This window comes from Astatotilapia calliptera, chromosome 18, assembly GCF_900246225.1.
Source record: "Astatotilapia calliptera chromosome 18, fAstCal1.2, whole genome shotgun sequence".
NCBI lineage: Eukaryota > Metazoa > Chordata > Actinopteri > Cichliformes > Cichlidae > Astatotilapia > Astatotilapia calliptera.
The window spans coordinates 7,396,585-7,540,763 of record NC_039319.1 but is presented as its reverse complement, the minus strand read 5'-3'; the positions used below and the strand labels follow the sequence as shown (position 1 = coordinate 7,540,763).

The window sequence follows — 144,179 nt, the reverse complement described above, 5'->3', positions numbered from 1 at the left end:
CACAGCCGAAACATGACAGACCAAAGGTTGAAGATGGAGCTGTTTCTTCTTTTGTTGGTTATTTCCTTTGTAACATTTATATCTTTCAGAGGTCTCTGTATATCTGAGTATGTTATCCATCTCAGTAGTGTGTGTGTGCGTGTGCGCCCGCCCCCAAAAGACTATATTTTAAGTTCCTGCTCTGCAAATATTTTGATCTTTTCACATTCTTGTGACTGGTTTTTAGTTTACTTTTTGCAATCTGCCTGCCTCACAGTCAATTTGTGATAATTTGGCCTTTATTGCTGTTTATTGCTAAGCTTTTCAAAAAGACTGTAGACAAACCACATAAAGAATGTTCCTTTTTTGTGTCTGCTTGAAAAAGGTCAGGTCTTCTTGCACTTCTCTTGCCTACAGTGTGCAACAATGTTCTGTTTTGGCGTCTTTATTTTTTCTGTTATACCTGCTCTCTTTACAGCACATTTGTAAAAGAATTTACACTTTAAAGCTCTCAGATCCTTCTAAGTTAAGGATCTTGCGGAGATGTTTTGACCATTAAAAGGTAGATATCTGTCAGCTTTTTTCAACAGTGCGATAAACAGGTCCCTCTTGTGCCCTCTGATGAGATATGTCCCTAATATAATTGAAATCTTGCTAAATTATTTATCTGGGGCCTTAAGGTGATTTGGCTTTGACTTTGGATGCTCATGTGAAATCTCTGATACATTGTTCCAAGATTATTTGTCATGCCTTCATTCCTCCATTATTCACTTGTCTAAACAAAACCTCCTCGGATCATCTGCAGTTTGATCTGCTGCGATGCTTCTCACACGTCACACCGTTGCTGATTCTGTTGCAGTGCCACCCCATTAACTTCAGACTCCACTTTCAGAAGATTGTGGTTTTGACTTGTACAGCTTTGCATGGTCAAGCACCAACATATATCACAGAACTTTTACATCCAAGCATCGCCAGTGGGTTCCCTGAGGTCATGTGATCAAGGGCTACTGGCTGTGCATGATACAAGGCTGAAAATGAAAGGCGACAGAGCTTTTGCAGCAGTGGCTCCCAGACTCTCCCCTACTGAGATTGAGAACTGTGGACTCAGTGGTGTCTTTTAAAAAGCAGCTAAAAACTCACTAAACCTGCTTTTGGTTAAGTCAGCTTACAGTTTTGTAAACTGGTAATGAAGAAAGTGGCTATGCCTTAAACAAAAACAAAAATGTGTTTTACATTTCAGCAGCCACCCTTTGTTATGGACCATTTACTGTATGACTAAAGTGGCATGTGCTTAAGAGGTTTCTTCTCAAGCTACAGTCCACTATTATTATTGTGATGTTTCTGAGCAGCATGCTGGGTGAATGTATAAAGCATGTTTTGTTGATAAATGTCATCACTCCCACTGTTACAGTACCTCCCCACCTGCAGCGAAGACAATTAGAATTCAGACTTAACATCTTATCTAATGACTACAATCCTCTCTGTAGGTGGCTGTGAGGAAAACATAACATAACACATAAGTGTGGGGTTCCTGATATGACAAGCAGTTGAAGCTTTTGAACCAGGCACCCGTAGGAGGCTGCACAGTGTGTCACTTGTTTGCTGTTGATGTGTGGAAATCTGTCTGATCTCTACATGTTGTTTCACACACATCTTCTTCCCTGGCAGTTGCAATGGGGTGTGTGACCGCTGTCAAACACTCCGAGGAGGTGTCGGCGTCTATGCATCCGCAGAGATATCGTCTCCTCTGAGCAATCAGTAATCGATTTTAGATCCTAAAACCAATCGGGGATTTGTGTTGAGTGAAACCTAAAACCTCGTGTAGAGGAAAGGCTTCAAAAATGAGCCTGCAGGCAGCATGATAGATATCTAATACATTCATTATGCATTTCTGAGAACAGATATCTTCCCTGTTGATCTGAAGGAACAGAGGAGTCAGAATGTGTTATCTGAGGGCATGAAAACAGCGGCAGAAAAAAAATCAAAAATGTTACCATCCTTTGAAACGTATATAAGATATTTCTTAGAGCTGAATAAAAGATTCCTTCTTATACCAGGATATTGCTAATAAAAGAATCCATTATCAAGGTTTAACCTTGGCCAGACAGAGAAGATCTCATCAGATTGATTTCTAAAGCTGCCATTTTACTGTCCACACATAAAAACAGGACTTTGTGCTTTGATACGATGTGTTTTGATTTTGGTTTTTTGTTGTAATTCTCCTTTTGAAAATTGTGTTTGTTTTCTGCCTTTTGATGTTTGTCTGAACTGGGTCTTTAGATTTTAGATTTGATCAGATCCAAAAACCATACCAAAGCATGGGCTCTTTAAGCACACACACGCAAGTCAAATATTTTACACGTCCCTTTGAGTATCTGAGTGTGCTGAGACTAATGGATCGTGTTGCCGCTGCAGAGCACTGCAGAGATCTGTCTGCAAACTATTAGAGAGATCATTCCCTCTCTTCTTCACAGAGACTCAAAGAAGAAAAAACAGTGATAATGGGAAGACCAAAATTTGTTTAATTATGGGGGGGGGTTTCAAGTAGAACTAGACCCAGAAACATTAAAATAAAAAATACAATGTTGAGGCACGACTGCGGGGTTTTCAGGTCACATTTGAATAATTAATCCAGTTCTCAAACGTTTTCTGGCACGCCCCATTTCAGAAGCCAAGAAAAACTTCACTCCTTGCACAAAATTTTCCCATGATTAACACTGAAAAAGGATTCAAGTCAAACTTTAGTAAATTAACAGTAAATTATGTTTTAATCTCTTTTCCCCAATCCGCATACAGTCCGCCCCACAGTTTGATTAATGGATGAATAAATTACTCATCTTAGAGTAACTTTTCTGTTGATTTTGTGCAGATCTGCAAATACACTGAACTGCATTGGTGGTTCAGATTTGAATTCAGATTTTGTAAATGTGTAATCTGGTATGTGTGGTGTGATCCTGATCAAGGTTCTTGTTCAGGTGTTCCATAAATGTAAATATATATACATAAAAAAGAAACTGACCTCTGTGTATTAACGCATCGTGTAGATACTGTATACTTTTAGTTTTCCAAAATAAACTCTAGGCCAGTCAAAGTTAAGATAAACATAAACTGATACGACTGTGATGATGTGAAAGCAATTTTAGTTTTTCCACTTTCTTTTATTCGGTGTGGTCGTTCTTTGTAGATTGGTAGATGTACATTTTATTGTTTTGTATTTGCTCATTTTTTATTTTTTTATTTGCATTCTTTTATTTTGAAAGCTGTTCAGTCACCTGTTAGGACCCAACAGGAGTTGGATTCGTGACAAAAGCGGACCAGCAAATCAAATTATATCACGGGAACTAGAAACAAATGAATTTAATTACATTTTGGGGGCCATGGCAGGGAGGTCAGGATGGGCTTGGTTTTTCATACACTTAAATGCTGTGAGAGTTGTGGGAGGAGACGGCCAAAAAGAGCATCCCAGTAATGGTGAGGCTAGTTTGACATTTTATCCTTTCTCCTCCAGTGTCTGGGAAATCATCCTGGTTTACCATCCTTCTTTCTTGCTGCAATCAAAAGTTCTTCTCTGTTTTCTTTCAATATTTAAAAGTTCTGAGGATTATTAAAAAGTTAAAATCATAGAAGCTTGTAGTATGTCATAGAGGAATATTATGAAGATCACAGTCACATCAGTGACAAAACAAAACTTGTGTGATTGCACAACACCGCCCAAATAAACTGTTCAGCCACAACATTAAAACCACTGAAAGGTGTAAGAAACAAGAAAGATTTGATACCATCTAATGTTCTGCATGAGTTTCTGCAATGATGTGGAGCACTACATGTCAGGGTAGCATCTACACTGATGCCACTGCTGCAGGTCAAGTGTATCTAACGTCAAAGTCATCCCTGATAGCAATCATTCAAAGAACTTAACAAAATGGCCAAAGGCCCTGATCCAGATTTTAAACCTACCACATGTGAATCCTGCTGAGCATTCAGGACGCGCCTGAACAACCTCAGTTAAGGAAGCACCCCCACAGGACCCAAAGCCAACATCCACTTCCTGGTGCCAGACATCACAGATCACCCTCAGCGGTACCTCGTGCACGCCCTGATGGATCAGAGATGTTTTGGCAGCACAGGAGGCAGCCACAGAGTGTCAGACACCTGCAGGTACCGCCGACACTTATCAACATTCCAGATGTTACAAGCATAAACGTATTTTTCTGTCCACGTGAACCAGCATGTTAAATATGGCACAGCCACTGCATCCCAAAGAGATTGCATCTGTAATGTAAAACTTTGGACTGAATTTCTTATCTAGAGTGACACGTCCAATATTGTTTGTTTGTTTTGCAAACAAAGTGTAAAATAAAACCAATAATAAACCCCTTGATCCACGCAAATACAGCCAGTCACGGTGTTGATGTAATCGGGGAGTGAACAGTAACAAATGCAATATAAAAAGTATCATAAACACTTCAGCAAAAGGAGCAATAACACTGTATCAAACATTACCCCGATTCTGAAAGCAGCTGTGATGAGCATTGGCTTTTAGAGGTGCAACCAAAGGAGATCCAGATTTTCTTTCACGTGCAGGGCTGGATTACAGAGGTTTACTTTTGACCCATTAGTTCATAGCAGAGAGGCAGTTGAGCCAACCAGAGGGGGGCACTGGGACACTCAAGTGACATTCTGGTGTGACAAGAGGAGGGCTGCGGTTTGATATCAATTCACTGATTTTGCTTACAGTGAATCAGATCGGCTGACTGAATCTGAATCCTTTCATTAAAACAACAAACCTTGTTTAACCCGACCTGGTTTAGTGACCTGATTTTGTAAAATTGACTGGTGTTATGGAAACATCTATTTAAAAAAAAAAAATACATCTTTCTTTGAAATACAGTGGATTGATTTATGATTTGACATCCAAGTGTGTATACCTTCATAGATTAGGATTTTTATGTAAAAGCACATTATATATAGACTAGTCATGTTCCACATGCTTGTGGACACAATTTTGCCTCTATACACCACTGCAGTGGAACTACATAATTCCAGCTATGATTTTTATTTAAAATCTTCAGACAATGAAATTTGTTTGTACAAAAATATAAGAATGAAAATACGGTAATAACTGACTGAAATCTAGAAGCTCATGGAAATTAACGAATGCTGTATTGTATCCTCAGGCCTTTACTCAAGCCATTTTCAGCTGCTGCATGTTTGCGCCTTAAGTTTTGTCTTCACTAACTAAAAAGCCTGGTCTGTTGCGTTAACATCAGTTGCCTTTGAACTTCTGCCTTTGGAATTCTGAGAATTCCAGTGAAAATGTCAACCTGGAATAAACAGAAGGTCTCTTATCTGTTTAATATTATCATGGACTAACAAGGGAACGGACCTCGCATAAAACTTTTTATGACTCAATTTTCAAATTACTATTATTAATCTCTGAAACTGGAGGACTATGTATAAAACTGGCTAAAAATCCTAAATAGCTACTGCAATACTTTTGTTCAACTTAAATTAAAGCTAAAAATCTGGACTTCAACTGCTTATTGATTCTTTGATTTAAAATCTGTGGTGCTGCACATGGGCAAAACTGCAAAAAAGGTCTTTGTCCAAATGTAAGTGTAGATTCCATCATCTTTAAGGGGATTTTAATTTCAGTTTTTCATATATTGTTTACGTTTTTGCACTCGTACCATTGCAAAGAAGTCCACAAAAAAAGCCAAAAAGGTAAACGTGCTTGTGTGCAGCACAATGAGAAGAAAGACAAAGAGGATCACAATGTTTCTTCATTTAAACCAAATCTGATCCACCTGAGGATTTCAGTGTTGCTCTCTGTCTTCAAGGTGAGACAATTATTCTTGTACTTTGTCATCATTATGGGAATATTTTTCCCTCCTCTGCTGCACGTCGCTGCCCTTCTGTTTGACATTTCTATTAGAAGTTACCGTGCAGGCTGACTCAGAGCTACTTCAATCTAAATATTACATCAGATAGACTCTGAGAACACACCTCAGATAATCATATATACAGCGTGTCACTCAGATTTGACAGCTACATCTCATTAACAAGGCTTTTTGGACCAATAGGTTTGCATGTGCTAGAGTTGAAATCGAAATGGTCCGATAATAATATGGATTCGCTTGTTTAAAACCATTCTTACTTTTCTACTTGTTTAGCACATTTGTTCAGGGTTAGAAATGTTCCTCTGGTACATTATTTATTTATTTATTCAGCTTCTTAATTTTCTTGATTGATCCATAAGAGACAAAAAGTCTCATTTTTTCCCCATCAACATGGGAGAGTCAGTAAACTTCATTCTGATTAAAGGAAATAAATAACTTTGAACTTTTTGAACCTACTCTTTCAGATTTGATACAACAGAAATGAAGCACACCAATGCTGTGTCGATCCAGAGGCCACATATATATCTGGTCGATGCATTTGCGAGATTCATATTTTTTGATTTCTCCAGTGCCTTTACTACAATCCTTCAATGGTCTTGTGTTTTTGGAGTATCTCTCCTGCCGACCACAATATGTGCATCTGCAGAAAAGTGTCTCTAACACAGTCCTGAGTGTACCATATACCTTGTCTACGGCAGGCTTCAGACATCAGCACAACAGTGACACTTTGTTCCTGAAACTTTTTGACGACACAGCAGTTGAGCACGAAGAGAAAAGAGGAACAGTTTTGGACCTCTTCATCATAATGTCACAAAAACCATTGTAGAGTACACTAGGGGTGGGAGAGGGAGCCAATCAACACCAATAATTATAAGGAGCACTGAGATGGAAGTGGTCTTCAACCACAGATACCCTGGTGTGCAGCCCAACAGTAAGTTGGACTGGAATAGCCATATACAGGCGATGTACAGTAAGGAAGAAAGATTAGATTAGATTAGATTAGATAGAACTTTATTAATCCCTCGGGTGGGTTCCTCTGGGAAATTCGATTTCCAAAAAAGCACAGCACCGACAGAAGTTACATTATTTCCTTACTTTATTTCCTAACGAGCCTAAGGTCATTTAACATATGATGTTATCACATCATATAATCCTATGTTTTGAGCACCATACCTTTTTTCTTGTGACCTGAGAAACTTGCCTGAAAGCTGAAGACACACTGGGCAAACCATTTTTGTTCTGTCATTTTCAAAAGAGTTTATTATTGCCTGAGTTAGAAATATCAAGCGGACTCCCCATGAGGAAAGAATGGACTTCTCTACTGAACAATCTGAGGCTGCTGCTGTTGTAGTTATTGCTCTTTGATATGATGGAGGTGCAAGAAGGTTGCTTTATTTTCTACAAACTGTTCCTTTGCCTCCCACATAGACGGTGAGGTAAAACTGAAGCACATTGTTGGGCTATTATAATAAGAGATAGCATTAAAGTGGCCCCTGGAGACCCATCATCATTATTGTTTTCCACATACATAGGTGCATTATAGTGCCCATAATGAACTGATGCTCTCTCAGCTCCACTGCATTCACATTGTGGATTTTGCTGTTTCAGAGAGTTTGCACTAATTTTTAACTGTCCCGTGTTGGTTTTGGGGTACAAAAAACCGTATTAATAGTGATAATGTATGTGGAATATAGTAAAAAATAAATGAATGAAGCTCCTGGTTTTTTTTTTGTTTGTTTGTTTGTTTTTTGGTTGTTTTTTTTTTTACTTCTATCATTCATTTGATCCAGGGAGTGACTCACAGCCCCGTCTGGCCTGCAGAGGGCAGCCTAAAGCTTTTCACCTCACAGGAAGGACGGGCGGACACGTGACATGCAACAGGAAGTAAATAAACTGCTTTCCCGCGCAGTTAAATTGGAACAGCAAGTCGTCTGCTTTCAAGGAGAATAAAACAAAATGGATGAGCTTTATTTGGATAATATTGACGAATACGTCAATGACCATAATAAAATAGTAAGTGCCTTCTTAATTCGCGGTATTTCATTTTGTGCGATGAGGTTTTCTGGCTGAGCTCTGGCTTCGACATGATTGGCTGCTGAACTCCGCTCAAAAAAACTGCCGTTTTAACTTTGTCTGGTTTTCACGATAATTTATGTGTATCCAGGGGCATTTTTATCAATTTTGGAGATGTTCAGGGGTCTTCGTGTTAATTCGGCTCTGCTATGATGTAGTAAATGGCAGTTGAATTGAAGAAAAGCTTATTTTTAGTTGACCAATTTCAGTTACTGCTGGAAACCGCCAAGTGCGTGACAAACACTGCTGTAGTAAAGACATTTCAAACACTGACATGAAGTCGATATTTATTTATATCTGATAAGTATTAGATATTTCCCAGCTCATGTAGCTTAATGGAAAGCAACAATAATCGGTACCTTAAAGAACAAAGACAATATTTGGATAATATTTATTATCCGTCATATAGTCTCTGTGTAAATACAAGTGTCCTGTGTGCTTTCTCTACACCAGGTAACCTATAAATGGCTGAGTCTCACTCTTGGAGTTCATGTCAACACAGCAAAACAGTAAGTGGTTACTTTGACATGCCAGGAACTAATAAAATAATATATGATACATTTTTACTATCTTCAAAATGTCTTGTTTGTCCAAGCAACAATCGCAAATTTACATTAATTAGGGTTTACTGTATTTAGCGCCAAAGAAGCACTACATTTGACAGTAACAGTCCAATGGAACGTCGCTTGAGTTTTTCTGCACTTGAGTTGCACCGTTTTTGTTGTGGTAGTGAGATGAAGACATGCGCACGTTTGCATGTTTTGGCATGTGTGTGCATGCAAAAAAAAAAAAAAGGTGCTGTGTGTTTTCTTTTAAAAAAAAGATCATTAACACTTTGTCATTGGCTGATAAATACATAAATGCCATAAACACAGATTTACCTAGGAAATACATTTAAGTTGTGTCTTGTGTTCAGAATGCTCTACCATTACCTGGATCACAAGAGGAAGGAGAGTTCAGCTCAGCTGCATGCCACCTACCTTGTGTCAGGGAAATTTGTGGACAACGGTCAAACGGTGAGACCTGTTGTAGCATTTTTTGTGATTTCTTTTCTTTTCTTTTTTTTCTACATGCCCAAAGCTGCAGCTTTAATGATTTTTTTTACACTGTGTTTGCTTTTCAGAGTCACAAGGTGTCTGTTGTGAGAGAGGACCAGCTGGAAGGTGTGTAAATATTAATTCACATGACATCATTCGGTTGTGTTGCTCTGTAACAGCAAGGTTGGCTCGTTGTTTGATTCTAATTTCGAAAGTAATATCCTCAGTTCATAATCATCACCATCAATAAATAGTATGCTTTTATGTCAGTGAGTCTTGATTTTCTTTGTATTTTGTTTTATTTAATGACATATTTGTTGTAAATGAAGCAGCAGTGTGTCACGTTTGCCGTTTTCTTCTGCAGATTTCAAAGCCAAGATGAGCTTGGTAGTCAGCGTGCACGTCTACAGCGTCCAGAGAGCGTTGCTTAGAGACAGCGGCCCACTTTACGCTGTGGACTACGACGCTGTGAAAGACAATCTTAAAAACTGCAGCAGGTATGCTAATCATGGTGTTTTTTGATTTGCAGTGACCAGTCATCAGCATTTTTACACCATCTGTGTAAAGATTAGTTTAGCCACTATTAGAATGAAAACATAATTAATGCATAATGTTATTTATATTATTTAATAGTTATTTTTCTTTTGCTTTTCAGATACAGCGCAATCCACTGTGCCAGCGCAGTGCCCATGTCTTCTGTGGAGCTGCAGCAGGCGAGGGAAGTCCAGCAAGCTCCTACACCTGAGGCTGAAAACAAAAAGGCTGGCATGAATGGAGACACCAGCCCAGTTTTAAAATCATCCGCCAAGCCTCCAAAAGGCATCATGGGAATGTTTGCTAACAAATCTGCTCCTAAGAGTCAGGATAACACCAAAGAGATGAAGCCTGAAAAGAAAGAGGATGTACGACTTTGTCCTTGTGCTGCAGTCAGTTGCTCTTCAGGGTACTCGAGTTTTTGCTCTGTTTGTTTATAATTGTGTTTTTTGTATTTTAGATCGAAGCACCCAAAAGCAAACCAATCGCAAAAGCCAATCCAGTGGCAAACTTCTTTGGGACTCAAACATTAAGTGAGTAATAATTAAAGTATTGTGTGTCTGGTGTGCTTTATTAAAAGGGGGATTAAAATTCATATGTTCCGTTTAGACTGCTGTTATTTTGTTTTAGGTTTCTATTTTAACCTTGAAACTGTTGTGCTCATAGTTTGTTTTTATTATTAGTAGTAGTAGTAGTACTATTTTGCTCTTTATTTGACACACGATCTGCCTTTCAGAGCAGTTGTACAAATCACATCATTATATAAATGAATGTTGTCTTTGTCATGTTCTTATTTCACATAAACCTAGTAAAAGCATCATAATTGAATGTGTTCCTCACCATGGTGAAAAATAATCAGCGAGTGAGCCAACAAGTTTTAAAAAAAGTACCAAAGTGCTGCAGGTTGTAATCAGCAAAAACGGTTTTGTCTTGCATAGAGTGTAAGGTTTTGAATGTAGAGGCTGTAAAGCAGAAGCCACTTGTGAACACGATCCAGAAACCCTGCCATCTTCTCCGCCAAAGCTCATTTAAAATGGTCTGAGGCAAAGTGGAAACCTTTCTGGTTAAAAATAAAAATGTTACCGGTAAGTTTTACTTGGAAAACATGGATGCCACGTCACAACTTTTTTTGCTGCAGTGATCTGATGTTTTCAGTGTTTTGTTGTGAGTAATTGAGTTTGTATTTTAAATCAAGTTTCCACGTTTATCGATGTGCATGCTGTTTTGCGACATACAAAAGTAACCCAGAAAGATGAGCAGTAATTATTTGATTTGAATATGTTTACTGAATAATTGTTCTTTTTCACTACTTCAGAGAAGCCAGAGAAACCTGTGAAGGAGGAGGAAGCACCTCAGTCATCTTCCAGAGCAGCGCAGCAGCATGAAAGGTCAAAACCAGAGGAAAAGCAAGAAACCGTTGCTCCAGTGGAGCCACAAATAGACACAAAGAAAGACTCCAGAAGGTGTGTGCTGGTATTCATGTGGGAAATGTGACAAATTGAATTAAATATTCCTTTCAGTACATGAGGAAATAGTTTTCTAATCATGAAAAGAATCCGCTTTCCTCAATCAAGTCCCACTTCCCTGTCTCTAATTGTTACTTAGAAATGTAATTTCAAAAGTTATAAAGGGTGTTTATTTCTGGCTTTAATCTAATTTAAATTCTTTAATTCCCTTTTTTTTTTTTTTTTTTGGATAGCAAAACTAAGCGGCTAGAAGATTCTGACGGTGAAGAGGAGAAGATGGAGAAGAAAAAGAGGAGGAGGATTAAGAAACCGGAGCCAGACAGCAGTGATGAAGATGGTTATACTTTTATTTTATATTATTCTCTTATTCTGATGTTTTCTATTTTGAAAACCTATTTATTTTAAAAGTGAACAAACAGTGATATAATTGGATTAAAGATATAAATGTATATTTTGTATTAGTTTTGCTGCTGTAGGCACACTAAAAGCAATTCCAAACATTGTAATTAATTGGATTGGCAAACGGCTTGTGAGGACAAAACTTTTATTTCAGTTCATTTCAGTCTTTGGGAAAAGAAGAACTTATAAAAGTAGACATTTCAAAATTGATAAGATAATCTGTTTTCCCCCTTCCAGTTATTCCAGACTCTCCACAGCCAGTCGTGACAAGAGAACCATCATCACCAAGTCCTAAAAAGGAGGTTGAACCCGATAGACATTCCCATGTAAGTGTTTGATACTCTAGTTTTGATATAACTGGAAACTTTGGTAGTCTTTCATTCATTTTTTAATGTATTTTTTTTTATGTATTTAACTCGGAGCATGCGTCTTGTTATTCTACAGCCGAGCAGTTCTGAAATGAAAATAAGGAAGAGAAGACAAGTCATGAAGTCTCATACCTTTCTGGACGATGATGGATGCATGGGTATGAAAAACATACAACAGTGAAAATCCAACCAGTGCAGATAATAATCAAACACTTTTAATGTATTTATATATAGTGCTACAGTATATGTGACTGTTTTTAAATAAAGAGGTCAGGGTCTGTACAAGTAATCGATATGAGACAAAAGCTCAGGGCTGGGAGATTTCCGCTGCTGTTGTTAGTCCTGTCTGCATATAAAGGATATTCCTTATATGCTTATACTCAGGCGCACAGTCGCTTCACTTGTTTATACTTGTTTATGAGGAATCTATACATCCAGGGAAGAGCAGTAATATTCTGTGAGAAATGTGTACAATGCTCAACTTAATGTTTTTTCTCTGAGAGATTTAATAGCTGCTTTTATATTTTTACAGGTCTGACTTTTATTATTATAATAAAATCTAATCTAACTATTATATTTAATATGATTTAATTATATTTAATATTAATCTAAATCTACAAGCTAAGTTACTAAATCTTTTAGGTAAATCTATTTGAGTGCACCCCATCCATTACATTAACTCATCAATGCATGCAGCAGGCTTCAGTTCAACACTGAGATGACGGTTGTCAACCTGCAGCAAGCTGTGCAATTTAAAATCATAGATAACTAAGATCATAGTTTAGTATCATTTCTGCATACAGAGAGCTGTGTTTTATTTTGTTGAAGGTGGTAGATCAGAGCAAGCGCAAGGATCACTTTTTGTCCTTCACCCCACCTGAACTCTTTTTAACGGCAACGTGTCTTTGCTCTTTGACAGCATCATGTTCGCTGCTGCTGTTCCATCAGTCTTACCAAGAGAAACGCAGCAATCTAGGCTGAATCTGGCAGTGTCCTCTTGTCCACAGTAGATTGATTAGTTTGGTTGTTTTGTATGAATTTGTAACTCCGGGTTGTTTCTCATCCACAGTGACAGAAAAAGGCTACGTGAGTGAATCTTACTCTGAATCCGAAGATGATTTTAAACCCTCCAAACAAGCTTCAAGAGATCCCATTAAAGCAAAACCATCAAGTAGCAAAGAGGATGAGAAGAAAACTCAAAAGAAAGCATCAGCAAACTCAAATAAAGGAGCTAAACAAGCTTCCATAATGGGATTTTTCCAGAAGAAATAACAGATGGTGATGGATGCATTCACTAAGGACAAATGAGCACTGCTGTAGACTTCCTGTAATGAGACTGTGGCGTATCTGAAATCAGCTGAAACAAGTCAGAACACTTGACAAATGGACTTCAACACATGGACATTAAAAATTACATTTTAGTTTCTCTGTTTTATGAATACATGTCCAACTCAATAAACATTAAAAAATTAAATATGTGTTTTCACTTTCAGAAATGTAGAACCATCACAAGCCTGAAAATCTGAACACATTAACCAAACCACCACATTTTAATGGACCAATCCCGTCGTTTTTTTCTTCCTCTGTTCATGTCAAAGACTTCACCTATTGCTGCAGTAGCAAATTGAGTTGTTATTATTATGCCTCCCTTTTAATATATCATGTGACCAAACCAGGGAGCTACCAAAACCTCATCAGAAATGATCTCAAACAAAGGGTGGCTGTCAGGATGTCATTCTTACAGAAATCTGAAGAAAAGGCTTATGTATGGCAAATTACACAAGACCTGGACTGAAAATCAGTGGCTACAGGTCTTATGGAGTAATTCTTCCAAATTTGAGATTTTTGTTTCTAGTGAGTGGAGCTCAGGAGAGCGGTACGACAGTGAGTGTCTACAGCCATCTATAAAACAGGGTGGAGGCTCTGTCATGGTTCAGCCCATGGTGTGAGGAATCTTGATGAGCTGATGAAATTTAAACATTGAAAAGTAGAGTTCCAGAATAAAGGTGGTCATATGAACTACAGACTTGCCAGCTGGTAACAAGTGCACCTAATAACTGCACCTATTTTGCATCTTCCTAATAATATAAAAAGAAATGAGGGACAGCTCATTACTTTTCCACAGTGCTATAGGCACATTGAAATGGGGGGGGGGGGGTCTTTAGCAGCTAGAATATATTACTTTACTGATCTTTATTTCAAGTTTTCCCTGATTTGTCTGCATTTTCTATGTGTATCCAAAAGATTTTTGGAAAGTTGAGTAAATTATTTGTCATCGTTTTTAAGTTAAGAACCTTAGATCTAGTTTACTGACCTTTTTTATTTCCCTCATTGTACGTCCTCGATTCTACTCCTCAGTTCCTCTCCTAATGGATGCTTCAGTAATTTTGTCAAATCACTGATTTGTTTAAAATGAGCACCTTTCAGGCTCATTTTAAACCGATGTCAGTTAATATGACATTTGACACAACTGATCCTAACCTATTAAAACCACTACTTTTAATAAAACTTACTAATTAAGGTGCAACAAGTGTGACAAGAGTTAGTGCAAACAATGAAAAACAGAAAGGTTGATTATTCTAAATAGCTGTAACATGAGTCAAAACTGAAAAGGTAATTTTGGTTTCTTTAGTCCAGCTGTGCCACACCTCTGTTATCCCTTGAATGTAAAAGCACTTCTACACACCTGCACATCCTTGATCTCTTTAAGCAAGCTTCCCCTGTCCTCTTGACTCAGAGACTCAATGAAAATAACCTAGATGGGTTATATTCTTCTATTAAAAAATGATTATTAAAAAGTTTGAAAATACAACAACAACAATGGTCTGTCTTGTTTTTGCATTTGAATTTTATGTAATATTCAGCATGTGGAGTCACTTTTAGTTTCCATTAAGAAAATATATTAACATTTTCCTCAACGGGTTCCCAAAAAAATGAAAAGCCAAACATAAAAATGACAGTAAAAATACAAAAATTGTCTCAATGAAAAAGGAAATGTATGGATCCCTGGGATAAAATGATAAAAGATTTAAATAAATACCTCACCTCCAAAAATAAATGTCAGTAAAGATTAGACACATGAATCTGTCCAGTTACAAATTCAGTCACCTGCTTTGGTGCAAATGAAACTGGCAGCAGGCAACAAGACAGCCCTCAAAAAGAAGGAAATGTTTAATCCCTCCTGACTCATTTTTCTGCACTTTGCTTTGTGCTGCAGTGTTTTATGCTTCCTAATTAGAAAGACTGTTTTCCCTGAAGTTGGCCTGTCTGACTCTGTGTTACACTTTTGTGATCACAAGCAGTGCACATAAGTTATATAGAAAATATGGAAACAATGACGAAACTGAAACAGCAGTAAGAAAATAATCTGAGTAGATTCCACAAAAATCACAAGCATCTTAGACTTGACTAATATTAAATGAAAATAGTGGAGTCCTTAGAACTAGTTAGAAATTGTCAGCTATTGGACTGTTTCATGTTTGCTATTAAATCTGATGATCACAAAACTGAAGATCGAGATCAAAAGGTGGCAGCTTAGTGAGGACCAGTGACAGAACATTTAAAGGAATCAGATTCATACAAAATTCATACGAGACAAAGAAGCATTTGATATAAAATAAAATAAAGTAAAAACATATCTGTGATGGTTTAGGAGTGCTAGCTGATGCTAGTAGGTGCAAACTGAAGAGTTTAATGTTTTTGAGGCTCTTGAAGATATGCAACAAAGCATAAAAATAAATAAAATCTAGACTAAAATTGTAAACCCAGAAAAAAGAAAAAATATGCATACAAGATCTATTTTACTTGGCCATCTGCCCTTGTAGCATTTGGCTGAATAATCAGTTGATTAATTGGTAATGTGATTTTACAGGTTACATTAAGCTGTCACTGGTTAAGTCATCATTTCAGCAGCTGTTCCCTCCTGTCCCATTGGTCTCCTCTGCCAGGGCAGATGTTCAGTGGGGTGACGAAGAAAAGACAAACTCTGGAATGACTAGCTAGATATTTTGGCACCCAGGTGAAGTATAAGTAACTTAAAGTTATCATGATCTTGCAGATCACCGACTGGGGGGTGATCATGGAATAAAATAAGTGTGTTGATCTATTTGGAAGATACAGCAGAAAAGCATCGGTATAACACTAACCTGTCTGAAGGTACCAGCTGTCAAACGCATCTGTTCAAATACCAACATTGGCAGCAAGAAAACAGAGCACAAAGTCCTGATCCATCATAGTGCTTACACCCACTCAGGGTAAATGTACAAGTCATTAATCTTGAGGTGCTGCTAATCAACACAGAGAGGATGGAGGGAAGATGAAAAGGTGAGGAGGTTGTGTTACCCACAGTTATTCAGCACTGGAATGAATTATTGCTGAAAACCAGCCAAATACTGAAGCTCCATCAGGAAAATGTTTAATGAAGCTGCAGATGAAATAAGGACAAGGCTCATTATGTCTTCTATAACACGAGTGTCAAACATGAAGACTTGGGGCTGAAGAGCAGGTCATCTACTAATTAACAGGTTGGTGGTTTGATCCCTGGCTGCTCCAGTCTGCATGACAAATATCCTTGGACAAGAGTTGCATCCATCAGAGTGTGAATGTGTGTGAGTGTTAGATAGAAAGCACTTACATAGAAACAGAATAGAAAAAGATGCTTCTGTGTTGCAAGTTGCATAAAGTGCTTTGAGAGCTCGGGAAGAGTAGAAAAGTGCTAAATAAGAACATAAATAAGAACCCTTTTTAACTGCCCTCGGTCTTGTTCGTCCTGCTGGATAACATTGCAAAGTGACATAATTGTATTGTTAATATACTGCATAAATATTCCGGGTGTGGTGATGCAAAGCCAGCATTACACCAAAGGATTGAAAAAGCATTGAAAAGAAGTTAAAAAAGGTAAAAATATTGAGTTAGGCAAGTTGCCAGCTGTTACATATAGTTTTACTGGTAAAGGCTCCACCCCCCTGTGACCCTGAAATGGATAAATAGTTAAAAACAAATGGATGGATGTTTGGGCTCTACTCGTCCAACTCACTAGAGAATAAATTAGGCTGTCTGTGGTTTTTTTGAACTAAAATGAGTTTGACACAATCATACGTCTTTTTTCCACAGAGGAGATGACCCTCACTGGTCATTAGATAGAATTCAGGGCACTTTAGATTGGCTTCAATTTTTTAAGATCTAAAGGCTCCTTGTTTTGACTCACCAGTGCCAGAACAGGAAGGATGTACTTCTGAAAAAGTTTGAAGAAAATAATTGGTCATGTGCTCAATAAAATCCATAACAAGGTCATAAGTTAGACTCTGAGTTTAGACAATGTAAGCTAAAATGAGCCAGTGAGCTCGGTAAAGCGAGGGATTAGTGGCTGTAGAGGGGTTCGACAATTTTGTATGTCATATTTGTTGTGAGCAAATGGCTGTGATGGGGGTGGATTAATTTAGTGCAGCTGTATTCGAATACTCTACTTATATCCCATACTACAAACACTGCTGTGATATTTTGTCTCTCTGCGCAGGTGTGTCATATGGCCAGATCTAAGATGACTTGATTTAAATATATTTATGGTGAACAGTTTTCTGCTCTGTGAATTGTATCATGGAGATGGGGTGATATTTTCTCTCTCTGTCAGGGCCTACTATATAGCAAAGCCTAAAGGCAAGTTTGGGTTGCTGAAGCCGGAGTGATTACTGGCCTTCTACTTACAGGGTGGTGGGTCTTGGAGGACAACCACTGATCCCCGTTTAAGTGGTTGACATGTAAAATGAAGCTGACTTGGGACACTGGACTGTTTTGTCCCTTCATATTTTTGGTCATTGTACTAATAAATTATCTTTTAGAATTGTATTGGTTGTCATCTTTTGCCAACGGCTGCAATGGCTGGTCAGACCTAGAGTCTCTGTGTGTTACAGTAGTTTTTGCTAATTTGCTGAGGAATGATGGTAAATCTGAGCCCCAGACAGATGGTTTGGGGAATAAACAGTGTTATTTGTGAAGGCAATGGGTGAAGGTACCTAGAAAGAAGTTAATATGAAACAGTATTATTCCCCAAATTAAACTCCATTATCTAATTTTACCCATGTTTCACGTGTTCTCAGAGCTGGCCCAGAGCAGCTGAGAGCTGAATGAGAACAGCAGGTAGACGAGAGCCCAGACTTGGATTATACTATAGCTGAAGTCATGAAGTTTAATGATTTGCATGCCTGATTATCAAAATAAATGCTTACTTTGTCTGTGGAGGTTGGTTAAAGATTTTTGGGAACAGTAGCTGGGTGAGCCATATTTGGCTCTTACTGACAATTTGACAACATCTAGGACTGCCTCCAGCTTGTAGTTATCATAACACCTCACTTCAAAGTTTAGGTCCTTCAATCTTTTCTCCAAATTGTAATGATCAGCTTTGGTTCCATTTCAGTCACGTAAGACTAACCTTTAAAGTTGACACAGTTTCTTGTATTGTGTAACTAATCCTTCTTGGTGTACTGGCCAACTAAACTGAAACTGTGAAACGTGAAAACAACATTTTAGTTAACTAAAATAAAAATAACAAAACAATATAATATTGCCAAATATCCTTATTTTTCTGTTAGTTTGGTTAAAAATACAATTTGCCTGAGGGATCGGTGGTTTATTGAGACTCTGGATGTCTACAAGACTGTGAGTCAACTGCTTTAACAATCTGTGTTTTTATTGTAGCTGTACTGTTTGTTGTTTTGTTTTTCTAAATCTCGCCTCTGACATATGCCCTCCTTCACGTTTATAATTAAAAAGATGAAAACTATCGCTGAAACGACTAAAAATAAACTAAAAATAAACAGTTTTAATCAAGAAACTAAACAAGAAAACTCTGGAAACTAACTGAAATTAAACCGAATTAAAAATAAAGACAAAATAAGAATAAAAAATTATAATAATTAGAAAATACAAAACTATAGTAACTGTAACAGATCATACGGCACCTTTAGTGAAAAAGAGACACGTGGTACAAAAATAAGCTGTTTCCCATCAACAGAACAAACATTTTGTGCAAAAATTAAATATGTTTCTGCTGGTCCGCCATCCTCTGTCTTTTGTTTTGATTCCTTGTTCTTCTTCCACTGTTCATCTTGATGTCAAAGACTTCACCTGGTACAATAAGGGGCTGGCTATGCAAGCTCATTCATTTACCAATCAAATCACACTGGGGGATGTGTGACACGATCAGACTCACACCAGGCAGTAACGGGCATAGCTGCTGCATTGTTTGATAAGCACTTTGATCGCTGACCTGCTGACTAAATACTTTGTCTAACAGTATCACATACAACAGAACCTCAGTGAGAACTAAAAAAAAACTCTGCATAAAGATGTGAAAAACTATGATTCTCATATATATTTACAGTATACAGTGCAGAGTATATTGAAAACATCCATTTAATAATATAATCAACTGTGTGTGCACTCATTCAATGTTATTTTAATTAACTAAAACCATTTAGTTAGCTGACATCTGTAGATATCTAAATGCCTCCCATGTAAATCTTTGGCGAATGGGAGGCTCAAAGGCTACTTTAACTCTGCTGTCGAAAATCTAATTAGTTCACTTTAATTACACTTTTGGTATCATCAACATTTGCTGTTATTTCAGACAATACTGAAACCCTGTTTGCTTATCGTCAATATTTTTACTGTCTTTTAAATGTAATTTTCGAATTTACAAAGTTTATAAAATGCTAACAACATGAGTATGTAACTGGTTCTTTGTATAGACAGTGTGCTAAAACAAAAGACTTGAGACATGTCCAAAATGAACAACCATTAAAGTTTGTTTTCATTTAATTGTGAATTTATTAATAAATCATTGCTGATTACTACAAAGTCATGAGAGCTGAAAAGGTTTTTAACCTTAAGTTTTAAGTGAACTGGAAACACGGTCCCCGCAAAGGGCTTCAGCTTTACAGTTGTCGCGACTTAGTTTCATTCCCTCATTTTCTGTCTGCTTCACTGTCTCCTCAGCAGGACGACAAAGGATGGGCAAACGCTGGAACACAGAAAAGGACGACTGATTAGTTAATACATTGAAAACTTGGCTGTGATTATATATTAAGCCATTCAGCCATGACTGCGGTAGGTTTATGTGATTGATTATGTAAGGTGTGAGTCATGAGTTTCTGGCTCTCTTCCACAGCATGTCTTTCATCCTGTCTTCCTTCTCTCACCCAAACCAGTTGCAGCAGATGGCTCCGCCCCTCCCTGAGCCTGGTCTGCCAGAGGTTTCTTCCTGTTAAAAGGGAGTTTTTCCTTCCCACTGTCGCCACAGTGCTTGCTCATAGGGGGTCATATGATTGTTGGGTTTTTTCTCTGTATGAATTATTGTACGGTCTACCTTACAATATAAAGCACCTTGAGGCGACTGTTGTTGTGATTTGGCACTATATAAATATAACTGAATTCAATTCAATTCAACAGTAATAAAGTTAACTGTCTAAAAGTCTATAATAAACTGCTAGCATATAATCATAGTGTACAGCTGTACATACAACTAAAAGTTACCAGATTTTCAGAGCCATGCTTTTTTAAGATCAAGCCTGCATCTTTACCTCTACAAAATATTGCAGTTTTATAAACTCCCAGTGCATACCTGTGCTAATTTGTGATAGAGGAGGGTCGAACCATCATAACATGAAATAATGAAGATAAATATTTACATTTTTCTAATTCTCAAGCCATGAAAAATAGGACAAAAGACCATCACTGAAAGACGAGCCTATTTGTCAGCTTTGTAAAATTAAACAATATTAATGGGTTAACAAGTTTTGTTGAACTTGCCTTTGAACTAAGCCACGCAGTGTCACACCTGTGAATTACCATAGCTGGCTGGCTTTATTCTTTTAAATGTTATGTATTGATTCTACTAAACGAAGAAGAAAAAGGTCGGTGTTAACAGTGTGTGGCAAAATAGCAGGAGTATCTTCACTGAGCACTGACCTGTCTGAAGGTGCCTGGTGTTAAATACATCTGTACAGCTGCGAACAGTGGTACCATGAGAACAGACGACAGAGTCATGGCCCATCCTAGTGTGTACGCCCAGTCTGGGTAAACGTACGAGTTGTTAATCTTGAGGTGTTGATAATCAACGAGGTACAAGATGAAGGAAGACTGGAAAGGTTGGGTGAATCACAAAATAAAATTTAGATACATAGTTCTTACATGGTTATATCCCATAATTACAATAATTACTGAAAGAGATGATGGCAACGTTAAAATCAGTAATGAGGATTAGACTAGTGAATAATTGCCATCTCACTTTGATGCAGTTAAATTTCGAAACTGTAACAAACATAAATTGTGATCAACTTGTTAAAATGTATCACCACCTATCCATCCGTTATCAATGTTTTGGACTCACAAGTGTCAGCAGAGGAATGATGTATCTCCAGCACAGATTAAAGAAGGCAGATGGTTTCTGTCCTGCCATGTCCTGAATAATGTTGGAAAAACGATCAGCACCTGTTGGAAGTTCAGAGGTTCATGTAAAGATATGGTATAAACCCTTTTCTTATTTTGCGCCATTTATGGAAAGCAGTTAACACCATTTTAAAAGCTTTGGGTTTCCAGTCAACCACGGGGGCAGACAATTTTAGAAATGGAGAAAACTTGAAAGAGTGGTGGACCTTCCCAGGAGTGGACAGCCTACCAAAAGTACCCCAGGAGCACACTGGTGACTCATGGAAGGTCACAAAAAAGCCTAGAGCAACCTCTACAGGAGCCACACGTCTCAGTTAAGCTCAGTATTTATAATTCAACAGTAAGAAAGACACTGAGTAAAAATGTCATCCTACTTTGCTCAGTGTGGCTTTTACTCATTTTGTCTGAAAATCAAATAAATTATGTGCTGCATTTGGGTTTTACGTCTATTTTTCTACTTGGCTACTCACTCAGCATTTGACCATCTGTGACCATCTGCTCATTACGGTAATGTCTTCTATATGTAGTCAAATACTCACCAAAAATCCAGGCTATAGCCACACACTGACAAACAGCCATACAATCCTGACAAGCTCTGGTGCAACCGTAGTAATCAATAAGCTGGAATATGTAAATTCCTCCCTGGCGGAGAATGAGAAAGTGTTTTAATAATTAACAAAGCTTAGAAAAACAACCAGCATTTTAAGCATTTATTTGGTTATTTTTTACCTCGGTGACCATGGTCAGATGGATGAGAAAGAAGGCTGAACAGAAGATAAAGACAAAGATCTCATGCCTCACTGGAGCACGAAACAATGTCGGAAACAAGTCACTGATGGAGGTGATGACACTCTCTACTGTCACAAACTGGAGACAGGATTATGAGTGACTGTTTTCAGGTTTATATTCAACTGAACAGTTGTTAGTTAATAAACAGTCAGTACAACATTCCTACATGTGTGTCGACACTGAGCAGAATGAGCATCAGGAAAAAGCAGACGGTCCAGAACTGTGGCAAAGGCATCATCGCTGTAGCCTGAGGGTAAGCAATGAAGGCCAGACCTGGACCTGTGAATCACAGTTAAACAAGAACGAAGTCTATACTCACCATAAAACATTAATACAAAACCTTGTTCGAATTAATACTTGCTTTCAGAACTCTTTTGCTTCAAAATACATCAACAGAGCTGAAAGAGCCTAAAACCTTGACTTCACTCTGAATCTTTATATGCACAAGAAGTTATACCTGACTCAGCCACAGCATCCACAGTTACACCCTGTTTCTCTGCCATGAATCCCAGTACAGAGAAGACGACAAACCCAGCAACAAAACTGGTTCCGCTGTTCAGCAGACACAGCCAAAAGCAGTCTCTGGGGGGCAAAGTAAAGCAATCATAAAGTCTGTATTTTTTCATATAATTGGATATATAATAGTTAAACCTATTTTTAAATCCAATAAAGGTGACAATTCATGTAACTTGTACCTACTTATAACAGTTATTGTTGTAATCATTGTAGCTGCCCAGAACATTTAGAGTCCCCATCGTCAGGCTGTAGGAGAAGAATATTTGAGAGCCTGCCTCAATCCAGACCTGTAACAGAAAAATATATATATCAGATGCATGTACCAGAAAAGGCTGTATTCTATTTGAAATTGGTTTTTATGGGAATATTTATATGTTGGTTAGCTCAATTAAAGGTCCTACAGCAGAGTCCAAAAAAAGAAAACAGTAGAAATCAGTATTTTTAAATTAATGGTATTTATTCAAGTTTGTCATGCTGGCAACCACGATGGTGTACATGAAATTAAGTAAGCAATATACCTCAAGGTTAGCCAGCTGGTTCACATCTGGATACAGGTAGAAGTAAATTCCTTCCCATGCTCCTGGTAAAGTGAGCCCTCTAATGAGCAGTATTAGGAGTATCACATAGGGAAATGGGGCTGTGAAATAGGCTACCTGAAAAGAAAAAAAATAAGTTTATTTAAAATCTTGTGATACAAAAAAAGAGTTCAGCTTAAAGTTATCAAAATACTTCCAGTGACCTTTCCAGAAGATCTGACACCTTTCCAAATGCTGAAGTAACAGAACACCCAGCTGCCCAGTAAACAAAGAGCCAGCTCCCACCTCACACCGCCCATTTCCTCGATACCTGCAGACATACCCAGCATCCGACGCCTCAGAGAGGGAAAATTAGGAAAAACAAAAATCATGTTTTTAATTAATTTATAATTTGTTATGTTCAATTAAAGTAATTAGTGGATTTATAAAGAAACTTGCAGCGATTGCATCAGAATTCAAACTTTACTCATGAGAGCTCTTTAAATTATAAGTGAATTGAACTCACTCCCAGAACTCGACTGCAGCAGAGGTGGCGTTGGTTAGATTTGCAGTCCCGTTAGATGAGTAAAGACCAAGACAGTTAGCTGGATTGGGGTGAGATAAGTAACTTATAACAACAATAATAGTAATACATTTTATTTATAGGCACCTTTCAAAAGCCTCAAGGTCACCTTACATTAGTACAGAAATTTAAAAACACACACACACACCACTAAATGGGAATAAAATACACAACTAAAACCCCAAAACTAAAGCATAAAAAAATTCTAGAATTCTAACCACAGAGAAGAGATTTACAGTAATCAAGCCGAGATATGACAAGAGCATTGACAAGTATGGCAGTATTGTTTGAGTAAGTGAGAAATGAAAGCAGTTAATATTGCGAAGATGAAGGTAGGCCGACTGGGTGATATTGTTTATATGTGCTGTGCAGTGTTGGGGAGTAACGGAATACATGTACCGCTGTTACGTATTTAAAATACAAAATATGAGTAACTGTATTCCGTTACAGTTACCGTTTAAAAGGGTGGTATTTAGAATACCGTTACTTTGTTGAAATAAAGGGATTACACGGCAGTCTTTTCCTGTTTCATATGTTAGGCTATGCCCTCTCTATTTTTTGTAATTCCACACAGGTGGAAACCCAAACAAAACACACATTAAGAGGCTCAAATGCCTGTGTCTCAATCTCGAGTCTCATAATGACGTGAAGAAATATTTTTTTAAATGATTTAATATGAAGGCAATAGCAGAGTGTTACAGACATAGCCCTAAAGAATGTAGCCTCATGGGCAGTGTAGTCCGTGCTGCAGGGAGAATGGACTGCCGTACACGTTATGTATCTATGAGCGAGGGAGGGAAAAAAAGGTGAGTGGAAAAGTACGAGTTGTCATCGAGCAGAAACGGGAGCTGGAAGCATGTAAATATAATAATAACCACTGCAGCCAAAAAAGAGTGCCTGACGAGCCCAGTTGTAAGTAAGCTATTAAGACTCGAGTGTACACCGTGTTCCTGTTTTCCTCCGAAACAACAAGTTCCGCTGGAGCAGCCTTTCAACGCTTCTCTCTGTCTCTCGCCAGCAAAGTTGACCAAGACAACAAAGTAAAGCTAGTTTTCGGCTATGAGCCCGACACGGAAACCGACGTGTTAACCAGAGGTCCCTTTACTACAGTTCGGAGCCGCGGATCTGTTTTATATAAGCGCGGAATAGTTTTCTATACGAGATCGCTGCAAAAAGTGCAGCCTTACCTAATGTCCACCCTACTGTTACTCATTTTATATTAAGATTTAAAAATCTAGTTGCTATTGAGTAGCCTGCGAGTAGCCTTCAGTAATAGTAATGAATCACACAGGAACAGGACATTCATTAGTTGTAAAAAGCATGATAATATATTAAGTAATCCAAAGTATTCAGAATACGTTACTCTCATTGAGTAACATAACGGAATACGTTACAAAATACATTTTGGGGCATGTATTCTGTAATCTGTAGTGGAATACATTTCAAAAGTAACCTTCCCAACACTGGTGCTGTGGAGGAGATAGCACTATCAATGATGAAATCCAGACTCAGGAAGGTATGCAAAGGGAATTATCGGTAGATAATGAAAAACTGTTAGGTTTAGACAGAGTAGATGTTGTAACAATAAGAAAACATTCAGATTTATTACCATTAATTTCAAACAAACATTCAAAAACAGATGTGGGTGGGGGAGTGGCAGTGGGTTTGGAATACAAATAGAGGTGGGTGTCATCTGCATAACAGTGAAATTAAATGAAATTATTGCAGAAAGGCAGAGATAAACTGAATTAATCAACTGGATTGTGATCTGTGTATGCAGTTGCACAAACTGTGAACAACTGGAGAGGTATCAGTGAAACCAAGCAAGTGCCATATTGTTGATGCCAATAGAGGCTGATCTATAGAGTAGGATATGATGGGAGATTGTATCGAAAGCTGCATTAAAATCAAGGAGAATGAGAATAGTGATGAGTCTGGAATCACCTACAGGTAAAAGATCATTTGTAACTTTCACAAGAGCTGTTTCTACACTGGAAATTAACATAAACCAGATTGAAACTCTTCATTTAAATTATTTCCAGTAAGGCGTTTATGAACCAATAAACCAACTGTTCAATAATTTTGGAAAGGAAAGGCAGATTCTACATTTTTAAATTGTTTGTGTCTGAACCATTTTTTCAGCACTGGAGTAAGTATTTCAGTTTTTAAAAGTGCTGGAACAGAACCAGAGATAAGGACGGAGTGTACAACATTAGTAATAAGTGGGCCAAGAGAGGGGAAGGAAAGTTTAACAAGATTGGAAGGCAGTGGATCAAGTTGACATGTCATTGACTTTACCTTACTAATAATGGAAGATATTTGAAATACTGAAGTAAGCTCAAAACTGGATAAAGAAAATGACAGTCGGGTAGGTGAAAAGGTGCAAGCAGAACACGTCCCTGCATTGCAGGAAGAAGGCAATTGTTGATGAATATTCATAATTTGGTATAAAAAAAAGGCCATATATTTATTACAGAGTGCACCAGAATGTGTTAAAGCTGTCTGAATGTGGAAAACAAACTACATATATTTCCTTCAGCAGACTGAATAATATTAGTGTAGTAAGCAGATGTGGCCACAGTTGTTCCAAGAGAGTAACAACAGTAACTAACTAAACTAAACTGAATAAACTGAACATATATATATCTATTTCTATCTATATATGTATATCTATATATATATCTATATATATATAGATATATCTATATCTATATCTATATCTATATATATATATATATATATCTATATCTATATATATATATATATATATTCCCAATGACAGCAATATCAGGAAGAAGGAACACGAGAAGCTGGAGAAATACCAAGGGCTCAGAGAAGAGCTCGAGAGGATGTGGAGGGTGAAGGTAACGGTGGTCCCCGTGGTAATCGGAGCACTAGGTGCGGTGACTCCCAAGCTAGGCGAGTGGCTCCAGCAGATCCCGGGAAAAACATCGGAGATCTCTGTCCAGAAGAGCGCAGTCCTGGGAACAGCTAAGATACTGCGCAGGACCCTCAAGCTCCCAGGCCTCTGGTAGAGGACCCGAGCTTGAAGGATAAACCGCCCGCAGGGGCGTGCTGGGTGTTTTTTTTTTTACAAACATATATATTCAGTTTATTCAGTTGATGTATTTATAGTTAAAGAATATAATTTGTTTATGACTAAAATACATGTCTGTATGAATAATAAGTTTAGTTTCCCTGAAGAGATACTCCAGGTGGAACAGGAAAACAATCAATTTAACCATTAATGTGAGGTAAACTGTTATATACTGCTATATACTACTATATATACTATACTACAGTAATATACTATGCTATACTACAGTAATAGCCTGATAGATAAAAGAAGATGATAGATAAAAATATACAAAGCTGAAAATGGAAAGACTGATTTTGTGTTTATACTGTTTTCTTATGAGTGTTCACATCTATTTCGGGGGGGATTATGTTGTGATTACAGTCATTTCTTGCGACTTACTTTTATATATTTACAAATCTAAAACTGTTGCTAATATCATGCCTTTTTTGCTGATTGAATGTTGCCTTACCTGTATTCCAGGTGTTCTCACAGCTGACCCATGGCAGCTGGGAGCTGAATGAAAACACGAGGTAGAAGAGAGCCCAGACTTGTATTAAAATGTAGCTAAAGTCATAAAGTTTCATTATGAAAGCTCCATATCCAATTCCTATGATGGAAATAAAAATGATGGTTAAAATGTTGTAATCTGTGGAGCTAATACAACATGAGCATTTAAAACTTCAAATATAATTTCTTATTTTCCCTGCTGATTTAATATTTTAACTGAGCAAATATACCTTGTGCCAGTGGACACAGTTTCCTCCAGCAGGTGATAAATCCTTCTTGAGTGTACTGACCTAATGAAGTCTCCATTAGGAACAATGGTATCCCACACACCACAGCTAAGAGACAATATGGCACCAGAAAGGCACCTGAAAATATTCAAACCAAGATGATTATGTAGCATCGAATGTGATCTTTTTTATGCTACTCGGCAATGATCCTTTTAACTCACCTCCACCATTCTTGTAGCAGAGATAAGGAAATCTCCACACGTTGCCCAGACCCACCACATTTCCTGCAACGACCAGAAGATATTCTGTTTTGTTGGCCCACCGTCCTCTGTCTCCAGCAGTGTTCTGACTTCGCTTTACTCTTCCTTTGTTCATCTCAAGGCGAAGGATTTCGCCTGTTGTGCAGTAGAGAGCTTTAAGTGTTTTGGTGTAGTTTCATTAAGTTATGAACAATATAAATTATTATAAGGCTTTGGGAATGCACGTGGCAGTTGACCGGTAACAGTCTCCGCAGCGTGCACTCCAATTACGCGCGATGACCGAAATCTGTGTAGTTATCTCAAAAACAAGATTTTAGTAAGTCATTTGGGTCACAGTAATTTGGCCAAGTGTGATGAAAGGGTTAATATTGGAATATTAACAGTCCTGTGTTTTGCATAATCGGAGTTACCAGATATGTGTTCCTGCGTTGGCAAAACGTCCTACCATATGTACTTGATGCACATTCCTGCTGTCACACAATTCCAGCATAAATTTAAATAGTTAGGACGGTTTGCCACTTAACTTTACCCATCAGCGTATGCTTCTAGCTCATATTCATAAAGGTAGGACGGTTTGCGACTTAACTTTATTTTAAAATCGGGTTTTAAAATAAAGTTGCGCAGAAACAACGGGTAGGATGGTTTGTCAGGACGGATTACCAGAACACCCCGGTCGGGTTTTTTGTCCCAGGCTAGGACAAAAAACCCGACCCCGGTCAGGTGTTTGTGCTGACAATCATCATATTTGATGATTGTCAGCACAAAAGAGGGAGAGAGAGGAACAGAGAGGGAGATGGAGAATGAGGACAGAACAGAGATGGAACAAGAGCAGGTGAGACACACATGTTAGTCAAATGGTTGTTTACCAAAAGTATCACCGTATCATAGGTACTCATGCATCTCGTACCTAGTGTTTCTTTTTAGGTTTGCTATTTTTCAAATTCTACATTTATTAAGTTATGCAGGCTTGTTTGCACAACAAGGCTAAATAATTATATAAACTTTTCTCAATCTAAATAGTGGACTTTGGTAGAATTAAAAAAACAAGTGTAGTGCAGGTATATGATGATTTTTAGTGCTACTATCATCTAGTTCTGATTCTGGTTCTGTCTTGGTTAAGTCCTCAGTAGTCCTGATTTTGAACTGTTGTAGTCCTGTTTTAATTCCGGATCAGTTCTGGGTCTGGTTGAATTGGGGTTTAGTCCTCGTGTCTTGATACAGCCCCGACTTTGTTCTGCCTTGCTGCTTAATTAAAAAACTAGTTTAAGGTGTCCTGCATGTGATATATATTTTTCCCTATATGAAGCCATTCTTTTTTTAACAAAACTGAAAACAGAGACTATTAATCTTTCAGTCATTTCTAAACCCCCCCCCCCCCCCCCCCCCAAAAAAAAAAAAAAATCCCACATGCATACTACCCTTTAGGGCTAAGCCCCAGGTGTTTCAAATGTCTGGCTCCGCCTCTGGTCCCAGCCCGCCCCAGTTTGCAGATATCTTGTGTGGAAAATTCACACGTGAAATTTGTTGCTTTTTATGGAGTTTTCGCAGTGAAGAGAACTGAAACCGTTAAACAGCAGCCGAGACTGCAGTTAGATCCTTCAGCATCCTGCGCAAAGATCGCCTGCAAACCGATGATTGGAGATGTTCGGGAGGTTCGAAACTCGTCTCGCCTTTCTACACAACTTAATTAAATCTGATTGGATCTAGAACATGTTTATCTCCTTTTTATTCTTTGATGAAAGTGTGAAATTTCATCACAGCTTTTTGTCCTGCACTTTCAAAATAATTGCATTTTCAGTAACCAAACAACAATACACATAGATAACTGAAACAATAATGTCACATAAACAAAGACGAAAAAGACAGTTACGTCCTTTGAAATTAAAGGTTTGGCTTTAAGTCTGATTTGATTCTATTTTCAAGACTTGCGGACTTTTCGACCACTTACAGACACTTACAGGAGGAAGCTAACCATGTTTTTTTTAATGCTTGCAGACCTTGATGACGGTGAAAACTGAAACTGGTTGAATTGAAGAGCCAAACCATGTCATTTCTATTTTTTATTTAGTTGTCGTCTTGTTTTCGTCAGGAAAAAAAGGCCGCTGACAAAACTAATATTGGTCAACAAAAGTAACACTGCTTTAAAGAAGGAGCGGACCCGGAGAAAACGCGAGTGTTCACAGGTATTTGTGAAAGAGTGAATGAACCAAAAACATTTGCAGTGACACTTCCCTTTGTTAGTGTTGTCAAAACTCACTCTGAACAACTCTCAAAATATCTTCAGACTGTTTCAAGGTGTTTTCATTATTAATTCTATCATTATTTATCATTACCCAAAAAGATGAACATCAGTCAAGCGACCTTTGAACATTGTAAAGATTTTTCTGAAAGGATTAATTAGCGTTGTGGATGTATTCGCTGCTGGGAGGAAAGGCACCTATTATAAATACAGACACGTGGAATATTAAACATAAGTTGGTTTTCACAAACACACACACACAAAGAAAATTAAATTTCCTGAACTTTGTAACATCCAAGTTCTCACCTGTTCGTTAAGTGATGAAGTATTGACCCTGATTTCAACTCCAAGCGTCTACTGCTGATGAATTAGGCTCTCCTCTTTTTAAATGCCTTTTGGTGGCCCGTGTTTGGGCTGGAAGTCCAACATTTGATCTTTAGAATGTTTTAAATTATTAATTAACAGACAGTTCTGCCTGAATATGTATGTTTAAACTAGTCGCCCTCAGGTCTGCTTTCAGTGTGAACATTAAACTTAAGGTCACATATTTGTCAGAGTGACCTAACCAGGCAGAGACATAAACAATAACCTATTGTGGATGTGGATTGTAGATGTACTTCTGTACTTTTTCTGTCTTCTTCCTGTTTTTGATTTTCTAAATGTTTTTAAGGTGGTTTTAGAAACTAGTTATTAGGGGACTGGGTAGGTTGAGATTGTTCTGCCTCATGCAGCAGGTGAATCGGTGGGCGCAGTACCCTTTCCTGTGCTGCCTCTAAATACAAATAAGGCAACATTTTTCATGACTTACAGTATCCCGCATATCATTCCTTCCCTCTAACTCTCCCTCTTCACGCAGACCACTCCAGTTACTCTCCTGCAGCAGTTCCACTCCGCAAGCCTAATTTAGTCAGACGTGCTATGTTACTTTGTAAATAAACCTTTTAATACACTCATCACGTGTCCGAGTCTGCTTTCCGGGTAACCGTGAGCATTGCTTATGACAGAACGATCTGGTCAACCCATTGACCCCACGTGCCCAATACATTTACGTCAATGCGCAATTTCAAGCAACATGAAAAGTCCTAGGCACCGTGGTTCAGCAGCTCCGAGAAACCCACCAGTTATTTGAGCGCTTCGGTGAGTTCCTTCGATCCGCTCATGCAAAATTGTTCTCAACTCAGCGTTTCACGGAATCAAGCCAGAACCGAGGTCGTCGTTCTGCAGCAACCCGCCACTAAGCCCCGGGGCTCAGCCCTGTTCCCCGCCTCACTGGATCTGTTCGGGAGGAGTTGAGAGCTGGGCCGCTGTGTTCTCGTGTTGAAAGTTTTTATTAGTTCTGACAGAGCATTTAAAGACACATAACGAAGGCAAGGAAGAAAGCTTAAAAAAGAATCCGATCTGGCAGCATATAATAAAAGCGCAAAGCAAGGAAAAAAGAAAAATACGCACATAAGATGGATTCTTTTCAGCGTTTGGCTGAATAATCTAATGGTTTATTGATTGAAAGATATAGCTAATGTGACTTTACAGGTAACATTAAACACGGGAGGGGGAAGTCATCATATTTTCTGTCATCATACCACAGATGTTCAGCAGGGTAATAAAGGACAGACACGGCTGGAGTGAAGCGAGAGGAACGGACCACGTTGAGCTTAGACCGTGAGAGATCTGAAATAAATTATTATACAAACAAATCTGTCTAACTGCCTTCATTCGGTCCAAGAGAACATAGGATAAAGTCCTGCGCCATCATAGTGCTTACGCCTAGGCAGCGTAAATGTACAAGTTGTTTCTAATCAACCAGGTAGAAGATGGAGGCTCTCTGAAAAGGTGAGGATGTTATGCCAACCACAGTTATTCAGCAATTAAGTGTATCATTGCTGAATAACAGGGGGAATCTTGACTCCTAGTAAGAAAAAGTGTTTAATCAATCTGAAGTATTTAGTTTTAGAGACAAAAACTAAACCTTTACACCCCAAAAAGTTGATTCTGTTCATCTGGACGTTTTGGGAATTCCTTACCTGGATGATTGAACTTGCATCAACACATAAACTTTTACACCTTTCAGCTGTGATCTGTACATTTTAATGAGCATGCAATGACAGTAAACTCAGTAAGTGTTCTTCTTAAGACATGTTAAGGAGAAACTGTTACTGCCTGTTGCATATTTTGATAAGCACTTAGATTATACTTGCACAATCACACACTGGAAACGAAATAAAACTGTGCATGAAGTATAAAGCAAGTTTGCTATGACAAGAGAATATGCTGAGACTATTTTATGTTTGCATCTTATCTTACCACATTCAAAGAGGTACAGAAATATGAGTTCACAAAAAAATGATTCATTAAATCATAAAATGAATTCACAAAAACGTGGTGAAAAAAAAGGTCTTCAGCTTTACAAATGTCAACATTTTGTTTGACTGCTTATATTTCTATGCACGTCACTGGTTCTTCAGTTGGACAACAAAGTACGTGCAAACGCTAGAACACAGGAAAGGACTAGCGATTCGTGAATAAGTTTTTAAATTATAATAACACAGATAAATCAGTGCAGTGTGTTTTAAGCAAAATAGCACGAGTATCTTGACTCAGCACGGACCTGTTTGGAAGTGCCTGGTGTTAAATACATCTGTACAGCTGCGAATAGTGGTACCAAGAGAACAGAAGACAGACTCATGGTCCATCCTAGTGTGTACCCCCAGTCAGGGTAAACGTAGAAGTCATTCATCTAGAGGTGTTGGTAATCAGGAGGTACAAGATGAAGGAACACTACAAAACAAAATTCTTTATATGTGGTTGTTACCTGGTAATATGACATGATTATAGTACGTCATTCAGTGAAGTAATCAAGACGTCTCTAAAAGACAATAACAAGTCTTAGCCTAGTGAGTAATATCACGGTCACTTAAAGCCTTTAGACGCTGGACACTTAAAATTCACTCAAATATTTTGTGCGTTCAAAAATGAGTTAAAAAATTTTTGAACTCATTTTTAACACTGACTGTGCAATTTTGCAGGACGAATTTATGGCGTTTACTTTTTCAGAGTCAGATTTTTCTTATTTTTGCATGTCAATAAAGAGATCTCACCAATCAGACCTCTAGATCTGGCAAGAAGTAGGCATGTAGCGAAATAGTAAACCATTACTATTTTACACACAGCTAGAAGCTGCTCTGGGTCAATCACGCTGTTTGGAATTATTTCTTTGCCTTCACAGATGTGGTCCCAACTCTGCCAAAACGAGCTGACATCCTGAAATATGTACCGCAGCAGTCATGATGCAGCTTCAAATCCTGGATCAAACCATAATATTATTCCTGCTACTGCACTCTCTTGAGAATTGGATTAATAAGAATCTCAATTTAAGGAGCTTAGAACGAAAAACATCTGGACTAAAGAAGCACAGACGCTTTTATTTCCAAGCTGAGTACCTTCACAGACAAGAATCTCAATTTCTTCCTGCACTTGTTGAGAAACATGAGGAACAGCTGATTATGTCAGTAAATCTACATTTTTTGGGCTCACAAGTGTCAGGGGAGAAATGATGCATTTCCAGCATCATTTCTAGAAGTTGAAATTCTCCAAGCCTCTACTGTTGGTGACTGAAGTGCACTCTTTTTAAAAGTGTGCAATGCCCTGTTTATACTGGAAGACAAACATTTGAATTCCTAAGTAGTCTTAAATGATTGAAAAAAAAATACACTCTGTTCTGAACACATCACTCTCAGGCCTTCGATGATTTTAGTGTGAACATTAAACTTAAGGTCACATCTTTTTCAGAGTAACTTATTCAAACCACACAGGACACTAGGAATGACCAACCTCTTTGTGGATCAGGTTGCTGACACTTTCATGCACTTTCATTAGAAAGTTTGACCTATAGAAACAATCATATTTTGAAAACAAAGGTTTTAAACTGAGCTGAGGGCTCAGGTTTATTCATGACCTGGATGGGGGCTTGGGTGGCTTTTGGGTGGCGTTTTCCTGGTGGCTGCGGGCAGCAGAGCTTGGGAAGGGTCTGTGCTGGTGGACGTGGGTTACTGGCCAGGTAGCCTGTTGGCCACTGGTTGGGTCTGGGACAGGCTTGGGGGCTTGGGGATGCAGGGGTGCTTCTCCTCCAGGCAGGGGCTCCTGGTGGGCCTCGGGGGCTTGGGTCCTGGTTGGTGTGTGCATGGTAATATTTAATATATATAATTCTTCCTTCTTCATTTTCCAAAATGTAATCATTGGCTATGACCCTTGACATAGGGTGACAAAGCCTTCTCTGAAACAAACTCTGCTTTAAATGAATCACTCTCTAAGATGGTAAAATAACTAAGCTTATAGTTAGTTATTTTACCATCTTCACACACTCAGTCTTTGTACAAGAAAGTTATGTTTTCAAATTAATAGTACACAGTTTTATTGTGTAAAAAAAAATAACGCATAGCCAAAGTAAAGTAAAAGAAGCATAGCAATAAGGGCACACATTTTTGGATCTGGCTACAGTTGCCGGTAATGAACAGCTGCACAAAGCCAGAAGTTGTCATGGTTTATCCATTACCAGCAGTCTAATGAAACTCCATGGTAGGGCAAGCTATAATTTCTGGGACACTGACTGTGGAGCTAGCAACTCTTCCTTATTGTCTAAAATTGTAATTCCTCAAGTGTATAGTTTTATCAGTCTTTCTCAAATCTATTTAAATTCTTCTCCAAATCGGCCAGCTGTACAGCTTTTCTGATTTCTGTCAAACCACCATCACCAACACCACCTCTGCTGTTACTGAGTTCTGGGAGTACTTCCACATGTACTTTAACATTAATCAATAAACATGAAGTTTATTTAAAACAACAATAATAAATTAGCTTTATAGTAAAATCTAAAAAAATAGTTTAATTCATAGCATTTACATTATAATGCCACGTCTCTTTCGATTTTTACATAAAGTTAATGACAAATTTATCCTGATAAAACCTGTACTGGCTATGTCTGCTTCATTTTATGAAAAAGCATCAGGTCCTCTGGAAAGGTTCCAGATCCATAAAAAATAGAGCTGTGGTACACAGCAGTGATTAGACTAATGAACATGAAACTAAAATATTGTCTTAATGTTTTCCTTTGAAAGTTGCATATTTCACAGCCACCTTTCCCTACATGATACTGCTCATCAGGTGCTTAAATCTAGCTTGGGAAGGGATTTCCGTCCAGTTGTAACCAGATTTGAATTGCCTCATAACTGTGGCAAAAGCTTTTGTCTCCCTCCTCTGGCAGTGCGATTATTTACATGAACACTGTGACCTGTTCTTGAAAAGATAAAACAATATAAATTGATGTAATTGTTGTTGTTCTCCTTTTTTCGACCAGATGCCTTTGTCTAATTGCTGTTTCTTTTTTAACTTAAAGTTAGTAAGGTTTCTCTGGTAACTCCCAGTTGCCGAGCACAGAAAACAGTACAATGTACTGTATAAATGAGAAGGAACTTACCATATAAGTTACCTACAGGTGATCCTCCTGTATTTCTTAACTACTACAATGCATTGTGGGATCAAGAACCCCAAAAGGAGGGAAAAGTAAGAGCGAGGCCAGCCATTACACTAGATTTTGTACTCTGGAGCTGCAGAAATTGCCTTCACGTTTATGTGGTGAATATTAAAGCTTTTAAAATAATGTATTTAAAAAGAATATATGTTTTTATTTAGAAAGAGTGGTTAAATTTTTAACCAGGTCTTCCCATTAACACCTGACCTGCCCAGAGGGTCAGTCAATGAGCTCGTCAATAGCTTCAATGCTAACATGTTAAATGTAATGGACACTATTGCTCCCATTAAGGTGAAGGTTATCTCTGGAAGGAAAAAGTCTCTATGGAGAAACTCCACACTGGTGAAAAATGAAAAAAGAGAGTGTAGGAAAGCTGAGCGCAGATGGAGAAAAACAAACCTCCAGGTTCATTATGACATTTATAAAGAGAAACTTCACAATTATAATTTACAACTGAGGAATGCAAGGAGGTCCTACTTCTCTGACATCATCACTAAAAACAGCCATAATGCTCGGGTCTTATTTTCTACAGTTGACAGGCTAACAAACCCTCCTGTGTCAGTGGCAGCTGAACTTCATTCGACCATGGCCTGCAATGACTTTGCCAAATTCTTCACTGAAAAAATCCAAAAAATTAGACAAGCAATTGGTACATCAACAGCAGATCCAGGATATGTACTGTGTCCACCAAAAAACTGTTTAAACACCATGAAACAGTTTCAACCTATTAACAGCAAAGACCTGGAGGACATCTTAGGTCAACTGAACTCCTCCTGCTGTTTAGATGTCCTGCCAACAAGTTTTTTCAAAAAGGTCTCAAAGACTTTAGAGTCAGACCTGTTACAGATCGTCAACTTTTCTTTATTATCAGGTGTGTTTCCAGAATCACTAAAAACTGCTGTAATCAAACCTATACTGAAAAAGGACAATCTTGACAAGACACAAATGAACAACTACAGGCCGATCTCAAATCTCCCGTTTTTAAGTAAGATCATTGAAAAAGCAGTTTCTCAACAGCTCAGTTACTTCTTAAAACAGAATAATTGCTACGACACCTTCCAGTCAGGTTTTAGACAGAACCACAGCACTGAAACCGCTCTGACCAAAGTGTTTAATGACATATGTCTGAATACAGACAGTGGAAAAATGTCAGTCCTAGTTTTACTGGATCTCAGTGCAGCATTTGATACAGTTGACCACAACATATTACTCAAACGACTGGAGAACTGGACAGGTCTTTCAGGAACTGTACTAAACTGGTTCAAAACATACTTAGAAAACAGGAAATACTTTGTATCAATAGGTAACTTCACATCTGAGCAGACAAGTATCACATGTGGAGTTCCCCAAGGTTCCATCTTGGGACCCCTTCTGTTTAACATCTACATGCTCCCACTGGCACAGATTATAAACAACAACAAAATAAACTATCACAGCTATGCAGATGACACACAAATATATATCACAATGTCACCAGGAGACCGAGGCCCTGTACAGGCTCTTGGTAAATGCATTGAGGAAATCAATGACTGGTTGTGCCACAATTTTCTCCAGCTAAACAAAAACAAAACTGAGGTAATAGTCTTTGGCGCCAAAGAAAAACGATTACAGGTCACCAGAGAACTTCAATCTATACATCTAAAAACCACAAACCAGGCGAGAAATTTGGGTGTAGTGATGGATGCAGACCTAAACTTAGAAAAACACATTAAGACAATAACAAAGTCAGCTTACTATCACCTCAAGAATATATCAAGGATAAAAGATCTGATGTCTCAACAGGACCTGGAAAAACTAGTCCATGCATTCATCTTTAGTAGGCTTGATTACTGTAACAGCATCTTTACAGGTCTACCTAAAAAATCAGTCAGACAACTACAGCTCATTCAGAACTCTGCTGCTCGAGTCCTCACTAAGACCAAAAAAGTGGACCACATCAGTCCAGCTCTGAGGTCCTTACACTGGCTGCCTGTCCGTCAGAGGATAGACTTTAAAGTTCTGATGCTGGTCTATAAAGCTCTGAATGGTTTAGGACCAAAATACATCAATGACCTCCTGACCCAGTATGAACCTTCCAGATCCCTCAGGTCATCTGGATCCGGTCTTTTATCAGTTCCCAGAGTCAGAACCAGACACGGAGAAGCTGCATTCAGCTTTTATGCTCCTTATATCTGGAACAAACTCCCAGAAAGCCTCAGATCAGCTGAAACACTCAGTTTATTTAAATCCAGGTTGAAGACTCACCTGTTCTCAGCTGCATTTGAATAAAGCACCAAATCCACACTTTAAGCTTAAATTTCAAAACTTACATTTAACTACTGATTTTATCTACTGTTCTGATTTTATCTGTTTTGATTTTATATACTGTTTTGTTTGTTTGTTTGTTTGTTTGTTAATTAGTTAGTTAGTTTATTTGCTTGTTTTAATCAATTTTAAATCATGCTTTTTATTTGTTCTTGTTTCTAATATCTCTGTAAAGCACTTTGAATCACCTTGTTGTTGAATTGTGCTATACAAATAAACTTGCCTTGCCTTGCCTTGCCTAAATTTGTTTGTTAACTGCTGTCTGCTGTAACCAGAAAAGTCAGGAATATTCTCTTGACTTATTTTAAAAATAATCGGGATTTGGGTTTAATATTATTTAAGCTTTCAATTTTAGAGAATACAAAGGTTATTTTTTTGCTATGACACTATAAGTTTTGGCCTCCAGTGGCAGGATGAAGACCAGTATTCATAAATACTATAGTTAGCTGTCTGCTTCTCTCTGGGTTTTACACAGCTGTGACTGCTAGCTAATGAGCTAAAGTCAGTGATATAAATAACTGGGAAAAGTGAAAACTTCATGTTTCTACTAATGTATAAGCAGGAAGAAATAATTTTAAGACTCTAATGAGTTATATAATGATACTTTTGCTTTACAGTTGCCTCTACTGCAGACTTTGAAGGGTTTCAGACAGAGTTCCACTAATCCCAGTTTTAGCCTCAGCCCGCTAATGCTAGCCTCTGATTTGGGTTGCTAAAGTAAAGACTGTTAGCTAGCTGACCAGCATGAACTAAATTCCCAGTTAACGGACTACAGTTGTAAGATTATTGAAAGGTAATTTTCACCTCAGCCCATTTATCATTATGTCCATGTTGTAGGACATAAGAATGTTTGATTAACATTTGTAGACAGACAAATTTTCGCTCTTGTCTTCACTCTAACCTTTGTTGAAAACGTGATTTATGTTATGCTGAGCAAGTCATTTAAAGCACCTGGCTTATTTTTGTGACACTATTGAGCTAATGTGATGAAAATATAAATATAATGTGATTAATAAAGTATGATATAAGCACAGTGCTGGTGCGTAGGGGTGTTATATGCCTTGTGGGATGCTTATGGGATGCTGCTGACATATTAGAAATAGTTTTGTCCGTGAAGCTTCTCAGTCATACGGGTCAGAGTAGTCTAAGTTGCTTAGAAAGAAAAGCTTCTGGACTTCTTTAAGTTTCGGGAAGATGTTTCGGGCAGGCCCAAGACTAAAGGAAAAGAAAGACAACTCCGAAATTCCATACTTTGTACAGCAGATGTATACCTGTTTTCACACCTTGGCTCGTGTGATTAGGCAAAGGTTCAATAGGGGGTCCACAACTCTCTTAGGGACACTCCTAATAGGGCTTAGAAATCTAGGACTCTCCACCAATTTCTCTTGGAACTGAAGAAGCTTCTTGAATGAGAGGTGAAAAGTCTTCAAGAAACTTAAAGATGTCCACACGCTTTTCTTTCCAAGCTCTTTCCTAGCTTAGACTAGAAATTGTTATGTCTGTATGAAGCTTTTTAGCCTAACAGTAAACAGAAATAATCTTTCTTCAACAGTTGGATCCTTAGAGATTATTCTCTAAACCCTGCACTGGAAAAAATATCCTTCACTTCACCTGTGATCACACACTTTAGTTTTCCAGTGCAAAGGAAGCTGGCAGAGGAATGCCCAAGAAAAGAGAAAACTTTACAGAGTTGATTTGTGGCAAACAAAGTTAGCGTTCATATTTTATCACATTTGAATACTATTTAAATTTATAGTTTTGTATGCCTGAATTTTACTTGTAAGAATTGCCTTAAGGTGCAACTGTAAGTGCCTTTAATCAACAGTTGTTGTGATTTTGGTCTATATAAATGAAATTAATTTGATTTTAATTCAATTATACTTTGTACAACCAAATCACATATCTGTAATGCAAAAAAAACTGAACAATAGCAAATCTAAACCTTCAACCGGTGCTGACCATCATTTAGTAACATTACTGAATCTATGAGTGTTCTGTCACTAGTAAGTTTGTTATCAGCTTGACAGTTACAAAATATATAGTTTAATTAAGCTTACCATTATTTTTAAAGTGCTAGTTCACAGCAACAGTTGTCTCAAAAGTCTTTGTATTGTAATCCTAGTTTATGGTCACAGTGGTTAGACAGTGTTTCTAGCCTCTTTGGGGCTAAATGCAGTAACAGAAAGTTACGGATCATTTAGACCATTGTGCATTTAAGTCTTGCCTGTAGTTTAACTGATGTGTGTCATCTGGCTTTATAGATCAGTACAACCGGGTATAGGCTGCATAGTATTGGAAATGTGTGCAGTGTTTGCACAAGCGAACCAGTTACAGTATGAAAAATATTTATTGTACAAAATAATGAACTTTTTACAAAAGGATGTCACACATTCTATCACAAAGAAACCTTTAACATTTTGCCCTCTCAACTTATTTAACCAGTTCATTTTCATCTAATTGCTATGAACCGTTTTAATTTATTAGTTTTGGTTTATTTCTCAAGTTTTGCAAACTTTCAAAGATGTCCTACATCCTGTCAATTACAGACACCTCTAGATAAATGACTGGTACATTTATCACACCCCATGATGGATTATGAACCTCTGTCATCCACAGCGTTCATGGTACCACTGCTGGCAGCTGGACAGATGTGTTTGACAGCCGGTACTTTCAGTTAGGTTGGGCTTACGATGAAATGTTTAATCATTTACTGAGAAAACCTTGTGTTCTTCTTGTGTGGTACAGATTTTTTAACATGTTTAGACAATCTTAGTCAAGTTCGACCTTTTCGCATTTGTCTGTCCTTTTCTCATTTGTAGGGTGGAACAAGTGTTAACACAGCAGAAAATTCATTAGTTTATGATTTTTATGGTAACAGCTACTGGAAGATGGTCAGATTAGATAAGTATGACTTCTTCAGTCTGGTGAAGTCACTTGGATAAGTGATGAAAGGTTTCTCCCACTAAAAGCGCTACATCCAAATGAAAAGAATCAGCTTTTTGGGATTTGCACCTTATACTTTGTACTTCATGGTAGAAAGTATAACCAAAATTAGACTAACCAAAATTAGACTCAGATGCCACATTAACTGATGAAATAGTACCTATTATTTTGAAATTTGACATTGCCTATAATGAGTATTTTATTTTTGCTTCTCTGGATATATTTTGATACTAATTATGATATATTTAAGTAAAATGTTTAATGTGTTTAGATGTAAAAGTGTCTTTTTAAAGATCTGAAAAAACACTGTTGCTCTAGTTTTCAGTTTCACCACATGATGATGAGGCAGTTGTATGACAGACTTTATATCACCCATTTTTAATTTATGTCTTTCCCATAAAATGACTGGATGTAACTGCGTGAATGACAGTGTCATTGTTTTCCCCTGTGCAAACACTCATCAGCACATTCTTGCCTAAAGCCTAAGGCATTTACAGTGAAACTAAACCTACACACTACATGACTACAATAAATAAGAAACAGCTGTCAACTAATAGGCTTAGCTGGATGCTGAGCTCTTCAGTACACATATGATTTGAGAGGCAGGGGGCTCAAATAAATGTGTATTACAGTGCCACTGAGCAAAATCTCTGAAAAACCTTTGGCAACATGGTGGATCAGTGTTGCCCCACAGCAGGAGGATCTTGAGTTTAAACCCAGGCAGGGCTGTTCTGTGTGGAGTGTGCATGTTCTCTCCATGCTTGCGTGGGTTGTGTCCAGGAGATCGGGTTTCTCCCACTTTTGGGAAAAAAATTCCTATAGGCTTTTGTGAGCCCAGGATACACCCACAAAAGAGACTGATTTCATGAGCTTCACTTCCTGGTTAGATAATGTGACATGTGAAAGGTCATCAGGTCATTGAAAAATGATTCTAAATATATTTTGAAATGTGAAAGGACATCTCTTCCTCATGGACACTTCTGGAAACGTCTCACACTTAAACTCGAAACACTTAAAAACTCGGTGAAAACAAGATACAGTATTTCACTGGAAAGAGGCTAATACAGTAAACTCACACTGCAACTCACCATGATATTTATGTATATGTAGATGCACATGGCTGGAATAAACTTTTTTTATGTGTTTACCTATATATTATCAAATGACATCTAGTAATAGTAGTCTGTGTACCTGGAGTTAAAGTTGGGATCTGCCTGATAAGACAGATAAGAATAAATGGCAATCAAATTCCATTAATCAATTTTCTTCCAAGGCTGGAGCCTATCCAAACTGTCATAGGGCGAGAGGCGGGGTATACCTTGCACAGGTTGCCAGTCTGCTGCAGGGCTAACACCCAGAGAGACAAGCAACCAGTTGCACTCACATTCACACCTGTAGGCTATTTGGAATGACCACTTAACTATCTGGATGTGTTTGGACTGTGGGAGAAAGTCAGAGTTCCTAGAGAGAACCCACACAGACATGGAAAGAGAGGCCACACAGAGAGGCCAGATGGTATATCAAACTCAGAACCTTCTTCCTGTGAGGCAACAGTCCCACCACACCATTATGCTATGTGAAATCAAAATGATCAAATTCTATAAAAGAAAGATTTTTGAATCAGTGACTAGTTGTGATAGAAATAGCTACTAAACTTTCATGATTTTTTACCATTCATACCTCCAGTCAACACAAGGATATTCAGTGGGTAAACATTTTGAAATGAGGATGAATTTAAGAGTTTTTAACAGCATCAAAAGACAAGTGTTGACTTTTCATGTTTCAATCAAATTTAGGCGTAAAGGCATTCATTTTTAAATACCATGAAAGGCCAGACTCATCCCAGATTTAGCTGAATAAAGAGGGACATAATAAGAGCTCATATGACTGAATAGCCCTTCCTGTTGTTATTACCAGTATAGTAGACATAGTCGACAATGTGGTCTGTGGGGACTTGTTGCTCAGTTATAGCCAGACTACCCTGTTAGCTCACACAGCAGCGCCACACCCTTTCATCCCTCTGTGAACACACAAGTGGGCCAGTAGAACTGGTATTCGGATTAGCTAAGCACTCTAAAAGGATATCACTCAGTGTTTCAGGGAGTGGCCTGAAAATGTGTCCAGCCGCTAGCGGTTTGCCATGGCTTTTGCTCCATTATATGGCATCTGCTGAGTGAGGTCAGGCATGATGAATTTTTAGTTATGAGGAGGTCTCACAGCTGCAACCTTCACAGCATGCCGTAGTTCTGTCCTCTCTCGGAAGTAACAATAGCACTACTGTTCCTAATATTTCCCTGGCAGATTAGATAAACAAGACTCCCACACTGTGGAACATAAATACATTTTGTCTGTTTTATTGAAACTCATAAATATTCAGTGAAACATTCAAATCTAAGAATGAAGAATAAGTCTAATGTTATGATGCTAAATTTGACACATTTATAGTCTATGTACATGGTTTACAGAGGTTTAAAAGCACGATGGATGATATATAAATACATTTTCTGCATCCATTTTTTTCCCCTTCTGAGGCATAAAGTAAATTTTAGGCAATCTTATAAGTGTATGAAAATGCCATTTTTATGGCAACACAGGGGTAAGTATTTATTGAGCTTAGGACCAAAACTAATTTATGACGTATCTTTTATAGTAAAATCATAATATATACACAACATTATTGTGGATGTGTGCAACTGTGGCTCAAGGAGGTTAATGGTTGAATGTTTGGTTGAATGATTGTGCACATTCCCCAAATAACAAGTATATCTTTGGACTGTGTGAGAAAGCTAGTATAACCTGGAGAGAACGGATGCACACGCAAGTTGAGGGAGGACACGCAAACACCACACAAAAGGAACTCAGCCAACAGGTGGATTTAACAACATCCTCTTTCTGCGAGGAGACGGAGCTAACTACTGCATCCGCTGTGTCACCAGTTTTATTCATACATAATTTTAATGCTGATTGCTTTCTATATTGTTCTAATTTCTCATCTATTAAAAAATAATTACAGGTGTGCCATGTTTTTAACTTAAAATACAAAGTATTGAGTGATGACTACAAGAAATGATCTGAAATTAAGTACAAGTGAAAAGTGGCAGCAAGGTACAAATACTTTAAATACTTTGGGCAGCTGCTGTGAGCTTTTGTGTGTATTTGCTGATTAATGAAGATTTCACTACAGAAAAACAGTAAGGAGGGGAGCGCCTGCCGGGGTGACGTCATTGTGATCCACATCCACGGTAGCAGGAGGGGTGAGGTGGCCAGCCGCTGATCCACCGGTATCATGGCTTCCTAACAGGACGGGGGGAAGTGACTGAGTGGAAAAACAAGGATTTTTGTCTAATGTCCAACTGATCATCGCCCTTTCTAGAACCTGAGATTGGGACAGAGGGGCTCGGCCTCCCTTTTCGCCTCTCACGGCCGCCCCTGAGATCCAGTATATACTTTAATTCTTCTCGTGAATTTCCATTCTTGAACCGTGGAAGATGGCCGACCCGGCGGAGTGCACCATCAAAGTGATGTGCCGTTTTAGGCCCCTGAACAGCTCCGAGGTGACCAGGGGCGACAAGTACATTCCCAAGTTTCAAGGGGAAGATACCGTCATTATCGGGGTGAGTTGATTTGTGTTGCTACCTGTTTGACAGAGCCCTCCGGCACTGGCAGCCGTACGCCATTTTTGTCTTTCGTTGACGGCAGTTAGCACCTTAGCCTGGTAGCTAGCGGCGCTAACCTGCTCACGGTTGCGTTGTTTCGCTGGCCCTCGGCTGGCGCCTCGATTCAGTGGCTCACATATAACGTGCTAAGTCTTCAGCTTTAATTTTATATACAGACTCCGGCAGGATTTAATTCCACGTTTCGGAAACAAAGCCCAGTAGTTGTTGTCATAAAAATGTCACCACTCGCGGTTGCCCTGTCATTGCTAGCGAGCTGTCATTCAACAAAGCCACAAACACAGCGACAGGTTAAAATGTCGTCGGCGGCCGCGCGCTTGCCTGCCAGTCCCATCCCTTACAAACTACAATATTATAACGATATAAATTATTCATAGAGTGTGCATCTGTAACGATAACTCTATTATGAACAGTTTGCGTCAGCATAAAGCGTAAGCCAGCTTTGATTTGGTAGTGGCTAGCAGGCTAGGCCAGCTGGTAGTTGACAGATTAGCTGGCCTCGGCTAGCTGGCTAGTATTAATACTGTAGCTTAATCAGAGCTAACATCAGATAGCCGACTAGCTGGCTGTTGAACCAACCCTTCTGCAGACCATGCACGTTTATCAGAGTATTGGATATGAGGGTGGGAATGAGGAAGAGGAAACGTGGACACACAATAACTGGGAGTGGAAATGTCCATTATCATGCAGGCCAGTTGTAGTCTGTTGGACTAAAGTGACTGGACACATTGCAGTGCTATCTTATAAAATCCATGTGTTCTCTTTTCAGGATGTTTAAACTAGAGTTTTTTGTCTTTAGTTTAATTACCCCCCTTGCACTTGATAAGGATAAAAGGCTTTGGAACAGTTACCATCACAACAAAAGAAGGAAATGCCTTGCAGTACCACGTTACCTCCATTTTACTAAACCAACAAAGAACTTGACTTGAGAACCATTTGCAAATAATGTGCACTTGATGCTTTGTCATCGCAGGCCTGTAAAGCATGTCTAGAGCAGGAGCTGTTCACACAACTTGATGCCCTGCCATTGCATGCCTCTACACAAAAGGAAGTTACCCGATCTTTATGTATTTCACAGTTACTTGTAATTAAGAAGCAAACAGCCCTAAACCTGAACTGACATATAAATTTTACAGTGTATGCTCAACAGGTGAAAGGGAGTGGCATATTATTTGAAGAAAACGTGGTTAAATATTAGTTTTTCTTGACGGCAAACTGCCTCACTCTTTGTGGACTTTGCTATCTTTATATGATATGATCACCAATGGAAATACAGCTTTAAGAGAGATTACAAGGCAATAGAAACTTGTCGTGAATTTGAGTCACGTCTTCTCGAGTAAAACTACTAATTTAGGTGGTGATTGTAGAGTACAACACAGCCATTCATTTCCTGTCAAGCAAAAACAGAGATGACCGTTAGAGCTGTGTGCTGAGTTCTTGAATAGTTTTGCTGACAATGACTTCAGGCCTCCAGCTAATAGCAGGCACACTGTCTGTGCAGCTAAGGCATGATGCAGCCCTGCCCAGTTCAGAGTGCCAGTCATAGTGGCAAAATACCAGTGCAGATTTTGAGAGACGCAAGTGTTGCGAGCCAGAAGCGAATCGTCTCTGTTGGTAAATCTGCTTCGAGAAGTACAGGACCGGCAGCAGCTCAGGGATCCTGTGTAATCCCCTGGTGTTTTTCTCTCCTGGTTACCAGCTGTTGGACCAATCAGAGCAAGTGGGCGCTGGGCAACCACTGCGGGTGGGGAGGGTAATTATTATGGTGATGTATTTTGTTTTGCAGATGCTCTTAGCTCATACTTTGTCCTTTTTGAAACAATTCAGGGCATGGACTCTGAGCTGGGACTGATACCTCAGCATCAGTGCCCACACTTCCAGCTGTAAAGAGAAGCAGCTAGACCAGTGCAGACCATTTTGATAGTGCTTAATGCTCCTTTTTAGCTTTGATATTAGCTGATTACCAACACACTTTGTCTTTTCGGAGGAATTCACGCAATACATCAGAGTTCCCCTGTAGCTCACTTTTAGGTACTCCCAGTCTTTTGGCTTGAAAGCGAGAGGTAGATGAAGTTTCCAGATGAGGTGGTATGGGTGTCGTAACTAGCTTGATTTGCCAAGAAAGCTTTGCCATCCTAGTGTGAGTGTGCAGCAGGTGAATTATTCATGCTTTCTTTCGTTCTCTGTCAGTGGTACACAGAAAGATCAGGTCATCACCCCCTTCCTTTGCTTTTACGTTTGCTATTTTCATACATTAGCCTCAGATGTCCCTCAAGAACAGCTTTGAGGTACTTTTACAAAGTGTAGTACTGCAAAAGCGTGAATGATAAATGGGAGGAAAATTATTCAAAAGAGGATATAAAAGGAAATGTTGTATAAAAAATTATATGTACTGTATGTACTGTATGTATATGAGTGCATGTGTGGTGGATAAAGAGCTACACACTAGTTTCTCCTCTTGGAATTGTTTGTTTTTCCCAGTGGGAAATAACTAAACATTATAATAAGATGCTTCTCAAGTGAGCTGCTGGTGGCAGTTGGTGGATAGTTCTGCTCTGGAAATGTGGCCATGACATGACCACACCTGGTCCTTCACCTGCTGTTAGAGGAACCTTCCAGCTCACATAGAATTTCCAAGGACAGACGCAAGCTGTAGAGTAAGGTGGCAGCACTGAAGTAGGTCCTACGTCCTAGGACTCCTAGACGGCTAGGTGGTTAGCAGCAACTAAACTCTTAAAACGAGAACTTTTTGATTACACATGTAAACGCTAAAATGAGTCGCTAGTATTGTTGGATGGTCTGCCCAAGTAAGATTGATGTGTTTGGTAGGGTTGTCACAATACTAGAATTTGAAACTCAGTACTGATACCTTGGGAAATATTTGATACCATATTGTTTTCACAAAGGGGAAGATTTTGACCCCACCCTGCAACAACCGAAGTGATGGCAAAGTCATCTCTCGAAAACTTGTTAATTTAACCTGTTAATTTTAATTTTTTCTTTCCCAATTTGAAGTTAGAGTTAATAAAATAAGTATTTAGAAGTTTTTACAGAGTATTTGGATCATTTTATCACAGATCATGAAGGTAAAATATGTTTCAGAACCTAGGCACTGATACCTAGGTCACAAACACCAATACCGGTAATACTTACTCTCTAAATAATTGAATTATTTTAGAAGAAGAACAGTATGAAAAAGTTAAGAATAAACATATAGTTAACGTTCATCGTCTATCTGCAGCAGTGTTGTGTGAAGTTGTGAATCGGCTGGAGGAGGCCACTGTTGGTATCGATACTGTTGCAAAGGTGTATTTTAATTCGATATAAATTTTTAGTATCACTTAATACAGGAGTATTGATATTTATGTATTTAATTGTGAAAACCCTAGTATGGAGAAACACAGGATAAAAAAAGTGCTTATGCAACATATAAGATGAGATAAATCAGATATACTGTATTTATCCCAAACCATGGGAACTTACTGTGTTCCAGCAGCCAAAACATTAACCATAACAACAAAAAAATCTAAATAACATAAAAAAGCTAAGTAAAATAAAACTGGACAAAACGGCGAAATCAGGTTAAAAAAATATGCAAAAGGAGCAAATTGAAACAGAAATGATATGAAATGGTTTGAAGATTTTCTGTCCTTGTGACAGCAGCACTTAAACAGATGACAGAGAAGAGTGAAAGCAGTCAACACCTTTTATTTTTTTCTGCCATATGTAAGAAAAATCCAGATTTGGGGAAAAAACCCCATGGCTGTATCATGCTTTGAATATTAAGATGCATTGGGTGTTGGTAGAATAATCTAATTGTAGCTCTATTGTCTAAGATATAACTTAATACGCCTGATAGAAAACCATCAGGAAGCAAGGGGTGTGACAGAGCACTCATAAATACTCTAACAATACATTTCACTGCAGTTACAATTACACACAGTAATCCCATTAGACATAAGTGCAGGTAACAATGAGGACTTTAAAGTCAAGCTCTGTTGTTTGCTGACAGCGTCTGGCAGTCCTGATAGTGGCTCAGCACTCTTGTTTTGGGTCAGTTTCCGGGATGTGGCTAACTGGAATGAATTACAAATGTCTTAAGATGCTGCCGGTAGGTATTGCACAGAGCTGTGCTTTAGATGCGACCGTCTGTCAGGAGGGGATTATGAGCCGGTGTGCAAATTGAGGACATCTAAGCACAGCTGCAGTCGTCTGAATGATTCCAACACCGGTAAACAGGCTGTTGCGTTTGCTGCCAGGCTATGAAGTATCTGTGACTTCACCTTGAGTAGTGAATGTGTTTGCTTTTATTCCTGGCCTCAAACTAGTAAGCTAGTAAGTGGAGCCTTCAAGGTGACAGCAGTTGCTTGTCGTCATTTTCATCTTCCTAAACAGGTGTTAACGCTGAATCTGACAGTAACTTACCTGCTGCCATGTCTGTTTTTAACCTGGGCTATCACTAATGAGGCTCTCTTGTGCTCAGACTGTTAACACATCACAGCTACGTCCTTGCCTGTACGGCTGAAAACAAGATGAGAGATCCAAACCTTCAGAGATAGCATGCCATCCCAGCTGAACTTCAGATTTGCTTGTAGCATTAGTTTTATCGCCCTGCAGTTCATCATCTTCTTCCTCATCTTGCACTTCGTCATCTTGCCAGCTATTGATTGCTATCTGACTGAAAGTCTACTTTGAAGTTTTGACTAGCCTGTGGGTCAGAGTGAGATACACTTGGCTTTTTTGAAGCAGGATGGCTCTTAAATTAGCACTAAAAGCTCAGGGTATACTTTAGTTTATTTCAAATGCTGGGAGAGAGATGTGGGATGAGAAAAGCTATATTAGATGGGAAATGCAAGCATTTAGAGGTTAACTAGAGTGCAGCTGACAAAGGCTGAATTGGGTGGAGAGTAAAAAAATACAACAGTATAAAAGCCGCCAAGGTTTTAGTTTAGGTTTATTTATTTATTTATTTTGTCCAACATCAGATGACATCCCTCCTATTAAAATACATTTCCTGGTATCTTTCAGTTTTCTCTCTTAAAAAAAAAAAGAAAAAAAAAAGGAAAATGTGTTTGGGGAAAAAATGCTTTTAAACACTTAACAACTGATGAAACACACCTAAAGTACAATTAACAGTGTTTCCCCACACGTAGACTTTACAACCATTAATGATTTTGCTGGTGAACAATGCTGCCACTCTTTATTTTTAAGGTTCAGTTACTGCTTACCAGCTAGTCCTTCTGGTGTCATGTTCTGCCATTGGCAGGCTGATCAGAACCATGTTCTGGCGAGTCTCTTGTGTCACGATCAGGGATCCACCCTGACATCACCATCTACCATTATGATGGTAGGGCTGGGCGATATATCAAAAATTTATCGTTACCGAAATTTATGACTCTCATCGACGTCATTTTGCCCATGTCGGTAAATTCGGTATTTAAAAAAAAAAAGAAAAGGCATGTGCAGGTTGGCGATGTTCATGTCCCTTTAAGATGCTGTGCTACGTTACAGACTTGACGGGGTGGAGTCACATGACTCTACTACCTGTTGAGCAGACACTGTGCGATTTTTTTTTCAGTCGCGCGAGTCAGCTCCTGCTCAAACTGTACGATTGACTCGCAGGGGTTAGAAGTTCATAGGTCACGATGCAGGGTCTCACACTATACGGCCCGATGCTCTGATGCGACCTGAGTGCTCACACTGTGCGTACATAAAATGAAGGTTATAACAGAAATTCTGTCGCTCGCTCTCCCTCTCTGTCTTTCACTCACACAGACACGCACACCACCACCATCAACTTTGCTAAATTGCTAATGAAAAACATTGATCAGGCAGCTGTGATGGAGCAGCAGTGTAGATCCAACTATTTTCACGGTTGTTGTGGTCGTGATCATTTTGTGAGGCCACATCGAAAAGGCTCGGATAAGCTTTCCAAAGTTCTACAAGTTGTGCCTCCATCGCTTGTGTCCAGATCACACGCTGCACTGCCGTGCCGCGCAGTCTTTTTTGCTGACATTTGTGTTTGCGCGTGCGCAGTGTGACAAACTGCGGTGACACCCTCACGACGGTCGCGACGACCAAGCGATTGATGATCGGGAGCTCGTCGTGAGGTGTCAATCGCTTCTCGTTACCCCACGTATACTATACGATGCATGACGCACGATGAAGGCCAAAATCGGGCCGATCGCCAAAACGGTCGCACGACTCAAAAATCGGCTCAAAATGGGCCAAAAATCGCACAGTGTAAACCCAGCATAAACCCAGCATAACAAGACGAGACACGGGTGACAATGGAGGACAATTTAAATGTTGAAGCAGCGGGGTGGTGGAGGAGGAAGAGGAGACGCTTGTTAACAAAAAAAAAAATGCATCATCAATCGTTTGGCAACATTTTGGATTCAACAAGGATGATATTGATCAAAAAATTGTTAAATGTAAACTCTGCAAAAAGACTGTTGCGTCAAGTCAAGGTAACACAACCAACCTCTTCCACCACCTGCAGCACAAGTTTTTGTTTAAGAGTTTATAGTTTTCACTAGTCACATGGCAGTGCTTAGTATTTATTATAGTTTTTTCTGTGTTCAATTGACATTTGTGTTTGTGACATTATTTGTTTACAAGTTATAGTACCTCAAGGCCTTAGCAGAGATAGGCCTTTGTCCATGATGGCATTACATTTGCACAATCATTGTTTATTTTGTGAATAGCCAATGTGAAACATATTTATTATTAAACTATTTTGTTTACAAGGGATACACATTTTTTAGAGAGCATGGTTACATATTGTATCCTACACTTTTTATTTTGTTCAGTTAATAAATCTTAACCACTAAAAGTACTTACTTACGGTGGCCCTGAATGTCTTCATTTATTTTCAGTGACATTTTACAGTCCTTTAAAGTGGTAATAATATAATTGCAATGAATAGGTCTAGGGGGAATAATATTATCAAAATAACTGGAGGAACTATGCTGCCTGCCACAGCTCCATCAAAAAAAAAAAAAAAAAAAAAACGTTTGTTTTTTTTGGCACTTGGGGTGGTTATCGTCCATTTATCGTTATCGAGGTTAACTGCTCAATTTATCGTGATATTGATTTTAGGCCATATCGCCCAGCCCTAGTAGGCCTTATGTTGTAAGCTAGAAGGCCACAAAAAACAGAACTTTTGCAGCAGGTGGAGAGGCAGTTAGTGGGCTGCTCCACTGTGCTGTGAAAGACTGCAGAAGAAGAACTACTGTCACCAAGTGCAGAACATCTGTAGCAAGAAACTGTTTGCATAAGCAGCTGATTACTCATCTGTTATTTATTGTAACAAAGTATTATTTAGTAATCCAAGTAAATAATATTGTGTAGTGGGTCCCCATGTCTATCTTTGAGTTACTGTAGATGAATCTATGCTGCTGCTGCTGCTGGACATTTTTTTAAGTTTGTATAACTTACAGCCTGCTGGACAGCTTCCATCAGGAAACACCTATCCGATTCTGGGTGGGAACATGGTCCGTAGTGAATTCCTATTGTGTCTGTTAGTGAAAGAAACTATTGTACACACATCTGTTTACAAAACGCAAGTCGGTTTATTTTTCAGAGATTGCAGATTATTGGCTTTCTTTTTTTTCTTTTTTCTTTTTTTTACTGTCATTAATACTCCTCCTCCTTTTTTTTCTTATTTTTTCCCCCTGCAGGGTAAACCTTACATGTTTGACAGAGTGTTTCAGTCAAATACAACACAAGAACAAGTGTACAACGCCTGCGCCCAAAAGATTGTAAAAGGTGAGGGGTCGCTTTTATTTTTGTAATCATTTTATATTTCTTTGTTTACAGGCATTTACACAGCAGATCAGTTGAATCTTTGCTTTACTAAGTTCTGAGTTGTTTTGGGTTTTCTTGTAGATGTTCTCGAGGGTTATAATGGGACAATTTTTGCATATGGGCAGACATCATCTGGTAAAACACACACCATGGAGGTAAGGATGGCCTCCAAGTCTTGTCTTCAATAAAATTTTCATTTGACTTTGAGACATTACAGTAATTTGTTCTGTGTTCCCAGGGGAATCTCCATGACACAGATTCAATGGGAATTATCCCCAGGATAGTGCAAGACATCTTCAACTACATCTATTCCATGGACGAAAACCTAGAGTTTCATATCAAAGTAAGAAGACGGGATGCACAATACAGTGATCCAACAGATAAAAAGTTTTTTATAAAAAGTGCAGTTTTTACTCCTTAAAACTGAAGTTACATTTTCAGATATATAGCTAAGATCTGAGACTATGAGTGCAAGAGACAAGCTGCTTAGTTCCTTCTTTTTTTGTAGCCTGCGGTTATTCTGTGTTTCTTATGCCTGAGACAATATAAGAGACGGAGAAGGGTGATATGCTTTGAACTGCAATGTCATATTTCCTGTTTGACCCACCTCCTTTGAGCTCTGCTCTTATGTTAAAGCCCTTACTGTGAAACTGTACTAAGTACCAGATTTTAACTGTCTGCTGCTGCTGTATTTGAAGTATGTGTGAAGAAATGAATTAAATCATTTAATCAAAAAGATCCAAGAAACAATTACAAACTACACTCTTCAGACCTTCGCACATCTTTCTCTTAGAGTAAGGCAGATCGATGAGTGTGCATCTGGATTGTTTAGTTTGTTCCTTCAGTTTGGCCCTGCATAATGAGATTGTTTATCTGTTTACAGGTTTCATATTTTGAAATCTACTTAGACAAGATCCGGGACCTTTTGGACGGTAAGTGTCAAACATTTCTCATCTCCTCTAATTGTACCAAACTTTGGTAACACATGTCAAAGGAGAAGTCTGTGAAATGGAAATTAATGAGCAGCAGTTAGAAGCACGGTGTGGCAGTTGTTAGCTGTATATGTACAGAATTGCAAATGTAGGTAATTTTGTAAGTGCAACAATGTATAAAAACATCTAAAAACTAAGCATAGGAGCAGGCTGTTTCAAGAGAAATATTTCTTTTGTTTATTTGTATTTTATTTGATCTTAATCACGTATTTCCATGCTTACACATTTTGAGTCATATATGTTTACACTATCAAGTACAACTTTATAAAGTGCTCTATGAATAGTGGGATGATGTATACTTTCTTTACCAAGTCGCTGGCATCTTGACTCAAGATAGCAGAAATAGAAAGATGACCAAAGGGAGGGGCGGTTTTTAGTTGGTTGCATGAGGATGCAGAGTCAGGACAAGTGATTTTACTGATGCTTACTGAGGTCTAGCAAGCTTGTTAACATGTGAGTTTGTGGCCTTGTTTTACGTATCTTGAATTGCCATCTTCACTGTCTCAGTGAAAATTGCAGGTAAAGGTAAAGAAAGAAACTTGCCATCTTTAATTCAAGATGCACTGTATTATCAAAAATCACTACTACACAAGTGCGTAGCATGCGTGTTATGCTAACAGTACAAGTACACACTATATATTCATATCAAAATGAGCTGCAGAAGCTGATCCTCAGTGTTTTGTTGTGTCAGTTGTGCTGTGCCTTAAATCTCTCTCAGTACCAGTTCTTATATTGCCCTACATTGCATAATAAGGTTTTGTCGTCATTTTTTAATAAACTACGTGTTTTATTATTAATTGTAAAAAAGTTACAGGTCGTCATATTTCTTGCTGATTGGGTTTTTCTGGCTTTGTTTGTTGTAAACGATCTAAAAGGAAATGGTTTAGAAGTCCAAGACAGTGAAGATGTAGAAATGGCAGAAGACTGAACACACATGAAGATATGAATAATAAAACTTTCTGGTCGGATAAAGGGCCTTTATATGGCCAGTGCAGGAACAGCGAGTATAATGGGTCCATAAGTTTCAATACATCTACAAGTCTCGCCACTTGGCAGCATTGTGAAATGCCACAGGGCACTAATTTAGACAGTAATTTTGAAATGTTATCTAAATTTAATTTAATTTGACTGGTCACTGGAATGTACTTATACAGAGAAACCAGTCAAATATTGACAAAACAAAAAGCACTTGTTTGCTGTTTTATGGTTTTAAAGGCTTTTTCCCTGCCATTTCTGTTGCGTCTATAGATTTCATTTCAGGATTCTTTCTAATGTCATGGCTTTGTCTTTTATAATGCCTTTGAATTAAATGTTTATAGTTCAAAATTAGTTTGTAAGGCTGATTTATTCCAATTTACTTCCAGTGTCAAAGACCAATTTGTCAGTGCATGAAGACAAAAACAGAGTACCTTATGTCAAGGTGAGACCTACTCATATATATATCAGATTTCAACAAACTGGTAAAACCTGCTGGAAAGAGAAGACCAAGAGTCTAACCTCATGTTTTCCTTTTTTAAAGGGCTGCACTGAGAGATTTGTCTGCAGCCCAGAGGAGGTCATGGATACAATTGATGAAGGAAAAGCTAACAGACATGTAGCAGTTACAAGTAAGATACCACCCTCTGTCATGAATCTATTTACTGTAGATTTTGTATTTTATAGGCTGATGATGTCTGACCCAATGTCGCCTCTCCCTCAGACATGAACGAGCACAGCTCCAGGAGTCACAGTATCTTCCTGATCAACGTTAAACAGGAGAATACTCAAACAGAGCAGAAGCTCAGTGGAAAGCTGTACCTGGTAGATCTGGCTGGTAGTGAAAAGGTAAGCTGGAACATTTGTTACATATTGGCCTCAGTGGTATTCATTCTGGTATTCATTCTGCTCTAGCAGTAAATTAGTGATAAATTATTGTAATATAAATTGTTCCTTTTGTTTTTTTGTTTTTTTTTTTTCATGTAGTGGCAAATAATTCGGGCTACAATCCATTCTTTTTGTTGACTATTGAACTTTATTTATTCTGTGATTCTCAGGTCAGTAAAACAGGTGCTGAGGGAGCAGTGCTAGATGAAGCCAAGAACATCAACAAGTCCCTGTCATCCCTGGGAAATGTCATCTCTGCATTGGCTGAAGGAACGGTCAGTACTACTTTGTTATAGATTTTAGACTCTTACTGTGATTCAGCAGTGTAAAACAAAGGAGGTTTTTTTTTTTTTCTTCCATTTAAACTTGAATGTCCCACCATCCTAACACGTGCAAATGCAGCTGATGTCAAAGAATGTAGTAGTCACCTCACAAATTACTGAAGAACTACAAACCTGCAAAAACTACCCAAAAAACAAAGCATTTGAGGCATTTACTAAAAGTTCACTTATGGCCCTCAATCATATACCGGCTCCCTAAATGCTATGAAAAGCCCCGCTTTTAAGAATGCTTCAAATGTGTGCCAATTTCTCCTTTTTAAGAGGTCTGTTTATGAGTATTTTTTGATCGTGTCTAGGATTTTTATTATTTATTTTGGATGAATAATTATCCATTTGCTAAAGGTGTTTTATATCTGAAGTCTGTCTTTGGTTCAAAACATTATGAAAAATAATTTGGTTTTCACAGCATAATGTGGTGTATTCAGCATAATAAGCATTAAATCTGTTATAACCTCAGGCTATGCTCTTTTGCCTCATGCTTCTGTTGCATTTTGAAGCAGACAGGCATTACTGTTATTGTAGTAAACAGAAGCAAAGTCGGTACCGACCAGCTGCACAACCCCAGGCTTGGTGTGCTTGTTGAAAAACCACAGTCCTTTTCTGTGGTCTTGATGTGAAAGTAACATTTTCAGCCTTCTACAGGTTCTTTGTGCTGCAGTAACACTTACGCAGATTTAAAAAAAAAAAAAAAAAAGCAAAAACATTTCTCCCAGCAATTTTCATTCTGATTTCACCCTTTTCATTTTGATCAACGATTGGTCTGATGTAGAGACTCTTGGCTTTGTAAACAACCTGAGGCGGGCAATGGTGTAAAACAAATGAGCTATTGTCCACAGATGTCTTGCTTACCGTTACTGTGTGTAGGAGTGTGATGTATAGGAGGCCGTTTCAGCTTAGCCATTTGGATAAATGTGAATCATATATCAAGTTATTATTTAAATGTCTGTTTTTTTTTCTAAACTTGTGAGACCTGTAATATAGGCGGATAAAGGTTTTTAACCCTCAGCTGTAAAAGGCTGATGGGGTATTGTCGTCAACAGCGATGCCTCTAACCTAAACCATGCCTCATGACCAAAAAAATGTACCCAACTTGTCCACATTTCAAGCATTCAATATGTCTTTTAGTGGTTAGCTTTGTCATTGCTAACCATTAAAAGACATATTGACATCCAGTTGATTCTTTTAAAAATAACCTATCAAAACCAAGTGGTAGAAGTTGCTCAGGCAGGTCAAGTTAATGTCAGTGCTGTTTCAGAACAATATAAGGACTCAAAATGCCCTACCAAATGGTTGAGCAGAACATTAAAGGGTTGATGTTTTATTCAATATGACTCAAACTGAGTGACTGAGCCCAGAAACTTGTAGGATTGGTAGCTATCTTTGTGTGTGATGAGATCAGGCAGGAAGAAAAGAGGAAGACCTGAGAGGTTTGGTGTGACAGACGAGAGTGTTAAGGATAGGCTGAGTAAGTAGGTGATCTACTGTGGCCATACCTAATAAGAGAGGGGCCGAAAGAATCAGAAATTTTACCTAGTTAGTATTGTTAATATATGCTGTAAATTTGTAGGTAAATCATATTGAAAAAAGCTGACTTCCAGGCCTTTTAATGTTTCTTCACTTTTTATTGGTTGTTTAATTTCTGGTAAATATATTAATTGACTGCGCCTGTCCTTCAAAAGTGTCCTCTGTCGAAAAGGTTGAGTATCTCTGTTGACAATGCCACCTTCTCTGAGAACCTGATGCATATCTTATCCTGTCACTGATATTAGTCACTAATGTCAGTGACTACACATGTGCTGTGGTTTAAAAAAAAAAAAAAAGCTTTTCTTTTTCTCTAAAGCTTTTATTTATTAATTTTATTTCAGGGAATTGAGCTATATGTGATGACTATAAAACATTTAGTTATTATTAATCCTAATTTCATATTTATGGGACTAATTGCAGAGCTGATGTTTTACTTGTGTTTGAATACAAGTGTGCTTTTCTGTCATTGAATTTTATGTTTTTTGTTGCCCATTTCAAGGCTTACATCCCTTACCGAGACAGCAAGATGACCCGTATCCTGCAGGACTCGCTGGGCGGTAACTGTCGAACCACCATTGTCATCTGCTGCTCACCTTCCTCCTTTAATGAGGCTGAAACCAAAACCACCCTAATGTTCGGGCAGAGGTCAGTAGGCTGATGGAAAATTTTCAACTGTGTTGGTTTTGTCAAAACAAATCCGCTTCACGTCCCACTTTGACATTACAGAAAATGTTTTCATATAAATTAAGCAACTACATTAGAAAATGTAATTATAAATATCAGATTTACAACAAAGCAGAATATAAAGTTATAAAAAAAATACTTGTTAAGTTTCAGATGGTGCATTTATGTGCCATTTTCCTTGTAATGAATAATGATGCATGAGGTTTTTCTCTGGTGGAAAACAAAAATGTATTTCTTCATAATCCAGAGCAAAGACCATCAAGAACACAGTGACAGTGAACATTGAGCTGACAGCAGAGCAGTGGAAGCAGAAGTATGAGAGAGAGAAGGAGAAGAACAAGACCCTGAGGAACACCATCACGTGGCTGGAGAATGAGCTGAACCGCTGGAGAAATGGTGAGGCTGTCGTCTAATCCTTTCTCAGTGCCGTTTATGTGCGCATGAAAGAAACAACTCTTCTTCCATCTACTGAACACACGTTTTCCTGCTGCTCCTCAGGTGAGAGCGTGCCAGTGGAGGAGCAGTTTGATAAGGAGAAAGCCAACGCCGAGGTGCTGGCCCTGGATAATGTTATAAACGAAAAGGCGGCCTCCACGCCCAACGTGCCCGGCGTTCGGCTCACTGACGTGGAGAAGGACAAGTGTGAAGCAGAGCTGGCCAAACTCTATAAACAGCTGGATGATAAGGTGCGTTTGTCAACCTGTGTGTGACAGGTTTTAAACAATTACTACTTAGTAAATGTGAAAATGCGACAACAGTTAAGTTATACCAGTAACTAAAGATTGATTCCCGTCAGACTTTATTCTGCTTCCTTTTCATTGGGAAGTAGAAGTCTGAGTCTTCTTTTGAAAATCTTCAGTTATTAAATGAGAAAAATGTTCCTTTAATCATCCAGACCATTCTTTGTTTAACCAGTGGTCTTTCACCTTGTAATTGTCTACTTGTGGTGTTTGGCCTGGCGTAAATGCTGATGTTGCCGTCTGTCTTTACCCTTTACAGGATGAGGAAATCAACCAGCAGAGCCAGCTGGCTGAGAAGCTGAAGCAACAGATGCTGGACCAGGAGGAGGTGAGTACTGGAGGTCTAACAGGTGGCGTGGAGGCACAGATGCAGAGTGAACTCGTGATCTTTGTAGCTTCACAGGAGCGAGGAAAAACGTGAAGCTGTCACATCACTATGAAAAATGTTTTTATTGGACTTAAAATGCAGTCAGCTTTCCTTATTGTTGCAATGACACGTTTAAAAGAATAAAACAAAGTTAAGCTGCTTTTCCTTCATCCAGCTTCTAGCCTCTTCCCGCCGTGATCATGAGAACCTCCAGACAGAGCTGAACCGCCTCCAGGCGGAAAACGAAGCCTCAAAGGAGGAGGTGAAGGAGGTGCTGCAGGCTCTGGAAGAGCTGGCTGTCAATTATGACCAGAAGAGCCAAGAGGTGGAGGATAAAACCAAGGAGTTTGAGACCATCAGCGAGGAGCTCAGCCAGAAATCGGTGAGCCCGGAACAGATATCAGCATGCTCATAGACTCAGTGATACTTTAATTTCATTCAGGTGCCTTTTACGTGTCCTTTATAGTGGCCATGTTAATATGCAACACACAGACACAGCGCTATAATTAAAGCCTTTAAAACCTGCGGGGATTAAAAACTAGAACTGACACACACATTCACCCGGCAAACATGTGCATATTAATTGGTGCTGCAGAACCTTTGTTTCTGTAAGTAACTGAACCATGTTCCATAAAGTGGAGAAGTACTTGGCAGACTGACTAAATGCCTTCATTCTTATTACGTGCCTCAAGGCAAAAACATTAATTTATGATTTTACAAAGGTAATTACACCCTCAAATAAGTCTCAATGCCTGTTTACAAGAACGTATTGAAAAAGCAGCAGAGGAGTGAGGGAGCAATGCCTGTAGTAGTAGTAGCCTTTTGGCCACATAAGTTGTCGTGTGCAGGGTCAGAGAATGTGGAGGAAACTTTAATTGGCATGCACTGATCCAGTTTTTTCCACTTGCAGACTGGAAATCATTCTTGTGTCTGTACAGCAGAATCCGTCTGGATATTGCTTCCCTGACTTTTTTTTTTTTTTTTTTAATCTAACAGACACATATAAAAAATAACATAAGATTATGGAATTTATATCTATCAGTATGCTAATTAGATCAAAATGCATAGAATAAATAACATCATAACATAAACATAAATAACATGCTTCTCTCATTTTAGCTCAGTGTGAGAGTGAGTAGGTCACTAGTTGCTGTTATTAATTATAGGTTCACCTGCTCACATACAGCTGAAATAATATTAATTGCACAAGTTTTACTTGCAAGTGCAATAAAATATTCCCAGCATGTGCTATACTTGAACACAGTGATAGAGAGATGCCTGACAGGGAAAGATGAACACGCATGCACCAGTACACCGGTTGTATTGTTGTATTATAGAGAATAGCACTGAATTAAATTCAAATATTGGTTAAGAAGCAAGAGGGACAGCTCAGGCTGAAGAGCTTGGAGACAGTTGTGAATATATTGGACAAAGGAATATTGAAGATGGAGCAGATAGGAAGGAGGAAAAGAGGAAGACCACAGAATGTATGGATGTAGTGAAGGAGGAAGTGCAGATGGTTGGTGTTGGGTTGGGATAGGATGAGATGGAAGTCGTTTATCTGCAGTGACCCCTAAAAGGGATCAGCCAAGAGAAGAAAAGGAGGAGCAGTGACAACGTTAGTGCTGAATCGTTCAATAGCAGTTAACTTTGTATTAATACTTTCTCTTTTCTTGCAGTCCATCCTGTCATCTCTGGACTCTGAGCTTCAGAAGCTGAAGGAGATGTCCAACCACCAGAAGAAGAGGGTGACTGAGATGATGTCATCACTGCTTAAAGACCTAACTGAGATTGGCATCGCTGTAGGCAGCAATGACATTAAGGTACTGAGCTGATTTCTGCACTTTCTGGTTCAGCTTCTATCCATCTTTTCCAGTTTTTGTTCCTCTTTTTCTCATTTCTTTTCCCACTATGTGGTCTTAACGTCGGTTTTTCATTTCAGCAACATGATGGTGGCAGTGGTCTGATTGATGAGGAGTTTACAGTGGCCCGTCTGTACATCAGCAAGATGAAGTCAGAAGTGAAGACGATGGTGAAACGCTGCAAGCAGCTAGAGGGAACCCAGGCAGAAAGCAACAAGAAGATGGATGAGAACGAGAAGGAACTGGCTGCCTGCCAGCTGCGCATCTCCCAGGTATGTGGAAACGAACCGAAAACGGCACAGTGAATCACGGCTTTCACTGGCACCTATGTATTTACATGTGCCTCTTTCCTCTGTCCAAAGCACGAGGCTAAAATCAAGTCCTTGACTGAGTACCTGCAAAATGTGGAGCAGAAGAAGAGGCAGTTGGAGGAAAATGTGGATGCTCTCAATGAGGAACTTGTCAAGCTCAATGCTCAAGGTACGTCACTCTATGAGGGAAGGGCAGGAATTAAAGCACTGGCACTCACTCAAAGTCCGCTTTAACCTCCTAAGACCTGAACTCTTCCACGGCATGGATTTTTAATTTCTCTTTGATATTTGGTCATATTGGGGCCCGATGAATGTAAAAACAAAGAATTACCAGATTTATTTATTTATTTTTTTTACCTTATTTTTGTTTTTAAGAAAAATAAGAGCCAAGTATGAGGACAGTATAATGTCCTTGTAAGTGGATACCAGGCCCTTGTAGAGCAAAATTCAGTATTTTGGTCTAAATAAAATGTGATGTCCACATATGTGGACGCCAGGTCCTAGGAGGTTAAGACGACGTGCAGTCTAGCAGAAATAAACAAGCTTTCACGGCTGGTTAAACTCAGTGTGGTTTCCTACAGAAAATAATGAGTTCACTTTGAGGATCTTTTGTACAATGCATTCAGCACTTTGTCCTTTTGATGTCAGTGAATAATGGGGAATTGTTTTCTGTTATACAGAGAAAGTCCATGCTATGGAGAAAGAGAACGAGATCCAGACTGCCAATGAAGTCAAGGTGTGTTCCTCATTCCCAATAAACAGGATGTTAAAAAACAAACAAACATCAGTTTTATTTTAGGGAAGTATTTTATTATTGACAGGAAAATTACACACTCACGTATTTTATTTTTAATTTCTGTTTCTTAATTTTATTGTCTTATTTCTGTGTTGGTGTGTGTTTTTACCTTTATTGGGCTGGCTGTTTCACATCAGCTGATGACGGCCAGAAGAGACATTAAGAACAAGTGGTCCTTTGAGTCTCATTTTGTCCTGCCATATAATAGTGTGAGATCAATTGTGGGTGCATAAAATGCCACATAAAATGTTCTCAGTGGCGGCCTTTGGCTGACTATTGTTACTAAAATATGTCACTCCCATGCTAATGCTAAATGTCATCCTGGTAATTTTTTGTATCCCATTATCATTTTTGCTTGTTTATTAGTCAGTGAAAATTTCCTTTGACTCTGATTATCTGTTTATGTCTGTGTTCAGGAAGCAGTGGAGAAGCAGATCCACTCCCATCGTGAAGCTCATCAGAAACAGATCAGCAGCCTGAGAGACGAGCTGGACAACAAGGAGAAGCTCATCACCGAGCTGCAGGAGTAAGGCTTTACAATGTCCGGCTGCCTTTTTCGTCAGTCTTTGTCTGTGCACATAGATGCAGTAGTGGGACATGGAAACCCACAGTCGAACAAATATTTATGCAAAGTTTAATTGAAACTGCATGGAGGTTCATGAGAAGAGTAGAAAAAGTGCACTCAGGACTTGGATATGTTGACTGAGACATACTTACTATGATTTTATTTTGTTTCTTCTAGTCTGAATCAGAAGATCATGCTGGAGCAGGAGAGACTCAGAGTGGAGCATGAGAAGCTCAAATCCACCGATCAGGAGAAGAGCCGCAAGCTGCACGAGCTCACGTATGTTTACTGTCCACTGGCCGCCATTTTCTGTTTGTTTTGCTCTTCACTTTCAAGATGCAACAAAAAACAACTCTGTCAACGCGCAGTTTTGTTATAGTTTTTTAGAATTTCATATGTGATGTATTATTGTTCTTTTGTTCTTCTTCAGGGTGATGCAGGACAGGAGGGAGCAGGCCAGACAGGACCTGAAGGGTCTGGAAGAGACAGTGGTGAGTTCATTGAAATTGTCTGATAAATAAAGTACATGGGTTTGAACAGTCTGACCAGGTGTCTTTGACTACTCAGCTTAGTATTCTTTTTAATCCCAGGAGAAGGATGCCATCTGCTTTTATATTTAACTCCCTTGATCTTATTTTGAAACTTGAGCAGTCTAGTCCCCGTTTCCTCTTCCGCTGGCTCGCTGTAGTGGTCGTCATTGTTATTCTGTTTTACCAAAGTCCAACTCACAGTGTTGGACTGCAGCACTCTGTAGTCTTTGTTCAGCTCTGGAAGTCCTCTGAAAGCTAGTGCGCCACTCTAATCAGAACATACAACAGATGGAGAGCTGTGCTTTGCTGAGGTCTCTCTGAGGCTGAGGAGCAGAAGCCTGCAGTCCAGTACTGTGGAGTTGAAGATGACTTGTGGTGCAGAAGAAACATTGGGCAGCCGATTCTATTGCTGCATGATTAATTTATCACAAAATGCTCTGCTGTTAAAATATTTTGAGAGGAGCATGTTATGAACAGCATTATTTGGCATGCTTGTGTCTTACTTTTGCATACATACACACTACCATTAAAAATGGGATTCACCTTTGTAGGAAACACACTGTGTTTGTTTCATTATTCCTGCAAATGAGTTTAGAATACACTTTTCTGTTTTTATTTCAGGCTAAAGAGCTGCAGACTCTGCACAACCTGAGGAAACTCTTTGTCCAGGACCTGGCCACCCGAGTAAAGAAGGTGAGCATTCACAGGATGACAGGCAGCTTACCAAGAAATATTTATGTCTGTAGAGAAGAACTTTGAGTTTAAAAAGAGAGAGAGCACACCAAAAATCACATGCAGCAATAAACAAGGATGTGGTGACAGATGGGAGGCGTGTATATTAATCTCTGTTCATGAGTCACATCTGTATGTTTTTTATTTTGTGCAGAGTGCTGAGATGGACTCAGATGACACAGGTGGGAGTGCAGCTCAGAAACAGAAAATTTCCTTTCTTGAGAACAATCTTGAACAGCTCACCAAGGTTCACAAACAGGTACGAGACAGACGTGCACACCTTTTGTTTTTGTTTTTTTGTTTTTTGTTCATGCCATATTTTTGTTTGCCTGTTGTAGCGCAACTCATCTTCCCTTGTTGGCACTTATGTATGAAGCTAAAATGACTAAATGATTTCCACGTTTTCACGCAAATTGTCCCACAGCTGGTGCGTGATAATGCAGACCTGCGCTGTGAGCTTCCTAAACTGGAAAAGCGTCTTCGAGCTACGGCTGAGCGGGTCAAGGCCTTGGAGTCTGCTTTGAAGGAAGCCAAGGAGAACGCCGCCCGCGATCGCAAGCGCTACCAGCAGGAAGTGGACCGCATCAAAGAGGCCGTCAGAGCCAAGAACATGGCCAGGAGGGGACATTCAGCCCAGATTGGTTAGTAGGAATGAACAGGGCGAGGAACACCCCTCACCATTCTTCCTTTTAATTACGACAGAAAGTCAACATTTTAATTTTATGGTGGCTCAAAGGAGAACATCGTGTTGCTGTTTTGCAGAAGATTTTGCTAACCTGTATATGAATATCATTTAAATAGAAAGCTGAATTTACTTTGAAAAAAAAAATACACCAGCTTTGTGTTGGTGTATTTTTTTTTATTTTTTTTATATCTACTGGATTTCTCAATTATTTGATACCAAATATGAGTATTTCTTTTTCTATCTCTTTAGATTATATGTGTTGAAAGGTACTTTAATGGGAACCTGTTAGGCTTATGTCTCTGCTTTTTCCCCCTGAAGTTCTCTAAGATTAGCTTTGTATGATTGACAGTTCAAAATAATCCACATTCATCTTATACCAGGCCTCGGTGCATTCCTGCTGTTTTGGCTCCACTGTAGCTTTTGTCTGATTGGCTGCCTGTCATAAAGCAAACGGTCGTCTTCTAAAGGTAACTTGTCTTCCTCTTCTGCTCAGCCAAACCCATCAGGCCTGGGCAGCAGCCAGTGGCATCCCCCACCCACCCCAACATTAACCGCAGTGGAGGAGGCTTCTACCAGAACAGCCAGACGGTGTCCATCAGAGGAGGGGGCAGCAGCAAGCCTGACAAGAAGTAAGTAGTTTGTAGTTGTTAGGTTTTTTTTTTTTTGTTTTTGTTTTGTTTTTTCTCACACAGCAATTCTTAAAAGTACACAATAACGCATCAAAAGCCAGGCATGGTAGACTTTCATTAATATCCAGGAGTACTGAAGATATCCTGTTAAAAATCATTTTTATTTATTGTACAACTGAAAACTTCTTAAGTTAAATGAAAGTAGTCTTCACTAATGCACTTCACTAATTTTTTTTTTTTTAATATATATATTTTTATTATGTAGCTGAAGAGCAGCAGAACAGAAGGACGACACCACAGAAGAAGCCAATATCACCCCCCGCCCACCCCGACAGCCTGTCATTCCATTACAGCGAACAGACTCCTCGTCGCTGCTTTGGAACCACGAAGGAGTTTCTGAAATATAAATATATATATATATATATATAAATATTCCCAGCTTGTACAGCTCCAGCCCCCCCACCATCACACCTCCACCTACCCACCCCCCTCTCCCCGACGTTCTAATCATGACTTATCTCTTTTTCTCTTACTGGATATAATAAAAGAAAGAAGACAACAGTTTTAATTTACAAAAAGCCAAGATAATATTCTTATTCAGGCAACCAAACGCAGTCTTGAGCGAAGCCTCGGCGAGCGAAACCGCAGCGCGACTCGAATGTGTAGCTTCGGGTTTGTTGATTTTATTTAGTTTTTTTCTTTTTCGTTTTGCACAGTCTGTCGTCATCTGTCGTCGTGCGAGTAGTTCTGCACTGTGCCAAGCTGAATGTAACGGTCGAAAGATCCAAAAAATTCATAGAAATAAACACCTAATACTAAAAAAGACCAAAAAAAAAAAACGAAGAGGAGACCCTACAGTGAGAAACAGCTTGACCCTATAAAGCTAACCTCTGTACAGTTCATTGTTATTATTATTATAATTATTATTATTATCATTGGCTGTTAACCACACTTTTCTCTGGGTAGATTTTACATGCTTCTTTAAGGGAAAAACAAAAAAGTACAAAAAAATGTTTTGAATTGACTAGATGGCGTCGAGCACTACTGTTCTGTCTGATCTTGTTGTACAGTTGTAAAATTGGCACTACTGCACACGTTTCCCTGGAGAGACGAGGCTAAACACAAGGATTAAACTAAAGCCAAGAAGACGTGCAACAGTGTACCGTAGGTGTATTTACCTAAATACCTGTGGAGGCCAACTGTTTTTAATATTAAGTTAAAAAAAAAAAACTATACTCGTTAATGGTGGCTTCATGAGAAAGATGCAAAGAATGTAGAATGAAGGGAAAAGAGAGGAGGAGGATCCGGTTAACACAACAGACTTCCACCTTTTAGCATAGCCTATGCTACGTAGCTAAATGTACTGTTTTTACTTCTCTCAGTGGTTAATAATGACGTGTTAATGGAAGCTGTTTAATATCTCTCTGCACATTGGAGCACATAGATTGCAAGTGTATAGATGGAAATAGCACACGAAGCTCGTCCTGTCCTCGCTGGGTCCCTGTCGGTAACTCGTCTCCTTTCACTCGTGTATTCAGGACCTCTTCTTTTTTTTGGTTCTTGTTACTAGTTTGACTGTTGAATCCCTACAGTGTCATGTTTTCTTTTTCAAGGGTGCCTCGCTTCTTCCGTCTTCCCTCCCCACACCTTATAGATTAAAAGACCCGTAACTGTATGCGCCCCCTTTCGGTTATAAATTAGCAGAGTGTCATGCTGGGTTTTATGTACTGTATCTCTTTCTTTGTTCCATAGATGGTGTAGATTTCTATTTCAAAGTGGGGGGTAATGATGGGCGGGTGGAGTGGGATCGTTCAGTTGATGGGTTAAACCTTCGCCGCTGATCAGCCAGTCAGGGAGAGCGGGGTCTATAATTGCACAATGATCTTCTGTTATCATCTGGAGGAAGGGTCTATTTAACTAAATCTAACCAGGGGTGTAGATTTTTTGTGTTTTTGTTTTTTGTTGTTTTTTTTTAGTGGGTTTTTTTAAATTGTTATTAATTTCCCATCACATCTTTATTTTAACCCTGTGAAGCCCCACTGCATTTGGCAAAGAGCTTGTTGTGATTGTAATCCCAGCATGAGAACACTAACATCTTGTGCAAGTGCAATATACTGTAAAATACACTGTATATCAGTCGGCCGGCAGGTGTGATCAGGGTGTGGTTGCAGTGGTAGTACCTGCCCAATCCTCCTTTTTGTGTTGCGTTTACTTTCACTGGTGTCAAGTCCTCGGTGTGTGTGCTCTCTTTCTTTGATCACTCTTTCTGAAAAGCTGAGACATGTTGCAGATCTTTTGTTTTGTTGTTTTATATAAACCTCATATTCTATATCAAATCTACTGCAGCTGCTGTAATGGAAAGTTAACAAAAGTGCACAGATTGTATAAAAAATCACATATGACCCAAAGTTTTGAGTTTGAAGCTTTTTAGGAAGATTGGTCAAAGAAACTTCTACTGAAAAAGGATACGTTTTGAGACTGGTGGAACGAATGTAGCTGGAAAACAAAAGGAGGGGAAATGATTTTGGCTAAAACCTGTTATCTCCATACAGGAAAGCTGGGTGTAAAACAGCACTTCTTTAGCTGCACTCAGATTAAAAAACACTCCACATGTGGCTGTTTTTGAGTGGAGGAGGGGAAGAAAAGTTTTGACAACTGCTTGTTGTCGCTGAAGTGTATTCAGTTGTAATAATTACGCTCTGCAAGATGCAGGGAGGAGTAGCTCCCTGCATCTATGACAGGACAGTGTTTGGTGTCTTATGGAGACGGTTTATACCATCTGTGTAACCTTCTAGATTTAGCTGAGACATTGCCGCGTGGACCTCAAGATGTTCATCCTTTGACCTCCCACCAAAACTGGACACGAAATGGGGAATAAATACAGCAAAAAGATAAATACGTGTGTTTACCTAAATTAAATTTTGCATTAATTCTAAATTAAAAGTGTAGCCACTTTTTTTTTATTACTGTGTAATAGTTGGTCAGTTTTTAAAAGGACAGTTTTGGGGCTCCATCAGTGGACAAGGTACTGGATCATTCCTGGAGAACTGGGGCACAAATGGCTGGGCTCTGATACGGACGGAGACGGGACGTTAATGAGATCAGTTTTGGATTGACTGCATGATGTAAATGTATGTGTGATTAAATAATTATGAGGAAAAAAAACTGCCCCCTCTGTGTTCTGTCATTTGACTCTTGTGAATGTGGAGATGGGTTTCACGTGCCTGTTTCTCTTTTACGTACATACACTGGTCGACTACTTTTTTTTTTTTTTTTTTTTTTTTTTTTTTTGGTTTGTGGCTTTGTTCTGAGAACTCTCCTGGAATTAGAGATGGGGTCTTCTTTCATGCTTTAACACAGTCACTTCAAGCAAATCCAGGTACATATAAAATATTTCCCCAGTCTTAAGTGGAGGGATTTGCCACTGAGTGGCATCAGCCCACTAGATGGTTTTACAAAGTGTGAAAATTGCTGTGAGGAAAGCTGCAGTTAGCTAACACAGAAAGACAGCAACTCACACCTACAGCCATTTTAGAATCACCAATAAATCCAATTTACAGTCATGGCAAAAAGAAAGTACACCCTCTGTCAGTTCAGGTTTTACATATAATTAAAGAAGGGCGTAAAATTTGGTGAATACGACCTCAGATGAATGAAATACATGACGTATTGCATGAAGATGAAGCCAAAGTGCAGAAGCAGTACACCTTACTGCTTCATCGTGAATTAAGAGGACAAGTAGCATGTGATCATTTGCAAGTGTGAGCGCCTTGACTAAAGCAAAGGTCTTGGCAGTTTGCTGGTCTGAAGCATTTAGGTGTGTGTAAACACAAGGCCAAGGAGGAGAGGGACCAGCAGTGGTCTTAGAGAAGCAACTTGCTGCCCATTATATTTAAGAACTGACAGGGGATATACTTGCTGTCCTGATGACTGAACCCATCTTTGAAAAGTTTGCAAACACAGAAAAGTGCCAGTCGGCTGGTGGATTCAAACCTGTGTGCAGTGTGTCGCCCAGCACAACAACTAAAACAAGTGAAAATATAGGACATTTTCTCAGTATGCCGGGGATGTCCCAGCCACAGTGGGACACCTGATTCCCCCAGACTCAGGATGTTAAAGTTGTAAATAGTAAAATTCTATTGTTTCTTGGCCATTGATCAGTGGTCATGACAGTCTGCATGTTAATGATCATGAAACTGACCTCATGACCCCATTGTTAATCAGTGGTGCTAGGTTTGGTCTTTATGCAAATGTACTGTTTATAAAGTTGGGGAAACCTGCAGTCGGCTGAGACTGAAGAAGTCACTTTGATGAGTAATGAAACATTTCTCCCACTGAAAACACAATGTCCAGATCAGCAGAATCAACTTTCTGCGATACTGTATCTTTACAAAACCTTTGCAGTTTTTGTGCTTTTGTAGAGCCGCTGTGATCCATGCATACTAACAAACCTGTAATAACTCCTGAGGGAATACTGATGCTTTTTTCTTTTTAAATAGATGGTTCATTAAAGGCTCATTTGAAGTAAAATCTTGGCCAAATATGCCTCATAAACATCAATGACTTTGATTTCTGTTGTTGCCTCAAGCCATGGGTGTCAAACATGCAGCCTGGGGTCCAAAATGGCCCACTAAAGGGTTCAAACTGGCCAACTGGATGAGTTTGTCTTTATAGTGTTTATGAAAATAAGACAAAGTTAAAAGTAGTGTAAAACTTTTGATGTAGAACAGTGCAGCTTTTGGTCCCATTTGTAGATGGTCTGTGAATTGTAACACACAGGGAAAGGAATGGGCATTTTGTAAACCGTAAAATGATAGTTGATTGATTGTTCATTTGCTGGTCACTCACTTGACAGCACATTGGGCTGATTAGCACATTGTATGTGTGCCATGAACTAAAAAAATTTTTTTCGTTTTAAAAGCAGACACAATTACGCACAATGTATTTGCAGTTCGCGGTCATCACCGCCAGGTTGCGCTAAATCCCCTTTTGTGTCCGGAACACCTGAAAGTTCGAACCATGTGTATAACTCACAAACAAGAGAAGAGGTCTCACTACGATAGCTAGTGATTAGTCATTAGCCACTTACAACTACAGCATTGCCTGATAAAATAGTGCTAAGTTTAATTATTTTGTTAAATGTGCATGTACAAGACCGGTGACTATGGTAACTTACAATTAGTTAAACCGGAAAGTTTTATTTTTGTGTTTTCCGGAAAATATATAGAATAGCACGTCTTGTCTGCATAGACGATCTTTGCTTGAAGGTAGTTGCGAAGTTCTCGGGGCAAGCGACTCCACGGGAGCGAGCACTGCTGTAGATTACACACCGGCTAGGGAAGAGCAGGACGGACTGGAACGCCGCTCTCCGACAAACCTGACAAGTAGGGAAATAGTTTCACATGGTGGTCGGTCGACGGGGAAGTTTACTGGGAGTTTAACTACACCCGGGAGCACCGTCGTGTCGGTGTGTTCCCCCCTGGGAGCCAGCGAAGGAGGTAGGTGAAGGTGCGTATCTGTGCCTCAGTGCGGGACACTGAGGAATGCTGTAGCCCTGAAAGCTAATTAGCTAGCTAACGTTAGAGGGCAGATTAAAGCAAGACCGAGGAGACCTGCGAGCTGAAACTGAGAGTTAAGACCACAAAACGTGACGTTAAGGTGAAGGTTAAAGCTCTGAACCCACAAAAGAGCCCAAAGCTACTTTCAGACCTAATATATATTAAAAAAAAATCAGAGAAACTTGAATCCTTTTGGGAATACCTTCTAAATTAGCGTTAAGAAAGCGCAGAAATCAGTGTTTACTTTTCTAAGGAGTGTCTTAAACAGATGTGTTATAGTACTTTTTGACTGGCAGGGTTAACCTTATTACCTGAGAGCAGTGAAATGGATCTGCCATAGAGCAGAAATCCTCCCGCTCACACTTTTTTAAATATATGAAATAGTGATAAATGGCTTTTTAAAGTTGATCTGATCCTCGTGGTTTGAAAGCTGCCGTTTAAATCACAGTAGAGCCTATAATCATCACCTCAACGACACAGTCCTATCATGAATTATAATGAAGAACCTTTAATTGTTTCAAAAATGTTCATTCTCTTAAGTTTTGAGGTGATTTAGAAGCAGATGTGTCTATGCCATTAATGAAAGTCTTTCTGACCTTAAAACTAAACCTGTACTTTTTAAAGGGCATAAGTGAGTGTCAGTTGAGCAAGTAGTTAGTTATTTGAGAGTTTGGATACTCTCCCCCAAATCTGCTATTTATGAAAATAAAGCAATATTTGTTTATCAAGTGAAAAAGCAACCAATTTAAAGAGACTGTTAAAGCAGTTTTACTGTTTTTATTTACTTTATTTTTGTAATGATGGGCTTGAGAAAACCTTGCTGGTGACAGAGCTTCACGTGGTGAACAGAAGAGAGATTTTCTATAAAACCTCTTGGTCTTATTGTGGCCAGCATGCCTTTAACATGTTCTTTATTTGTGTTTTGCTTAAAATGTGTACTCTGATTTCTTTCTTTCTCGATTGAGGGAGCTGCAGCTGGCCGTAGTTGGTCGAAGTGGTTCAGGCTGTGGCTTTAACAGTGATAGGGTGGGGGGATGCCGTGGGGAGCTGATTTTGATTTCTCTAGAAGAAAATTATGGTGAGAGCCAGTGTCAAAGTAGGACAGCCAGTGCTGGATCCAGGCTGTTTGAGGCAGCTTGGGCCTATATTTGGTGGCTTCTTTGTGCACGGGGCACAGTGCACTGCTTCTGCTTGTTACAAATAGATACATCGAGAATTAGTTTTACACATTAAAGGGTCTATTTTATGTCCTCACTTTTCCCCCACTCTGAAACTATTCTGACTTTTGTTTGTGAGCTGTTTGCTGGTAACTGTGTTTTTTCTGCTCCAAACAAGTGAAAAGCAAAATATAGATATGGGCAGTATAAACATAACATTGACACATAAATCTGGACACAAACAATTGCTTATTTGATAGAATTATGGTTCATTTGGAGATGTGTTTGTGGTCCTCTGGTGAATGTAAAGCCAATATTTTTGGTTCCTACCGACTCCTGAGGGAAATGTTTGGCTCTGTAGCGAATAACATTTTTACTACTTTTTGTTCCACTGGGTTGCTTTGTGTGTCTGTGAGTTTGTTTTTCTTTTTGTGTTTTGTGGTTGTTGTTTTTTTGTTTTTTTTGCTGTTTTAGGGTTGTTTTTTTTTTAAGCTGTTTGCAGTGGCTTGAAATGGGACATTTAAGAGCCAGAAAGCTAAACAAAGAGCTTGACAACTAAGAGGAACCACATACATCATTTAGATGATAATTTAGATGATTAAAAAAAAAAACATGGTCGCAGTAAAGATTTACCAAGGGTCAAACTGAACCCAAATCCCTCTAAAATATCCAAACTGCTAAAGCTTTGCTTTTAGCTTCTTCTTTGCTAACTTACCTCTCCATTTTGCAACCATCGTTCTGCAGCTAACAACACAGAATTTAATTCAATAGATGGATTCCTTAAATAAGCTCATTGTTACCAGTCTAACTTTGTGAGATGGGATCAGACTGATATTGGATCCAAATATCTGATATGTGGTGCATCCCTGATTATCACCATGTTTTTAAGAGTATTAGCTATGTGGCTCTTCTAGTGGTGAAGTGGGTCTGGACATAAATGTAAATACCCATACCCCATTTTAACAAACTGTGCCTGTAAACAGGCAATCAGGACGTCTATAAGGTTGCAGTGTCACAGATATGCGGTCACTGCCCTTAGCCTTGGTCTTGCCAAAGAGACTGACCATCCAACCTTGAGCAACTTCCTCCATGTCCACCCATTATTTCCATCATCACAGCCTCTTTTGCTAGCTGTTGTTGGCAGCAAGAGCAAACACACGCATGTGCTCTTGACATCTGAACAGTGAATGACCCAGTGGAAAATAATTAGTGCTTTTCGAGACTCATGCTAATGTTCTGTTACATCTGATCGGCGCCCACAGGCCAGAGTGATTTGCGCTTTGTGTTACAAAGTTGGATAGTTCTAATAGATGTGACCAAAGTTTCTAATAATGAGGTCAGCTTGTACTACCTAAGAGCCAAAAGCTCGCATTTCAGACGGCTCTAAAAACTCTGAAGTTTTTTTTTCTCTCCTTGGCTCTGAATGATGTCAGTGAGAGCAGATATCTGTGATCTGACATCCCACCCACCTGCTGTTCACACCTTCCGTACTGTGGGGCCACCAGTTGTAATAAAAATACAGATTAAGATGAGGCAGATCACATCCCAGCAAACTAAATGTGGAGCAAAGAGTATGCTTGCATGAGACAAGTAACTGATGCTGAGAGTTCATTGGCAGTTTTTATATCATGCAGAAATGTGGATGATTCGTACGCATTTGTAACCCTTTCGATACATACAAGTGTAAATGACCCCCGTGTGGGGGTTGTGAGACAAATTTCATGCTGCCAGCTTTGCAGATCCACAAATGTAAGCTGTGTCCATCATCTGGGCTTCCTCCGTATTCCTTCCTTAATGTTAGACTGCTGTTATTGTACAATGGTAAAATTAACATCAACACAACCACAGTGTTTCCACATCTGCAGCTGAGCACTCACTGACTTTCCCCAGCAGAAAAACATTTCAGGATGCAGCAGCAGCTTATTTGATTCATCGAAGCACGTGCTTGTGAGTCCTCAAACATTACACACAAATCACTGCACACATTTGTTAATCTTAGTGTACGCTGGTGGATAATGTCATATGCATTTGTAACCCTTATGAGACATATTTCTCTCCATATTATATATCCAACTTAAAAACCACAAACAAGATGGTTTGTTATAATCAGTATTTTTTTATTTTAATGTATATTTCTCACATTTCCCCTTGCAGTAAGTACATTTATTAAGGATAAATGGAAGCTCTGATTTGTTTTCATGGCCTCATTCATGTCCATTTTTCCTCCTCCAGTGACTGTTAAAACTCTTAAAGTTGTTCATTTTCATAGTGTAGAATACACCCGTTATTACCACATCTTTTTGAGCCACACGATGCTTGTCAGGCTGACGGGATAATGATATTTCTTTGTTCATTAATAAGAGAAAAGCAAACGACCAAAGCTATAAAAATAAATGTCCAACAGCAAAGACTTAAATTGAATTGAACACACATTACTTAAGATGTGGGTTGAAGCTCTGGCTTATTACACCTACCTTTTTTTTTTTTATATATACAGCATAGTCTAAATGGCAAGTCATTTATAGCAAGATTTCATCTCTAAAAGACCAAAGAAAACATATTGAAAGTAAATGTGTTGGCTTTTGTTTAAATATAAAAGATCAGGGGAACGGGGGGGGGGGGGGGGGTGCACAGTCACCCTAATCATATTTAAAGGCATGGAAGCAGAAAGATTATCAAGTTTAGACCATGATGCTGAATAAATTGAGTAACTTAACTTATGTTTCTGAAAAGTTCATGTTCTCAGCCTGTATTAGTGCTTAAATGAGGAAAGTGCGGCTGATTGCCATCTCTCCCCAACCCCGTTCCCTTTAAATACCTCCACAATGGGAATTTGCTTTCTCTGATGAAAATAACTTAAACTAATCACCAGTGGCCCGGCTCTGAATCAACAGTCTGAACTTGGCTAACAAGAGTCATGTGAGACTCGATGCAGAGGAATTTCGCCGCTGCTGCTGCTGCTGCTGGTGCTTCACTCGTCCCTGTTTCAGTTGAAATATTTAATGTGCTCACAATGAGAGAGTATTTGCAGTGTGCTGATTTCTGTTTTGCTGAGGCAAGAGAAACTGTGAGGGTGTGTTTCCTGCATGTGCTGACAGCAGCGGATTTTTAAACATACATATCAGTTCCAACACTTCCACACACTTCAGCCGAGGTCCTGCTTTCATGGGACCCACCCATCCACTCTGTCTCCCACTGCAAATCTTATTACCATCACTCTGAATTAAGGGTCGTCTTCTGATTTTGCTGATTGGACTCTGAGAAGATTTGTTTGCTAAATAGCAGCACTGAAGCTGTAGCTTAATCTTAGTGGGGGATAAGTGAAAGAGACAACAACCCCCAGGTACTTAATCTTCCAAAGACCTTTCCATATGACGAATTGGAGCATTAAGTTGATTGTCTGTTTTGTTTGTAGTCTTCCTCATTTTAATTCAAAGGGTATTTTCAGAACCAACATGCCAGACTCTCTCATAGAGGGATTGCATTTTTGACACCTTTTTCATAATTAATCATCACTTTTTTTAAAGCTACATGTTAAAAAGGAACCCACAAACTTTAAATGATTTGTTGGTTTTTACATGTTTAGCATTGTATGACTTGAGGTTTACCTAACTTAGTAATTAAAAGCTGTACTCTAGTTTAAAATCAGTCTTAAATTTAAAAACAGTGAGAAGGAAACATTCAAAGGTATGTTTTTTCTGAATCAAAATTGTTCTTTCAAGGGTCACTTGGCATATAAGGCCTCAGTGCCACAGGCATAGAGACTGATTAATGAACCTGTTGCAATCTCTGGTTTCTACAGAATTGCTGAGGTCATCTTTAGTTTCCACAGAAGATGGCGACTCTTCAACTACCCACCTAGCAGTAGTGAAACTTGAAAAAGTGTGATGCAAACTGGAAATGGAGAAGGTTTGCCTTCAGAGTCAAATTTGTGTCCTAAAGCTGCATCAAGGGTGTTTCAAAAGGCAAAACTTTTACTCTGAAGGTGAATGGTCTCCATTTCTGGTTTGTGTTGCACTTTTACAAGTTTCACTACTGCTTGTTGAGTAGTTGACAAGCTTTGCGGACAAAATAGCGTCTTCTGCGCAAGAGGTACTTTTTTGGTACCTTGGCTGAGGTTCCAAGTGAGCCGAGTCATGAGAACGACTTCTTCTCAAAACTCAAACTGCCATTTTCAAAACCTAGCAACGAGGGAAATGGCTGCACAAAAACCAATACCGTGGTCTCTGAGTCTGACAAAAAGCCACAGAAAGCGCAGCAGGTATACCACTGCCACGACGTCATGGGACTTTTGGTCACATTGCTACAATGACCCCAAGCACATTAAGGTGGTACTCAGTTGTAATGGAATAAGACCAAAACCAAGTCGAGTAGAGTAAAATCTGAGTAGGTACTAGTGGAAAACAGGCATTTGACTGGTTCACATATATAAGACAAAGAGTCTGTTGTCTAAATTTGTTCCTGTTATTTCTGGCTGATTATGAGCAAAAATGTGTTTCATGCTTGAGTAAATTAAACCTCACATTGGAAAAACAAACTGGTTGAGATTAGATTTTTATGACCCATGTGGTTTTTCTTTGAGGGAAGACCAAAACCCTGCAAGGGGTGGAGGGATGGCAGGAAATTAAATCTCATCTCACTGTCTTGAGTCCCCAAACCTTCCAGCCACTGTGATTATTTCACTGGGCAAACGATGCTTGTAGAGCCCCTTAATATTAGCAGGTTAGGCACGCCATTTGCTCAGTTATTCCCAGAAAGGCGGTCGTGCATCTGAACTCTGTGCAGACTACAGAGTTTTTTTGTTTTTTTTATCTGACTCCTGTTTAGTGTTGACTGTTTATTGTTCTTTTTTTTTTCTTCCTCTCCACTCTCTCCAGCCATAACTGGTTGTGCCAGGTTGACTGCCCACCCTGAGTTTGTTTTTTTTTTCCCTTCACCACTATCACCAAAGTCTTGCCCATTAAGGAATTCTTAGCTACACTATATATACTCTGGGTTTTTCCAGCAAATCTTGACTTTCCCCCAAAGAGTTTTTGACCTTCCCCCAAGGAAAAATCTTCAGCATTGTAATAAAAATATTTTGTTAGCAGTTAATTTAAGTGGGTTTTTATTATTAAAATCCATATTTTTGGACCCAAATTACAGGAAAATGCATAGATTTATGATAAGTATGTTAACAAAGACACTTTGTAAACCTACTAAGGCCCATTTTGAGCTGGGAAAAGCTCTCAAAAACTAATGGACAAAAGCACTGTTAAGCTTCCTGCCTTTTGATTTCTTTATTAAAGAAATAGGTTTAAATTAAATACTTTTAAAACTATCTTTTTATTACCACATTTGGTTTCATCATATTTTTCCTTGACTACAAGCACTGTTTCTCATTTAAAAAATAAAAAATAAAATAGTGATATAGTGATCGACTCCATGCCTTCAGCATGAGGGTTGAGGATGTTAACAAGGAAAGCTGCCACTACTACTCATGCTATAACCATCACACAGTCTTATTCCTCGCTACTCTGCTGTTATTCAGTGAATAGCTGTGAATTAGCACCAGATGCAATGTTTTATTTTCATTTGGCTAATGGACTTTCTGTTCAGCTGATAGATTCGGTGAGATTTCCCTCAGTACTTGTTAGCCTGAACCCTCGAGTTAATCTGTGGCGATATTATCCCACCAGTCACTGCATCAGCAGTAATCCCAGCACTGCTCGCCTAATCACAGATATTTATTAAGCTAATGCACGACTGAAGGTAAACAGAAGCGCAATGCTATTATTAGGTAATAGCTGCCAACCGCGCATTTAATGTTCAGCTGCAGCTTTAATGGTGACACCCAGTGGAAACTACTTTTTGATTAATCAAGTGGTTTTAAAATAGCGTAGCTCATGCTGGTTAATGTGTGTGGGGATATGCTCATTAAGCATTCTCAGGACACTCGTACAACCACAACAGTCTTCACAGTGACCACTATTTGTTGTGCGCTTTGTCTGGTGCCCATTCCAATGTTTTCACAGAATTCGTGGGGTTATATCACCAGCTGCAGATGGTGGCCTCGCTATAGTTTCATGGATCATGGGTGTCTCTTAAGTGAATCTGCATGTGTTGTGCAGCGATGCTCATCATTCATCATGAACTCAAGACGAGAGGAAACACACAGAAGTGTGTTGGTTACTATTGTAGAGATGCAAATTTCTCCCCACCTTCTTTTTTCTTGGTATGTATGTGTGCTTTTTGTTTTTCTTTTGTGAGTGTGTGTGTGCACGCGCGCGTGTGTTTGTGGAGGGTGTCGTTAGTTTAACGACATTTCCTTAACTGCCCCAGTGGCTTACAGGGACCATAGGACTTTGATACTGAAGAGAAATTAGTGCTGCTGGGTTAAAAAATAGCAACAATGCACTCTTTGTCTTTGGAGGCATATTCTTGGTTTGATAATGATGTAACTCACTGATAATTTTGTAGGATTGCAGTTATGACTGTCATTGTAATATCCTGCTGCTCATTCTGCAGTAGCCTGTATCGTCGTCAAGTGAGTCTGCTTGACTATCGCACTTTGTTTGAAATTGTTTCACGGCTGACATTACAGGTCCTTTAACCACCTCGTGGTTTTGGATGCCTTGGGACAGTAGATTAATTTGATTTGGACTATTTCATTAAACAGGAAGGAATGAGTTGCGATGATTTTTTTTTCATACTTTATTTAATACTGCAAATATAAACACTGAGGTCCCAGTGGCTTTAGTATTTTAATTATTACCAGAGATACAACTGATTGGTATCTTGTTTCTTTTCATCAGTTACCAAGCTCAGGCTTAGTTTATGTGCAGATCTAAAGTTTCAAAAGCAAAAAAAAAAAAGTTGGAGTTTTAAAAATAAAATCTATATTCCTTTTCTTTCAAGTGTTAGTTTTGTGTAAGTGACTGGCATTTTTGCTTAAAATATAAAGAAAATTACAAAAAGAATAGATCGTCTTTCTTCTCATAAAAGAACTGCGTGTTAGTCTAATTGATGGTGAATGGTTGTCTGTCTTTCAGTGATAGATTGGCGACCTGCCCAGGGCGTACCCCGGTCGTTGTCCCGTGGCAGCTGGGATAGCTTAAAGTTTATAGGTCTCTAAATGTCTCTTTGCTTTATCAAGTTTGCCAACATTTGAGAAACATTATACCCAGTTGAATATTTGTGACCTAGTAAATTTGTGCAGTCTGCAACAATTTGTCATTGTAGTTATTGCATTTTTACATTGTACATATGAGGCATTCAGCTGACACTTGTCTCCTAAAGTGACTAGTCAGAACTTTAGAAGTCATTTTTGTCATGTACCGGAGGCAGAAAGAGAGAGCTGAGACTAAATCTCTTTTTGTAGTGAGAGTTGACTTGAGGGTAGCCTAAGATTGTAGTTTCTTTGAACTATTAAACTTATTTGATCATAATATATTTATTTTCCTGTTAATTTGAAAATCTAAACAGCTGAGGTACCTCTTTCTATCAAAATAGGCCATGCTCAGTCATACCCTGAAGCAGTAAAGTCCAACCAGGAAACACTAATTTTATTTAATCTAATAGTTTTGGTGTATTATTGTTTAACTCAAGGTTGGCCACGAAGTTCACTATTGATAAGATGTTTCTTTTAATATAAGCCTTGACTCCATTAAATAAATCATATTGGCGTACAGCATCACATCATTGTGTAAGAGAGTGTGCGCACATGCGTGTGACTTCAACAGGAAACTATGTGTGTGACTTAGCTAATCCAAGATGCCCTAATAGCTGCTGGACAAGCTGTCCTTAGTGAGGAGGAAGAAATAGAGTAAGACATAAAAACACAGTAAGTGGGAGAAAGCAGCGTGACTCATGTTACTGTCTCCACTTCTTCCGTCTTATCTTACGTGCGGCTTTGAAGCTCTGAGCTGGACGGTACATTCACCCTTGAAGAGGATTAAATCTTCTCAGTTTATATCTTATTTGTTTGTTCTGATTGGGTTAGCATGTGAGTGTCAGGCTTTCAATGGCATTTTTATTTTTGTCTTTATTTTGATTAAATGAGAGGAGAAGGGAATAAGTATTTTCTGACTTAACTATACCTCAAGATTTTTTTTTTTAATGGTTTTAATGTTCATTGTTAGTTTTGATTTAAGCTTATTTCTTCAAGTTATTTTCTCTCATACATAAAAACACAACTTTTCATTTTTCCTTAAAATTGTTAGTTGAAAACATGTTGTTTTAATGACAATTTAAAAAGAAATGCATACGATACCTTTAGTTAGAAAGCCATTCAAAGTTTTTATTCATTTTATTGTTTCAAAGGTTACTAATACAGAAAAAGTAAGTAATAAGAAGAGCGTTTCTCTATACATACACTTTAATTAGGTGGCACAATCAGGAATATTTAGGTATGCCACATTATATTTGGTGAGAAAGTCTACCACCTCTGCGGGCAGGTCCCTGTAATGGTGGTCCCAGAAATTGTTTGGCTGCCTCTCCAGAAAGACTTAAGTCTAACTCCACCACCTTGGACTATAGCTGCTAGTTGCTGCCACATAGACTTTGTTAAGCTGCAGTCCAAGAGAGTGGACAGAGTACATTTTCAGGAAAAAAAACTCACTAATGAGACAACTGAGATTATGATTATATTGCTCCATTTAAAGGTTATAAAGTATTTTGCAGAGATGCTCCTTATTGACATTGTTATTTAATAATTAATTTCAATCTTTGGGGAAAAATGGAAAAACTTCACAGGTGATAACTTAGTTAGATGTTATACATACTGGAACATTAGAACATTGTGGCACCCGAGGTGTATATATAATAAGTACAATAGCAGAGTTATTCACACTGAAATTAAATGTATATTTAATATATTCTCTTTGTTTTTTCAAAGGTCTACTGATGAAGACATGGTAATAAATATTTTTCTTTTGGGGTGAACAGCCTGGTGGATAGTAAGAGGCATCATGGCAGATCTGCCTATTGCCCCGGGCCAGATCTACATCGAGGTAGAATACGACTATGAGTATAAGTTTAAAGACCGGCTCATTAAGATCCAGCAGGGGGAATGCTACATGCTAGTCAAGAAAAGTAATGAGGATTGGTGGCAGGTGAAAAAAGAGGAGGCGTCTAAAGCTTTTTATGTACCTGCTCAATATGTCCGAGAAGTCCGCAAAGCCCTCATGCCACCCCCTAAACCAATCCTCCATCTTCCGAGTGCTACTGGTAATCCATCTTCACAAAGTGCAGGTGCACGCTGGGTAAAACCAAACAATCTGGATCTGGGACTCAACAATCATCCCGCTGAGAACCTTCACAGAAATGAGTCCAACTATCAGCGCTCCCCTTCAGCACAAACTGGAAACACGGCTAAATTCACTCCCCCGATTCAGCGCAGGGACAATAACCACCATCATGCCCCCACCTTTCCCACTGACCATGACAAAGCTCTCGCTGAAGCTCTCCATGGTGGTGTCCCACCACCCCCTTACAAAGGTGGGTCCAGCACCCTGCCCCGCAGTCGAGCCAGATCCCCAGAACTGGTCAGAGCGCCACTGGACGTGGACACCACCCAGTACTGTGACTCTGCGGGTGAAGATAGACGTACAAATGACTCTGAGTCTGGAGACGAACTGAGCAGCTCTTCCACTGAACATCTCCAGGTAACATCAAAGCTTTTTGTGCGTGCGTGTGTGTGTGTGTGTGTGTGTGTGTGTGTGTGTGTGTGTGTGTGTGTGTGTGTGTTACTGTTAATGTTGGCGGTGATGTATACAAGAATTTTGGGGGGGGGGGGACATTGTGGAATAGGACTTTTGTTTCACTTTTATTAAATTATAGCCAATACTCACATATTGGATATATCAGATCCAGAGCAACTTTTGTTTCTTGTTCCTTGATTACGGCCTTAGAACGAATGTAGCAACTATTTTTGTTATTTTAGGTGTTTGTGAAACTTTTCACATCAAGTGTTTAATATATGCAGACTATTTCTGAGCAGATGCTATTAGGTTTGCTAGTATATCAATTATCCTACTTTCTTCATAAAGTGTTATGAAGAACTTGAAAAGGGAACCTGAACCTGCCACACCCTGCTACAGAGCAGTATCTGAGCCCTCGTTTATACTCTGTTGTGGACATAGACACGGGCAGCTGGCGACATAATGGCTAAGTAGGCATTCATGTTATTTTCCACTTCAAGCACAAAAACAAAGCAACGTGTATTGGTGCACTGCAGTGCAACGTCACATGATAACAAAAAACTGGCTGGCACTTGGACGTTGTCACAGACCTTCTTGGTCACTATCCAAAGTGTGATGAATTTACATCACTCTGACCCGAGTGGACTTGTGGTCGCAGAAAGTTTAAATGCCTAAATGATTCATGTGCAGCACAGAGATTCGGTTTTCAGATAAAAAATCAGACCAGTATTCTGTTAAACAGAAATGGGTCATAAAGTGTTTTAGTTTTAAACTGTTGGTATGCCCAAATGACTAACATTAACATTAATTTGTTCAGTGTCAGCTGATTTTTGCCTCTAAACTTTATTTTGGATAACCTAATAATCTTTGCCTGTCCTGGATTACTTAAACTTGTTCAAAACCTTTAATGTGTTCTGATAGCTTCAAAAATTAAAGACGAAACCAAGTCCCAAAAGAAAATTTTGCCCTCTTTTTTTTTTTTTTGCCTTTTATGTGTCTAACATTTTCCAAAGCCACAGTTTGATTACTACAAGATAAACATTTCCTACACTTTATGTCATTTGTTAGCAGAGGCTAGAAGGTTGACTGTTAGTTTGGTTAAAAAATAACTTTTTTCAGTTAATCTCAGAGAATCAAGGGTAAAGAACTATTCTCATACTGCCTTATATTACACTAGCCACTGCATCCAAAGCGGAAACTCATAGTATTTTTTTTTTTTTTTTGCCGCACGCACACCTTTATGCTGAACGTGCACTGCAGGTATATCCAGTTAAAAGACACACATCTCCTGTTCCATGAACAGAGTTCAGCTGAACTTCTCTTCCTGTTCTTATTTTCCATTTCTAAGTTATTATTTGCACTAGACATACACAAAAGTCAGCTCCTTCATTAGCACCATCATTAGAAGTACAATAAAAACACTGAAAGAAACTCACATGTTTCGGCTTGAACCCGTGAGCAACACATTTGATCGTGTATTGAGTAATAAAGACACTGTCTTTACCTTCCCTGTGATAATAAAATGACAATTGTAGGATTTTTTGTCATTGACACGTCACGTCTTCTAAATGACTTATTTGTTTTACAACAGGTCATCTAGTTAATCTGTCAACTGTAGTTTCATAGGTTTGGATCTCAGTATGATGCATCACGCACTGACGTAAGCATTGTTTCAGTATGTTGTGCGTAAAAAGGTTATCTGAAGGAAAGTCCTTTTTTACAAGTCCATGTATTTTCTGAATGCAGCCCAGTTCTCAATAGATCTCCTTCCTTGGTTATTGTGTCTGTGTGTATTTAAATGGAAGGACAAAGGTCAAAGCAGTCAAGCTTGATTTTGGTTATGTATACAACCAGTCTGGCTTTGTGTGCCAGTAAACTCTGTGATTTTCTCTTTCTTAGGGCAAATACAACAACTCAGTCTCAGTGATTTTCACAACATTGGCCGTCTTGCTATGTACTTTATGCTGCAATTGACAGTCTCATAGCAGTTGGTGTTGGCAGGGAGAAAGAACTTCCTTTTCATAGAAAAACATTCCCAGTAGAAGCAGGCTCAGGGTGGCTTTTTGCTCGTTGTGAGAATCAAGATTAAAAAGTGTATCCACTGTTGTGCAAACTGCATCAGCATCATTCCTGAAATATCTTCCTTATGAGAACAGACCTTTGCACAACAGAAACTGACACTCGAGGAGGAAATTGTATCGTGTATGTTGTGACCATAACAGCAGTGGCAGCTTTATAGGTGACGACATGATGAATGTCTCCTGAGAACTTTCCACCACTGTGGTAGCGATCAGACCCCCCTAACTCATCATGTGCTCCCCTGTTAAGCTCTGAAGACACATGCACATGCAAAAGCGATATTTCCAAAATATGTAGGGCAAGAGAAGTGGCCTGAGGCGTCCCGCTACTGGAAGGAAAAGATGTGATCTGGTGTTCTTCACTTACTGCCGCTGCTTGATAAGGATGTGTTATCTCTGAAAATCTGGATTCGCTCTGTGGTGTAGTGTCTTCCTGTGATTGTAGGCTTTTCATAAGGGAACCAGAACCAGTGTCATCAATGTGATCTATCAACCCATAACATAGTAATGATTCAGTGATTGACTATTCTTCAGGCCTGCAAAGCTCATGAAAGCCAGAAGGTGGACGCTTCCTACATAAATCCGGTGATGTGAAACTCATCCAGTGTTAGTGGGTTTGTTTTGTTTGTTTTTTCCTCAGTCCTGGCAGCAGGGTGCTGGTGACACAAACTCTGGGTTGAGTTAGGACTTCCTAAAACAAGCAGAGCCCTCATGTTGTTGCTTGTAAACAGCAGCATTGCCATAATCAAAACTGGCCTAAATCAGCAGGTATAGGAGGAAGAGAAGAAGTCAAAACCTGAATTAAAGTCATTTTCCAGGAGGTAAGGAGGTTTTCAGAACTGTTATCTTTCTCTGTATAATTTGACTCTCTGATCTTCTGCACTGATATACCATTACAGTTACAGTAAAACCCAACACGATCACATACTCGTATCTTGAACCTGGCAGTGCCGCGGCAGCATAAAAGTAAGGTTACAAAAATCAAGAGGTGCATGACTGACCGCAATGACACCAAAGTATGGCTTGCGCCTGCAGGCGTGTAGTGTCGTTCACTCATTGATGAAGAGTGTACTGGGCCCATTCGCCTTTTTGCTTCCCTGCAGCCTTTAATTTAAAGTATAAAGAAAGAAGTAATGGATATAAAGCCAAAGCCGCAGTCTGAATGCAGGAAGGAGAGCTGTGTGTTTGTGTCCTGCTGCCAGGTCCTGTTTCTTATTCCCAGTTCATCCAGCTTTTGACAAGCTACTTGAGTAGGTTGTAGTTAGTGTGCCAAACACTTATCTGCTGTACTCGACCTGACACCAAGGCCCACTTTGTCACTACTTTTGTCACATGTCCTCCTTTAAACTACTGGCAGTATTTCATCATTACTTCATCTGTTCATCATTATCTCAGACAGCAGGGACGTTTTTTTTAATGAAGTTTGGGAATGTTGTCTGTCCAAAATAGTACAGATGTATTCAGAGATGCATTCATCTGCAAGAAGAAGAGTTTACTCCTCTAGCTGTCACTTGAGCGTTTGCTCCAAGACTAGTGAATCACAACGACATTTTGCAAGCTTGAGAAATTCAGTAGTGAGAAAGAAATCCAGGCAAATTTTCTATGACATAAATGTGTGATGTTGTGCAAAAGCAATTTGCCTTGGCTGTGCAGACCTTTGTTGTAATAGCTTATTAGCTGTGTTGCACCATCCAATTTTAATTAAACATCTCTCTAAAGTGCTTTACAGTAAAGGCATGCTTTGTTGGGGGAGAGATGAAGTTACATATATGCCTTTTATGTGTCTAACATTTTCCAAAGCCACAGTTTGATTACTGCAAGATAAACATTTCCTACACTTTATGTCATTTGTTAGCAGAGGCTAGAAGGTTGACTGTTAGTTTGGTTAAAAAATAACTTTTTTCAGTTAATCTCAGAGAATCAAGGGTAAAGAACTATTCTCATACTGCCTTATATTACACTAGCAACTGCATCCAAAGCGGAAACTCATAGTTGAAAGGTGACGTACTGCAATACTATTAGAGCAGTAAGAGAAACAATGCAGGTATGTTTGCAAAACATCGCTGACCTGTCACTGCATTAGTATTCCATTCCTTCTCGCAGTTTCCAGCTGAGATATCACTCGGTACTTCCATGCATACAGTTAAAACCTCTAGCAACACTGGATTGGTCATTGTATTCGCTGAAGGAGATGCTTCCCTCCTGCCACTGAATATAATGGCTGTCAGATCTTGCTGTGTTTTTAATTTGCTGCTTTACTGCACTCTCATCCGTTGCCTTTCATCATCCACCTTCCGTCGGGATCTTGATCGTCGGTCAGCATGTGGGGGAAAAACTGAAGCACATACTATATGTCTACTATATTAAAAGCATTTTTTAGTCCAGCCTGGTCACCCTGACATCTTCTCTAGTGAAAAGACAGTGAGGGGTGTTAATTTGTATCCTGTATTTGTAGCAGCTCAAGTAGATAAGAGTGACTACTAGAGCTCCTTGATTATGGCAGAACTCATTTTTCCAGTTATTTTGCTGAATATTGAAGTAATGATTATTTAATATGATTGCAGAGTTTGAAAACCTTTTTTTAAATTTACTGAATGGGTTTCCAGGAATTTATAATGCTTCAAACTCAAATTAAATAAATGTGTACAGCACTAAGAGTGAAGTAAAACAAACGAAGGCAAAATAGAATGCCATCGAATCGTAGTTTCATCTCGATAATATTATTTCAACGATCAGTGAAATCCAAAATTGTAACTGATAATAAAATTAAGTTAATCGCACACCACCAATGAAGCAGTTTTGTAATGCAGGAAAAGGGATGTGCTGAAAGTCAAAATGTTGTTTTGTGTCAGTGGACATCAAGTGTGTGTGGTATAGACTGTGACGCATTGACACATTGTGGTTAAACATTGCAGCTCAGTTATTGCCTGTGTTATTATTAGCTATTGTGTTATTAGCTTTTAGTTATTTGATCACATTCTTTGATAATGAATTATTTTTAAATGCTGCTGTTATCTGTGGCATTTGTATAGCAGTCAATGTTAGATTTTTTTGGAAATGTCTGAATTAAGGGATTATTTGCCAGTTTATTCTTACACAATAACATGCAGCCAGTTATTTTCTTGATCAAAGCGGAAAAACCACAATGGTTAGCGTTGCTGTCGTCTGTCTGTCTTACCATCTCGCTTGTTTACAACTTTCTATCAGAAGAATAGAGAGGGGTGTTGCTGCAGGCCTGGCTGTTGGTTGGGTGACTGCGTAACATCTGAAGACCAGCAGTTAACATTAATAAAATGCAAATAATTAGTTCAATTGTCTTGGAGTTAATTTATAACTCTGGGTTTTGTTTCCATTAGTGCTTCTTAACATTTGTGTTTCTCTTTATGTAAACTAGAACCTCTTTTAAAATATATATATATATATACTTTTCAGCAACTTTTTATGGTGTCTTTAATCTAGAAACTCTGCTGAAGGTCTTAAAATTATGTAAATCAGCTGTTCTTTTGCTGTCTCACTTTTTAAAAGTAACATTTAAGAGTTACCAGCTTTCAGTACCCCCTCCTCTGATTGTCACAGTCAATTACACCCACTCAACCCTGCAGACTCCCATCGTTCTTAAATGGCAGCTGTAATCAACTAAAAACCTGTAATGACTCTCAGCAGGATGATTGATTGGAGGACTTCCTCATTTCTTTGATTACTTAGTGTGGCAGGAAGTTGAGATGGCAAGTGTGTGTCTTTACACCGTCACACCTTGTTTCTACATGACGTGGTTGAACATTGATGTGCATCTTTAGCACATGAAACAAGTATTTTAGTCATTCTCCGCACACTTACGCAAGCAGAAACACACACACACAGTCTATGCACTCTCATTAGCATGGACTCCTGTTTCTGTTCAGTTATGCAAAGACACATTCAAACAGACAAATTTGTACACACACACACACACACACACAGCGTCTGAGAGATCTGTTAATAGGAGCCAGGCCATCTGCACTACTGTTAAATCTCTTTCTCTGCCTTATTAAAAAAGCTTATTATATCAAATGTTGGCAGGAGGATCCAAAGTCTTTCAGTTCCCAAATGTTTTCAGGGTTAGGACCCCAGATGGAAACATAATAAAAAATGGGCTCTACTTTGTAAGGATTTTAAATTAAGCATGAATTAGTTGCTGGAGAATATATTTTTCTATTAACAGATTAAAATAATAAATAAAATAATAATTTTTTTATAATAAATTATATTTTTTTTTAAAAACTTTCACTGCTGATTTACAGCTCTTGAATTACAGCATCTGCTTACCTTTACTGAACTAAAGTTGAGAGAGAGGTTCCCTGAAAAAAAAGAGCTTGCTATTTTTACCTACTTTCCACCGTTTTTCCCCTGACCTCTGCTGTATGTTCCTTTCTTTTTTTTAACCTTATCATACTCCATCATGTTTCCTACCAAATTGTTAGTGGATTACAGTTGACCTTCTGTCAGAAACATACTTCTCATACATCTAGGTCACCATGCAGCCATCCACATGACTGGTAGCTCAATGACAGGTTGTTTAGTATGGCTTCAACCAATAATACTTCTTTTATTAACAATTAACTGAGGGTTTTATTGAATCGTCCATTGCCTGTCACAGTTTAGAGAGGCTAAACCTACCTCTGCCACTTGCATGCTTTTAGCTAAAAAGGGGCTTTTAGTATACAGCATGCATAAAAATACATACAGAGGAAACTTATACCTCATTTTCCCCACCAAATTACTAGTCCTAGTCCTAGCTTGCATGATTTAATGAAAAAGGTGTCTTTGGTGCAATTATTGCCCTGTGTTTCTTGAGGATACTAATTTCTAATGGGAGTCAAACCTCAATATGACTTCACAGATGTGGCCTTTCAGGAAACTCTCAGCCAGTAAACAGCAGATCATCTGAAGAAAAAGAAGGTTAAGTCTGCAGATAGCTGTGATGTCAGTTTGGATGCTCATCACCGATGCTATGAACCAGCCCTGAGGACTTTATAGTACTCTTCTCAGCCTGGGACACACACAAACCCACAGAGTTTCAGGCAGTCTGGCAGCTGACCCTTTGCAGTGTGTTTGGTTGTTGTGTAACAGAGCAACGGCGAGGCCAGATTTTACACACTTAATTTATGTCTCTGTCTGTTTTTTTTTTTAACACTCTTCTATCCTGTTACCTTTGCCTTCAGTCAGATTCACCTGGGCCTCTTCAAAGCTCTGATTTGGCCGCTTCCACTTACCTTTTTATGTTGATACACTGCAGTCTTACCTCTCACTAACATTTAAAACATTTAAAAGTAATAACTTTAACCTGCGACTTGAAACATAAAAAGGGTTCCAGTAAGGCCATTGAGTAATTTAAAATGCATTTCCAGTATAAGTTTTTTTCTTTTCTTCTTTCTATAAAAATCCCTATACACATTAGAAGAAGACTGAAAAATCATTACTTTTTTACTCACAAATTTTGTGACTTAAATCCAATATTGCCATAAAGCTGTCAAGCTCATTAATTTAGAATAATTTGCAAAGGGTCTTTAACAGCCAGTGATTTCAGAGAGAGCTACTTGGCTATGAGACTTTTAGAGGGTGAATTTTGCTGGTTTTTTTGGAGGAGAAGGCATTCATAAACCTTCATAAACTCTGATGGTTGCATCATTAGGACATAGATAACTAATAATTAGTGCTAAGTACAGTAGAATTTCACTCATCAAACCTGGAGCACATTGTGTTCTAGTGTTTGTTATAGAATTTAATTAAAATGCTCCAAAAGGGACCAGCATCATAAGAGGTCCAGCTCAGTTATTCAGAGACTTGGCTGCAGTTAGCTGCATTGGCCTGTGTTAGCCCCTATCAGTCAAAGAAGCTGTGTTCCTAATTTTAAGCCTCATCAGTATCCAATCTGATGCACTAAAAACCTTCACCTATTCTAAAGTTTTATGGATGATAACATAAGTCCCTTTTCATTGAAAAATGATACTGTGATTGTGTAGAGTCATAGCCGGAGTCGATACTGGTGACATGTCACCTCAGCATTAAAGACTGGTGCATCCACAGTTCTCACAAAGTCAGATGTCTAGTTTAGGAAAGTTGTGTAACAAGAATTTGATCAAAATTGTAGGAGTTGTGTTACATTTCACAGCCAAGATGCGAGTATTTGCAGCTTCCACATTGATGCAAAATCAGGCTTTTCTTAGTACAAGAGCTGCTCTCTGCCACATCATACTGTAGACTGATGAGCAATGAATGACTGAAGTTAGACACTGTAGAAATGCAACTCTCCCCGAAGTATAAATACTCTCCTTGATACTGACTTTCAGGGATAATCCAATGTAAACCATTGCTATTCTCTGTATTTCTTTGATTAGAGAGACAGATGAAACAGAAGACAGAGAGAGAGAGTGTGTGTGTGTGTGTTTGTGTGCACGCACTTCATGGAGCTTTTCTTAATCCCTCTGGGAGCTTCATTTGGATATGTATGTGTTTCTGTGTGTGTTTGGTTATTATGTCAGCTGCGATGTCCTGTGTTGTGCAGAGCGGCATTATGGGAGGGCAGGTCAAGCGGCGTGTGTCGTGGAAGCGCAGGGAGAGCGAGCATCACTAAGCTGTGTGTGTGTGTGTGTGTGTGCTCTCTCTCTCTCTCTGTCCCTCCCTCCCCTGTCTTTTTATGTAAGGATGTGTGAGTGAATTGGAGTTTGTGTATGTGCTCACAGAGTGACATTATCTGGTTTGCCACAGTGACATGTCAGTCAGAGAGTTGGTGAATAGGCAGGGGCGGCTGCTTTTCTCTGCACCATCACTGTTCTCATCAGCAACGCCGGCTACAACACTTATTCTTCTGCAGCGGCAACTCAGCTACAGGACAGTATGTACCCAGATGAGAATGAGACGGTAAGACAGCCGCTTTATGTGTGCATACACTGGCAGGGGGATGCTCTTGAATAGAGAATTTTTGTAAAACTACATGCACATTTTTTGCCTAGTCAGCATAGCCTGCAGTGTGTTATACTCTGTTGTACCAAAGTAATGTGTTGCGCAGTGATTAATGCTCGCACATATTACTAGCGCAATGAAACTCTTGATAAAGCATCAAGCTGTTTGGGTTGCAGGAAGCACACATGCCAGCAGGCACTGCTGCATTTACAGAGTCTGTTGCAAAGAGTAAATTGTCTTTAAGCGAAGTGCTGCCTGTTTTGAATGTCATCAGTCATGCTGCTGTATATAGTGATTTAGTTATTTATTTAGTTTTATCTTGTTTATGCAAGGATTTATTTTCTTACAGTTATATGCATAATCATACATTCTCATTCACAGCTCTGTTTTTCTTTCCATTCACAAAGCAGGTGATCTTGCAGCTTTAGCTCACAAGCTTTGGGCAGATTTGTGTTTATTATCCATTCTCTCAGTGTGAGTGTTCACAGTAATCCATACCATTGATTAGTGAAAATCTAGCTGCTTTTTACTCCCACTGATCCAGTAAACTCAGTAGCCGGAAGGGACACAGGGGAGGTTCAGTCTTATCCTGAGATGTTGGAACTGATGGTGCCATGGGACAGGATAGCTAAGAGGATGCACTAAGCACTTGGTATGCTTCATTACATAAGCGCCAGCTACGTAACATTTGTTTGGACAGCTGGCTTGTGAGACGAGCTCGGGGCAGCAGTGATGATGGCAGAGAGGACAGGGAGGAGGGTGGCAGACAGGGCAGAGTATCCTGTGACATGTAATTCAATTATAGATGCGCTGTATTTTAGAATGATAGTTTAACAAACAATGCTTAGTAAGAAAGTTATTAATCTTATGTTTTTAAATAATAATTTTTGGCCATTTATTGATTGTCATGAGTAGTGGGTGATTTGGGTTGTTTTTGGTTTTTTTGCCCTAAACCTTTAATACAACATGCATGCAAGACGCTACAATCAGCAGCTAAGATTTATTTATTTTTTCCCCTTGTAACTGTAACATGCATTAAATGAATTCTCAGACCACAAATACTACAACATATTTACCTATATGAAAATAAATACCTCTCTAAAATGTCTCCTTTACTAGGTTTAAAGATGGACTTTCAGAAAATTTTACAATTTTCACATTTAATGCAACATCCATTTAAAAACAAAAAAAACAAAGATGATGGAGAGCCTGAGGTGAGAAAAAAATCTTTAACATTCACATTTTCACATGTAGAGTTTTGACAAGCAGTAATATTTGTGATCCACACTATTTTTCTACTTTCACGTTTTCACTCACGTGTAGTCATGCTGGCATCATTGCACCTAGAATAGCAGTGTATTTTATGAAGAATAAATGAGAAACTAAAAGCTTGCACTGCAGCTTTCACACTCTGCAGATCTATCCAGTGGACTTGCCAGTGGGTGGGTTCTGGTTGCCTGGCCACATGAAACTGTATACCTCTTCCACAACTGCAACATCAGATTATTATGTTAACATGGCACAGTTCCTAATTAGGGATATACCCAACTAAGCAAAAGGATGATTAAACTTTCGTGCCTTCTCACGTTGGCATCATAATAGTATTTATTGAAACTATACATAAATGATTCTCTATCTCTGTGAGGGGAGGCTTCAGTAAAGCAAAGTGTACAGTAAGACAGAACACACCTTTGACAGTTCTTTTAAAACTTGCTTTCCTTTATGTGATGATCAGTCATTTCCTAACCACCATGTATACCCGAGCAGCCACCGAACCACAATGAGCCGCTACGGTATGTAATCTCTTGGTCCAATATAAATAAAGGTTTGCTTTTGGCCCTACCCATGTGTACTTGTTTGGCTGAGGACTGCTTGCACTATTAATTTCTGACTTTCCAGTAGAGTGAACCACCTGTGTGTGCACTTTGCCCTCTGCAAAGCTCAGAGTCAGAGATGATTAACTTGGCAGCATGGGAACATGATTTTATAGTTCTATACATCCAGCTTCAGTCTGGTTAATATAGCGTGGGTCTATGAGGAAATGTAGCCCTTGCATGCTATATTTAGGAGAAGTCCTAGAAATAAAGTGACTGTAAGAAATGTTAATTTTTTTTTTAAAGATAAACCAATTAGACTGATACAGAAATATAAAGTTTTATGATTTTATTTATTTTAATAACATCGAGTTTGTAGTTCACCACAGCATCATTTCATAGCCCAGAATGGCAAAAGAATCAACATCCCTGCCTATAATCTTAAACAACACGCATTTAGTTGCCGATTCACAGGTCTATAACTAGGTAACGTCTGCCGTTGTCCTGTTTTTAAACCCCCCTGAAAGAAAGCCTCTAGGTCAGGGGTGCTCAATACGTCGATCGCGATCGACCAGTCGATCGCAAAGGTAATATTGGTAGATCGCATGGCATTAAAAAAAATAGATGCCAGCCTATCATCCATCCCGTCACTTGATTGATACAGGGAAGCCAGTCAGATGACAGCAGATTTTTTCTGACGCTTAGGTCGCTGCGCATGCGCAAACAGCGGCGCGAAGTGTAGTAAAACTGACAAGCTAGTCAGCGAGTTAACTCCAATTTTTAGCTCTCGGTTTTTCTCTTAAACCTGGCCGTCAGCAGCTACTGTCCGGACTATGCATCCCTGGCTGATTCAATTCAGTGCAAGTCATCAGAGTAAACTCAGGTAATGACAAAAAATTTACATAGTTAATTGTGTTGTGAAATATTGGATATTGCGGTTATGCATGTATATACATTGTAGATATAAAGAATCCTCAATATATTTATAAATAAGTATATGTTTTGGATTTTTGTAGTGGGTAGATCATTTTGACTTGGTCATTTTATAAGTAGCTCACATGCGGAAAAAGTGTGAGCACCCCTGCTCTAGGTGCAGGAGTTGTCAATAAGATGTGTTTAAGGGCCTTTTCATCCTCTGCAATTTATCAGTTTTTTTTTGAAGTTGTGGCTTCTTTTTTTTCCAGATTTCATGTCTTTATTGCAATTTTTATAATAACTTTTTGCCAGATTTCCTTATTCACAGAACACACATATACAGTAGCTGTATATACAGTGCGTTTCTTCAGCTAAAGCTTAGATGCGGATAATGGAGTCAGACTTTAGTCTTTACCAACAAAGACGTACTTTCTCTTCAGAGTCTACAGTGGGTTTCTAATGTGTCAGTGGGACACTGTATTCTCGGCAAATGAGTTTCTTTTTCAACTCTTACACAAAGCTCCACAGTTGAGCCCCTGCTGATTGTTAACCGTCTTCTTACAGTCACCCTGGCTTGAACTTAAATGGCAAATTGCTGGTGGCATCGGGTTCTTATTTTGTATTTTGTAGTTATATAAACCTTTGACAAATTCATGAAACAAGTTGGGACATGCACCTAGTATAATTTCTTCCCCGCAAAAGGAAAAAGAGCATGCCTGCATGTTTCTTGAGGATGGGAATGCTTTTTTAGGCAGTCAACTGAAACACAGCCTGACGATGCTCTGTTTAACCACGTCAGTATGAAGGTTTGATGGAAAAAATGCTGTCTGACTAAAATGAAACCTGATCATTCAAACCTTAAAATAAAAATAAATCTGCCAAAAGATGAATAGTTTTTTGGAGAAATTTAAAAATTTGGCTGTTTGAGGTTGACAAAGAAAGGGTGGTTTAAAGAATAGCAGCTTAATAATAGCCAGACATCTTTTAGCTTATCAGTTCATCATAATAGCCAGACTGCCGGTAAAGAAAAATACTCTGTGCCTCTTCCTGGTTATCATGTACTTGAATTTCGACAGGTTCGAACAACTCTTCATAGCTCAAGGCCTCCTTATTTACCTGATGTACCTATGACAGGTTTAGGCAAGTATTTGCTGAAATGCCTCGGCGTAGCTGAGTTAGCAGCTTGTAGCGTAGGCATAGTTGTCTGAGAGTTGCAGAATTAGTAACTGAAATTCAGAGATCTTTTCTTGAAATCAGGCTTATCTGCTGTCATCAGCAAGTTTCATTATTAAAGTGCAGTCCAAAGATTGATTAATTAATCCTGAATGATTTTATCTTGCACTTCGAAGCTAGGAACAAGTTAGAACTACGAAGGGCAACTGCATGACTGGCTGACTGCTCAGATGACTGTGCTAGGTGTGTGTTGGTAACTCTTCCAGCAGTCACAGTTTATACACAAGTTGTATACAGTTTTATACATATGCTCTGAACTTGAATTTCATGAATGTCGGCTTGCACATTTCTAAATAAACAATTTGTAAAGAAATTTGCTTTATATGTGGGATGTCCTGTTTAATTTTGCTTAATAAAACATAAATGAACACACACAGAATGACTAGGGTCATTTTGGGGAACTGGCTGCACACTGTCAGCTCTTCTCCTGCAGGATAAAAGCTCCTTAACTTCCTGTTTATACTGGGCTCCTGCAGTAATTCCATTTCAGATTAGATTAGTAGATTATTCTGGGAGACCTGTATGCGCTTCCCTCCTGCTTTTGCTCTTCCTGTCTTCAATAATAAGTACAAAGCAGATGTAATACACCAAAGCACCCATTGTATGTATAATGTTGTGTCCCTCAGAGAAAAACCAGTGAACCCCCTTTGTTTTTGTCAAACTGGTTTTGCCAGCAGGTTTTTGTGCCTTGCTCAGGTTAACTGTTTGAGAAGTCAGAGACGTGATCCACAGTTTTGTTCATTTGCATTCAAGACCTGTAATACAGGTTCAGCACCAGTGGTGGTATTCTGAGTAGAATAAGGAGGAGGAGTTTTTCGCCAAGGACAACTGGATTTTCCTATACACAAACCTTTTATCTGTGACTTCACAGAAGCTTGTCTTTGTCGACGGTTTGGCTCACTGTATTCAGGTGGTTATTAAAATGAAAGCTTAATCTGATTCTTGTAGTTCTTGCTCTACTTCACATTGTATTAGAGTAAGTGCATCAGGGAAGTGTCGAGCGGGACACTTAAATCTTTCCACTGTGCAAATCTCTGCAGCTTTGACTACCTGCATGGTTGGAGATAAAATGTGTGCAGACAGAAAAATGTTACTAAAAATATGATTCATTTTTACCCAGACTTGTAGTTGAGGGGCACAACAAAGACATATTTCTTTCCCCCCCAGAAGAAATCCCCAAAACATGTGAGAAAGAGATTCAGACTGAGGACGCACTGATATTTCCATCAGATATTAGTCCAATCCTGACTTAAAAAGCTGGATAAGGATTTCATGACAGTTAATTTCAGGTTAGTTGTTCTACGTTTACTATGACACTTGGCAGTAGCAGTGCACCAGTAGCTGAAGGCTGGCTAATAGCAAAGGCTATTCAGTTATGAGGTAGTTTTTACTCACCACATTGACAACTAGATAGTTGTTGCAAAGTGGAGACAATTCATCATGGTAATCCAGAAAACTGAGCTTTAAAGAACCCGACGTGATCTGTGATTGGGGTTAGGCACTAACTAACTGTGTAACATATTTTAGAATGATAATGTATTAAAAGTAAATTATGTGTGAAAATACAGTGGGGCAAAAAAGTATTTAGTCAGCCACCGATTGTGCAAGTTCCCCCACTTAAAATGATGACAGAGGTCAGTAATTTGCACCAGAGGTACACTTCAACTGTGAGAGACAGAATGTGAAAAAAAAATCCATGAATCCACATGGTAGGATTTGTAAAGAATTTATTCGTAAATTAGGGTGGAAAATAAGTATTTGGTCACCTCAAACAAGGAAATTCTCTGGCTCTCACAGACCTGTAACGTCTTCTGTAAGAAGCTTTTCTGTCCCCCACTCGTTACCTGTATGAATGGCACCTGTTTGAACTCATCATCTGTATAAAAGACACCTGTCCACAGCCTCAAACAGTCAGACTCCAAACTCCGCCATGGCCAAGACCAAAGAGTTTTCGAAGGACACCAGGAAAAGTATTGTAGACCTGCACCAGACTGGGAAGAGTGAATCTACAATAGGCAAGCAGCTTGGTGTGAAAAAATCAACTGTGGGAGCAATCATCAGAAAATGGAAGACATACAAGACCACTGATAATCTCCCTCGATCTGGGGCTCCACGCAAGATCTCATCCCGTGGGGTCAAAATGATCATGAGAACGGTGAGCAAAGATCCCAGAACCACACGGGGGGACCTGGTGAATGACCTGCAGAGAGCTGGGACCAAAGTAACAAAGGTCACCATCAGTAACACACTACAACGGCAGGGAATCAAATCCCGCACTGTCAGACGTGTTCCGCTGCTGAAGCCAGTGCATGTCCAGGCCCGTCTGAAGTTTGCCAGAGAGCACATGGATGACACAGCAGAGGATTGAGAGAATGTCACGTGGTCAGATGAAACCAAAGTAGAACTTTTTGGTATAAACTCAACTCGTCGTGTTTGGAGGAAGAAGAATACTGAGTTGCATCCCAAGAACACCATACCTACTGTGAAGCATGGGGGTGGAAACATCATGCTATGGGGCTGTTTTTCTGCCAAGGGGACAGGACGACTGATCCGTGTTAAGGACAGAATGAATGGGGCCATGTATCGTGAGATTTTGAGCCAAAACCTCCTTCCATCAGTGAGAACTTTGAAGATGAAACGAGGCTGGGTCTTCCAACATGACAATGATCCAAAACACACCGCCCGGGTAACAAAGGAGTGGCTCCGTAAGAAGCATTTGAAAGTCCTGGAGTGGCCTAGCCAGTCTCCAGACCTCAACCCCATAGAAAATCTGTGGCGGGAGTTGAAAGTCCGTGTTGCTCGGCGACAGCCCCGAAACATCACTGCTCTCGAGAAGATCTGCATGGATGAATGGGCCAAAATACCAGCTACTGTGTGTGCAAACCTGGTAAAGACCTATAGTAAACGTTTGACCTCTGTTATTGCCAACAAAGGTTATGTTACAAAGTATTGAGTTGTATTTTTGTTATTGACCAAATACTTATTTTCCACCCTGATTTACGAATCAATTCTTTACAAATCCTACCATGTGGATTCATGGATTTTTTTTTTTCACATTCTGTCTCTCACAGTTGAAGTGTACCTCTGGTGCAAATTACTGACCTCTGTCATCATTTTAAGTGGGGGAACTTGCACAATCGGTGGCTGACTAAATACTTTTTTTGCCCCACTGTATGATGCATATGACTCAAACTTGGGTCTTGGGTGTGAAAGGCAGAATGATTAACTTCTTCACTATCAACCTCTCCAGCCTCCAACTTTCTTGTGACTGGGGATGGGAATTGATAAGATTTTCACGATTCCGATTCCATTTTCGATTCTGTTTAACGATTCGATTCTTTATCGATTCTTCTTTTTAAATTCGGGGCGACTGGAATCGATAAGGGAATCGTTTGCAAAATGGCAAACAATTCCAAGGAATTGAAACGGTGGGAACCGGTTCTCAACAAGAACCGGGTTTCGATACCCATCCCTACTTGTGGAAATTGTTCATCTCCTGTACATGAAGACAAATAACCACACACGAGAGAAAACAGACGGATTAAAAATTGTGTTCAGGCATGAAAAAAAATGTGTCATTCAACAAGTTGCCATCAGCTCGGTTATCATCATCTTCATCTGCATCATAGCTGTCACACATGTGAGGAGGTAAGCTCACAATGAGGTTCAGGGCAGGGAATAGGAAATTAGTAAGGCCATGAACAATAGCTGCAAGCTGCAAAGACTTTCACACCAAGCTGAAATCAAAGAAGTAAATGGCCTGATTGCTAAAATAAACATTAAAGTTAAGCTGTTGTTCTTGTCGTTGTTGCCACTGCTCCTTTTAAATGTCAGTGCATTCTTAAAGCAAAGAATTGTGAACTACTGATGTGGCAAAGCGTAAGCAAACTCTCAGCTGTAAATTAGCTAACCCTTTTCTGCTTACTGTAGCTGTATACAAACACCTTTCGATTGTACTGAGAGCCTATCATAGAGGTTTCACACGCAGTATCTGCAAATAAATGTTCTTTGCCCCATCTGGCTTTGTTGAAATTTTGCATATTTCCCAAGCTTATCAGTAACTTTACATTATAATCATAAAGGATGAGGGGTAGTCAAAACGACCAAAATTTGACATGACTTGCAAAACATTAGGGTCAATGCTGCTGAACATCTACCTAAGAAGTTCGTTGTTAAACTTTGTCTTTCGACTGCTTTATTGTGCAGATTTCTAGAACACAGTCAGATGTTTTTAAGTTAAGATTGTCAAAAGGAAGTCACAATTGCAGGAAGCTGATATTCCACCGTTTATTGTTCATGGACAAAACTAACTTACACCGCAGTGTTCTTAGAATTTCATTCATTGTTAATGTTAAGAACAAAACAAACTGTCCACAAATGTTAAGATTTGTAGTATCTCTCATATGGGGAGAAAAAGTATTCTTTGGTAGTTTGTAATAGATTTGGAGCTTGCTATAGCTTTCCTTTACAAAATCTTTTTTTCTTAGCTCATTACCACGTCTTTACTTTTGTTGTGTTATAACATGTTTGACTTATACCAGTGTGCAGTTTTCTACAAGCTCCTTATAAAATTGTAGATGTTTTTCCCCCTCTCCTTTTATGTCTCTGCCTCCCTGCTTGCCTATCACAGTGACCTTGCAGAATTTGCATGGTCATTGAAATAATCACAGCCAGCAGGCTGCTCCTCTCTCTCTCCACGTTGCTTCACCCCTTCCCCCGGAGTAGATGGAAAACTGCCAGGAGTGATTTTGAAGACAAGCTACAGTGGTTTACAGCACCTGTGCAATGCAATTTTCCACTCCTTTTTTGTCATTTCCTACCACAACTTCACTATAATACCTACGGTTATTCTAGCAGGGCAGCTTTTCTGAATATCAAATATTATTTTTCTTTAGCCTGCTTTGCATTCCCAAACTCTAGTTTCACAACATGGCATCTGGTGGACTTATTTGCTTGTTAGCTGTCACTGCCGGGTTTTGCCACCTTGCTCAGCCTAGTTTTTAACAGGTGAGTAAAAAGTTACCTGTTAGGAATCAAAGAGGTCAATGTATAAAAGGATTTCTCGATATTTTAGTTTTCTAACAGCACAAATATTGTTATGGGGATGCTCTAGATGTGTGCTACACTGGTCACCTGCAACATTAAAAGTAATGTTTACGTTTGGCCCCCTCATGCAGCCAGCCTAGCCCTGAACCAGCAGATCCTTTGAGTCCTCTGAATTTCAAGATGGGTTGAATGTTAATTTAGACTGGATCTCTGGACTTTGAAGCCGAGCTCAGTCGTGTGGTCTCTTTATAATGTTCCTTGAGTTGTTCCTGAGCAGTTTCTGTTGTTTAGTTGGGCCATTGACCTGTAGTGGGGTCCTCCGCTAATGCGGCCTTTTTTAGGCAAGGGTGCTTTGTTTGCATCAGTGTTTAGATGGTTGTTAACAGCAGCGTACATAAAAGGACCCAAGCTTGCAAAGTGTATTCTTTTATAATGAGATGATCATTGTATAATAGTCGGTGTCAATAAATGATAATTGAGGATAGAGCCTCATTTACTTCCATGATCATTGTTATTACATCATGTTGGGACAGAGAAACCAAAGATATCTTTGTTTGTTTTTGTTTTTTTTAACATTATAACATTCTGAAGGCCTATTTCACCTTAATTACTATTCTATAGAAGTTTTAATTACTTTAGCAAATCACTACAATCACCTTCTGTCTAGTTTTTCTCCACAAGTTTCTCCCACAAAGTCATTTTTAAAAGGAGTTTTGGCATGCTACGGGCTGACTACAGGATTGTACTTAGCCAGAGGGATCTTTCTTCCTGACTCTTTCTTCTTCATACCTGGCCTTTACTCTCCTCCTCCTCCATAAAGAGGTGTGCTGTTGAGGCATGATTCTGTGAGGAAACTGGGACTCGTGGCCTCATCTCTGTAGCCTGGAGGAGGGGAGAAGAATCTGAGGGTATATATATATATATATTTTTTTTTTTTCCCTTTCTCGCTCTTCACCACACCTCTTGAATGTGTGTAAAAGCAGGTCGATACACAGCTCTGTGGTGAACAGAGTGTGAAAAATGAGCTAGGAAAAATGCACAGAGTGATGGAAGGATTACAAAACAGAAGATGTTTTTGTGCTGATATTCAAAATCCTTGACCACATCAACTTGTGAAACCACCTCATCAGATGAGAAAATGATTTATTACTTTACTGAAAAACGACAGCTTTCTCCCGTTAATAGTAAAGGAAACATAAAAAGAGAACATTTTTTAAAAACTGTTGCAGTTTCCTTTTTAAGAGCAAATCTGTTATGTTGGCCTGTTTTCCAAAGAAAAAAAATGGTAAATGGTCTGCATTTGTATAGCGCTTTTCTAGTCCCTAAGGACCCCAAAGCGCTTCACACTACATTCAGTCATGCACCCATTCACACACACATTCACACACTGGCGATGGCAAGCTACATTGTAGCCACAGCTGCCCTGGGGCGCACTGACAGAGGCGAGGCTGCCGGACACTGGCGCCACCGGGCCTTCTGACCACCACCAGTAGGCAAACACGGGGTTAGTATCTTGCCCAAGGATATTTGGCATGCAGCCTGGGATCGAACCACCGACCTTCTGATTAGTGGCTGACCTGCTCTGCCACCTGAGCTACAGCCACCAAAGTTCAGTGGTTTCTTATCTGGGATACATGACGATGATGATTAGTGAGGCTTCAGCAGGAACTGTGGCAGGCCAACCTATATGGACTCAATCTCAGTAAAAAAAAAACAGCATTTAAACTAAACTGCAGTTTCATTGTGTCTTCCCAGCAGTTATCAGGTTGTTTCTATTTCTGCCTCTGCATCTGATTTGGGGAGTATGTGTTGTATCCTTGGACTGATTGCTCTAGTTGTACATTTATTTTCTCATTACTCTCCACCAATTACTCTGCACTGTCGTTGACCTTGTAAAAAGACTTCGGAGGGAGCATTTGGGCGCATTGTTGAGCTTAATTACACCGAGGTTTCCTAATTGCTCTGTCATTTTGTCGTTGGATGCTGCTGCTTAACTTTTCTGCCACACAATTATTGGCCCCTTCGCTAGCTATAATGCAGTGTTTAACTGGCTCACTGGACCTAAAGGCATGGAGTGGTCTCATGGTGAATTCCTATCAGTTATAGATCATTAATTTCACTTCACTTCAGGTCATTCCAGCTTCATTTTGTGTAAATGGCACAAACTATCAAACCATCTCAGAAACATAATAAGGTCATTGCCCTATATTATAATATTTATGGCTAATGATGTATATGTATAAATATGTATATAAATGTATATCAGGAAATGCACTTAATTTATATTTGCTTTTAAAAGCACAGTGAGTTTAAGCTGAACATAGTTTCTAGCTTCATGGTTTTATTTAAGGCTCTGCTAAAGTAGCTTTGCAGGGTTCACAGTTCACTCTATTCACCTTATAATGGCCTTGGTGCAGCTCCTTAGTTCTTTCTCTCTCTGTTTTTCACTCCACTTTCTTTAAGTCAGCTCTCTTCTGGTTGGCTACATCTCGTAAACCGAAGGTTTGAGAAGCACATGGCTGGGATTTAGATACTCAAACAGCTGAAGCTTTTTGACCCTGATGATAATATATAATAGTCATCCTCTCTCTTTGACATCATGACCTCATGTTTGTGTTGTGAGTGGACATTTTTTCTTGACCATGTATTTTATTTTTGTGTTGAGTATGAGGAACAGATTGTTTGCAAGACATTTCCAAGTAAATTGAGGTCAGTTTGTTTACACTGCACATTTAAACTTGAAGGTTCGAAAACATAAACCCACCCGTTTAAACCATATATATAAATAAAATAACAAAAAAATAAAAGTTTAAGCAAGTATTGATTTGATGATTCACTACATAATCTGGAAAAGTCAACACTACTTAAAAGCTAGTGGCGAACTACTGTGTCTACATTAACAGTAGACGAAGAGTGGATGCTGTTTTATATGTTCAGTCCAAGTTAGAGTCAGAGAGATGTGTGTGACTCTTGGCTTTCTAAACAAAGCCAGTTTAGGTTTTTCCATAAGAATGTCCTATTTACATGGCAGTCCAGTAACCTAGTTAACCTAATCAGGCCAAAGATGTAATGACCTCTTAAATGCAGGCTGTTTATTACATTTAACCACTGCAGATCTGTCTGAGAAATGGAAAGTGAAGTTGAAACTGACCTGATATGATTTGGTTTATACTTGATTTGGTGTGTTTTGTTCCAGATGTTTTAGTCATGGAGCACTGTGCCCTATCGAATGTCTACCCTCTGTGCCTGTTGTCTGGACATCTGAAAAAATATCACAGATAATTTTTATCAGCTTCTGAACCTATTTTTAGTCCACGCTGACGGGCGTTCTGGTAATCAGGTGGTGATGACAGATTTGTTTTGCGCAAATGTGTCACTGAAATAAAGTCTGTGCGGAAGAGGAAAGGAACAAATGGTATTATATGGTGCTGCTATAACATAAGCCCCCGCACCTCTGCAGTATTTTCCTCTGATTTACAGTAATCCTTAAACTTCTGTGTGCTGCCTTGTTGTTTTCTGGGGGGTGTGCTGCCAGTGAAAAGGCCACATTTGTCACGTCTCAGACATGACTCACTCTTTTTCCGGTGCCCACTCATTATTGAGGTCCACTGCATTTAGTGCCCATTACATCTGTAGCTCTTTTAGATTTCTTTAATGTATTTTATGCATTGAATCTCCAGTTTATTTAAGATATTAATGTTTCATGTTTGTTTTTCTTTGTGAATCATCGTCTTCCTCCTACTATTTTGTCCTCTATCTTTTGTCTCAGCCCTGAAATGTTTGCATCTGGTTAGTTATTACTTTCATCTCATGTTTGCCCATAGATGTCCTTTTATGTGACTTTAATATTGTACTTTAGTGGCAATATTGAGTCATCTTACAGTATGTAGGTAGTCTTTGATGTAGCTTTAGTCTGAACACCGCCTCTTTAATCAGCCCTATCTCCAATTGATTTCTCACCCACATGTTTGACTTTAGAGACGTTGTCGATGTATAACGGAAGAAAGTAGTTTTTGTTTTTTATGACTCCTGAGATAGAAAACAGTTGTTTGTAATGACCTCAAGGTTTTTATATCAGTGTTAGCATTGTGTTTGTGATTCTAGAGGCTCTTCTGACCTCTGCAGTTGTTCCAGGAAGTCTTTAGGTTTATGACCAATGACGGATTTTTATATTTTTAGTATGAGAGAACTGTTCTGATTCAACCTTTGTATTCTAGTAGAGAGGCTGCTATTTTAATTGTGGCTGATTCTCATGATGACTGTTTTCATGTATCATTTAGTCTATAGATTGCCATCAGATGATAAAACCAATAGTAAAAAAAAAAAGATCCAAATACTTTTGGCTCTTTCCTGCAATCAGCTAAATAGAACTATTTAATGTTCACTTTTATTCTTTTTAAAAATCTTATACATTTTAAAGCTCCGTGTTGTTTCTATCTCAGATGGCCTGGTTTTATTAATGTACATTTTGGTTTCATAGAGTGTCTAGCATCACACGTATGTTATAGAAGGCTAAAGCCGTATAAGGCTGTATTAACATTGTGAAATATAAGAAAACCGGGGACCCCATTTGTGAGTGGATTATATATTGGTTTTTTTGTTTTTTTTTTAAAAGTTAATTGTTATTTGTTATTTTTGTTTAACGGTCAGTTTTTTTTTAATATTCATTGGGACAAAATTTAAGAAGTTCATAATAGATATGATGTAATACTGAGTATTTGGTGAACTGTAGATAACTATTGAAGTCCATGTGTGACAGGGATTGCAGTCATTACCCATGAAACAAGGAATTCCCAGTGAGATTGTTGAAGGACTTCCTGCCCTCTGGGAAAACTTTGACTCGGGAGGTAGAGTGGGTCATTTACTAATCAGAGGATTCGATCACTGAGTTATTCAGTGAAGTGTCTCTGGATGTGCGTGGTAAATGAAGGCAGCCTAGTATGGATGAACAGTATGGATGGATATGTGAATATTTATATGGAAGTGTCGTATTTAAAAAATAAATAAATAAAATAAATTACTCCAACTCTGTATTACAAGACAAACAACGCTTAAGGCCACTGACTGACGGATCAGTATAATAGTCTCAAAGAAATGTATGTATTGATGCGTTCTCAGGCTTCCTGTGTTGGTAAATTTAACTGACATTTTAACTGTTTCATGCATGTTTTTCTTTTATTTCAGTTAGCTTTGTAAGTATTCAGTATTGTTTCTGTTTTCTGTTTATTGTCAGCCATTTAGCTTTGACTGAATAAAGTCTACTTAGATAATTGCAGCTCCCCTCCAAGCCTCTTTATCTTCACTCTTGCTGAATCAAGTGCTTCATGGCTGTGGTCTGTCACTGTTGTCTGGGTTAATGGATGCATAGCTTCATTCAATGTCAGTGAATGGACACCCAACACATTTGGACTGCTTGAAGGACCCCAGTCAGTGTTTGAAGAAATAATACCCAGTCCTGTCTGGATTTGTTTTTTAATGTTTTAGTGTGCCCAGCTGGGTCAGAGTGCACAACAGTGAAGCTGTGTCTGTCTAATAATAAGATCAGACAAAATGTGTACAGCGTGGCTGTACAGTATTCAGTGGTTTATCAAATTTTATGTCTCTTTATTTTTAGCTTTTTTTAAGGTTGTAATAAGTTTTGGTGTTCAAAAAAAAGTTAAAGTGATTTATGTTAGTTGGAAATGAAAAATGTAAGGTTTTTCAGACTGACCTTTCACCTGTGTTTACAGATGGTATATTTACCTTTCAAGTGAAAGTGTGGCGTTTACTATCTTTGTTTTACAAAGCCAGATGTTACAGTGTTGGCATAAGAAGGTGGAATGCTATAAACAAAGCTAGCTTAGGTGACTTGGCTTGTGAAAGGCAACCATAGATGGTATTTGTATATCACATGGACAGAGATACCTGTTGATTACTGCTAACATAAAAATAAAATAGTGCTAGAATTTAATCTGCTGAGAAGATCTAAGCACACATTTCTTGGATGGGCTTTTGGGCTGTGTTAACCCCACATAGTTTCATAAAGCAGAGAATTACCCATGTCGACTAGAACAGCGTACCAGGCTGGAAACGTGTCTGATTCATGGTTAACTGTGAGCATTTTAAGGGAATTATATGTTTATATAGTTTACATACTGGTTGTTTTATGTGATCAAATTGTGATAGATGTGTTGTGATTGTTGTTTTAGTGGACTCTAGTTGAAGAACAGGCTGTGTCCCGTTAATGTTCTCTGATGTTCTGCTGCTGAATGGGAAATAAACCGAACGTGTCCTGCCTGTCGCCGAGGGATTACTACAACAACAGTGCGCACACACATGCACAGCCATCTGCCTCATCACTCACAAATCAATTCAGAGTTCTGCTGCAGCCACACTGAGGTTAAACAGTATCTGACAGTGAATTAAAGACTTCGTTTGCTTTCAACAGCCTGATGGCACGTCAGACGTTTATCTTGACTACGAGAAAATGATAATCTCCGTCTGCGGAACACTCATTTATAATGGTGTAAATCACTCACTCTCACACACACACACACACACACACACACACACACACACACACACACACACACACACAGTGAAGCTTGATTCTGCATGTGCTTGTCAGTTTTTGCTTGATAAAAGACTGAGGGGTCCATAAATTGAGTTATTGCACAGGTGATAAACGGTTCTACAAAAAAGGCCTAAAAAGCTGAGAGAAAGGATCAGACAGGTGCACAAAGCTGCAGGTGTCCTCTTGTACTGTCTCCCTAACCCTTTAAACCACATTTTCCTATTTTCAGTTCAGCAGGAAATGTTTGGCATGCTGTATGGGCAGCTCTGTTGACATTTTCTGCTGCTGGCATTGACGAGTAAATGTTTTCGTCAGTGTAGCTGTCTCCACCTCCGCTTGCTTTGTCCCTGACATTTCTGCATTTGTTACGTTAACCACAAAAAGTCTATCTTGGCAGAAAACCACTGAAATAAATTATAAAGGTTTTGACTTGCGATCCATTATAGCACCAACAAAGGCAGAATTTTCAGGGGTTTAATTTTCTGCAGGAAAAACTGCACTTTTCCCCCAAATGAGCTTAACTAAGAATCTTTAATAGTTCTGTACAGCTTGTGTAAGAAACCCATAGTAAAGCTAAGCCGTGTTTACATCATCTTACTGTAATGATCGTAGCCTTTGTATGTGTATATGTATGTCCTATTTCCTCAATAATGGCTGGGCTGTAGCTCATGTGGTCATTGGAGTACGAATAAATGTAAATTATAGATAGAGAAAACTGTAGAAAAAAGTGCTTGTATGAATAGTTGTGATTTGGTGAGCGAGGCATATACAGCAGATGTATATGTTTCTTTTTGGGGGGAGGGGGATGTTATGTTTTTGGTTTTTTTTGGTTTTTTTTTTTTTATCTATGTTAACTAAAAAAAATACTATAGATTCTTTTGATTTTCATTTCATCTCCCCCCTGCAAATGTGATGTTACATTCTCCGTTTGCTTTGTTTCATGGTCATGTCATACAGGTCATTAGCCAATGAAAATACCCCTGATTAACCTCCTTTCTAACATAAACAATTACCTAAACAATACGTTTGGAAAATGTTTTATTCATTATGACCTTAAAGGAGTGACTAAGCCCATAAGTTCATCAGGAACAGAAGTCTGGGCTGGGGCCATTTTTCCATTGACCTTCTGTGGTCTTTTCACAATCACGGGAGTCAGCCCCTGGCAGCAATTAACAGGAATGCAGGTTTAAAGTTCATTTAAACACACTGACTGCCAACAACAAGCTATGTGAAAACCAGTTAAAACCCACACCTCACATATCTACATGGAAGGACACATTCCCAAAACAAGCTCAAATTTGCAATTTATAGTTGACTAATATATGCTGATGACATGACTCATTCAGAGTGTCTGCATGGGCAGTTTTCACAGTTCACTGTCAGGGTTGAAATTTGGTTAATTTAAAGGCGCATGAGTGATTTGTTCAGCATAGCAGCAGCCTGCTGCTGTGCATCACACAAGCTATTCGAAGGAAAGGGTTGGCACTGGGACACACTGTGTGAAACCACCTTATTGAGATAAAGTCACCAGAATTTCACACGTAAATCATACATAATAGAGAACAGTGCAGAAATTAGTTGAATTAATTAAGAATCTTTCCTTAAAAAATGACTCATAATAACTGCTTTGTTTGCTTTTTAGCTTTTTAAGGCAACTCTGTGGCTGAAGCTTTTTAAGGCCAGCTGGAATAGTAGTGGTCTTGTAACCAGAAGATAATGAGGTTAAAAAAATTATTGAAAATAGGCCAGAAACTCTCTCTCTTTCGTGAACCATGCATCACCACTTAAATGAGTCTTTAAGCAAAGCATTTAATGCCCAGCTGTGCTAATAAAGTTTTTTTTAAAAGCACCAAACAGTAGGAAACTGTTGCTTCAGGCCTGAGAGTGTGTTCATTTATAAATGCAAAACAGATTGATAAAAGTAGATCCAGTCCACTGTGCTGTAGCGTCTTAAGTTAAATGGGTAGTTTAAATAGAGTGGAGCAGACCTGAGTGTGAACACCTGGATTTGAGTTCCCACATCTCAATCTGGGCTCTTTTAGTTTGCCTACTGTGGTAATATGAGTAAGATTTGCAGTTGATTCAAGTTTTAGAGATTTTCAAATATTGTTTGAAAAAAAATGCTAAGGCTAAAGATGTTGTTGGGCATATTTGGCTTTACAGAAAACACAGGCGGTTAGTAGTTGTGATAGCCTGATGTTATCATGTTATAAAAGTGGCGTCAGTGTGCGATTATCTTGCAGTACAGCACATGTATCAAAAAGTTTTATTTACCTCAAACCTTTTTTTTTTTTTTGCAGTAATCCAAAATCTTATGGAAAAAGTCAAAACTTTGTAAAGACTCTGGACAAGCTTAGTGTTCTTAGGAAACCTACTCAGGTTCATAACGTGCTCTGTTTATTGTGGCTGAGAATCAGATTCAGTGAACTGGTCTCTAAGCCTGTGGAATGATATTGTGACTGGGATTAGCTGAGCAGTAGGACGGCACAGATAAGGAAGAGTCTCTGTATCTTTGCTTCATATCTTCATCCTCCTCATCTGTGTTGGCTGGATTGACAGAGCTGGATTGAGATAACAGGCGTCAAGATGTCAGCATCAGTCAGTTGTGATTTAGATAGCCTGCTATGATGCAGTCCTCCATTTATCTATTTAAGATACAATGAAGCGGCCCAGAATAGGATAATCTCAACCACGGCTTGCTTTTCTGTGGTGAAAGTGAAAACATCATCTTTTCAATCTGGTTTTTCCCTTTTATGCTTTTTGTCTAAAGGATTTCTTTTTTTGATACATTTTCAAAACTAAGATAACAAATGCACTTTCCAGGCTAAACAAACACTACTTCTCTTAGCTGTTCTTAAAATCCCTCTTTAAATATCTAATGTTTCCTACCTGGCAACAGGATGGTTGGCTCGATGTCTGTGTGTTAGATAACAACATTAAATCCTCTGCTGGAGCCCGGATTGGAGGAGAAAGCTACATCTACATCTTCGGAAGTCACATCCATTTGTATTATGTGTCCTGAGCAGTGACCACACCTGCCCCCTTGCCTGCTACCCTCTTACATAAACACACACACACACACACACACACACACACACACACACACACACACCTTTATATATAATATTTATACATGCCAGCTGTCCTTAATGGACCCCTCCAGCTCTCAGCCAACCGCTGTGCTGGAGTATTAGCATCATCAGCTGTGACCAGTCAGGTACATGAAATTAGAAGATTAATCGGCATCTGCAGAGTCTTAAAAACAACACTATCCACATCCTTTATCCTAAGGCACCTCTTCAAATATTACCCATTGTATTTTTAGACTTTATTAGAAGAACACATGTGTTAATGTGGGCACAGCTGCAAGCCCATGGAGTGAATAGATGACCCTGAGTAACACCAAGCCTGTTTCTGCTCACTTGTTCCTCTGTTTATGAATCTCATTAATGTGTGTGAGAACTTTACTGCATTGGATGGAAAAAAAATAAATAAATAACATGTTCACAATTTCTCTGGTTTATCAGCTTGTAGAGATTTCCCTAGTTCCCTAAGGAAAAGATTGGCATCAATATTTGGATAACGTTCAGCCTTATCCATTGGACTGTGTTTAAGTAGTTGGCCTTCCTTAATTGACTGATTAATTATACAAGGTATTTTTTCCACTTATTTCCCTGTAATATTTTTTTAAATCCAGCACCTAACCCAGTGGGGACTCATATTTAAAAATAAATAAATAATTTAAAATAATTAATTGATTCAGAATGTTGACATTGTTTTAGTAATTAATCACATCACTGGGGAAAAATGCTTAAAACTACACAGGTTCACTGGTTTCAGTTATGTAAATGTGAGTATTAGCTTTTCCCCCCCCCCTCTTATTATCATGTTAAATTAATTGAAATGAGTCATTTGGAGACGTTACCTCAAGATAAAAGAATCTGCAGTAAGCATTTTTCACTTGTTAATTTTTTTTAAGCCTACATTATTAATGTAGCTGATGGTGAGACCAGCCATGATGTGTACTTGGAGATGGTGGCACTGAGAAAAAGACAGGAGACTGAGCTTAGGTAGAAGAGTTTGGAGACTGTACATAAAAGTTTGTCAATCCTTGCTTATACCAATGTGACATATAGATGACGGCTCAGTTATCTGCAATAAAATACCAAGAAGCCTTTTTAAGTTAAAGATGGATTTGTAAATGTGATATTTATAAGGTGTAGGATAGTATTGTTGAAAAGGATAAGATTGACCATTTGTAGGAACTGAACACATATCTGAAGTTATAACTGTAAATCAGTGACTTTAATAATATTAATGAACATCCTGTAGCATGCTGGGAAAAGTACAGATTTATACTTTCTTTTTGTTTTGTTTTTTTGGCATGTGATTAAAAACAACATTGTAACTGTACCACATACTGAAGGCATTTTGAGTTCACCCAGGTCTTGAACCCACCTCAGGCTGTTCTCTTTTTGTCCCTGCATTGTCTGCTCTTTTCTCCTGTTGAATGTCACTTCTCTTGGGTTGTGCAACTATCTTGGGTGGGGCCTGTGTTTCAAGGCCTTTCTGTGTGTTTGTCCATGGTTTGCTGTTCTTTATTATTCAGTTGGGTCATATTTGGTGAGATTACCTCAGACTACACTGAAATAGGCATCAAGCTGCAATGAGCATGTGTTTTACAATCATGGGGTTTGTCCGGGTGTCTTTGTAACTTTTCCAGACACATTAAATGTTATTTTTGATTGCAAGCTCCTTCCCTCTGTGTTTTTTATTGTTTCCCTTTCCCTCTGTGTTCTTCCTACAGAAGAAAAAATGTCAAGTTTAGTTCACTGCTCGTGCTGTAAAGTTCTCACTGCGTTGCAGTATCTGTGATGTAATCAGCTCGGCTCTAACATAGCCTCCTTTCTTCCTGTTTCGATCAGGTGTTGTCATGCTTCCTAGCTGGTTTCACCTGTCACATGTAGCTATGAATTAAAGTTTACCAGTATACCAGTAACTACACTGATCCCAAAGTAATTGGGTAATTTTGTTTGGATCAAAAAAATGATTAAAACATGAACTTTCCATTGTAACATGAAACCTGTATCCCACATGTGAAGAAAAATGGGGAGTTTTTCTGCTTCCGTCAGCTACATTAGTGCAAAAAGAAATGTTATAAAACCCTTCCAACTACATTATGCAATAAACTGTAACCACCGAACATGACCATGTAAAGCACTGCAGTGGAAAAACCCCTCCAGTGAAACTAAAAAACTGAATGGACAAGGAAGTAGAAGAGGGAAAGGGCCGGCCTGTCTATTTTTGTTTTTGTGGGCATGATTGTGCATGTGCACACTTGTATGTGTGCACACTAGTCAAGCGCGCGCACTTGATTCACATCAAAGTACCTGTGTGTGTGTTTATGTTTGCATGGCCCATATCCCTGCAGGTATGTGGTAGAGCAGGTTCATCTGTGTCAAATAGAAGAGGTAAACGTGGACAGACACACCTCTGCCTCCTATTCCTCCTGCAATACTGCTACGTCTCTTTAGGTTTAACTTTGTTGTCAGGCTGCCACCTAAAGGACGGTGCGACCTTAACCTTTGTCTCTTTGATTGGTAAATTCTTTAAAGCACGTGTGTAAACATTTTAAGGTACCCAATTATCGCAGTTTACGCCGTCTTTTGCGATGGGCCCATCGCACAGGCTGATATCGCGATGACAATAAATTTTCGATTTATTGTGCAGGCCTAATATATATATAATCTCTGTAATCATCAGTTTGTAGTCATGATCACAATGTTGCACGTTGATCTGTTTTCAGAGTGTTGCTGAAATGATTTGACTAGAAACCAGACATTTGTTTTTGAAAAGCAGCTGAGCAGTTTTACAGTTGACCCCATATTTACGAGAACCAGGATAACTTTGCATAAAATGAACACACTGCTCTGAATCTCTCAGCAGACGAGTCTAAATATAAACAGCATCTGCAGCCAGTTCTCTCCAGTGTTAGCGCTGATGGATTCACTGCCTGAAGCGGAGTCTTAGGTTCTTCTGTTTTTCCTGGTCCTGATGCAGTTTATCTCTGAGCTGAATAACACTGGGCCGGGTGGTTATTATTCAGACTGCAGGCTGTGCTGATAAGACTGTAAATTTAGAACTGGCAGCATCACTCAGTCCCTTTCGTTTCCCCACCCATTAAGCGGTGCTCTGGCCTATAATAGGAAATTAAGATGCTGAGCTGCAATCAGAACTGTTAATTGGCTGCTGCTGCTGCTGTGTAGTGAACCCTCAGGCTCAGACTGTGGCCTGTACACCGGGTGCTGTGGTTGTACTTAATTTCTGGTGGAACTGTGGTTTGGTCAGCCTGTGTAATTATTAGCTCTGTGTAAAATGGTAAATGGCCTGTATTTGTATAGCGCTTTACTAGTCCCTAACATCCCTAACAACTAGTCCCTTTACACATCCAGTCATTCACCCATTCACACACACATTCACACACTGGTGATGGCAAGCTACATTGTAGCCACAGCCACCCTGGGGCGCACTGACAGAGGCGAGGCTGCCGGACACTGGCGCCACCGGGCCCTCTGACCACCACCAGTAGGCACTTTACCCATTGCCTACTGGTGGACACAACGACCAAGACTGTCCAAGCCGGGGCTCGAACCAGCAACCTTCCGATTACAAGGCGAACTCCCAACTCTTGAGCCACGATCGCCCTCTTTCTTCTCACAGTTTGGTTTCTTAATGATTTCTGTTCGTGCCGTCTCTGAAAATGACCACTGTCATATTTGGAAATATTTGTTTTGGGAAATATTTGATTTTCCTCCACAAGGAAGAACATAAAACATCGTTAAATGTTTCTGATAGTGTAGCATTTCCAAACTTTAGTGCTGCACACTAAAATGGGTTCTTTCTTCTTAATTTAATTTGCCTGCTTGATTTCCCATGATTCCTTATTTTTGTTTTACTTTAATTTATTTAATCCTAAATGTTCATGGTCATTTCAGACAGAATTAAAGAATTAAACATTAAAAATGTTTATCATTTGTTCTAAAATACTTCTCACAGCCCACCTGCAATAACTACAAAGGCCACACTTGTTTCCACTTTTACCAGCTTGTAAACTGTAGAGGGTTTCTGTGTTCCTGGCATTGACTCGCAAGTGGCTCAGATTTATTGTGGCAAAGCAAACTTAATCAGCTGTTCACCCACTGAGCTGCATCGGATGCATTATACAAGCTCTCCTCTTATTGTCTGTATTATAAGATGGCACTTTAAACACTAGGGTTACTCATAAATACCTAATTTTATGCTTCATAAAAATGTCACAGCGAGTGCTTTATTTCGGATATTTCACTGCAGGAATCCCTGTGCAGAAAATGTGCGTAGGTGCTGACACCTGACTCCATTGCAACCTGTACTTAAAGCACAGTGTACTGACAAAGAGAGCAGCTTCCTCATACTGAGAGGTCAACCTCTTAATGTTCAGTGGCTTCAGAGCTCCGTATTGATTAGCTGGTCAGTCTGATAACACCAGATGTCCAGCACCAGCTGCTCAGGGATATACTGCTGCTTTAACAGAGTTAAGAGACTCCCTGTGCATTTTTAATGAGCCAACCTGGCAGTAAAGACTTTAGTTACATAATAGGGGTCTATTTGATAGAGCATATACAGCTTTGGTGATAAGCATGTTGTTCTTTTCTGTACTCCTGAGATGCTCAGATTGGTACAGGCATGAAGGGGATTTTTATTCTTGTGTTTTTACAGAATTGATACAAAAACAAACTCTTGTTTTCTGTTTCATTAGAACTTCTCATCTCTTTTAAAAATACAACCCTTTGGTCTGGCAGTAATACACAAAGTGTCTACTTGTCCTGCACAGATTTGATGGAGTATGTAGAGTGTTACACGCATATTGTCATTTACATAAGATAAGATAAGATAACCTTTATTAGTCCCACACGTGGGAAATTTGTTTTGTCACAGCAGGAAGTGGACAGTGCAAAAGTTATGAGGCAAAAATTAGAATACAATAAGAATAAATACAGTACACAACTGTACAGAATAGAATAAAATAAAATACTATATACAGTAGAATAAAATAAAATAAATATACAATAAGATAAAAATAGAATACAAATACAAATACTATATACAACTGAGTAAAAATACAACGATGACAGAAAGGATTATTGCACTTAGTATTATTGCATATGTATGGATGTGTGTGCTTGATCAGTTAAAGTCTTTATTATGGAGTCTGACAGCAGTGGGGAGGAAAGACCTGCGAAATCTCTCCGTCCCACACCGTGGGTGCCGCAGTCTTTACATGAAGGTAATAGCAGTAAAAGGATGTGGATGTATATCACATATAATCAGAAATGACAAAAATCACCATCATCTAAATATCCTCCTTCGTTCGATTGCAAAAGCTTATAACAACAAAGAAGACTCTGGCCTGCCAAAGTGCAGTGAAGCTAACGTTTGATCCAGCTTCAATTAAACAAATGAAACAAAGTAAATGCACTTAAGGCACTGAGACATGATAGTTGCTGTGTATCAAGGAAAATAGCCTTTTTTTTACCTACATTACATGCATGGATCGCATGTGGCTTGTTGCTGTACTGCTAGTAGAAAAAAACAAAACAACACTGCTTTGTTGAATTCGCAGAGTTGTCTTTTTTTCCACTTAAGCTTAAATTTCCGAGCAGCCTTGAGGAAACTGTGTTTTTCGTGGCCAAAACTGAAGTGGGCGACCACCTCTGTGGCTTTTTAACGGTCGATTGACTACCAGGACTTCCCCTTTGACAGATCCATGCACTAAATCACATGTTTGTGCAGCATTATGCAGGAAGACCACAGAACAGTCACCAGTGTTGCACGCTGCATGCAGTAAAGCAGACTGACAGCTTCAATCAAATCACTCAAAATACTAAACAGGGACGATGGCAGTGATCCGTTTGATGAAACGTTTTTCGCGAGCCATTTCAGTCCATGAAGAGGATGACGTATTTACTATTTGTCAACCACTGGAGGTAATTTGTCGTGCATTTTAATTAATGGGTGGAAATTTGCTCAGCATTGCAGAAGCTTTCTACTGAATGCTGGCTGTAACTTTGAAATCTAGAGCTTTGCTTGATAACCCGCGTGGTCAGAAACTTTTAAAGAAAGTTTGGACTTCTGTGAAATGTTTTCACAAATAGAGGGATGAAACTGTTTTAATTATATAATAAGATACAGTATGTATATTGTGGTCCTGTGATACTGTATTGAACAGCTAGCACTTCTACGGAATATCAAGTTCTCCTTGGTACCTCCAGCTGTTTGCTTGGCTCCTGCATATTTCATCTCCATTGATTCCCATGCAATAAAAACATCACAGAGCCAACGTTGGGAGGCCTCAGGGCACTGGCATTATTCATGCCTCTCTCTGCCCTGTCGCTCTGCAGCCGCGCTCCTTCTTTGTAATGCCAACATGAAATAATCATGACAAGAAGCCCATTGACTGGATCACTGGTTCATCTGGGTTTTAAAGGATGCTCTGTCATTAGAGCAGAGCTGTACTACACAGCAATAGAAATGTTCTTCTTTGACTGAACAGGAGCTCTCTTGTTCACATGGCACTTGAATATCACCATATTTTACGTTCTTAGGAGGTTAGAGTTGTAATCATGTTTGCCACTGGTTAAAGTGACGGTTACAGACTCACACTTAAAAACATTTGAGTCATGGTTGGTCAGGTTTTCCAGCTTGTTATACAGGAACATTTTTGTAAGTGTTTAAGTATCAAGACCAGATTGCTGCATGTTGAAATTAAAACAGGATCTGAAACGTAACTCATATTTTCCTTGTGAACTTGAATAGCTCAGTCCAGCCAGTATCATTTTTCACTGTCTGCAGAAAGTTCTTCTTCTGAATGATGTGTACGGGGGGACAATGCAAGTTAAAAAGGAATTCTTATCGTTAGCAGTTATCCTGTTAGTTTTTAAGTAAAAATGTCAATCAACACATTAGGGTTTGCCAGTAACCAGTAACAGTCCTTTTCTGTGTTCAGAGTTGTTCAGATGAGGTTGGACAAACTCTCATCCCAGTGTTTAGGATGCATCTTGAGCTAGTTTAACTTCCTCTTTTCTACCTGACATGGGTTATTGCCACTCCCGGTTGTATAACAGCAGCAACTTCCTTCCCTTGTCCTTCTCCAAGTTCATTCAATGATCTGCTCCTCCACGGCTCACAAAGCCTTGAAGTAGAGCTTGTAATTTCTCTCTGACTTTAGTCAGTTACTCAATGCTCCAGTGCAGCTGAGAGAGTAGAGTAAACCTCAAACCTACTGTGAAGATTAAATGATTGACTTCATTTGAAACTCTGTAGGAATGGAGTGTGGGGGTGAGCTGTTTGATGTATGTGCCGTTCTAAAATGTTTCAAATGAAAATGTCTACCAGCTTGTGCGTGCAGCTGGTGATTTACAGCCTGAAAGCTGTGAATATTTTACATCATGCCCCTTCACTTACTGTCCAGGAACTTTTATGTAACAGACTTACATCCGGTCACAGATGAATCACAGTTCCCTCTTTCTTTTTTCCCTTCCTTAGACTGTGTCTTCTGGCCAGGGCCGCCCCGAGTCACCCGTCTACAGCAACCTCCAGGAACTGAAGATCACCCAGTCTACCCAGCCCCCTCTGCCCTCAGCCTCCCCGCTCCATGTGGTTGGAGACTGGGAGACCCATAAGGACCAGAATGGTAGGCACTTCTACTACAATCGCGCCACCCAGGAGAGGACCTGGAAGCCACCTCGAACCAGGGACAATAGCACCAGAAACTTGCAAGGAGAGAGCCACAGCACCGGAGAGAGCTCAGAGGTAAACGCAATTTACCATAGTGGAGGTTAGTGAAGTATCGCGAGCATTGGCAACACTTTTGGGTTGCCTTTTCCTGAGCCATGTGCCCTAGTATCAAGATGCATTACTTTGAGTTTTAACAAGCAGTGACATAGCCTCGTGAATAAATATGAAAACATAACATTAGACTGATATATCATTTTAGATGCTTAATATGTGAAATGATGGATAACAATACATTTTAATAATGAGTTGTGTTGCTGTGAAATGTGCAGCAGTTTCATTGAATCCAGTCTGATTTGCAAATGCAATATATGACACTTTGGTAACCATAGATATTTTGGTAAACAGTAACAAATAGAAATATAAGCAGCTGCTTGGACTATGAGTAAGCCTGTAAGATGATCAAAATGTTTGGAGCAAGTTCAAATTGTTTAACACCCAGCAAGAGCACATAAAGTGACGTGAAACTGCCCATCACATCATTGGTACTGTAAAAATGCTTTAGATAGCTGTTACAAACATTACAGAAATCAAATACTTTTTTCATTTTAGGTATTTTTATCTTGAAAATCAGCAGAAACATAGTAGACGGCAGTCTACAAGTCAGGTAAAAATGCAGCTGTAAGAATCTGAGAAGTAGAGATCATAAAGGGTCTGGTCCTTTTCCTTTTTTTGCCATACATGTCAGCCTCTGATCAATCACTGCATAATTAATATGTACTGTCCCTTTTAAATAAGCATTAAAATAAAGCAGGTGCAGCCAGCCTTTATACAGCTCTTCTGACAAAGTTTATATTTTATTAAATCCTTTAATCTAAATTAAGTCCCAATTGTTATCGCATCAATTTTTATAACAACATGAACTCGGAAATGTTACTGTTAAACCTTCGAACAGGTGAGCCCTTAATCACCTGATGTTGCAAAAATGTTGACAAAGTCAAACTGGTTCTCACAAGCACACAGTTACATAAACCCGCTTGTACACAGAAGTTGTTCATATATACTCACCCAGCGTCAAAGCATGAGTCAGAGACAAATATTAAACTGAAAACAAATATGCCGTGGCAGTACTTCATCACATATTGTGGCTGTCTTCTCACTCACATTGCTATACGCGTAGACAGACGGAGGCAACTGCAGAATTGCTCTTTCAGCCCCGCCAGATTGTTTTGGGAGATTTGGATTATCAGACAGAATATATCTCGGAGATAATGAAAGTTCTTGTTTTCTTTCTGACGCAACAACAGAATGATTTGTCCTCGAAAAGCTATGAGTAAAAGTCCACAATGCTGTATTTCAGTTCAAATGAGATGACTACAGCTGATCAACAGTGAATGACTATTTTTATAATCAGCTCACACACATACACACACGCGCTAGTGACTTACCACATACCCCTGAGTCATCTCTAATACTGACTCAGCCTCTGTTTCATTAAATGACTGCACCACACTGCCACCTTCAGGCCCAAAGCAGGCACTGTCCCCTCATCTGTTCTGTGCCACAGTGCGGGAGCTGCCTTCATCACTGGCCAAAATCAAGCAAGAACATTTTTAGCACTCTGTTGACGTTTCTGGGTCTCTATACTGAATCAAACTGGTGTTGGGTGTTTTACTGATGATTTATTGTTTCTGGGTGCATGACTGTCTTTTTTTCTCTCCAACGCTGTGGTGAAATTTGCCCTCTCCTGTCTCTTTCTCTTTTTAAACAAATGGCAGACCACCCCTCTCTCGCTCTCGCCGTCTTTCCTCCCCTTTCTCTCGCTTTCTATTGGTCGACTGCAGCCTCTGTCATCGGAGGACACCTGCTTCAGTACCTACTCTACCTACTCTAGCCAGTCAGACAGCCAATATGGCTCACCGCCACGTGGTTGGTCGGAGGAGATGGACGAGTACGGTCACACGCTGTACGTCAGTGACTATACTAACGAGAAGGTACCGGCTGCTCCGCTCCAATCTGTCTTTACTGCTGGGGGTTTCTGGGACTGCACGTGGGAGCAGGTTTTGATTTGATTTGCTGGAAAGTTCTGCTTGGGGGGCACAGCACAAATGTTTCCTGTTAACAAGGAAACTATGATGATACCAAACTATACACACTTTTACCTATTATTTTCTTATTGTCATAATTTGTTTTAATGGCTTTTATGTGTAACTAAAAGGAAACCCAATTAGGTCAAATCTACTCAGAAAATAAATTAATAAAATCTTAATCAAGACAATATAAAAGAAGGCTGAAAATTAATATATAAATAAAATACATTTTTAGGATTCAAACCACTGAATGATTTTTCTCCGGTGTGTCTGCTCAGTGGTTAAAGCACGTTGATGACCAGGGAAGACCTTATTACTACAGTGCAGACGGCTCCAGGTCAGAATGGGAGCTGCCGAAGGTGAGACGCTAAAACAGTCGAGCGATGAGAATTAATGGCGTACTGACCTGTCGTACAGGTGAGCACAGTGTACGTGCTGCACAACCGCACAGGATGGACCACATGTGATGGGGCGGTAAAGCTTCATACTTCAATGCGACAAGCGATAACTAGAGAATACTTGCGACATCTCTACTGCACCTAATAATTTAATATATTATTGCAAGGGCTTTTTTTTTTTTGTTAATGAAAAAATGGTTTTATGGGTATACTGAAGTCATGCAATTCTTTGTTTCTTCAATGAAGTACAACCACTCCCCTCCCCAACCCTCTGGGGATGCTCCAAAGACCCGCAGTCTAGACAGAAGAAATGTGGAGCCCATCGTCCTGACCAAGTGGAGACATAGCGCCCACGTCCAGGACCCAGCTGACAAGGTCTGACACCCCTATACAACAAATTGTCAAATTGTACTATTAGCCTCATGCACCTTACTTATCCTTAAGGTTTCCTGCTGCACCTGGATTTAAAAATAGACCGAGATATTTGTTGAGTTAAGATTTTCAGTTGTAGACTGATTGCTTTGCAGCGGCTGTTAAAAACCAGGCGTTTCCGAACAGGCTCTGCACGCCCACATCCATACAAACACCAAGTCAGTGTCTGTTCCTTCAGCCTGCATGACCGTAATCGCACAACCGGAGTGATTATTAAACCTCCTTTCTAACTCTCAGTTGATTTTATTTTTAATTTAAATAATTTGCATTAATCACAAACTGGACTTTTGCAGCAATGTTGGATGATTGTCTTTAAAATGTACTGATTAGCCTGAACATGAAGTAGTTATAGCTGCATGAAACCTCATAGAAACTGTAGTTGCATCCACATCTTAATTAATAATCCTTTTGTGTCTCCTGGAAAACACACAGGTACTAGACACACATTATAATCTCACTGCTAATTACCATCACCCTCTTTCAGTTGTCCGTGTCTCCTTAACCTTGCATCATATTCTCATTAACCTTCTTTTGTTAGCCCATTTGACATTGTTTCTTTTTTTCATCCCTGTCTCCTGACTAGGACGCTCCTTTGGGTCTCAAGCCCCCCTCTCCTGACTCTGACTCCTGCCCTTCGTCTCCCAAGCCCCCCGCCTCTGTTAGTACTCACCACTAACCTCACCTTCTTCACCTCCTGCAGGGATTTAACGTGGTCTCAGATTGTTGGATGGTGACACATGTTGTATGGCAGGTTTCCTGCACAGGTCTTTGTCCCAGTTAAATAAAAGAAGCTCAACATCCTGAAGGAAAACTAAAGTCCAATTGAACAAATACCTTAAACCTGTGTAGGAAATCCTGTTAATAAGCAGCACTGTGGATTATAAAAGCATTTCTTGGCCTTGGTTAAGCACACAGAAGTTTTTATATTGTCAGAAATTGTTTCCCTGAGTTGGTTAATTCACCAAAAATCACCGTGTTTGTCTGAATGTTGCACAAGTAGTTTTAACGTTAGTTTATTCTAATACATTTTCATTCATTCAATTCTGCCTTTCAGAAAAGTGGTATAGTAGATTTTTGGATTTTTTGCCTACAAGCTAAAGGCTGTTATTATTCTGGTGGTGGGATGTTTGGTGGTGGCGGTGGTGTTTTTATACAGCAGTAGCAACCAAGATTAAACAGCATCTCTCTCTGTCTCTTTTTGTGGGAATTATCAAAATTAATCAATGTTAAAACTGTGTATTAATTTTTTTCCCCCTCTGCAGCCATCTGAAAAATGTGGAATTCTGAATGTGACAAAGATCACTGAAAATGGCAAGAAAGTGCGGTAAGTAGTAGTAAGTAGCATGATGATTAATATTATGGTTAAAGGGATTGATGAGTTTGCCAGTCAATTTCTCCATTACCCATAAAAGAATTTCAATATATGAGATTAAAAATAAACTGAAGCTGCCTCGCCATAGTTTCAGGTCATGTCTCCACATATAACCAACATTTGTGACACAAATGGTTCTTGTATAGTGCTTTTCTACTCAAAGCGCTTTACACAACTTGTGCATTCACACCAGCACATTTTTCTAGGTGCTTTCTAAGTAACATTCATACACATTCACACTCCGATGGATTGCAACATGGGGTTAGTATCTTGCCCAAGGATATTTAGCATGCAGGCAAGGAGCAGCCTGGGATCAAACCACCGACCTTCTGGTTAGTGGCTGATCTGACCCACCTGAGCTACAGCCACCCCTGTAGCTCAGGTGGGCTTACAGGTTCGTACCTGGACTTTTCAGTCCTTTAGTGTGTGTGAAAAAGCCGATGCCTATTTATGACTATTGGATTTATTTATTTGCTTTTTAAATGGAGCTTCAGGCGACAATGTATTTGCAGAGGTACTCGTTTAACTCGTCTTCTTTATTTTTGTTGGTGAACGACTTTGCTGTGTGTGATAATGGTGCAATGAAGACTGTAGGAGAGACAAGTGAAATATTTTACACAGTGAAAAAAACTGAATTATTTAGTAGAACTAAACTACAGAATCAGCTAATGTTGTGACTTAACACCATTTTAGCTCTTCAGCTGATATCTCTGCCACTACATCAAATAATCGTGGTCAGCCAAATCAGTCAACATTGTACATTGTCAGTGTGTAAATGTTTCATAACACCCGGCGCTCCTGTTTGTCGCTTACACGTTGTGCATTATGGAGGTTGGATATCACTACTCTTATTAGGTGAAGGTTAACCTTCTCTGCCGCCATGGCAGCAGTGCCGCAGGGGGATGATAGGACAATCGAACTATAGAGAAAATCCAACCCCAGTGAGTAATACTGTCTCAGTATTATTATCAGCACAGCAGAGGGTCTCTCTTATTAGGCTAGTCCCCTCATGATTTAAAAAATAATAATAAAAGCTTTTTTGCACATTTCCCTGTAAGTTGCACCAGGAATCATTGTGTTGTTAAAAAATAGGCCACAATTTGTCCAAATTAATCTGCTTTCTCAAAGAGGGTCCACACTGGAAACAATTAACTTATGTAGTACTTTGTGGCTGATGGTTGGTCAGACTCCAGTTGCCTAGGTAACCCTTGAAAGTATTTACCAACCCTGTAATGTCAGTCAGCGGTATCCTTTGCTCTCACTTTTTGTGAGAGGAAGTTGAATAAAGGACCTACCTGCTCAGCAGAGGTATTTTGCCCATCATTATTGAATGTTTGACGTTCTGTAGTCTCTGGACACCATGCTGCTGCTAGGACATCTCTTTACTGTCAAATATTTCACAGCCTGTCTGTGTAGGTTCTGAGTCATCCAGGGCATGGTAGTCTATCTTAGAAGCTTTTTTGAACTTCTTCCCATATGAGTATGAGTATCACAGCCTGCTATGCGACGCTGATGTAATGTGTTTAGCCCATGCAGATGTTTTGTTTTTTTCTTTTATTTACCACATTAGGGTTTCTTTGTAATGATAAACTTAAAGATTGATGCATGCTGTCATTACTTTTTTCTTTATAAATTCCAAACAATGCAGCATGACACACGATACTGTTTTTCCAATATTTTGGAAATTATTTTGTTACACCAGTTGAAATACAGGCTATAGACGCCATTAGAAAAAAAATAAATTAAATGGACGTAGCTTCTTTCTATGAAAAGTGAAGCAAATGTAGAAGAACCTGAACTTGCATTCTTTTTATTAGCCACAAGGAGGATAGCTAATAAAAGGCTGCAAAAAGACTTAAGATCCTATCGAAGTATACGAGAAATCGGCTCATACATTTCACCTCAGTAAACATTTTCCAGATGAGTTAATGTCCTCAGTCACTCCTCTCAGGTCATACTGAAGTCTGTTTGGTACATGCTGGTCATTCTAAGGGTCAGAAAGGATGTATCCAGGTTATACTATTTGGTTTCTGATGGGCAAGTCACTGGCCAGAGCTTCACAGTTAGACCCACCCCTTGTTCATCACATTCGCTTCAAAAGCAAGACGGCGATGCTGATGGCAACGATGCTTATCTTAAGACTTTAAAACTAGACTTCATAAACTTGTGGGTGATGTTAAAGTGACTATGTCCGTCTTTTACCCTGTCGGATGAGTGGAGGACAAAAAGATTGAAAAACAAAAAAGGAGGCAGTTAAGTACTCTCAGTAAATTAACAATAGAAACGATCCCGTGAATGTTTCTCCAATTCTTTTCTGTCTTGCATGTACATGATGTAGTTGTCTCTAATCTCAGCACTTGTTTTAAGTACATGAAGTATGTTTTTTTTGTTACTATTATTATTATTATTATTTACATCCATTACAGGAAGAACTGGACTTCTTCCTGGACCGTCCTCCAAGGTTCAACGCTCCTGTTTGCCAAAGGACAGGGAGGTGGAACTAGCTGGGTGAGTGATAGAAACTTGCTGCCATTAAAAGCTGTCGTTTCGTATCAAAACAGAGCCACACACTGTTTTGTGAACATTAAAGGCCATTGAAAAGAGTTACTAATGTGGCTCTGCTGCTCTGTTGTATTGAAAGACCTCCTTCAGGGACTTTTTCATCTGAGTTCACTTTCTTACGCTTCTGACACAGCCTGTATCGAACACCGACTTTCATGATTAGATGTATGCCCAGCAGTATCCTTTTCATTATGTACAGTTCAATTTTGATTGCAGCTTTGTTAACACAGTCCATAACTTCATACATTAGGGAATATTTTGGAGGTAACCTCTCCTTTTGGTGAAGTCTCACTAACTCAGTGAGGCCTGAAAAAGGTCAGTCTCAGTGGAAAGGTCGTTCTGCTTATTTATAGTGCAGGTCAGTTCCTTTGATCTGAAGGGCAGATGTAGGAGTGTTAAGAAACACTGTGTGCATTTAAGCTTTTGAATTGGATGACTATCTGGTTTCTGTTATCTCAGTCTCAAGGGCAGCCTGGCTGCTAACTGTTCCTTTACCTGTTGGATATAGTTAGCTGGTGGTTAAGAAACTCGGTGACAGGTTAAACTTCCGAATTAATTAAGCATGCCTCTGTATTCTGTACTTATTCCCCTGCATCTGGGGTTATTATATAAACCCCATCTCTTCAAAATTTGCACAACATTTTTCAGGCTGTTTGTTAGGTCACTGAGGGGGAGTTGAATATTCTCTCTTCTGTATGTGTCCTTTTCTTTCCATGCCTCCATCTCTTTACCTTTGGCCTCATCCTCCCATCATCCTTTTCTTTCATTCCTCCCTCCATCCCTCTGTTCAGCCATACTATCAGAGCGGCTACTTCCCTGAATTGCTCCTGTCACTGTTGAGTAACTGGAGGCCGTCAGCTAAGAAACAACCTGATGTCTCCTTTGGCTGCTCAAGGCTCAACCGAGCCTCCTCTGTATGTTCTTCCTCCTTCCTTATGCGTGCTTCCAACTCTTCCTACTTCTCTGCATGCCATCTTCCTGCTGTCTGTCATGCTCTGACTAATATTCACTGGCATGACTCAAAAAAAGGGACAATATTGCTGTCATTACTTGCTAATCTCTGGGTTGACAAACAGGATGTAGATTTAATTTAATCATAGAGTTGTTTGGTTAGAAATGGAAAACTGGGATGGAGATCTGCAGGGCATCACAATTATTGATTTCTCACACAAGCAGGATTACCTTGAGTTTTAGATGTACTTGTGCAAACCAATCTTTTCTGGACTGCCTTTGGTTTATGAGCTCCTGATGTGAAACGAGTGCTACAGGTGGATTTTGTCATTTTTTTTGTTTTTGTTTAGCACACAGGAAGACTACAGATCAATCACTGGAGTTACGTTTTATATGCATGTGAATTTGGATCAAATGCATGTTTTTTTTTTTTTGTTTGTTTGTTTTTCTTATTGTTTAGATTTTTTTTTTTTAAACTCTACTATCAAAAAGTCATCAGTCTCGTCAGCCAATTGGCTGAAGGGTGAAGACACCTGGTGTGCCAAGAAAAGGAAATACTGAAGCAAAGTGTGTGCAATTACATTGAGTCCCTAGTACTGATTTAGGTGGTGATGGGCACTTTACTCTATCGTAAAGGCAGTTGGACATTTTAAATGTTATTTCTTGTCTTCCTTTGAAGGGAAGTGCATATTTAAGCCTTTGTTTTCAGCAGTAAATTAGGCAGCAGAGCACTGAGTAGGCAACTAGGACGACCACATCTAATACACTTGCAAGGAAAAAGCTGAAAATACAAGTAGTACAACTCTCCATTCATATTCACCATTAAGTGTTTGGCCTCGACTGAAACTATTCTTCTGTTTTCTTCCTCACACTTTAAAAGCTAAGAAAATTTTACAGTTGGGCAGAAACTTGACTGACGTGCGCACCGTTATCATTTGACTTTTTATTTTCTTTGATGTGAGCTGTTGCATGGTTCAACAATCAAAGAAAAACGAGACCCCTGTATATAAGCAGGCCCTCTGTTTGTTAATATGATTGTTTTTCTGTCTCTGTCCAGTTTGGAGGCGGTCAGTCGAAACCAGAGTTCACAGTGGATCTGAAGGGCGGCTCAGTGGACTGGGCTTCCAAAGACAAGTCTAGCAAGAAGCACGTTATAGAGGTGAGGGAGATCTTAAATAACATCCAGTCTTTTGCTTTTATCGCTTTTTATGAGGCGTCACTGTTTTTACATATCATTTTTTATTCAGAATCAAAATAAAATCTATTAACTGTAGACCAAAATCTCTTGTTCGCCTCTGTCATATTATACATCTGTGCAAACATTTTAAAGAACTTCAACTATTGAAAAAGCTACAGCGTTGAAATCGAAATTGTAATTTCTTTTAAACATGAGAAAGTTAGTAGCGTTATTTACAGATGAAATAAACACATTTTTTACTTTATGAACAAACGTTGAAAACATGAGAAAGGAACAAAAAGCCATCACAAACAAAAAAATCCAGCACTTACTCCTGAGCTTTTATTTCTGTTTATTGTATCAAAAAGCGATTGTGCATGTTGTTTAACATTAGTGCTTGGGTGTGCCATGTAAATGTGCAAGATTTGGCTATAATTTGTTTTATGATTTTCCTCTGCTGTCCCCAGTGAGTTGCTAAAGCATCTAAATACATAAATGACAAAACAAACACAGCCAGTTACTGAAACAGTAACATGTATGTTACTGCAGATTATGACGGCTTGCTTGATTGAAGTAAATGTTTCATATTCAGGTGGAGAAAGCATTGAGTGATGTTAATATTTCTCAGTTATGAAGTATAACAGGTTTTTCCTGGTTTAAGCTTCTCTGGTGGGTCTCACAATTTCTTATATGCAGGACATCCAGCAGTTATTGTAAAATGTTTAGAGAATAAACTATCGCTCTGGTGGATTCGGATGTTTTGTGATTTTAATCAGTAGTCAGTGCTGCACTCACAAACTCAAAATGTTTATGAGAAAAACGATTTGTGCCTCTCTGCAGCTGAAGACTCGTCAGGGAACAGACCTGCTGATCCAGTCAGAAAACGACAGCGTCGTCAACGATTGGTTCAAGGCGCTGCAGGACACCATCAGCAACCATGTGAGCAGCAACACCTTCACTCTGTCAATATAGTTTCCATCTGTTTCAAACAGAATAAAGTCCATTTTAAATCATCTGCAGTGAGAAGATTTGTGGTTCAGCATGAAGGAATACGTCCGGGTTTGACATTGTGTGGGTGACTGATAAGAGAAACAAAGAGGACTGCTGTGTCGCAGTTACCTTTTTGCTCTGAGCACAAACTAAACAGCAGCTGCTCATTTTTACCCACTGAGGGAAAACGTTAACCAACAATAGGCTTTATGGTCTGAATGAAACGCAATTTCACATTTATGGAAAACCTACAACCAGCAACTGTAAGGGAAATAAACACTTCAAAGCTACATAAAAGCAGAGTAGCATGAAAATTAAACTGAGAAGATAGAGAGTTTATTGTTTTCTTTCCAGAGGCCAAAGAGCACCTTTTGAGACTTTTACAAGCGGTTGTATCTTATTTCCTTGTGCGTGTATTTTTTTTTCTGTGTGTATTAGGCCAGTGAGTCTGATGACCCCATAGAGGCGGACATGCCCGAGTCGCCTGGTGCGGAGAAACATGACAAAGAGAAAGACCGCAGAGACTCCAAGAAAGCCAAAGGTGTGCATGCTGTTAAATGGTGGGATTCATTCATTCAGGGTGTGATTCGAGAAATAAAACGTGACTAAAAATGACTGAAAGTAGCCACAAATCATCACATGCCAAATATTTACAGTAGCAGTAAATGACTAACGTGCATGACTCCTCTAACAAAGAGCAGAAGGGATACATGAGTGAAAGCACAAAGTACAACAACAAGCCTATTTGGTCAAAGGCCTCAGCAACCTCATCTGCCCTCCTTACCCTATAAAACAATAGCTTATCAGTTTCACTCCTCCAAAACATCATGGCGATCAGCGTGCTGAGACGAATGGTGGATAACACCGTCCTGTCTCGTGTCTCCTCCACAGCCATGAAGCCCTCAACCAGCATGGACTCCGCCGAGCACAAGAAGACCAGGCACAAGCTGAAGAAGCTCCTGACCGGCCGTCCCACCCTTCAGACCGTCAAGGACAAGGGATACATTAAAGGTGCCAAAGAAACAACAGCAACACTCGAAATGTTTTCGGTTTCATTTCTTCTGTGGAAAGTTGAAAAGATGTTACAAGCAGCAAAGGTTTGGAAATGTGATGACAGCAGTAAAGAAGCACACATCAGTGCTTTTTTTTAACCACCGCTTGCCGTTTAAGGTTAGAGCCGTACATTTGGATGCATCACGTGAGCTTTGGTGTGTTTCTTGTTATTTATTTTACTTTTAAGACTTTTGGCTTAAGACATCAGAGTCCAGTTTTCACACATAAATCAGGAATTTATGATTCGTTTTCGCCTTCTGTACCTTAAACTCTAATAAAAACTAAAAGCACTGAAGTACCAGAGGTCTAATGTTGAGATCTGAAAGCAAACTAGTGTGTTTGGTCTGTTTTATGACCGTTCTTTATTTTCTGTCTCCAGATCAGGTGTTTGGCTGTGCTCTTTCCAGTTTGTGTCAAAGGGAGAACACCACGGTGCCGAACTTTGTCAAAATGTGCATTGACAATGTGGAGAATAACGGTGAGTAACTTTGCTGTTAAGAGAAAATCATTCTACTCTCTGTTTTCTTCCCTGTCATAAAAGAAAGGTGAGGTTTACTGCCTACTGAAATAAGGTGCGACTGTGGTCTCCTTTTAGCTGATTGTGCTTTTCTGCTACTCAGACTTTAAGGTTAATTTACAGATACTGATAACCTGGTGTTGATCCCTGCAGGTCTGTCGGTAGACGGGCTGTACAGAGTTAGCGGGAACCTGGCAGTCATACAGAAACTCCGCTTTGCTGTCAATCACGGTAAGTGCCCTTGGAAACTGCCTCTGCCTTTAATTGCAGAGATACCACTGAAGTGAATAATGGAGTAAAAATGAAAAGTAAAGACGAAAAATATTCAAAACGTACTTTTTTGTAATAATAATCAGTTAAAGAGCTTTTAACACGATTTTAAAAACACAATTTGATGTGTGATACATCACCTATTTATGGCACAACACTTTACAAAGCATTAAATATTCTCACTTTTTAATGTAAATATTTCTTTAAAGTCTTGTTAAATATTGTCAAAGTTCTACATTAGGAGTACAGGTAATCTGGTAATCCCTATGAGCCAAACGGAGCTCATTTTCACATTTTTTTTCAACCCTATGATTTTTATGGTGTTGATGTTCTAAGCACACAGCTCTCTAGAAGCTCCATTGACCTTTTGCTCAAACCAACCAGACAAAAGCTAAACAGAAAGGAAGAGAAAGCTAAAACTGCTTCATTCAGGTCATAGATGAGCATAATATTTTACATACAGTGTTATACAAGATATTTTGACTTGAATTCCTTTCTTTTATTCTCAATAAGATACTTAAGTGGTGTTCACATGTGTTTGTCACCAGATGAGAAGGTGAATCTGTCAGACGGGAAGTGGGAGGACATCCACGTGACCACAGGAGCCCTGAAGATGTTCTTCAGAGAGCTGCCGGAGCCCCTCTTCACCTACAGTCTCTTCCACGACTTTGTCAGCGCCATCAGTATGTGTCTCTGTATCTGTAAATAAATGCAGTGTCACTGTAGTATCCCTTAAGTGGAATCCTGTTAACTTTTTAAACAGCTGGTTCACAGCACCCAAACAGCAAAGACCCAAACTCAGTCAAGGACTACAGCTCCTGGGTTTTTATCCAGGGACTCATCTGTATTTACTGTAAGGGTCTGTAAAGACAGGCAGGGTCAGCTGCAGTCACCAAACCTCTCTCTGAAAACGCTTTAAAAATGAGTGTCAGTGAACCGAAGTGCACTTTTTCTCATCATTGTCTCACTGAAAGTAAAGATATGTTGGATTTTGTACTGGTGAGCTGGTGTAACTTTGTGATGGATCCAGACTTTGATGGAGTTTGTCTTTTGTTCTGCAGAAATATCTGACCACAAGCATCGAGTTCAGTCGATCAAAGAGCTGGTCAGACAGCTGCCCAAACCCAACCACGACACCATGCAGGCTCTCTTCAAACACCTCAGGAAGTAAGAGCAGCACACCATGTTATTGATTTTTCCCTGATTGATTTTTCCCCTCCTAGGAAAACAAAAGTTAAATATTAAAAAAAATCATATTCAATCATAAGAGGGCTTCATTCTCAACATGAGCAAACTCAAAGGTGTTAAATAATGGAAGAAAATATAAAAGATTGATCTACTTGATGACTGCTCAGTTAATTAACAAATGAGTACTGAGCACTCTTTGGCTTCCATATTACCTTGCACGGTAAATAACTGACAATGGGTTTATCTATTTTTTCCAGAGTGGTTGACTACGGCGAGGAGAACCGTATGACGACCCAGAGCGTCGCCATCGTATTCGGCCCCACGCTGCTGCGGCCTGAAACGGAGACGCTGAACATGGCGGTCCACATGGTGTATCAGAACCAGATTGTAGAGCTTATACTGCTAGAGTATGAGAGCATTTTTGGAAGGTAGATGCCACAGGATGAGCTTCTCTCTCTTTTTTTTTTCTTCTTTTCCTCTCCCAGTGCAGAGCTCTTCCTAACCTAGTGTGGCAGGCCTCGGGTCAACCCGGCCCAGCCTCGCCCTGCCCCGGTCTGGGCCAGCTTATCCTGAACTCTTACCAACCTGGCTTCTCTGGTTGCTGACTTCTCCGATCTTCAAAATCTTAGACCAACAAAGCCAACCGAAAATATACAATGAAAACATCCATAACTATCGACCAAAAAGTTTGGACTCTTTGCACTTTTCAGTCTCGTTTTCTCCCGCAGCTGTATTTGTGCCACTTTACTGCAAAGGTGGCGTCCTTCTGTCCTATCACTGGATTCCTAAAACTATTATTACTTACTAGGCCAAGCATGCCTGAACTACTGCACAGACTGACTGAGGCCAAAGCAGCAGCAGCAGGTCCAGTAGGCTGTATTTACAGATGAGGCAGCAGTATTGGGGGTTTATGATGCTGGATGCAGCTTGTATGTACTGTACTGTAAATCTCATTACTTGTATAGTCACTCCTGTATGAACCACACTGAGGAACCAACAGAAGGAAACCAAACTGTGGACTCTTTACCCTCGGACAGAAAAGGTGAAACATGCTGACGCTGTAACAAGAAGAGGAGGGAAGAATATTTTTTGTTGTTGTTTTTTTTATTTTGTTTGTTTAGTTTTTCTTTTTTTACATTTAGTTTAAGTGGATCATTCCCCCTCTCTTTGAATCTGCTTCTCTGTATTTTCTTGCTGAGAAACAGGACCAAGGTCCTCTGAACACAAAAAGGTTATCGCCTCCGGTATTGCATCTGCACGCCACCTTCTTAGTTTTTAGAATAAATCATCTAACAGTGGGCAGAACATCATCTTGGGGGGGACAAACCAAATTAACGATATTGTACAGTGTTTGTGCGTGTGCATGTGAATGGGGAGGGTGGATGGATTCATGAATGAATGAATTAAATAGCAATATATTGTAAAAATAGTAAATATAAGTACGCCTGGAGTGTTAAAAATATATATGATGCAAGGGAGAAATCACTATTGTGTGATCATTGTGTAACCAACAGACCTGAGAAATAAAATTATGAACTGGGATGTGGAGGTTTACCTTTGAGTCAGTACTGTTGGCGTCTAACTGAATTAAAGACCTCAAATAAGAGATACTCTAAATCTTCGTTCTTTGTTGATTTTGCACTTGTTCATGCATTTTAGTCACCGCATCACAACACAGAGGGCTGGGTAGGACCATTTTTTTTAAAACTCAGCAGCAGATGGACATGGCAATTGTGACATCATCAGCTGGTTATTAAATACTCTAGCTGAGGATTTTCAGTATTGCTATTTTGCTGTTTGGATCTGTGAGTGAGAAACTGAAAACGGTGCATGCTCATAATCATCTACCTGTCGATTACAACCCCGATCCAGAAAGGCTGGAATGCTCTTTAAAATGGGAATAACAACAGGTCACATGTTTATAACTGTGTAGCATCCTAGCTTCTTTTAGTGATCGGCAAACATCTGGGAACTGTGGAGACCAGCTGACCTTTGGGAGAGGAATGGTGTCCTATTCTTGTCTGACAGTCCTCGGTCGCTGCGTCAAATATTTGGTTTCATGATGGTTTCAGATTTTGTTCAGCTGATGAAAGGTCTGGACTGCAGATACCCAGACTCCTCTATGTGAAGTCATGCTGTTGTAATAAAGGTGCAGTATGTGGTTTATCATTAACTTCATGAAGTATAAAAGCCTCTCCCTGAAAAAGACACCTAGATGAGAGCATATGTTTCTGTAAAATGTACAGCAGTGTTTGTGTCTCGCAAGATGTGTAAGCTGCCAATTCCATAGACACTAATATATGCACCCCATCCTCTCTTGGACCAAGAGCTGAGAACCCTCGTCCCTCATCTTCACTCAAGAAGGTGCAGCATCCATGAATTGTAAGAATTTGACATTTTGGCTTGTTTGGGGGTTTTGTTTTGTTTTTCTGACCACAGAACAGTTTTCTACTTTGTCACACATCCATTTCAAATGAGGAACAGTCCACGGAAGATAGCGGTGGGATCATATTCACATATGGCTTCTTTTTCTTCACGGTAAAGCTCGAAACTTCTTTTTTGGTGGCACAATGAACTGTCTTTACCCCTGTCCTCCCACTTCCCTCATAGTTTCTGGAGGATTTCCTGAAACGCACCGATTTCCATGACACACTCATGCTTGTTTTTATGTACTGGGGCTCGAGGGCCCAAAGATCCATTTTGCATCTCCTTGCTCACAGAGATTTTCCCCAGATTCTCTGAATCTTTGGATGATATGTCGTATAGATGATGAGATGTTCAAACTCGCCACTTTTTTTTGTTGAGCATTATTCTGAAGCTTTTTCATAATTTGTAGATCCATTTTCGGTGGAATGATGGGTGTCTGCCCATCTGTACTTTTGAGAAACTTTCTTGCTCTTTTTAAGCCCAATCATGTTAGGGAATTGTTGCCAATTAACCTTGTGAATATTCTTCCAGCTGTTTCCTTTTTGGTTCTGATTACCTTTGTTAACACCATTCCAACTTTTTTGAGACGTTGCTGCAATCGAATTTAAAATGCGTTAACATTTTCTTTAGTCTTAAAATTGGAAATGTTCAAAGTTTAAACATTACAAGTCATTGCATTCAGCTCTTATTTACATTTCACACAAGATCCTTTTTTCTTTTTGGAATTGGGGTTGTACCAGTTAAGCCTGTCATGAGGCACAAATACCCGGCTTTATTGTCCTTTTTTACTCTAATGTAGACTAGAATTTGCAAAATAAATCACATGTTGCATTAAATAAGACTTAGAAATTTGAATAAAAGCCATACACTCATCAGGAAATTGTTTCCTGAGCACTCAGACCAATGAAGTCAAAGGGTTGTTTTCCCAGTAGGCTTCTATCCGATCAGCCTTTTGGCTCTGCCCCCTGCAGGCCATTAGAAAAACTGCAGGGTTAAGACACTTCCACATCAGAGTCAGTTCTCAGACCCAGAAAGTTGATCATCTTTTATGAACAGTCTGTATTTATTCTTTATATTTGATTCAATCTAATTTTCTGTGAAATTAGTTTTGTTCTCAGAAGGTCATATATTTTATTTATCATAGATTTTAATTCATCCACAGTGTCAAGAATGTGACATTTAAACTCACATTTTCTGCGTATAAAAACGTCAGAATAGGTATGGGCTCAAATTGTGGTCATAAATATTTTGTACTTCCAAATCAGTTTTGTATGTGTAAAAAGAATTTGTGTGTGCATGAAAAAGATTTGTATGTGTAATGTGTATGTGATTGGATTGTTAAATTTGTGATTGACATGATATTGGCCAATCAGATGAAAGGAAGAAAAATAGGGTCAAAATCCGTACTTGTAACTTGAAACTTGAGTGCAGAGTTTCACACATATTTTTTGGCTAAGTCCACACACAAATCTTTTTTACGCACAGACAAATTCTTTTTACACATACAAAACTGATTTACAAATACAAAACTGATTTACAAGTACAAAATATTTATGACCACAATTTGAGCCCATAAATAGGCCAGGGCAGGGCTGTTTACAGGAGAGATTTTGACTTTCTGTTGCAGAAAAACAATAGGTAACTAATGAGTTCAACAATGGCTGCTTTTTGATCATGGAGCCCGCAGGCGGTGTGCACAGTGGGGTTATAGAAGCGGAGCACTGTACTGCAACAAAGCCTTAATTAAGGTGATGAATCCCCCCCCCCGTGAATTTCCTGCTAATGAGACACACCTGGTGGAGAGTAGTGAAGAGCCACAGACCTGCTTTATTTTCCTTTTTATTTCAAATAGTTTAGGTTGTCTTTTTTTTTTGCACTTCTGCAGGCTTCAGGATTTCATGCTGATTAGTTTTATAATTCAAAACCTCTGAATGACCGCAACCCTGAGGGGAAGTTATCTACCAGAAGCCAGAGGTGTAGTCACACCTCCCATCGCAGGACTCACGGAAGCAGACACGTGTGAAATAACGTGGAGATCAGACAGATCCATGCAGCTCAGAAACTGTGACTCTGCCGATATGATGTGCAGGCTTGTACAGACATCCAGCTCACGACCTGCGAGAGCATTTCATGTCAGAAACTCCAGTGCTCAGACAGAACGCTTGATAAGACGTTTTCCACAGAAAGTGAGCGGATATTTTTATATATGCTACTTTACTGTCAAGAGAAATGATTCCAGGAGTAGGTCATGTACAGTCTGTGTGCTACTCAGCAGGGAAATAAACATAAGAAGTTTTAATTAGAAATATATCAAGGTCATCGAGGCTGACACCTCTGCTTTGTAGTCACACATTGGATGATTTGTGTTCGCACTAATCAGTGTTTAAAAAATGATCAACATGCACACAGATGCAGACACTTGCCTACATATGCTATTCTGCATGCTTTTAAACCATTTAAAATTACAATTCATAGTTTTATATGTGAATTATATAATGTTAAATTACTATTAAACAAATGACTGACTAAAGTATTTTAGGCTTAATTTACTTCAACCATATTCCATATAAATCAGGTATCATACAAAAATAAAAATAGCTTCATGAATATGACTTTAAGGACTTAACAACATTACTTCAGTTATACTACACCAACATCTCTGATACATTAGCACTAAGAGAACACTGAATGATCTGGTGGTTTTTGTCCATAAAACTACTCGTCTAAGATTACCACAAAGTAAAAGATCTCTGCAACATTTTAGGCACTATTGCCCCGATCAAATCAGTGAGCTGAGATTTTCTATTCTAAACATGAACTACTGTTACAGCAACAGACACGGACTACTGCTGACCCACACAACAACTCAATGTCCACTATGTGAAGGAGCCAAACACATGCCTGCTCCTCTCGTTAACTGAGATAAACTGCTGGCACATTTGTTTTACATCTATACTGTCCAGCTCTTCTGGTGGACATACAGCAGCATTGTTTAATCTCATTTGAGTCATTGTTAACCTTACCCATCTTTTTAGTCTTCTGAGAACACTGAAGCTTCTTTCAGCCTCAGTACATGCATTTTATCCTCAGATTAAAATTATTATTATGTGCCTGATGTGCCTCACCTTTGACCCTGGCTCTTCCCCTCCGACTGCACTAGGACATATTGCTACCTGATAAAATAACACATTGATTCGTGCCATATAAAAAGTGAGACATGTCAATTCAGATTCTTTGTCAAATATACACTAATGAATCAATTTACACCAGCAGCCTAACAATTGTTATGATGATAAATACTAGTTAATCTATAGCACCAAATCATCAGCCAGTCACCTGTGACCTTGCCTCCTCACCTCTGAGCTACAACATGGCAGAGCTGCCTCTGTCGCCTGACAAATAGGACATACATGACAATAAGAATAAAATGTGCAGCTGCTTCAGTGTTTCTGTCAATTTGTGCAGATCTTGACTCATCAGTAATGTTTGTAGGGTGAGTGCATTTTTAAAACAATTTGTGCAAACTGCACTACAAGGTGGATATTTGCAAAATCATGACTACCTCATTATATTTTGTCTCAAAAATCAACCCTATGAATATGTCAGTGCCATTAGGATGAAATTATTGTGTCACCAACATTTTAACGTTAGACATATAATTTTAACAGCCTCTGTAAACTAATATCCTGGCTTGCTCGAGGCTGCCGTTTTCTCTGACAGCTTCAATCAAAATTAGAAATGCTACTCTGGGACTGAGAGAACTAATAGTGCTGCATGTTGTGCAGTTAGTTTACAAAACACGTTATTCATGGTTGCATACAGTTTTAGACTGATGTGGGCCAAAGCCTGTTACGTTATTAAGACGGACACATTTTATGAGTGAACTTGGTTTTAAGTGACTTACAGGTTTCTTTGAAAAATACTTTCTTATATCCAGGTTCTTCCTTGTTGCTGCCATCCTCCTCTCCTCCTTGCATGTCCTTGCATGTCCTTGCATCGCAGGCTTGCCGCTGCTAAAACTAAACAGAGGTAGGTCACATGAGGTAGGACTCCAGTAGAGAACGTAATTTAACTCTTTCTGCACCGCTGGGTGAATGAGACGTTGACAGATCGTTTTTTTTTCTTTCTATCGGGTTTGTTTTTCTTTACTCGAAGAGATCAAATTATTGGTGGGGACAATTCAATAATCGTTGGATATTGGTGGGGACATGTCCCTTCCGTCCATGCCAAATCTACGCCCTTGTGTATGCACATAGTTCTTCAGAATTTTGAATTCTCTATAATTGCTCTTATCTCAAGCCCCACATTAATACACCTTCATTCTTCCAGGAAAACAGTTTAGCTGAGCTTGCATTCTTTCTCTTTCTAAAGACTGTCCTACTTTAAATTGCTTCAGTTACACATTCATACCCATGAGATGAGGTTAAAGCTGTATTCACCAATTCAATAAAAACAGCTTTTTTAAAAGATGACATTGACTCAAATTATGTCACAGATTTAAAAAAAAAAAATCGCCCATGTCCATCTTAGCTGTGAAAATCCACTGGTTTGAGACCAGAAGACACAAAATCAACCTCAGGGGTCACAAAGCTGGTGTATTTAATGCAGACTTGCAGTACATTGGAGGGTTTGTGTCAGGAAGGGCATCCCGTGTAAAAAATATGTCAAATCAACATGCAGATCCATCCACTGTGGTCAAATAAGGGTCGAACTTAAAGTACCACAGTCAAGATATATAGGTGTCACGGCGGGGTGCGCCGGTGTGTTTTTTGAAACAGGACCCGAAAGCAGATGTGGACGAGGAGTTGCAGGTTTAAACAGAAAGCGATCCTTTATTTGGATGATAGCAGTAGTTAAACATGGAACCCTAAGCAAACTAAAAAACACTAAGAAACAAATACTATGAAGTTCTATGACTATAACAATGACAATAACTAAGACAATGGTGGAGATAACAGACGACCTGACAACGACATTCAGAAAACAGAGGACTTAAATACACACATGAGGTGATCAGAGGAAGTGGAGACACATGAGAACACAGCTGACTCAAATGAAACATAATGACAATACAGGGGAGAGTAACACTAACTACAATGAACAAAGAACACCAGACTCTTACAAAGTAAAACAGGAAACACGGAGACATAGACATGGAGATAAAACATGACATGAACTTAACATAACCACATAGACATGAAATATAGACGCAGGAACCAGGGAGACTGGGGACAAGGGGAGATGACAGTAATAACTAAGAAATAAGGTCTGAACAGCAACCTAGAAATTAACTAGATTGAAAATGAATACAAAAATACATAAAACTCAAACACTGGGTCACACGACCCAGTACCGTGACAACAGGGTTTTCCAAATTTAGCAGTTTCCTCCTCCTTATCTCTTGTACAGAGAGTAAAATAGTTTAAAGCAATCTTATGATTTTTGGTTGTGTGCGGTAAATAATTGATCTGCTTTTAAGGCAAAAATATGATATAAAATAATCTCACAAGGCTGACTCCCAGTCTGGTTGGAGTATAATATAAAGGCTGTAACTGCAAACACATCTTCATCAGGTATTTAAGCCACATATATTTGACTGAGACTGAACGATCGAGGACAGGTTTCTTTGAGTATTGGTGGATTATTGTAGTTGACTTTGTCCTGATGTGGAAGCGGAGAGTTTCGTGCTCTTCAGTTGGACTTTTGTGGCCCCTCTGAGGATTTTAACACTGACCTTGCAGTCTGTCCTCTCAATTATAATCAGCTAAAATTAGAAAGTTAACATCAATACTCTTAACTCCAGCCTTACAGAGTAAGAAGATTTCTCTGTTATCTTTGAAATTACACAGTGGTGGCTGTTGCTGCTGAGCTCCACAGTGAGGCTACACCTCAGGCCCCGTGTCAGGCTCCATCAGTGGGGACCATCATTAGCTGTATCCCTGAGGAGCTGTTTCTGCTCCACTTCACCCTCAGCCCTTTGTGGCCTGTGCTGATAAGGCCAAGCTAATATCTGCTCAGTCACTGGCTGCATGGGAAATGATAAACATAGACTGAGCTGCTGTCCACTCCACCGGGACAATAAAAACTCAAAGTCTAACACCTAAAGTGCACTTTTAGCTTTATATGTGGTTTTTAACTTACACTGAAATATTTCATTTGGTACCTTTGATTATCTTCACTTTGACAAATTCATTTTCACTTCATTTGAAACTGCTCTACATGCATCTCTGAACCCTTGAATTTTGCTCAGGAAGCAAAGTGATGATAAACAATTTAGAAAAAAAGCAGCGCAGGTGCTCCTGATTATGCTCTGATGTGCTGCCACTGCAGGCACAGAACCAATGATCAGCCGTCATGACACAAGAACGCAGAAGATGTTGAAGGTGAAGTCTAACAAATTAAGTCAGGTATGGTAAATGCAGTCTATTTACACCTACAGGCCAGTGGACACTCTTTCAATGATGAGGATGCACACATCCTGGACAGGGAGGAACGCTGGTTTGAGTGCGGAGTCAAGGAGGCCATTTACGTGAAAAGGGAAAGACCATCTCTGAATCGAGGAGGGGGCCTGAGGGTACATCTGTCACCATCTTACAATGCTGCAATTGCAGCCATTCCCCAACTCTCTGTAAATGGTACTCATGGCCATTGATCAGTGGTTGGTGATCAATGGTCATGAGAATTTGCATAATTACGATGAAAGAACTGACCTCCCAGTCTCATGTCTCTGTCAGAATCTTAGAGCCTTAAATCTCCAGTCAAACTGATGCATTTACTCTCCCTAAAGCAAAATCTCTCTCTGCCCCGCTGTATTATAGCCTTCACCCTTTCCCTCAGTCTAAAGTCACAGGTCCTACAGTGGATGTTTTTTGGCAGTTGCTGGGATTCATAATTTTTTCCCTTTGGTCGTAACCCAGAGGTCATGACCGCGTCCGAGGGTAGGAATCAGATCAACTGGCTCAGGCTGGTAATGCTACCCCTCATCATCGCAGATGCTCTCGTCTCCGCTTCATTCATGAACAGGATCGCAAGATGCAGCTCTTTCACTTAGGCCAGCATTTGTCTCCCCACAGACACTTAAATTTAATAGCTCTGTATTTTTTTATTAAGACTTATGACTATCTGCTACATTAATTAAAAGCAGTATAACATTAATTTACATCTCATTAAACAGCTGAGTGACAGCTAGCCTCACAGGATGAAGAGATGCCGTCTGCTGACGACGGATAGCAAGGATAGAGGGTTTAAACGTGTACATGGCAGGCTGACACAGTTTTTATCTCTCATGCTTATGTATGTGTGGGACCACCTCTGAGGAACTCCCCTTCCTTCTACAGACATGCAAATGTAGACAAACCTACCTCTGTGTCTCCTGCTACTGGTTCTGCATGGTAATTGCATTCTTGCTGGTTATTTAAAAACACACGCACACTGGTTGACAGGGTTCTCCTCAGACTCCTGATTTTTGTTGCAAACTAAGACTGCACGTTTACGCTGAGGCTCTGCTGAATGGAAACCAGAGAGCGAAGAAGACGAGCAGACTTCAGTGCAGCTACCTCACAGCGTGCAGTATTGAATTTTATTCAAAGTCATTTGAACCTGTTAAATGTGTGTGTATGCTTTATAGGAAACGAGTTTAACTCAAAGACTTACCAATTGCTTTCCTTGGCACAGTAAAAACTTTTACAGACATCAACACTTACATGAATTTAAACGTGCAGAGGATACGAGCTTCCTGTGTTTTAAAGTTCCTGTCAAGATTTTTATAAACTCCTTTTTTTAATGATAGTCTGTGGGGATGAAGTGGGTTTAAGACTGCTACAGTGTTGCAGTTTTAAACTTAAACAGACAGGCTGTAAACCTTGTCTACTGTGTTATTTGGTTACTTCTATAGTGGTGCCACTGCTACAGTTTCTATTGCACAAATATGTTATTTGCTAAGTATTTAGTAACAAAAAAACCAAAACAGAGCATTATAATCAGCCGCATATCCAGCAAGTCTCTGCAGCATGAATTCTAAATGTTTTGTCTTTGTGTCCATGTGGTACATAGACTACAGTCAATCAATAGATCAGTTACAGATACTCCTGATTATTGCATAAAGCACCTGTTCACAGAATCAGTTTGGGCAAATGATGTCAGGGACATGATTGTAGATTAGAATGGGCTACAAGACCCTCAGCAAGAAGCTTTGTGTTGGTGTGCTTATTCAGGGATAAAAGAAGTATAAAATGACCGTCAGCCGCCCTCAGTCTGGAGCTCTGTGCAGGATCTTGCCTCATGGGGTGAAGATGGTCATCAGAAAGGTGGAGAATCAGTCCAAAACTACACAGGGGGCGCTAGTTAATGACCTGAAGGCAGTTAGGACTACAGTCACCAAGAACACCACTGGTAACACACTGTGCTGTAATGGATTGAAACCTTGCAGCGCCCACCAGGTCACCCTGCTCAAGACAGCACACGCACAGGCCTGTCTTAAGTTTGCCAGTGAATATCTAAAGTGAGAGAGGGCTTGGGACAAAGTGCTGAAACCAAAATCAAACCCTAGAGCTTGGATCAGCATTTAGGGGTCAGTGGACAGAGCCAGGTACTGTAAAATATTAGACAATAACCTCCTTCTCTCACCCAGAACATTGAAGACGGGTTGTGGATGGCTCTTCCACCATGACAATGACCCAAAACATATCGCCAAGGCAACAAAGGAGACTCTAAAGAGAAAAAAAAATTAAGGTCATGGAGCCGCCTAGCCAGTCTCCAGACCTCAATCCTGTAGAAAATCTGCACCTATCTCCTAAAAATCAAGTGGATACTATTTCGGAAATAGATCCTTTTGGCAAGAGGCAAATCTCTGTTCTTTTTTTCTTATTTTTGTGCTTTATTTCTATGTATAATCACAATGTTCTCATTCTATTGTGACCACAATTTGTGTAAAGCGAATAAATATATATATTTTTAAAAAGAAAACACATTAAAGTAGCCTAGGTAGTCTCCAGACCTCAATCCTGTATGAAATCTGTGGATGGAGTTGAAGTTTTGAGTTGCCAAGCAGCGGCCAAGAAACCTAAAGGATTTAGAGAGTTTCTGTAAAGATGAGTGGGCCAGAATCCCTCCTGAGATGTGTGTAAACCTGGTGACCAACTACATGAAACTTCTTACTGCTATGCTCGCCAACAGGAGTTTCGCCACCAAGCACTAAGTCATGTTTTGATCGGGAATACTTGTTTCTCTCAGTTACATTCAAATCAGTTTAAAACTTTTATGTATATCTAAACTCTATTCACAGTATGATGCACTGATACACTAAACTTCAATAACTTATTTCTCTACTATTCTACTTCTACTCTAACCTTCTGAGCATCACTCAGCTCATATTATGAGCTATCACTTTCTAGCCTTAAAAAGTTACAGTAAGGGTATGGACATTTTGACATTCTTTGTACTGTTGGGATGTCTGTCTGTCTGTTTAGGCCATTTCTTCTTCCCCTTTGCTTTGTTCATCTGTAAGACTTCCTTATAACCCAGGTCTAACACAAAATTTCTCCACACTGCCCACATATGTGTCGCTGATACTGTACTATACTGATAGTACCCGTCGTGCTATGAAATGTATAAAATGGAACATAAGTTTTCCCCTCTTATCGTAACCACTTAGTTAAACTGCTGGAACCTGATCAGACCTTGGGGAAAAGAAGACTTGTTTTGGAAATAGTCAGATTTGGTATGGAAAGCACTGATAACGTATGGGAATGTGAAGCTCTGTGTTGGTGCAGCTAAACATGTTTACTCGAACAACAGGAAAAACAGTCACAACTGCTTCTGGTGTTAAAGCTCTGGGCTGGTTTTTGTCTCCTCATAAGGCTTTGGGTTTCACTGGTTGCTCCAAACTGTGAGATCTCTATTAAGATAGACCTGAGTGACAAGAGCTCCAGGTAGCTAACAATCTCTCTGTATCCCCCGCTGGTTGGCAGTGATGGTGTGGTGTAAGCCACTCACTAGTGACAGGGGGACAGAAAAAAAAAGCTAACCAGCAGGATAAAAATCTGCAGGGAAGCTGCTCAGCCTTTTGAAACGTTGCTCTGAATTTCCACTATATTTTTATCCAAGACAGCCCTGAAGAGTCACTCCTTATCTGTCAGAATGAGCTGGAAACTGTCAAAATATATTTCACACACCCGCTCTTTCCTACCCAGATTTTTCTCCCTGTATCTGCTCTTCTTTAGCAGAAAGGCCCAAAATGTTGATGAGTGAGATGGCGCGCTGCTCGGAGGCGATATCTTTTGCTACCTTCAAACAGAAATCATGGAGCTATATTTCCCAAGTGAGAAATGACATCCAGGCAGTTTAGGTTGTGCGAGCAGAGATTCTGATGAAGTGGGATGTCTGAAAGTTGAAATGATGGATACCTTTTGTCCAAGTTGGAATAAAGGACCAAGATAACTTAAGACACTAAAACATTTCAAAACACAGCACATTTCATAAAATCTGTGAACTTTCAGGAAAGCCGTAATAAATAAAGTGAACAATAAGGTCATTTTCCCAAAGACTTCCTTGCAATTGGACTTACTTTTTAAAGCACAGTAGTTGCCCCCTGCAGTTCATGCAGAAAGAGCCTGCTACAAAGGTCACTTGAAAAAACCAAGTTGATGAGTCTAGCAAGTAGCTAAAGAGATGCACATGCGGATGAGACACTGGGAATTTCCTGGAAACCATGGAGATGGTTGTGCAGATGAACTAAAAACAAAAAAACAAAACGGTAGAGTCACAGTTTGGGGTATATTACATTAAAGCACGGATCCATTTTGCCCCGTATCAATAGTTCAGGCAGGTATAGGTGGTGTAATGGTGTGGTTGGTATTTTCTTGGCACACTTTAAGCCCCTTAGTACCGTCTAAACTTTGTTTTGAAATCGCCACAGCCCACCTGAGTATTGTTGCTGACCACGTCCATCCTTTTGTGGACACAGTGTCCCCATTTTTGACGGCTGCTTGCAGCAGGATGACACGCTCAAAACAACTCAAACTGGTTTCTTGAGCATGACGCAGAGTTCACCGTCACCTTCCAGATCTTAATCCAGTAGAGCATGTTTGGGATGTGTGGGAACAGGAGAATCACACATGAATGTGCAGCTGACAAAATATGGATCAAAATCCATGTTGGTCCATATTGAACATTTTCCTCTTGTCACGGCTGGCGGAGGGAGCCGTGTGGTGTGGAGGAAAAGGAGGACCCAAGATGCAGCGAACTGATGACAGAGTGATGTTTATTTACAAGGTGGTGGTGGTGGCAAAAACAGGCAACTCAACATGAGCAATTACAAACCTAAACTGGGAGAAACTAAAGACAAACCTGAGACCATACAAAAGGGGTGCGGGGCAGAGAGACGCAGAGACAGGAACGAAACACCATAGAATGCAGAGCTACACGGAGGAACGCAGTGATACATGGATGAACGCAGACGAGCCAACGAGGAGCACAGGCAGACACCAACTATAAATACACACACCAGGTAATGAGGAAATGGCACACAGGAGGGGACACAGCTGGAACTTAATGGGCATAACGAGACACAGACCTACAAAGTAAAACAGGAAATCTAGAACCCGAACCGGACACAAGGGGGGAGGACACAGAATAACTAGAACAGAGGGAAATAGTCACAAAACACAAAACGCTGGGTCAACGACCCAGGACCATGACACCTCTTCTCTACACAGGCCTTGGTGGAATTTAATTACGTTTAAGCGATGCAAACGTAAATGATGGTGGTGTCATGATCTTTATATTACACATGATTCTGTCGTTGTTGTCTTTGTTTTGTTCTTTTGTGTCGTTAATCATTGATTCTTTTTATAGTTTTCTGCATGAATTTGGCTTTTTCTCATCAGTGTGACAGCTGGACAAAATCCACAGTCTTATATTCATGTCAAACACAATGGAAATGAGGTTTCAGTAGTCTGAATCAGACAAATAAATAAATAAATGTTGGCATATGCATCAGGTTTGATATTTTTAGCAACACAAATCTCACAGCACTCATTTCTAAATGCATTTCTTAGTTGGAAAGGACAAGCATTTTAAATATTGGACATAATCCTTTACCAGCATTTTCTTTTCTTTCTTCTTTCTGGTTTTTTTCCTTGCATACATCCACAAAAAAATCCACTAGTGTAAAGACAGAAGCAGCAAACTTCCAGTCCTCTGTCTCCCCCTCCAAGA

The 144,179-nt window shown here is 39.3% G+C and overlaps 4 protein-coding genes across 12 annotated transcripts; 3 read left to right on the top strand and 1 right to left on the bottom strand.

The window, feature by feature from the left end:
- Positions 1-7,725: 7,725 nt before the first annotated feature.
- On the top strand, positions 7,726-13,230 carry pold3 (polymerase (DNA-directed), delta 3, accessory subunit). The gene is made up of 12 exons (XM_026150737.1): positions 7,726-7,892; positions 8,406-8,461; positions 8,869-8,968; positions 9,076-9,115; positions 9,354-9,486; positions 9,645-9,891; positions 9,984-10,056; positions 10,839-10,986; positions 11,223-11,326; positions 11,626-11,714; positions 11,833-11,914; positions 12,826-13,230. Exons 1-12 carry the CDS (start codon positions 7,836-7,838, stop codon positions 13,026-13,028), a joined length of 1,332 nt encoding a protein of 443 aa, XP_026006522.1. The 5' UTR covers positions 7,726-7,835; the 3' UTR covers positions 13,029-13,230.
- Positions 13,231-19,601: 6,371 nt separating this feature from the next.
- On the bottom strand, positions 19,602-31,226 carry LOC113011233 (sodium- and chloride-dependent GABA transporter 3-like). Of its 4 annotated transcripts, none has more exons than XM_026150673.1 (15): positions 31,034-31,226; positions 27,638-27,811; positions 27,420-27,554; positions 27,152-27,289; positions 23,547-23,625; positions 23,245-23,377; positions 23,024-23,158; positions 22,689-22,792; positions 22,447-22,571; positions 22,156-22,268; positions 21,930-22,067; positions 21,740-21,842; positions 21,142-21,242; positions 20,721-20,891; positions 19,602-19,773 (listed from the first exon to the last, which is right to left on the bottom strand). In XM_026150673.1, the coding sequence occupies exons 2-15, from the start codon at positions 27,789-27,791 to the stop codon at positions 19,639-19,641; spliced, it is 1,764 nt and encodes a 587-aa protein (XP_026006458.1). In that variant the 5' UTR covers positions 27,792-27,811; positions 31,034-31,226; the 3' UTR covers positions 19,602-19,638. The 4 variants fall into 4 exon arrangements, with proteins under 4 accessions (XP_026006458.1, XP_026006461.1, XP_026006459.1 ...); XM_026150676.1 differs by having other exon boundaries at positions 27,638-27,700; positions 31,034-31,099; XM_026150674.1 differs by lacking the exon at positions 31,034-31,226 and adding an exon at positions 30,724-30,933.
- Positions 31,227-43,892: 12,666 nt separating this feature from the next.
- LOC113010145 (kinesin-1 heavy chain) lies at positions 43,893-67,960 on the top strand. Its single transcript, XM_026149035.1, has 26 exons — positions 43,893-44,300; positions 52,043-52,130; positions 52,251-52,324; positions 52,408-52,512; positions 53,053-53,101; positions 54,526-54,581; positions 54,681-54,768; positions 54,861-54,985; positions 55,195-55,299; positions 57,389-57,534; positions 57,821-57,969; positions 58,072-58,259; positions 58,573-58,641; positions 58,856-59,062; positions 60,360-60,503; positions 60,623-60,814; positions 60,905-61,022; positions 61,534-61,589; positions 62,066-62,175; positions 62,392-62,493; positions 62,645-62,705; positions 63,366-63,437; positions 63,631-63,735; positions 63,901-64,117; positions 64,655-64,790; positions 65,056-67,960. Exons 1-26 carry the CDS (start codon positions 44,175-44,177, stop codon positions 65,057-65,059), a joined length of 2,892 nt encoding a protein of 963 aa, XP_026004820.1. The 5' UTR covers positions 43,893-44,174; the 3' UTR covers positions 65,060-67,960.
- A 1,919-nt stretch (positions 67,961-69,879) lies between these two features.
- On the top strand, positions 69,880-131,146 carry LOC113009932 (rho GTPase-activating protein 12-like). 6 transcript variants are annotated; one of them, XM_026148607.1, is made up of 19 exons: positions 69,880-70,288; positions 80,381-81,149; positions 116,348-116,614; positions 118,315-118,530; positions 118,905-118,985; positions 119,271-119,399; positions 119,552-119,614; positions 120,040-120,114; positions 120,719-120,780; positions 123,255-123,336; positions 125,399-125,500; positions 126,359-126,457; positions 126,947-127,049; positions 127,400-127,519; positions 127,941-128,039; positions 128,232-128,309; positions 128,897-129,031; positions 129,410-129,515; positions 129,794-131,146. In XM_026148607.1, exons 2-19 carry the CDS (start codon positions 80,454-80,456, stop codon positions 129,966-129,968), a joined length of 2,688 nt encoding a protein of 895 aa, XP_026004392.1. In that variant the 5' UTR covers positions 69,880-70,288; positions 80,381-80,453; the 3' UTR covers positions 129,969-131,146. The 6 variants fall into 6 exon arrangements, with proteins under 6 accessions (XP_026004392.1, XP_026004391.1, XP_026004393.1 ...); XM_026148606.1 differs by having other exon boundaries at positions 69,880-70,298; XM_026148608.1 differs by lacking the exon at positions 119,552-119,614 and having other exon boundaries at positions 69,882-70,298.
- Positions 131,147-144,179: the final 13,033 nt, after the last annotated feature.

Coding starts and splice junctions, on each gene's coding strand:
- pold3 (XM_026150737.1), top strand. CDS start 7,836: ATGGATGAGCTTTATTTGGATAATATTGACGAATACGTCAATGACCAT. Junction 9,892..9,983: donor AGCCTGAAAAGAAAGAGGAT/GTACGACTTTGT, acceptor TTTGTATTTTAG/ATCGAAGCACCCAAAAGCAA. Junction 11,915..12,825: donor GGACGATGATGGATGCATGG/GTATGAAAAACA, acceptor TCTCATCCACAG/TGACAGAAAAAGGCTACGTG.
- LOC113011233 (XM_026150673.1), bottom strand. CDS start 27,791: ATGAACAAAGGAAGAGTAAAGCGAAGTCAGAACACTGCTGGAGACAGA. Junction 23,159..23,244: donor GTGTCAGATCTTCTGGAAAG/GTCACTGGAAGT, acceptor TTTTCTTTTCAG/GTAGCCTATTTCACAGCCCC. Junction 22,793..23,023: donor ACCAGCTGGCTAACCTTGAG/GTATATTGCTTA, acceptor TTTCTGTTACAG/GTCTGGATTGAGGCAGGCTC.
- LOC113010145 (XM_026149035.1), top strand. CDS start 44,175: ATGGCCGACCCGGCGGAGTGCACCATCAAAGTGATGTGCCGTTTTAGG. Junction 52,513..53,052: donor ACCTAGAGTTTCATATCAAA/GTAAGAAGACGG, acceptor ATCTGTTTACAG/GTTTCATATTTTGAAATCTA. Junction 57,535..57,820: donor ACCCTAATGTTCGGGCAGAG/GTCAGTAGGCTG, acceptor TTCATAATCCAG/AGCAAAGACCATCAAGAACA.
- LOC113009932 (XM_026148607.1), top strand. CDS start 80,454: ATGGCAGATCTGCCTATTGCCCCGGGCCAGATCTACATCGAGGTAGAA. Junction 119,400..119,551: donor TCCAGGACCCAGCTGACAAG/GTCTGACACCCC, acceptor ATTGCTTTGCAG/CGGCTGTTAAAAACCAGGCG. Junction 120,115..120,718: donor CTCCCAAGCCCCCCGCCTCT/GTTAGTACTCAC, acceptor CCCCCTCTGCAG/CCATCTGAAAAATGTGGAAT.